Source organism: Meles meles, chromosome X (genome assembly GCF_922984935.1).
Source record: "Meles meles chromosome X, mMelMel3.1 paternal haplotype, whole genome shotgun sequence".
NCBI lineage: Eukaryota > Metazoa > Chordata > Mammalia > Carnivora > Mustelidae > Meles > Meles meles.
In genome coordinates this window covers 131,070,340-131,178,077 of record NC_060087.1, presented here as the reverse complement: position 1 = coordinate 131,178,077, position 107,738 = coordinate 131,070,340, and the positions used below count along the sequence as shown (strand labels likewise).

At 57.7% G+C, this 107,738-nt stretch overlaps 5 protein-coding genes and 1 long non-coding RNA gene across 22 annotated transcripts; 3 read left to right on the top strand and 3 right to left on the bottom strand.

Moving 5' to 3' along the window:
* Window positions 1-4,069: 4,069 nt before the first annotated feature.
* Window positions 4,070-21,764, bottom strand: ABCD1 (ATP binding cassette subfamily D member 1). Its single transcript, XM_045995484.1, has 10 exons — window positions 20,168-21,764; window positions 17,294-17,474; window positions 11,832-11,974; window positions 11,565-11,733; window positions 11,097-11,191; window positions 8,298-8,443; window positions 7,756-7,901; window positions 5,726-5,810; window positions 5,389-5,514; window positions 4,070-5,258 (listed from the first exon to the last, which is right to left on the bottom strand). Exons 1-10 carry the CDS (start codon window positions 21,065-21,067, stop codon window positions 5,048-5,050), a joined length of 2,202 nt encoding a protein of 733 aa, XP_045851440.1. The 5' UTR covers window positions 21,068-21,764; the 3' UTR covers window positions 4,070-5,047.
* Window positions 21,765-21,843: 79 nt separating this feature from the next.
* On the top strand, window positions 21,844-50,233 carry BCAP31 (B cell receptor associated protein 31). Of its 4 annotated transcripts, none has more exons than XM_045995488.1 (8): window positions 21,844-21,966; window positions 23,023-23,158; window positions 24,693-24,793; window positions 29,979-30,126; window positions 46,820-46,955; window positions 47,776-47,899; window positions 48,646-48,746; window positions 49,848-50,233. In XM_045995488.1, the coding sequence occupies exons 2-8, from the start codon at window positions 23,067-23,069 to the stop codon at window positions 49,884-49,886; spliced, it is 741 nt and encodes a 246-aa protein (XP_045851444.1). In that variant the 5' UTR covers window positions 21,844-21,966; window positions 23,023-23,066; the 3' UTR covers window positions 49,887-50,233. The 4 variants fall into 4 exon arrangements, with proteins under 4 accessions (XP_045851444.1, XP_045851445.1, XP_045851447.1 ...); XM_045995489.1 differs by having other exon boundaries at window positions 21,953-22,088; XM_045995491.1 differs by lacking the exon at window positions 21,844-21,966 and adding an exon at window positions 22,271-22,377.
* A 1,351-nt stretch (window positions 50,234-51,584) lies between these two features.
* On the bottom strand, window positions 51,585-62,729 carry SLC6A8 (solute carrier family 6 member 8). Of its 2 annotated transcripts, none has more exons than XM_045995485.1 (13): window positions 62,393-62,729; window positions 60,603-60,734; window positions 59,449-59,698; window positions 58,794-58,926; window positions 57,593-57,727; window positions 57,401-57,504; window positions 57,188-57,312; window positions 56,569-56,681; window positions 56,326-56,463; window positions 56,125-56,227; window positions 55,923-56,023; window positions 55,669-55,839; window positions 51,585-51,816 (listed from the first exon to the last, which is right to left on the bottom strand). In XM_045995485.1, exons 1-13 carry the CDS (start codon window positions 62,652-62,654, stop codon window positions 51,595-51,597), a joined length of 1,989 nt encoding a protein of 662 aa, XP_045851441.1. In that variant the 5' UTR covers window positions 62,655-62,729; the 3' UTR covers window positions 51,585-51,594. The 2 variants fall into 2 exon arrangements, with proteins under 2 accessions (XP_045851441.1, XP_045851442.1); XM_045995486.1 differs by lacking the exon at window positions 51,585-51,816 and adding an exon at window positions 53,718-55,274.
* Window positions 62,730-64,701: 1,972 nt separating this feature from the next.
* On the top strand, window positions 64,702-66,657 carry LOC123934410. Its single transcript, XR_006816793.1, has 3 exons — window positions 64,702-65,314; window positions 65,407-65,676; window positions 66,369-66,657. It is a non-coding gene; the product is annotated as an uncharacterized LOC123934410 (long non-coding RNA).
* Window positions 66,658-70,161: 3,504 nt separating this feature from the next.
* PNCK (pregnancy up-regulated nonubiquitous CaM kinase) lies at window positions 70,162-74,159 on the top strand. Of its 10 annotated transcripts, none has more exons than XM_045994487.1 (12): window positions 70,162-70,251; window positions 70,895-71,023; window positions 71,177-71,308; window positions 71,619-71,693; window positions 71,788-71,926; window positions 72,059-72,182; window positions 72,376-72,451; window positions 72,549-72,661; window positions 72,751-72,829; window positions 72,916-73,003; window positions 73,156-73,300; window positions 73,655-74,154. In XM_045994487.1, the coding sequence occupies exons 2-11, from the start codon at window positions 70,956-70,958 to the stop codon at window positions 73,291-73,293; spliced, it is 1,032 nt and encodes a 343-aa protein (XP_045850443.1). In that variant the 5' UTR covers window positions 70,162-70,251; window positions 70,895-70,955; the 3' UTR covers window positions 73,294-73,300; window positions 73,655-74,154. The 10 variants fall into 10 exon arrangements, with proteins under 10 accessions (XP_045850443.1, XP_045850447.1, XP_045850444.1 ...); XM_045994491.1 differs by having other exon boundaries at window positions 70,167-70,251; window positions 70,954-71,023; XM_045994488.1 differs by having other exon boundaries at window positions 70,177-70,251; window positions 70,892-71,023.
* Window positions 74,160-97,314: 23,155 nt separating this feature from the next.
* DUSP9 (dual specificity phosphatase 9) lies at window positions 97,315-104,975 on the bottom strand. Of its 4 annotated transcripts, XM_045994560.1 has the most exons (6): window positions 104,820-104,975; window positions 103,842-103,910; window positions 100,160-100,401; window positions 99,483-99,884; window positions 97,871-98,320; window positions 97,315-97,681 (listed from the first exon to the last, which is right to left on the bottom strand). In XM_045994560.1, exons 4-6 carry the CDS (start codon window positions 99,847-99,849, stop codon window positions 97,356-97,358), a joined length of 1,143 nt encoding a protein of 380 aa, XP_045850516.1. In that variant the 5' UTR covers window positions 99,850-99,884; window positions 100,160-100,401; window positions 103,842-103,910; window positions 104,820-104,975; the 3' UTR covers window positions 97,315-97,355. The 4 variants fall into 4 exon arrangements, with proteins under 4 accessions (XP_045850516.1, XP_045850517.1, XP_045850518.1 ...); XM_045994561.1 differs by lacking the exon at window positions 104,820-104,975 and having other exon boundaries at window positions 103,842-104,149; XM_045994562.1 differs by lacking the exons at window positions 103,842-103,910; window positions 104,820-104,975 and adding an exon at window positions 101,868-102,345.
* Between the last annotated feature and the right edge of the window lie 2,763 nt (window positions 104,976-107,738).

The following is a 107,738-nucleotide window of genomic DNA, read 5'->3' as shown; positions in this document are numbered from 1 at the left end:
TTCTTTTTGATAAACAGTATTTTCCCAGGAGCATGCGCATTCCATCGCAGTTTACATTTATTAGCCTACAGTCTTTTGGTATTATTTGATTATTATGAAATTTGGTAGGTCAAAGGCAGGTGAAACTGCTTAATAGCCAGCTATTTTGAGCTAGAAAAATGGCACATTCATTTTATTCAACCACACACATCCACAAGCGCATACAACCGTCCCACGAATTGTCTAGCTGGGTGCACTGCACCTGTGTCCCCACCATAGGCGGGCGGCCACGCTCCAGAGCCTCCAGGGCCTCTGTGTTCCCTCCTCCCCCGTCAACAGAGGCCACTCTACCCTTTCCTTGTTTTTCTTTATACTTTTACCAAATAGGCATTGTCCCTAAACAACATTAGTTTTGTATCTTTTGAACTTCGCGTAAATAGAGTCGTACCAGATGTGTGTTTCTCTAACTTGCTGCCTTAATTGCACATTACCTCCTTGACTCACTCCTATCGCGGAGAGCTCGCTTTGGCAGCCCGGGAACGAACGTCGCAATGATACAGCGGAGATGGCCTGATTCTAGGTTTGGTGTATTGTAGATAATGCTGCCGCGAACTATTTGTGCTCGTGATCTGGTTTATTTGTAAAAGACCTTCTCTAAGATGTGCCCAGGAGTGACACTGTTAGGTCGTAAACATGTACATCTTCGACTCTACTGGATAATGCCAAATTGGTTTCCAAAGTGGTGATACCAGTTTCCGGAGCACTGCCCCCCTCCCGCACAAAGTACTGGTTCCTGAGACTGCCAATCAGCAGGAAAAAAAGGACGTTTCACCGTGACTTGATTTGCATTTCCTCAGACCTTTTTTTTTTTTTTTTGAAGATTTTTTTGTTACATATAGAGAGAGACAGAGAGAAAGGGGCAGAGGGAGAGGGAGCAGCTTAAGCTGACTCTGCACCGGGCATGGAAGCCGACACGGGGCTCAATCCCACGACCCTGAGATCACAACCTGAGCCAGAATCAAGAGTCGGACGGTTGACCGACTGCGCCGCCCAGGCGTCCCTGCATTTCCACAGGCCTTTCTGTTCTCACTTGATGGAGACAGTCTGGTCTTCTGCAAGACGTGGGACAAGATGTGAACCTCTAGCAGCTTGTGTGTGTGTGTGTGTGTGTGTGTGTGTCTGTGTGTGTGTGTGATCTAGCAGCTTCTGGATCAGATTTTCAATTAATTCTCCTGTCGCCCGCACTGCCAGACACACATTTTCTTCGGAGGTACCTGGTGCTTCCAGCTCCGGCACAAGCCAGCCCCAGCTCCCGGCCGCTTCCTCCCTGCTCTGGTCTCCTGCATCACTTGATTCTCTTCCACCCGTTTTCCAGCTTCTAAAACATTCTCCTAGAAGCAAGGACTACATGGTGTTTGAGCTCCCATGCCTCACACAGAGCCTGCCATTGTACATGACTCAGCGGCTGTCCCTGTGGCTAGCCCCCTCTTCTTCCTAGCGTCGCTTAGTTGCACATTCTCTCCTTTCATTCCTGCCAGAAACTGCTTTATTTTGTTAATTTCAGAGAACAAACATTTGGCTTCATTGATCTTTCTTTTTTCCATTTCATTAATTTCCTGCTCTGTGATTTCCTTTTTTTCTACTTTCTCTGTTGATTCTGCTGTGGGTTTTCAAACTTCCTGAGTTGGTGCTTGTCTTATTCTTTTTAAGGCTATACATTTCCTCCTAAGCACTGCTTGAGCTACATCCTATATAGTTTTTAAAAAAAAAAAAGATTTTATTTATTTGAGAGAGAGAGAACGAGGGGGACAGCATGAGTGGAGGGGGAGGCGTAGAGAGAGAGGGAGAAGCGAGCTCCCCGCTGAGCAAGGAGTCTGATGCGGGGCTCGATCCCAAGACCCTGGGATCATGACCTGAGCCCCAAGACCCTGGGATCATGACCTGAGCCGAAGGCAGCCGCTTCACTGACGGAGCCCCCTAGGCGCCCCTATGCATTTTCGTATGGGGTGTTTTCATTACTGTTCAGCTCTGTTGTTAGATTTCTTGCACCAGTCACTTATTTGTATGTTAAAACTTCCAGACATACGAGAGGACTTAATTTTAGTTAAAATTAGGATTTTTTTCTATCACAGTTTGAGAGCATGTTTTGTACAATACCCATTCTTTTAGTATTTGTTGAGATTTATTCCATGGCCTGGGACACGGTGAGTTTCACTAAATGCTCAAGGTGAACTTGAGAAGAACGTGTGGGCTCTAGTGTGGAGATGTCCGGTGATCAAGCTTGTTCAGTTTTCCCTGTAGCGAGAAGAGGCGTCGCTCATTGCGGCAAATGTGCTAATTAATTAATTTTTCTTTTTACTGCTACTTTTTTGTTTGACACACATTTAAGGTTCTACCATTAGGCAGGTGCACACATGTTAACGGTTAATGAATTATTTCTTTAATCATGCCGTGACCTCTTTTATTCCTAATAATGATTTGTGCCCTGAGGTTTACTTCGTCCGAGGTTAATTTCTCTCCACTAACTTCCTTGTGGACAGTATCTGCCGGCTGTGTCTTTTCATCTGTATCACTTACAGTTTGGTGGCAGACCACAGAACCCTTCTAACTATGTAAGTTCAAAAAAAAGGGATTTACTATCAGGTAAGGACAACGTGAACAACCTTGGGAAGAAAAGAAGGAACAGCTCCTAGCCCTCTGAATTCGCCACCTCTCCTGGAATCAAAAACAAATCCTAACCCCCGAATTCAAGTAAAATGTAGGCTACTGTCCTTTCCCCCGGATGGAACACTGGGCACGTCCTCCCCAGCTTGTCTCCCTGCGACTTCAACCACCACCTGCCCCGCGTCCAGCTAATGCTGCCATTGCCCACCTGGCCACCTAAGCCAGAGCCCGAGGGTCACCTTGACTATCCTCTCTCTGTGTGTATCATCTATTATCTAGCAATCATGTGTCGTCTAGCTATCATCAATCAATCACTCAATCGATGTACCGGTCATCGATTATCTATAGCTCTATTTTTTTGAGGTGAAATTCACATAACATGAAATTAACCCTTTTAAAGGGCACGATTCGGTGACATTTATTACAGTCCCCATGTTGTATGACCATCACCTCTACAGCTCAGCCTGTGGCAACAAGTGCTCTGCTTTGCGTCTGTACAGATTTGCCTATTCTGGATGCTTCCTCCCAGGGAAGTCAGTGTGCGTGGCCTTTCCTGTTTGGCTTCTTTCACTCAGTGTCACATCCAGCTTCGTAGCAGGGGTCAGAACCCCAGTCTTTTTTTAGCCGCATGGCGCTCTGTTGTATAGAGACCACATCTGGTTTCTCCATGCACGTTGATGGACTTCTGGGTTGTTTTTGCTTTTTGATTACCACCAATAGCCCCGCTACGAACATTCACATCTAAGTTTTTGATTGAACACCTGTTTCCAGTTTTCTTGGTGTAAGCCTAGGAGTGAAGTGCTGGGTCCTGCGGCTGCTCCGTCTCCCTTCCCACGAGCAGCCGACTGAGGACTGAGCTGTGCGCTCTCGCCTCCCTCCAAACCCTCCTCCCCACCTGCGGCCACAGGCATGACTGCGTGTTGTTTCCATCCTGCCTGACACCCTTCAGCGGCTCCTCCTTGCCTCTGCAGTCAGTCCCGGCTCCCTGGCACGGTCCCAGCCCTTCCTCTGCCTTCCGCACCGCACGGATGACTTGTGTCTCCCTCCTGATGGGCCCCTGGGCTTTTGTGCCAGTGGTCCCTCTTCCGAGAAGGTCTAGAACTCCTTCTCCCCTGCTTCCCTTTGCCCCATGGGGTTGGGACTCCTGCTCCTCTGGGCCTGTCCCCCAGCCCACTCTGCTCCTCGCCCCACGGCGGCTCTCTGCAGGCAGGGACTGGGCCCAGGATTGGTCCCGAGTCCTAACTGCGCTCAGCCAAGGTTTTCGTGAGATGTTGTTCAATCTGCCTCCCCACTGTGGGCTGGAGAATGTGCTGAGTCGTCTTTGCGTGGGGGCAGGGGCCGAGGTTACTCCTTACCCCCCAGGCCACCTGCTGCCCCTCCCCATCTCCCCCAAGCCCTGCCAGACAAAGAGGCTGGGAGGCAGGACTGCACTTTGCACAGGAGGCTTTTACTGAGGGATCGGGGGGTGCTCCCCGGCCAGAGGGCTGAGGACCTGGAAAGGCACACGCGGTGGCTGTGGTGGGGTCTCCCTCGTGGGTGGGGGCTGGCTTTGCACACACAGCTCCCCTGGCTGACCCCTCTTTGGCACTGAGCTGGGCACACGGGTGCCCTCATGCCCGGCAGCCCCAGCGCCCATTTCCCCCTTTGGTGGACCTGTACCTCCCCCCACCCCACGGAGGTGGCTGGCAGTGTAGGCTGGCGGGGCCACAGGCTGCCAGGGATTGGCTCAAGGGCGAGGCCGCCTGTGGGAGGACCGGGGCCCAGGCCGCCTCGCCCCTGCTGGCAGGGTGCTCCTATTGGCAATCGAGATGGCTCCAAACAGGAACCCAATAAATTAGCTTGTGAAAGGAGAGAAGGCTAGGGGCCAAGGCGGGCAGGGGCGACATTCTTACCAGGGCTCGGTCACAAATGCTGTGCCGCCCTTTCTCCCGCAGGCTCCTGGAGACGACCGGTGGGAAGAGGGGGTGCACACAAGCGGCCTGCCTGTGGGTCTGGCCGTTTCTAGAGTGGGAAGGGGGTCCCACAGGGTGGGAGCCTTGGTGGGTCGTTTGGGTGGTAGCCACGTGGGGTCTCCAAGGACTGAAGGGAATAAGGGGGACTGCGGCGTCAGGACGGCAGGGCCCCCCATGCAAGGCTCTGCACAGACTGGGCTGGTGGTGCAAGCTGGGGGCTCCCCTCCACCCCTCGCCCCTCTTGGAAGAGAAGAAAGGACCACCTGCCCCACCCAGGGAAGCCCGCCCCCCCGAGAGGCACGTGGGTTTGCTGGCCGTCCTCTAGGCAGGGCAGGCCCACCGCCAGGAGGCCCGTGAGGGAAAGGCATGCAGGGTAGGCCTGCGGCAGCGCCATGCCGGGCACAGGGGGTGGGTGGGCGAGTGAGGCCGTTTCCTTCATGTGATCCCAGGGCTCAGGGGGGAGGAGCACCCTGGAGGACCCCGGGGCCTTGGCCCAGGATCTGGCAGAGCTCCTGGAGGCGCCGCTGCATCGTGGGCATGCCCGCCAGCTGCTGCTCCAGCCGCTGCTTCTCCTCGGTCAGGCTCAGGCGGGCAGCAGAGTCCAGCTTCTCAAACTTCCAGCCGCCCTCCCCGTCAAACTGCAGCAAGTGCGTGTGGTACTTCCTGGGCCGGGGGTGGAGGAGCGGAGAGGCTGCTCAGATGGTGACCCGGAGACTCTGCCCGGCCTCCCCCTACTCCCAGCAGGTGGGGTGCTCCCTCCCCTCAACTCCGGGCGGGAAGGGAGGGCACCTACCATAGGGAGGGCCGGTGGGTGATGGAGAGCAGGGCAATGCCGGCGTCCTTGGCCGCCTGGAAGATCTTGCCTTCTACGTCAATGCTCACAGCGCTGGTGCACTCATCCAGGAGGGCGTACTTGGGCCTGGGCGCACGTGGGGGGCAAAGGCGCTAGGGGTGAACCCTCCTTCACAGAAGCCTTGGCCTGCCCCCCCGCCCACTGTGGGAACCCTAATCCGCGCACTGATTCTGCTTTTTGTGCCCAGTGCCGGCTGGGCCCAAGCCGGGGTGAGGCCCCCTAAGGGCCATAGGGCACCTGGCTGTCCCACTCGGCCTCCTGGGGGCCCCCAGCTCACCTGTGGTAGAACATGCGGGCCATGCCGATTCTCTGTTTCTCCCCCCCCGACAGCACATCCTTCCAGTCGCATGTGGCCTCCCAACCTAGGCAGGGGCAAGGGGCTTCGGTGGGTTTCAGCAAGGGCCGGGGCCGCACCTGCACGGGGCCCAGCCTCAGGGCCAGCAGGAGGGCCGGAAGAGACCAGTGAGAGTGGGATACGGGGGCCTATGGGACCCTATGGGACCCTGCAGAAGGCTGGGTCCACGCGCCCCGGACGCTTATCTAGCTGGAGCTGATCTTGATCTTGACTTGTCGAGCAGAATTGTGGCCCCATGGGCATCCTGAGCCCCGGGACTGCAGAACATGGCCTTACTTGCAGACATGGGCTTTACAGAAGGGACAGTTGTCACGAGGTCATGAGGGGGCCCCCGTCCCCCAGGACCACGTCCCCACGTAAAGGGGAAGACACAGGGAGAAGACGGCCAGGCCTGGGACGGCTTCATCCCCCACGGCCCTCGGAGGGGACCGACCCTGCTGACTCCTCGCACGGCGACGCGGCACGCTTCCGGTGGCTGAGCCGCTCCCTACCCCGCTGCGGCAGCCCCGCAGATGCTTGCCAGACCTGAGAGCCAGCCAGCGCGTCCATCCATGGGCAGTGACGGCTGTGGCAGAGCCCCAGGGATGGCTGATGGGGTCTCCCCAGAAGGCTTCTTGCCGGCAGGGACCAGGTGTCTGTGTCCCTGCCTGGTCTGAGCAGAGATGACTCCTTGTGTCCCACCTCCACTCTGTCTTCCCACGGGGCTGGAAGTTCCCCACAAAAAAGGCTCTACTCTGTAGCTGGTCTTGAGGTGAGGTGTCACCAGGGAACCGAATTCTGGCCTATACGGTTTGAGTATGTCACACATGGGCCAGCTTCTGGAACTTTCTTCAAAAGACAGATGGCAGGTACCCTTGGCCTTTCCCCCTTTCTCCATCCCATGGCCTGGGATGCGATGTGACAGCCCGAGCAGCCGTCTTAGATCATGAGGTGACTTCGGGAAAGGAGGCTACAGAGAGCTGAGCAACCTGAGGGTCCTTCACAGAGCTGGCTGCCTCCGCTGATCATCGCCTGCTTTCCTCACGACTTCGATGTCACAGGAAGATAAACCGGTGAATGATTTGAGCCAGTGTTGTGGGGAAGGGGCTCTGTTACTCCCAGCTGAACTCAACGCTAATAGGCACTCAGGGTGCCCGTGAAGACAAGCGTCAGGTGGGCGGCGCGCTCCTGGGCGCAGGGCGCCTGGCCAAGCTTCCCCTAGTGACGGACGCAGGAAGCTGAACCCCGCTTTTCAGATCTCACTAAAAAAACTGAGTGCAGCCCCACCTTGGTTTCCCCCGTGCACCTGGGCTGCCCTCCCCTCCTCCCCCATTCCGGGCGCAGCGAGCATCTGCGGACACAGCTGATGAGCCCCGACCAACGCCTTCTCTTGCTACCAGCCTGTCCCTGCAGCCCTCCAGTCCTGCAGTCTCCTTCCCAGCGGATGGCACCTCCCAGGCTCAAGCCAGAAACCCAAGCGTCCCCTCCGGCTCTCTCCTGCCTCCTGTGTCAGAGGCCCTCTGCACACACACCCTGGGCTCACCTTCTCCGCAGCTGACCGGCTCACGCCGGGGTCTGTCCTCTTGCTAAAATGTGACACCAACCCGTGACTTCCCTGCCTGAGCCTTCCAAAGGCTTCCTTCATGGTCAGGGAAAGCCACGGCTCCCCGCCTGGCCCACAGGGCCCTCCCGGCCACTGAGCCCCAGAGCCCCGTCCCCCGCTGGATGCTTCCTGCTGTGCCGGGCCTGCCTTGCCCAGTGAGCTCTGGGGCACCCTAACGGGTGGCGTTTTCCAGGGCGCCTAGCTCTCTGGGCTTCTGGATGTCGGAGTTCTCTTCATCCCTCGGGGACCAAGAGGGAGGCAGGAGTGGGGGGGGCAGCAGGCTCCCCAGCTGAGTCTCGGAACGGAAGGCAACCGATGGACGGCTTCCTCCCTGGCGCTGCCCAGTGACATGGGCCACGTCCTCCCCTACCTCCTTCCCGCTGCAGGATGTGGTTCAGGTGCACGATGTCCAGGATGGCTTCCAGGTGCCGCTCCGAATAGCCTTTCCTTCGCATGTCCTCCACGGAGTCTGGGTAGATGACCTGGTCCCGCAGGGAGCCCACGGGCATGTAGGGCCTGCGGGCGCGCCGCCTGTCAGGACGGGGCAGGCCTGGCCCTGCCTCCCGACCCCCTGCGCCTGGGCGGGCTCAGTCACGGGCCGGGAGCCGGGCGTGGGGGGGCGCTCAAGTCCCACCGACCCCCGCCACCAGCCCCCCTGCACACATACCACGCACTCTGCACACGCTACGCCCCCCACCCCTCGTGCGTATGGGCGCGTGCACACCTCAGACACGCTCACGCACGTGCACCAACACACACCCACACTGCTCCACCGCGGGCGCATGCGCACCACACGGGCGAGCAGGGCCATGGCTGGGGGGCAGGGGGAGGCGGCGTGGCCCCTTGGGCTCTGGCCGGGGCAGGTGCCGCAGGTGGAAAGGGGTAGAGGCCGGGCTCCCCTCCTCCCCTCACCTCTGCGGGATGTAGAACATGCGCTGCGGCGGGGGCTTGTAGAGCACCCCGCCGTACGTGGGCCAGAGGCCGCCGAGGATCCGGAAGAGAGAGCTCTTGCCGCAGCCGTTGGGGCCGGTGATGAGCAGGTGCATGCCCTCTTCCACCTGCGGGGCAGCAGCAGCCGCGCTGGTACCTGCGGGGCCACGCCCACCTCCCTCCTCTCCTATGTGGCTCGTGCGGGGGGCCACGGCCCGGCCGCCAGGTGGGCTGCTCTCAGCCCCTCAGTGAGGGACAGCGGAGCCTGAAGGACGAGGTCCAGGAGCCAGGGCCCTAACCACACACCTGTTCCGGGTCCTGGCTCGGCCCCCCAGCCCCTGACATGCACCACAGAGCACGGGGCCAGCACGAGGAAGGCCCCAGAGGGCCGCCGTCACCCTCTTTCCCTGCCGTCCTGCCTCTCTCGGACTAACCGGGACCGTTCCCGGGTCTTCACTTCCCCGGCAGAACTGCTCTCCCTGGAGGAGCTGCCCCGGGAAAGGTGCTTTCTTTTGAGTTCTAGGGGAACAGAAGAAACCTCCAACTCTGTCCCTAATGCCCGGCCAATCCTGCTGCCCCGTAGACCTCACTGTCCCTGCGGGTGCTAGGGCACTGGGCAGAGATGCCTCTGGGACCCCAGGGTTCGGCGACAAGCGGCTCAGGCTCCCCAGTTAGCCCATTACGTGGTGCCTGCTGGTCTTATGGAAGTGCCTGCTGGGGGAAAGAGGCCAGCTGAGCTGGGAGGGGGGGTGTGCAGAAAGGAGGGGGTCAGATGGCAGGACCCCTGGGGCCCAACCCCTGCCCCCCATCGCCATGTTGAGCTCTGCTCTCTCACAGTGTGACCTAGCAGGGACACTGCCGGGCAGTCCCCAAGAGGTCTGAGTGAGACCGTGTTATGGATGGAGTGGTGCCCCCCGAGACGCACGTTGGAGTCCTAACCCCCAAGACCTGAGAATGTGATCTTATTTAGAAAAAGAGACTTTGCAAATATAATTAGTTAAATTTAGATGAGGTCAGCCTGGAGTGGGGGGGCCCGCAATCCAGTGTGACTGGCATCCTTAGTAAAAGGGATCATTTGGACCCAGAGACATGCACATGGGGGAAGGCCATGTGAGGAGGAGGGCAGAGCTCGACACGAGGCTTCTGGAAGCCCAGAACCCCACTGATGGCCAGTAAAGCACCCAAACCGGGGGAGGCCTGGAGCAGACCCTTCCGCAGCGCCCCGATCTGGCCTCTGGCCTCCAGAACCCGGAGAGAAGCCACTCCTGCTGCCCCAGCCCCATCCTTTGTGGTCCTGGTCGCAGGTGGGGGGGGGGCAAGGCTGGGCCTCCCTCCGCCATGATCCATGTGCAAGGGACAGTGTGTCAGGCCTGGCTCTCCCCCAGTCAGCACCCTGGCAGCCTCCCTGGGCCCCTTCCCTGCGCCTCTCCCTCTTCCGTCATCCTTCTCGCCCCAGGAACTGCCTGGGAAGTTTCTGGCTCCTACCTCGCCTCCCACCCCTGTTCTTGCCTCACCTGGCCTCGCTCCCTCGCCAGCTGCGCCCTGCCGAGCCAGGGCCCCTGCCCTTTGCCTACTGGGCTGCCACTGGGCCTGCAGGGGCAGTCGTTTGCCTCGGAAAAACCAGCCATTGGTGGCTCCCTGCCACATCCCAAGAGTGACCACGGCCAGGGACAACAGGGAAGACAGCATGTCCTGTGCTGCTCGGGGTAACGAAAGGTGCCCGGCCTCCAACTGGCTCTCAGGGTCCCTCTCAGCAGATCAAGGAAAGGAGCCTCCGCCAGCACTACCAGGCCCAGACCCCCGCCTGCCTCTTCCCAGTAACTCCCTGCCCGGCCGTGACTCCAAGTGACCCGGCTCTGCAGCCAGGAACGTGACGCCCCAAGGTCCCCCAGCTCTGCGCTCCTGCCCCTTCAGTGCCTGTCGTCTGCCTGTCCCTGCGGGGGGAGCCCTCTTCCTCCTGCTGCCCATCTACCCTGAGGCTCCTGGGGTAAGCTTCGGCTGACCTCTACTCTCCTCAGACACAGGACCACCGTTCCCGCAGCCCCCGCAGCATCCTAGGCAGCTAACTGGGGACATCTGCAATACTTGAGGCAACCCAGTGTGGGGCTGAGGGCAGAGCCCCTGCAGCTGATCTCTGGTTCCCAGGGCCTGGCCTGGGGATGAATGAATGGCTCTGTCTCCTTTCTGGCACTGACCCCGCCCCCACAGGTCTCGCCTTCATTCCATCACTCCCTGACCCCATCTGAAGCTCTGGCTCCCTAGTCACTCCCAGGTGACTGGTGGGGTTGGTCACTAGGACTTACTTTTCACAGACGGCCTCTGTAGAGGCTGAGGGCCCTCCCGGGGGCCAGGCGTGCCCAGCACATACCTACACTGGGGGCTTGTTGAAGCAGATTGTGGGGGGGACCTTAAGCTCAGGTCACTGGAGTTGAAACCGCGTCCCCAAGTCCTGGGCTTCTCAGGGATCGGGGTGAGGGGTGGCAATGACAGGGCCAGGGCCAGGAGCCCTTGGGTGACCTTTGGCCACTCTTGGTAATTGCCACTTTCATGACTGCACCGAAGCAGAACCCACAGTCAGAGCCTTGGAGGTGTTTCACCTGGACCTTAGCCTACCTGCCAAGGGGATCTTGAAATGACAACATACGCAGGCCCGGTAGGCCGGACACCAAAGGCGGGGGCCCGCAGATGCAGAAGGCCAAGCCCCGGGCCCTGGAGTTCAGCCGGGGCTGCCAGCACTCCTGGGTCCCGCGAACCACGCCCCGCCCCGCCCCCTCGACCTACCCTGATGTTGAGGCTGGCCACCACCACCTCTCCCGTGGGTGTGATGATGGGGATGTTCTCACAAATAATTCCCTGTTCCACGTCTACCACTTGGCCTGGAGAGAGAATGCAATGGACAAGTGTAGGGAGCAGCAGCGCCCCCGACCTCTGGTGGGTTCCACGCGCCCCCACCCCGCCAGCGCGCAGGTCCCGGGCTCCCCGGGAATATGGTGGGGCTTCCATGAGTCTCTCCCCGAACGAATGGTGTCGGGTGCCGTGCTCAGGTTCGGGGGTGGGGACAATGTCAATGTCCGCCCTTGCTCTGTAAAACCCTCTGCTCCGGGCACTCCTGTAATGGAGGCTTGGACGCCTGGGCCCTTTTCCACAGCACCCTGGCCCCTGCTGTGGTCTGGAAGTTTCCGTTGCTGCCCACACTGGAGAGTGAGCCCCTCTACTCAGGGACTGCATCTCTTTTTTTTGTGCCCCTACCTCGGATCTGCAGGGGCCCCTCTATGCGGACTCCAGGCCTCGCCACAGCCCCGGGCCCTGCCTGAGTGTCCTCCAGCTCCCCGGGCCTCTTGAAACGGCAGTGCCGGACATCTTCAAACACCTGGAACATCTCGTGCACTCGGGCTGTGTAGCCGGCCAGCTCTGTCACCTGCGGGCAGGGCGACCCGGGCTCAGATGCCGTCAGCGGGGGGAGGGGGGAAGGGGGCGGCGCTGAGCCGGCGGGGCGGAGGGGGTGGGGGTGGTTACCTCCTTGTAGGATGACATGATCCGCTCGATGGCATCTGCGGCGGCTGTGAGGAGGTTGCGGGCGACGGTGAAGGCTTCCGAGCGCTCACTCACGAGCTCCTCCTCCTTCATCTGCAAGGCCGCCTTCTTCACCGCCTCAGGGTCTGCGGAGCACAGTGGGAAGGAGGGGGCCGTGGAAGATCCAGACGGACTCACGAGGGGAAGGGAGAGTTTCTCCGGCAGACAGTGCTGGGACAACTGGGCATCCGCTTGCAGAAATTACCCTACCTCACACCACCTACAAAAACTAACTCTGGTGAGAGCTTAGACTAGGAAGCTCTGGGATTATGTATACCTCCTTAGATACAACACCGAAGGCACAGGCAACAAAAGAAAAACAGTAAATGAGCTTCACCAAAATTACAACTTTTCAGGCACCCAAGGGAACCATGCAAAAAGCAAAAAGACAACCTACAGGGGCGCCTGGGTGGCTCAGTGGGTTAAGCCGCTGCCTTCGGCTCGGGTCATGATCTCGGGGTCCTGGGATCGAGTCCCACATCGGGCTCTCTGCTCAGCAGGGAGCCTGCTTCCCTCTCTCTCTCTCTGCCTGCCTCTCTATCTACTTGTGATCTCTCTCTGTCAAATAAATAAAAAATAAAAATCTTTAAAAAAAAAAAAAAGACAACCTACAGATTGGGAGAAAACACCTGCAAATCACATGTCCAATAAGGGTCTCATACCCAGAATATGTAAAAAAAACCTTTTCCCATTTAACAACAAAGAAAACCCAAGGAAACCATGGGCGAATGATCTGAAGAGAAAATTCTACGGATTTTCCTAGATCTCCAAGTGGCCAGCAAGCACATGAAAGGGCACTCAACATTTTCGGTCATCAGGGAAACATGAGTCCAAGCCACAGTGAGCTACCACTTCTTCCCGCCCACGAGGAGGGCTGGTGGGGTGTGGCAGGATGGCGCAGGCCACGTGGACACCAGCTGCTGGTTCCTCAGAAAGTTCCACAAAGAGTTACCATGGGCCCTGGCCATTCCGTTCCTGGGTACGCATCCGTGAGAAACAAAAAATGCACGTTCACACGAAAACCTGTACACAAATGATCACGGCAGCACGATTCGTCACCTTCCAAATGCGTCAACGGCCCAAGCGTCCATCAGTGGACGGCCAGCTCAGGAAACTGGCGCGTGTGGATAATTTGGCTGTGAAAGGCAGCGAAGGGCCGATTCAACCTACAACGTGATGACCCTTGAAAACGTGACGCTGAGTGAGAGAAGGCCGCACCAAAGGCCGCGGATTGCACGATTCCGTTCACGGGAAGGGCCCATAAGGGGCTGGTCTGCAGCAACAGAAAGCAGAGTGGGGGCTGGGGGCCGGGCAGTGCTGGGGTGACCGCTATTGAGTCCGCTATTGGGTTTCTTTCTGGGGTGATGACGATGTTTTGGACTTCGTAGTGATGGTTGTACAATTTCACTGATACATTAAAAACCACTTAATTATACACTTTAAAAGTCTCAGCTGTACGGGATGTTAATCACATCTCAATAATCTGGATGACCAAATGACCCACGAGGCAGCGGGCTTTCTTTTTCGGCACGACCAGCTCCTTTCCCCTAAATTGCCCGCGCTCCGTGATGCCTGTTTCTTCCTGGGAGCCTTTTCCTCTCTCCCAACCTCCCTTTCTGTTTCAGTCTCGACCGCGTGGCTGCTCACTTCAGTCATTTCTGTCAGTGGTTTTAACTCCCATGACCCTTAGAGTTCCCAGGAAGGTAGGGCTTTTACACAAGGAACGTTGTGGAAAAGGTGATGGGGAGCAAGGGGGCGGCGGACTCTGAGGGTCCTGAGGTGTGGGAGAGTGAGCAGTGCCCACGGGGGTACTCGGGGGAAGCTGAGCCTCCTGGGGCCAAAGCGGTAGGAAGGAAGGTCCCGTGAAAGCCCCAAGGACTCTCTCCAGGGGCCTATGGCAGTTCGAGGTGGAAGCCTTAGGGATATGACGGCAGGGGTGGAGTGGGAAGGGGCAGGAAGCCAGCTCGGGGCAGATGGCTTCCAGGGCAGTACCCGGTGGAAAAGGCATGGATGGTCTGACTGCCTTGCATTGCCTTTTCTTGGGCCTGGCCCAGGAATCCTGGAACAGGACAGGGCGGCGACTAATCCTGCCAGTCTATGGTCTTGGGCCTGCCCTTCCACCGTGCCCCCTGGGACGTAGCCCCCAACAGGCAGGGGGGCATAAGCTATCCTCCCTGGATGTCCTAAAAGCCTGACAGCGAATACACACAAAGGGAAAGGGTTTGCAGTTGCTGGGGGCATGCGTGCACCAGATGGCACCCCCTGGAGACAGAACTGATTACCCTCCGTAGGTTCCCTCTGAGGCTCAGGCAGCCAAGAGCAGCACCCGGAGGCAGGACACCAGGCAGCTGGTCACAGCAAGGCCAGCCTTCCTCTAGGCCTTCCAGCCTTGCGGCTCCAGCAGGCCAGAAGGGCAAAGGGACCTAGATTTTCCCCAGTTGGTAAGTGTCTGCCTCCTCCCATAGGTCCCCAGGGCTCTCAGCTTCCTCGAAGCACCCAGAACCCTCGCTAGCCTCCAGATACTGGGGATATAGCAAGGACAAAACAGACAAAAATCCCTGCTTCCAATGAGCACAGCAGCCTAAAGTGGCAGAGCGACAAGAGACGAAACGGGGAAGTGGAACAGACGGGGTGTTGGGCATTGGGAGAGCAGCGAGGCGGGGACGGGGAAGAGGATGGTGGGGGCGGTGTTGTCATCAGAGGAAAGAGCATTCCAGGCAAAGCTAGCAGTACGTGCTAAGGTCCCGGGGCAGAAGTCTTGCTTCAGGGGAAGAACAAGGAGGCCGGTAAGACGGTAGAGTGAGCAAGGCAGGCAGCAGTGTTTTACACTTTCACGGTAACTAACTATCAAGGGCACCGAGGCCAGGGACAAGAACTCATGCTTCTTTGAACTGCCCACAAAGTCCGGTGGAGCAGAGGGTCCAGAAAGTCCTGGGCTTTCACAGGAGGGAGAGGCCTTGGGGACTGGACAGGCTCCAAGGCCAGCTATGGAGGAAAGTAGTGGCAGGTCAGTTTTGTCGTGGCTGGATTTGCAAGCTCCAGGCCACGGGTGCCGACTGGGTCTGGTACCTGGGCCTAAGTCAAGGCCACCCTTTACGGTCAAGGCCTTTGCGGTAGAAAGTAATAAGCCCCCTCCAGTTAGATCCTTCCCCTTGGGGTCACTCAGAGAAGGACAACTGACGGTACAGAAGCCCCAAGGTAGAGACACAAATAGGGAGAGAATCAAAGACTTCGGCTCTGAAACAAGTCGGGCTCTCTCTCATGTGCAGTCGAAAACCCTCTTGCTGAGTGCCTGGGTAACTCGGTTAAGTGTCTGCCTTTGGCTCCGGTCATGATCCTGGGGGCCTGGGATCGAGTCCCACACTAGGCTCCTTACTCAGCGGGGAGCCTGCTTCCCCCTCTCCCTCTGCTGCTCCCCACTTGTGTGCACGTGTGTGCTATCTCTCTCTCTCAAATAAGTCTTAAAAAATAGAAAACCCTCTTACTACCAAATTGCATAGAATATAACACCTTTAGGTTTTTTAAAAAATTTTTTAAGATTTTATTTTTATTTATTTGACAGACAGAGATCACAAGCAGGCAGAGAGGCAGGCAGAAAGAGGAGGGAGCAGGCTCCCTGCTGAGCAGAGAGCCCGATGCGGGGCTCGATCCCAGGACCCTAGGATCATGACCTGAGCCGAAGGCAGAGGCTTTAACCCACTGAGCCACCCAGGCGCCCCAGTTTTTTTATTTTTAAAATATTTTTTTAAAGTAAGCTTTATACCCAACATGGGGCTCCCAACTCACAACCTGGAGATCAAGAGTCGCACGCTCCACGAACTGAGCCAACCAGGTACCCCGAAGTGTAACACCTTTTCAAGCAGAGCTGTGCTCCAAGGAAAGCAAGGGAAATTTCAGGAACACAGAGCGAAGGCAGCCATTAGGTACTCCCGTGAAATCTCCAGAGATGGGAGAAGACAGGGAAGTTTCTCTTGTGCTGCCGGGCTTCTAGGTGCTCGAAACAAAAGGTCTTCTCTGAGAATCTGTAATTATGTGTCTAGAGTTCAAATTAGTACCGCCTCCAAGTTCAGAAACCTCTCTTCCCCAAGCTGAGAAGCTAGGGTAAAATGGCCTCCAAGTGGTTAATTACCTGCGCGGGCATGTGTGGCCCCCAACAAAAGCAAATACAGACCGCCCTGGGGAATGACCCCTCGGGTTAGGCCACTCAGGGTTCCCATGGGAGTCTGGTTGCAAAACCCACAGAGAACCAGTTCACCGTGAGCGAAGAGCAGTGGACAGAGGATAAAGCCAAGAATTCTGATAATCGAATAGTTGGATAGAGTCAGAGACCACAGAGCGTAAAAAGGCGCAGTCCAAACGATGAGAAAATCAGACATGAAAACAGCTTAAAATTTCTATCTCAAAAGAAAAATGTCTGTTTTCACATTTCCGTGTGAAAGGGAAGCAAATGGAACTTATAGAAATAGTCACTGAAATTTAAAAATTAAAGTAAAAAACAACAAATCAGATGCAGCTGAAAAGAAAACTCATGGACGAGCGAACATAAAAGATCAGTGGAGAATTTTCCAGAACGATGGAAAATCTGAATACGTGAAGGCCATACAACAAATCTCAAGCAGGACAACCAGAAACTGACAGGCAAACACTTCGTAGGTTAACCGCAGGATGCCAGAGAAGAAAAGTCGAAAAGTGACCAGAGGGACACAGATGCTGATGAGAGATTGTCCAACAGAGACAATTATTGTCGAGGGGCTGAGAGAAGGTAACTGCCTGCCTCGACTTCCACACCCAACTACACTTTGTTCTGAGAAAAGAGTACAACAAAAATGGTTCAGACAACAAAATAGTCTCCAAGTTCCCATGACGAAAAGTCTTGCGGAAAGAACTTCCAGAAGATCTCTATCTGTGAGAAGGTAACTGGGCTGTGCAAAAGGACTGGTGAGCCACGAAATTGGCAACCAGAGGGGTGAATTTAGACACACATGGGCCCGATGAAGCAACAGCTGGGCAATATACAACCAGAAAGCAAATTGGACGCTGAGCTCCACTAGACACCAGCAGGGCTGGTCCCTAGAACGTTCTCAGGGCCAGGTGGGGGAGGAGCTACATATGACCAGCGACTCTGACCGAGGACACGTGTTAACCTTTCAGAGGGCGGCCATGGGAAGACTGCCCGCAGGAGGACAAAACGGGAAGCCCGATGACCCACCAGCCAAAGTGACAAGCAAGGGAGAGGGGCCCTTGCTGAGCTCGGGATACTGACTGGGCCTCAGGGCCCCAGCGGAAGGGGCAGGTGGCTTGGCCCGGCTCTGGGGCCCCCCCACCAAGCCCAGCAGTTAGCTGGGGGCGGGGGCGGGGGGGGGGGACAGGAGAGGGCTCCGCCCCACGGCAGCCGCAGCTCTCACCTGATTCCGCGTAGCCGGTGGCCGTGATGATAGGCACGGCCACCATGAGCAGGCCCGAGGCGCTCCACACGTACTTCATGAGGAACTGCTCCAGCGTGATGTACCACAGGCGCTCCAGCAGGATGAGGTGAATCTGAGAAGCCAGGCCCTGGTAGGACTGCTGGAGGAGGGCTAGCTCCACCTGCGGGGCCGGGGGACAGTGAGAGACCATGGCGCTTCCTGGTCGCTCCCATGGGGGCCACAAGAAGCTCGAAGCACCACTCATACATGCCATGCTATTGGATGGCCAGGACAAGGTCACGGGCTGAGGGTTACGACCGGGCCATATTTACAGAGGCCGGCTGTCAAAGTTCGGGACTGCCTGACACCATAGTACCAGGGGACCGTGGTGACGCAGAAGGGACTCATCACCCCCACCTCCCGAGATCCACTCCCAACCCTTCCTTCCACTGCACCTCTCCAGTTGGGACATTTACCGTGCCCCTCTCTTTGTCCTGCAGAGCTCCGGGACATCCTTGGTCTGTCCCGGAGGGGACAATGCTGAGGGGGTAGGGGGGAGTGGGTACTAGCTTGAGCTAAGCTAAGGGCAGCGCAGGAGAGCAAAAAGCAGTACTTGGTTTTGAGGAAGTCGGTTCCAGAGTGTCTAGTTTGGCCTCGCCTCCCCCAACTTGCTCAAGGTTCCCCTGGATGAGGACCATATGCCGCGATCTCCCACAGAAACCTGGCAGGCAGGCTCCCCAGCCGGCCCTGCCCTTGCCTCCCCATCCCTGCACTGGCCACACCACCGGCGACCTCAGGCTGCCCACAGCTGGGCAAAGGGGCACCTGTGGGGTCTGGATGAGGGGGTGTCAAAGGGAACGGAAGGCACACCGGAGGTGCCAGGAACTGGGTGGCCATTAGGTTGGGGGTTTCTTGGCTCGTTACTTGCGGGGGGGGGCATGCCCCAGCCCTGCCTCCCACCCCCAGCTGAGCACAGCTGCCCAGCATGGCACCATCTCCTCTGCCTCTGTCAAGTACTTTCACACCTAACTTTCCACTTGACTTTCATCACCTGCAACAGTGACGTGTACTCTCACGTCCCCTGTACTGGGGACACCAAAGCCCAAGAGGCAAAGGGACCTGCCCAAGCTCACATCGCTTGGGGGTAGCCAGATGTGTGCAATTTGGGCCATGCTCGCAGAGTCATGAGGAGAGAACCAGATTCTCATAAATGACGCTTTGACCTACTTGCTCTCAAACCAGCAAGAGTTTGTACCTATGTGGGCACGTGCGCATGCGAGTAGAATCTGAGCGAGCCTCCTCCGTGAGATTTCAATGAGAACAGAACACTGACGTCTGTCCTCCAGCCAGTCACCTCCGCCCTAACCTGTCGAATGGAGCCTGGGTTAGTGTCCCTAGAGACATCAGCTGGTGGAACTGGGGGAAGCCACTCGCCTGCACAGTAAAGGCAATCACGAGGGCCCATCACCCCACGCCACTTTCTAGCCCTTAAGCTGAGGTCAAAAGAGACAGGCTGTGGACATACACCGGGGCCCTCCTGCCCCCACTGTCCAGGTCTGGCCCATTGACCGGCTTTGCACTGAAGCCAGTCCTGGTTCCTGAATGGAGCACGCCTCCTCTGAGCACCCTGGCAACCCAGGCTCGTGCTGGGAGCTGGCAGGAGTGCTAGCCGGGGCTGATGATGTAGCTGCGGGCGCCTCACCCAAGGCCGTGGCAGTCCGCCAAAGCCCTGCAGTCCGACGTGTGGGAGAGGGGATGGGCTGTAGCTACACACCAGGCATTTTCTCCTAATCTGGAGCCTGGCCTACACGCGGGATGCCCCCTCTGCAGAGTTCAGGGACAAGCCTTTAAAAAAAAAAAAATCATGGCCTGTGTCCAGTGAGCGGCCAGTGAGACCAGGTCGGGGCACAAAGGCCACCTGAGAAAGACAGGACGTGCAGGCCTTCAGGAGGTAGATACCATTATGGCCCTCCCTTGGGAAGCCCTCGGAACGAAACCGGTGTCGCAGAGAGCAGGGCCGGAGGCAGCTGCAACCCCAGGCACGAGGAAGGGGAGGGGCTGAGGCGAGATAAAGGGAGCAGTGGCCCGCAGTAACCTTTCCAGCGCCAGGCTCCCGGCAGGCCTGGCCTGCTGAGGAGCTGCGCGCCTGGAACCCAGGCGGAAGGGCAGCCGCGCGGGGGGGGGGGGGGGGGGGGGGGGGCAGGGTGGCTGCTGGGCGGGCAGGAAGTGCGTCCTGCCGCGGTGGCGGCTGGGGGGCCTGTGGAGGAGGCTGAGCAGGTAGCCGGGCTGGCCCGCAGGCTCAGGCAGGGGAGGCTTTGACCCCGAGTACCTCAGGCTGCCACTATTGTGGCCGCCGCGCTGGGTGCTGCTCGTTAAGCCCCGCTTGGGCTGAGTCACGCCCATAATGCCGGCCTGCCTGGCCCACCAGCTTGGCCAGATACCAGCCTTCAAAGGCCCTGGGGGGCCCACACGGGGCCAGCAGCAGGCCGGGTCTCACTGTCCCTGCTCCCAGGTGGCAGCAGCCTTCTCCTGGCTGGTGGCAGGAGTGGAGCAGGCAGGGAGCTCTGGCGTGGGAAACCGCTAGGATCCGCAGCTCCGAGGCCCAGACAACCACCCCGAGACGGAGAGGAAGCAGAAGTGGCCTGGCGCAAGCCGGCAGCCGGCCCAGGCCAGGCCCCACCCAGCCTTCCTGCTTCTCCATTTCTGAGCCCAAATCTGGGCAGCCCCAGGACCTGCCATCCCCAGTCTTCGTCTTCTGTGACCTCCCTGCACATCTGGCAGGAGCCCTAGCCAGGCCTGGGCTTTGCCCGCTGTCCGTGGCTATTTGCCTCCCCCCCACCGCCGCCCCGGGCCCAGTACCCCGACCTGCCCCACCTCGTGGCCCCCATAGAAGGCGATCTCCTCGGAGTTGGCCACCACGCGAGAGTGCATGTAGCGCAGCTCTCCCTTCCTCCGCGCCTCCTCGGCCACCAGCTCGCCGAACTTGGGTGAGAAGGCTCGCAGCACGTTGGCTGTGAGGAACACGACGAGGCCCGCGATGGCCGAGGGCCAGGCTATGCCGGCCCCGCGGGAACGGGCCGCTCGAACCAGGGTGTAGGCGGTCACGGCGACGTCCAGGAGTGGCTTGGTGAGGTTGGAGTAGAGGTGGGCCACGGAGGCGGCGAAGGCCACCACGTCCTCTGTCAGGGACTGGTCAGGGTTGCGAAGCCGCCCGTCCATGTTGCTGACTCTGTAGTAGGTCTGCCGGGAGAAGTACAGGCTGTAGGCATGGGCCACGAGCCGGCTGCGGAAGGCCAGGGCCAGCTGGCCCTCCAGGAACCGGATGGCACTGTTGATGAAGGTGGCGGGGAGGGCGATGAGGAGCCACTGCAGGAGGTGCCAGCCGAAGGCCCGGGGGTCCTTGCGCACGATGCCGCGCACCAGCCGGCCGTCCAGGCGGGCCACGTACACGGACAGGAAGGTCCGGCTCACCAGGGAGGCCGAGTGCAGCGCCAGCAGCCCCGTCTCCCGGCACAGGGTTCTGGGAAAGAGCAGCCGCAGGAGCCCCAAGAACCGCTGCAGGAACACCCGGTTCACGCTGGCCTTGGCTGCTGCGGCCCCGGACACCTCCTGCGTGGACTCCCCTGCTGGTACCTGAGGGCCCCTGGTGGCTGCCAGGTACTGCCGCACCAAAGGGTAGACTTTGTGGGCTCCATAGGCCATGAGGGCCAGGACCAGAGCTGTGCGCTTCATCGTGCTCACCCGCGAGGACCGGGGGGTGGAGAGGACCGGCATGTCACCTGGGATGGACGCACAGGGCTGGGGCTGGTGCCTGAGGCAGAAGTCGAGGCAGGTGGCTGGAAGGGCTGTTGCTCTGACCCCCGGCTCCTGGTCTAGGCAACTGGAAACCTTGCAGTGGTCCCTGAGATGGTCGCGTTAGGCCACTGGGGCGGTGCTGGGGCCCCCAGTGCGATGGGCTCAGGACCCTCCAGGGTAGCGGCCTCTCCAGGCAGCCAAGGTGGAGAAACTTGTCAGGCCCCTGGCCCCTGGGGTCAGAGCCTGGGGGGGAGGGGCGAGGGGAGGGGGGTTGTCAGCAAAGAGGGAGTCTCCTCCTCTTCACAGCCTCCTCCTCCTCTCCGGGTGGCGCCCCTCCCCGGGGCACCGGGCGCGTCCGTCCGCTCCGCAGCCTGGCTGAGGCCGACTGTGACTCCACCACCCACCCCTTCCCAGGGGCGAGTCGAGGGGAAGGGGAGGAGGCGGAGGAGGGATGGGAGGCGGAGCCCGGGCGCGGCGAGCCCCACCCCGTTCTCGCCCCACGGCTGGGCCCCGCCCCTTCCCCAAACCACTGAGACGTGGGAGGACCGCGCGGGCCAGAGAAGCGAGCCCGGGCTTTCCCGCCAAGGCCCCGCCCCTCCTGTCTGCGCGCCCGAGGCGTCGCCGCCCAGCCTCCAGGAGCCTCTTCTCCAGTCCTGGGCTTTGGAGCCTCGGCTGGGGGGCGGGGCGAAAACGGCTGTGGGCGGAGTCGCCGGGGCCTGGGTGCGGTTGGGAGCTGGGAGCGGGGGGGGGGGCGGGGGCGCGGCAAGTGCTTCCGGTTTCCGGCCGTGGGGGGAAGGGGCGGGGCCAGGGCTGCGGTGGGAGCGTTTGGTGGCGGTGGCGGCGGTAGCGGGGCGTGTGCGTTGGCTGTGGGAAGCTCGGTGAGCGTGCTCCTGCGCCGGCCTGGGCTCTGCGGCCACCCAGGTCGTCCGGGCCTTTGACGGGGGCAGCGGCGCGTAGTGCGGAGAGGGCCCGGGGCGCGGGACCGAGGGCCGAGCCGGGAGTACGGGGGCAGGGCTGGGCTGAGGGGAGTCGGGGTGGTGACTGCAGTTGGGCTCCGGGGGCGTGAGGGCCGGCGAAGGGCGGTGGCGAAGCCCCTCGGGAGGGGCCGCCGGGGTGGGGCTTCGGGGAGGGCGTGGCGGCCTGGGACCGTGTAGTAGGGCCGCGCGGGTGGAGCGCTGGGGGACTCGAGCCGGTTGGGCGGCTGTGGCGGACCCGGGCTGTCGGGAGGGGCTCTTCTGGCTTCTGGAAAGACCGCTTTTTCTAGAACTTTCTCTGGATGGGGCCATGAGGTGCTTACTCGAGACCCGCATTTGCTCTTGGCCCTGACTCCCTCCCGGTAGGAGTCGCTCTTGTGGGCCTTCTGAGGTACCCCGAGTTCTCCCACCGCATCGAAGGCCGATGCGGCGGCGTCGGAAGGCTTTTTTTAGTCCCCGCTCTCGCCCCGGAGGGAGGCTGCAGGTTTTCTCTCGGCTCCGTGGGAAAGGCTCGGGCTGGAAGGGCCTCCTGGTTTCCCCGGGACGGGGGGTGTGGGGGCGCCGCGGCTCTCGGAGAAAGTGCGTTACCGAAACACTGCCGCCGCGGGGCTGACTGGGAAGGGAGTGGGCCCGATGGGTGTTGAGAATTTTCTCCCGTCTTTACAATCTTTCTTAACGCTTTCCCAGTTGAGCAGGCCTGAGGAGTTTGCTGAACTCCATCCGGAAAGGAATTCGCCGGAAAGGTGGCCCTTAATGCCCGTTCCGGAGGGCAGCGAGTAACTCCGTGCTGGTAGATGGGGCTTTGTCAGGCCTTTGAGCGCGGTTGGCCCCGTCTCCCTGCTGGGTCAAGCCCAGTTTCAGCCAGTGGCTCGAAAAGACTGGAGTGGAGTGCTGGGGTGGAGGGTAAAAAGCGGCTGCCCAGCTCTCACAACAGCTTCTGCCCCTTTGGTGTCGTGTCAGGAAACAAGCTCGCATCTCACTGTTGGAGACCTTCTAGCAACATCATGAGTCTGCAGTGGACTGCAGTTGCCACCTTCCTCTATGCAGAGGTCTTTGCTGTGCTGCTTCTCTGCATTCCCTTCATTTCTCCCAAAAGGTATGGCCTGGGGAGCAAGCAGGCAAGCAGAGCGGTGACTGTTGCCGAGCCCCGTAGCTTCTGCAGGCAGGGTTGGTAAGACTCTGGAATTGGGGCCAGGTGGAAACTGGCAGAACCTGCCTGGGGTAGAGGTGGCAGGGGTTGTGTTTATTATTGCCAACCTTCCACGCAGTTTTGCTTTGTCATATCTTTTTGCATTCCTTTCCTGTGCGTGCTGCCTTCTGGCCTGCAGAATGCTCCAAGAGGGAGAAGACTTATTATCTCTAGTTATGTTTCTGGGAATGCTGCCCTCCGCCCTAGGGTTCGGGGGTGGCAGTATGGCGTCTGGAAGGCTTGTACCATGGGGTCGTGTTGTAGCTGAACTGCTGACCTCCGGCCTCCCAGCCAGTCCCACTGGCATTGCATAGCAGCCGCGTGGGCATTACTCAGCCTGTGAGTGGTGAAGCCATACTCCTTTCAACGAACAGAGGATCTGTTCAAAGTTAATTGGAAATTAACTTTTAATTACACATAAAACGTGGACACATTCTGATCTTAATTAGGAAATTATAAACAAGGCTGAACGTTTGTCAATGGTTTTAAAAACTTTTAAAATAAAAATACAGATGTCTGATATGATAAAATTGGACGTCCATGTAATTGTCTAAGAAGTACTCTTGCCAAAAGCCAGATCTGAACCTCTTCATGCCTTACACAGTTTAGAGGAAATGTAGAGGAAGGGGCTCTTTTGGAGCTGCAATCTGGGCAGCTTTGTAGGACAAAACCTGGTTTCTGCAAAAAGTAGATTCGGCAAGAAGACAGGAGAGGGCGAGGAGAGATTGAGGCTACTTATCAACTAAATGCACAGTCAGAACTCCTGACGGTTCCGATTAAGACAAAACAGGTGTTTAAAAAAATTGCAACAGTTGGACTTTGGGACTCTGGCTCTGATAATGAGGGATTCTTTTTCATTTTCTTGAGGTCTGGTGATAGCATTTTGATGGCATTAGCCAATTTCCAAAGGCTCTTCACTGACAGAGTTACGTCCTGAAGTATTTATGGAAGGACATGAGGGAGAGCCTTGGTTCTGCTTCATCATAATCCAGGACGGTGGGGATCTAGATGAACCCACATGCGTCATGTGGAGAAACCGTTTGAAGAAATAATGTGTATTGGCAAGCATTTTGAACGTTATGTAGAGGAATGCAATGGAAAGTTTTCCGTCTCCCTGCCCCTGAAGCTGTAGTGCGCTGTGTGGTAATTGTCCTTGAATGGTAATATGAAGGAACATTTTTGTTTCCCTCCCCAGAAACTATTAGCGTTTTGAAGAGTGTGGGTGTGTGTGGGTGTGTTTTAGGCATTTCTGCGCACGGACAAGCCTTTTGTTTCCGCACTTCTGAACCGATGTCGTAAGTCGGAGAACCGCGGGCACTTGCACCTGAGTCTGTTCTAGATCCTCAGCCGTTGCAGAGGAGTGCAAGACCGGCTTCCTGTTCTCGGGGCCCCGGGTCCGGAGTGGATATTTGTTTCTTCAGCCTTTTTGTTTTCTTCACAGGTGGCAGAAGATTTTCAAGTCCCGCCTGGTGGAGTTGATAGTGACTTACGGCAACACCTTCTTTGTAGTCCTCATCGTCATCCTGGTGCTGCTGGTCATCGGTGAGTGAACCGTGGCTGAGGTCAGCTACATGCCCCAGACCCTTGGCCACAGCATGGCCTCTGCTGCAAAGCCCTGTGCCGTGTTCCGCGTGTAACTTATGAGTTGGACTTCTCAGAGACAGACCCCTTCAGTGTCTCTGTCTTCTTGGGAAGAGTCTCCCTCATCCCCGAACAGAGTACTGCTGGCTGCTGGCCCAGGCTTTTATTTTGACCAGCAGCCTTTATGCACCCTGGGATGACCACTTCCCTTTCCTGGGCTGGCTCCTCACGTCATTCCAGAACTGAAACCAAGAGAAGATGGGTCCATGTTGATCTCGGTTGAAGCAGCGCTGCTCTTCAGTCACGTGGGCAGTCTGTGCATAAGGGACCGAGCAACCAGATGATCAGGGAGCGGGGCTGGGTAGGAAGCTGCTGTGTCCCGTAGCATAGGGGGACCGAGAGGCCTGGCAGCGTATCCCCGATCTCTCTGGATTGGGTCAGGCTCCAGGTCTTTCTGGGTCCTTCTGGCTGTGAAGTTCTATAAACACTAGGTTGAGGTGCACACCAGCCAGGCTTGAAAGATAAGTTGGTCGCAGGGCATGCTCAGAGATTTGTGCCTGGGCTCTCGTGGCACTAAGATGGAAGGCAAGCATTTTGTGATGTGGTGGTGCTGTGATTGGAGACCGGGGGAAGCAACGTGGCTTTCGTGTGGCTGTTGAGCACATGCCGTGCTAAGTGGTCAGTGCGTCCCTCAGCGTGGACTCCAGAGTAGTGGCTGGTTCCGCTGCAGGCTGTGGTCCTGTCTCTGAGGTGTCGATGCCTGCTTAGGTGCGGAGTGCGGAGCGCTCCTTTCTGCCCGAGTCTCTGGCCAAGATGTGCCAGTGCGCGGGGGGCCAGGGGGCTGTAGTTGGGAATGTGCGAGGCACCATCCGCTAGCTGCAGCATGAGGCTTTTTTCCTTCCGCATGTCTTGGCACCTGATGGGATATGTTCAAGCAGGACTTCTCTGACCAGGCCAGGAGCAGCCTGCCCTTTCCCAGCTGTGTAGGGTGGGTACCAGCTGCTCACATACGCGTGCTGTGCTGTTCTTGAACTACTTGGCAGGGCCCTAGGAAGCAGCTGCTTCCAATCAGGGTTCCTTCTCTGAGCGGTCCCTGAGCGAGGAGCGGGTAGGGAATGTATGTGTCATCCTTCGAGCGTTAAAAAACTAAGCTTTAGAGTTTTGGAATAGAGTATTTGTGCTTTTGTTTTTGGGTGTAGGGTAGAGGCACAAATTGGGGTGGGGAGGGGCTGTGCCGGGGTGCTGCCTCAGGACCTTGCCCCTCTGTACAGCCCCCACGAGCTCCCCATTGCCTAGCATAGCCGATGGGCCAGGGAGGTCTTCTGCAGAACCCAGGAGTTGGCAAAGGTGCCATTCTTCTTTTTTGAGGTCAGGAAGCTCTGGAAGTTCTAGAGAGACAGCAGCTTTGATGATTGGCTGCTTCCTACCGTGACAGTAAGAAGCATAATGTGGAGAGGTCTGTCGAGACTTCTATAGACATAAATGGGAGCCAGCAGGAGATCCAGGTAAAACGTGGTGGGCGTAGCTAGAGCTGCAGCCCTGGCTTGCGCCCAGCCTTCGCTGGGAGGAGTCGGGGGCAGGTCTGAAGGGGTGCTGGGAGGGTGGGCTTGAGCATCCAAGGTCTGGGTCCTGGTCCAGAGGTGGGAGATACAGAGGGCAGCACTGCGTTGTGTGACTTGGGCTAGTGCGGCCTAACGCCCCCAGTCCCCGGTGTGCCCCCCGCCATTGGCCAAGATGGTCCTTAGGGTGGTGGGGTTCCTGGATGCAGGTGTGAGTGTGTAAAAAAACGTGTTTTTATTTTATTTTTTATAGAATTGTTTACTTTAGTGAGAGCAAGCATTGAGCTTGGTGGAGGGGGGAGGGGAGAGGGAGAGGAAGAGAGAGTCTAAAGCCGACTGCACTGAGCTTGGAGCCCTGTGTGGGGCTCGATCTTACAACCCTGAGATCATGACCTGAGCTGAAACTTAAGAGCTAGGCGCTTAACTGACTGCACTTCCCAGGCGCTCCAGACATGGTGTGTTTGTTTGTTTGTTTGTTTGTTTTTTTAATCACAAAAATAAAACGTTCTTAAAAATTCAGAAATTTAGCCCAGAAAGTTAACGTCCCCCCCAAATCCCATGTCCTTGATAAAAGCGCCCTTGATACTTTGTTGTACATGTCCACGGGCACTTTTCTATGCTGACATTTTTACTAAAATACTACGTACTGTTTGGGATTGGATTCAGAGTATAGTACACACCGTTTTGGATTATATGTTTTCCATTTACAGAAGTCCATCCTTTTTAAACATTGGGTGGTATCCTGGGGCACCTGGGTGGCTCCTTCAGCTCCGGTCATGATCTCCGGGTCTTGGGTTTGAGCCCCCATTGGGCTCCGAGTTCAGCGGGGCGTCTGCTTCTCCCTTTTTTCCGCCCCTCTCCCCACTCGTGCGCATGCATACATGTGTGCCCCCCCCGATAAATAAAATCTTTAAAAAAAGGTGTAATATCGTAACACATGGTTTTGCTGTAATTCCGTTTTCTTTATAGGCGTAGTGGTATCATTGTACATTTATGCAAATATTTTATGTAGGATAAGTTCATAGAGGTGAAATTGATGCGTCCAGGGGCATGAACGTTTTACATTTTAGGTCTTATACTGCGCTGCTTTAACAACAGACATTCATTTTTCACATTTCTGGAGGCTGGAAGTCCAAGATGAAGGTGCTGGCAGATTTGGTGTTTGGCGAGGGCCCTGTTCATTGTTCATAAAGTCTTCTTGCTTGGTCTTCACATAGCGAAAGGGATGAGAGAGCTCTGCGGGGTCACTTTTATAAGGATACAGACCCCGTTCATGAGGGCCTTGCTTTCATGACCTAACCCTCCCAAAGGCCCCACCTCATAATAACCACTCCACTGGGGGTTAGGTTATCAGTATAGGGATCTTGGGCTTGGGGGGCCGGAATACTTCGTTCCTAACAAGTAGGCCTGTTGGCCTGGTTTAGACTTCTAAGAGTGGTGGAGATGCTTGCTTCATGACACAGATTAACACGAGGATGCCGGGAACGGGAGGCAGGTTTCTTTATGATGTGAGGTCAGCTTAAAAACCAAGCAGTCTCAAACTTGAGAATTAACCAGACAACGTCCATGTAGTGGCACCTTGCTCCTCGCTCATCAGGATCTCTTAAGAGACTTTTCTAGGTAGATCTTTATGTACTGACGTAAAAAGATGTCTCGGGTAAGGGGGGTGCGGAAAGCAGTAGATGGTTGCATTCGCACACTGTAGACGGACAGATGGAAACGTGTAAACTGGAGAGCTGTGCCTTACTGGCGCCTCTCGGGGGCAGAGGCTGCTCGCGAGGCACTTATGTGCACAGCCCATGCGCCCGGAGCTCTGCTGCGCCCGGGACGTGGCAGAAGAGATTTCTGCTCTCGTAGTTTGTGGTCTGATTCAGGGAGGATGGACAGTAAACCTGTAATTAGGGCGGTTTCAGCTTAGGGTGCGTATTACGGAGAAAATGGGGTAATAGAGCTCCAAGTGGCCGCCTTAGGTAAGACGACCGAGTGTCCTGCGCTTGCTGGAGGTGCTCATGTCGTAGGAGTCTTCCTCTTTAGATGTTTCTAGTATATTTGAATTTTTTTTTAAAGATTTTTATTTATTGATTTGACAGAGCGATCACAAGTAGGCAGAGAGGCAGAGAGCCCGATGCGGGGCTGGATCCCAGGACTCTGGGATCATGACCTGAGCCAAAGGCAGCAGCTTAACCAGCTGAGCCACCCAGGCCGTCCCTATATTTGAATTTTTGATGAGCATGCATTTGTTTTATAATCCGAATAAGGCCGTTCTTTGGCCTTGTCTTTGATTTTTGTTAATCTTTTCCCTGTTCTGAAGGTTGCCTTTTAGCTTTGTTGATTGCTTCTCTCCTTGCAGAACGTTTGTATTTTGATGCACTCCTAGTAGTTTGGTGCCCTCGCCTCAGGACCCAAATCTAGCAAAATGTTGCTACAGCCGAAATCAGAGAGATTACTGCCTGTGCTCTCTCTTCAAGGATTTTGATGGATTCAGGTCTCACGTTGAGGTCGTTCATCCATTTTGAGTTATTTTTGTGTGTGGTGTAAGGAGGTGGCCCGGTTTCATTCTGGTGCGTGTGGCTGTCCAGTTTTCCCCACACCGTTTGTTGAAGAGACCGTCCTTTTCCCATCGGATATTCTTTTCTGCTTTGTCGAAGATGATCTGGCCGTGTAATTGTGGGTTTGTTTCTGGGTTTTCTGTTCTATTCTGTTGATCTCGGTGCTTGATTTTATGCTAGTACCGTACCGTTTTAATTATTATGATTTGGTAATATAATTTGAAATCTATAATTATGATCCCTCCTGTTTTGTTTTTCAAGATTGCTCTGACTGTTTGCGGTTTTCTGTGGTTCGGTCCAGACCGGAGGATTGTTTCAGCTCTGTGAAAAGTGCTCTTGGCATTTTGATAGGGCGGCATTGGATCTGTAGACTGCTCTGGGTTGTAGGGACATTTTGATGATCTTTATTCTTAGTAAGGCAGTTTATTTATTTTTTATTTTTATTTTTTAAAGATTTTATTTATTTGACAGAGAGTGAGAGATCACAAGTAAGAGAGGCAGGCAGAGAGAGAGGGGGATGCAGGCTCCCCGCTGAGCAGAGAGCCCGATGCGGGGCTCAATCCCAGGACCCTGAGGTTATGACCTGAGCCGATGGCAGACGCTTAACCCACTGAGCCACCCAGGCGTCCCGATCAGGCAGTTTAAATAATAAAAGCCATTATGAAGCTTAGAAATGGAAAAGCTTGTCTTCAGAAGGCTGCCTAGGCATCTCAACTGCTGGGCCGCTCACGCCGCCTCCGCGCCAGCCTGGCCCGGGGTGCCCAGTGGACGCCGGGCGCCCTGCGGCCCCCGCCAGCAGCACCGCAGACTCGGTTAGTGAGTTTGTGGTCGGGATAGACGTGGCCGGGGAGGGAGGGATGTGAGAAAAGCCAGAGGAGAGCAGGTCTTAGGGCAGAGCTCCTGACGGGGGGCCCCCCAAGGCGTGTGGAGACGGGGAGACACCAGGGGTGACCTGAGGGAAGTGCGGTCAGCTCGACCCACGCCGCAGGCCTGGCCCGGACGGCGCCGGGGCTGACGCCCGCGTGTCTCCCGCTGCAGACGCCGTGCGCGAGATCCGGAAGTACGACGACGTGACCGAGAAGGTGAACCTGCAGAACAACCCCGGCGCCGTGGAGCACTTCCACATGAAGCTTTTCCGCGCCCAGCGGAACCTCTACATCGCCGGCTTCTCCTTGCTGCTGTCCTTGTGAGTGAGGGCGCCCCCCCACCCCGTGCTTTTGACTGACTCGGTTGAACCCGAGGCCCCGATGTGCCCAGAGGCCTCTAACCCAGCTCCCGGCCTCCAGGGGCGGCGCAGGGAGCGGCAGCCTGGTGACTGGGGCGCCTGCTTTTCGGGGGCAGGCGTGTGCGCCGCCTGCTCTCTGGGGGGGCTGCAGTGAGTGGTGAGGCGGCGTGCTCTGGGAGAGCGTCTCTGGGGGCCGGCTTGAAGGGATCAGCCGAATAGGGGCCTTTCGGGCACGGGGGACCTGACCGGAGAAGGGTGGGCAGAAGCGGGGGCACAGAGGGGCCGAGGACTTGTCTGTCCACAGTGTAGACCTGTTGCGGGAGCAGCCTGTCTGTCGTGGGTTTTTTGGTAAGACCGAGTGCCTCCATCCAGGGCAAGGGGCTGGCTAGTTGGCGGAGACTGAGGAGATAATAAAGCCTGTTTGAGTCTGGAGGCCGCTTTGCTGCTTCTGCTCATGGGGGTTCTCGTCCGGGGAGCCTGGCTGCCATTGAGTGTGCCTTTTGGCTAGGGGTGAGCGTCGTGCTCAGGCCAAGGGCTTCCAGAGGTTGGCAGGGTAGCATGTGAATTTTCTAGCTGGGCTCTTCTGCTTCCAGTCACTGGGATGTTCTTCACTAGGCATTAGAATGCCGGCCTGCCAGGGTTTCAGGTTTTCAAAGGAAAGATGAGCTGTTCAGGGGACCTTGATCACTCTCAGTCCACGCTGGAGTGCGGCAGAGCTGGAGCTGCAAAGGGCAGAGCTTTTCTGGGGGGTGTGTGGGATCACCGAAGGGGTCCGCAAGCGAGCTGTTTAATCTGGAGAGGCAGGCAGTGAGAAGGCTGGGAGGCCAGGGACCCTGGAGTTGGAGGGTTTCGGGATGCTCCAGAATGAGGTGTGATCTTGCGGTCTGAGACTGAAAGGGAGGCAGGCCCTGAGGATTGAGTCCCAACTGCCGCTGAGTCCCAGGGAGCAGGAAGAACTCGCTGTGTCTGCAGAGCCCACAGAGGGGTACCTGCGTGGGGCCGCTAGTTGGATGTCCGACTCTTGGTTTCAGCTCAGGTTGTGATCTCAGGATTGTGGGATCATCGGGCTTCGAGCTCATTGCAGGATCTGCTTCAGGCTGTCTCTCTCCTTCTGTCTCTCCTCGGTGTGCACATGTGTGCGCGCATGCACGCGCTCTCTCTCTCTCACCTTTAAAAACGAGAGAGCCCGTAGAGGCTTGGGGGTGGGTTGGGAGTGGACTGCCCGGCAAGCTTGTTTCACCTGAAAGGTCGGAAGGAAACTGGGGGCTGCGGGGGAGCGCACAGAGCCCATAAGGGAAGGCGCGTCAGAAAGGTGGCGGCCTGCTGCAGGCTCTGCATCGTGGAACACGGTAAGACCTGGAGAAGAGGGAGTTTCCTTGATGTGTTTCTGTGAGGTAGGGAAAGGGCCAGGAAGTCAGGGTGGAGAAAGCCCTGGGATGAGAGAACAGGAACCCCAGGGAGGCGTTGTAGTTTCCACTCACGCTGGTGGCATCCTGGCCAGGGGCTCTGGCCAGCTTCTGGAGGGGGATGCTGGAGGGCTGCAGGCAGCCAAGGCCCTGAGTTCCAGAGGAGGGAGGCGGCTGGCAAAGGTAGAACTAGCGTGGGAGGGGGCTCTGACTCTGATCTCAGGCTGCATTCTGGGAAGGATATCCTGGACCGCTTCTCGGCCTCTCGGCTGAGTGCAGTGCCTGTCCTCGCCCGTTTCCTATCGCACTGGACAGGTCTCTGGGGACAGGACAGGAAGGGGGTTCTCAAGCAGGAGCACCGCCTCTGGGGTGCTGTACCCCCCCCCCCCCCCCGAACGAGCGAGCGTGATTAGCTTGTGTGGCTTCAGAGGGGAGAGAGGGCTCGGGGGTGGTGGAGTCCGGGAGATGGAGCTCCGTCCGTCCCAGCCTGGCCTCCGTTCGCGCGGCCCATCTCTGCGGCCCTCTGTGAACCTACAGGCTCGTCTGCACAGGTAGTCCCGCTCCGAACCCGAGTCCCACGAGACCGGCCTTTCGAGCTCTGTGTCGGTGGCGCCCCACCTGGACCCTGCCTCCGGGGAGACGCCGGCGGCAGATTGTGAGTCCGAGGCGGTCGTGGTGGGCAGAGGTGTGCGCCTTCTGCACGTGTGTCTGTGAAGTCATTCTCCTGCCTCTTCTGCTTTCCTGGTCTCTCCCAGAAGGACGCCTCGGGGGCAGATATGCCGGGTAGCGGGCGTGCCAGGGAGCGCGTGCTCGTTGGGTCCTAGGAGTGTCCCGGCAAATGCAAAGTCGGGTAATCCTGTCACCGTCAGGGTGCGGAGCGGTTGGCAGTTTCCTTGTTCAGACACTGTGCTGTTCCCGAAGGACGTGCGAAAATTACAAGGGAGTGAAATTTGGGCGTGTCTTTCGAGTCTGTTCTTGCCGCAGCACTGTCCTTTGCCCTGCCAGCTGCCTCCCCGCTTTGCTGTGACCTGTGCCTTTCACAAGCACATAGCACATAGCACTGGGTTGAATTTCGTTTTAGACGAGTCAGACACGACAAGTGGCTGGAGTAGCTTCTGGGCCCTGCCTGCGTCCGTAGCCACAGCTTCTGCCTCTGTTGTAGCCGGATGCTTTGCCGCACCCTCCCGTGTCTCTGTCCGGTAGCTGATCCAAACACATGTGAGGCTGGTCTCGTGCAACGTCTTAGAAAAGGAAATGGTGACCCCCCCAGGGGTCAGTGTGGATTCACCAGTTGCCCTGCAAATGATCTGTTGAATCGTTTCTGGAATTTTCCAGAAATACATACCCCTCCCTACTCCAGGGCTCAGATCTCCCATGGTAGCTGTGGTCCTTGAGCAACTTCTCTTTTTGCACAACGTAGCGATGGAAAGTTCTTGTCCAGACTGGATGACTTCGCAACCTGTACGGGACTTGCAGGAAATAGTTCAAATAAAAGCAGAACTGTAATTTTTGTTGCTCTGATTACAGACTTATTCCTGCTCATCGTAAAATAAAGGCCCCTAAACTTCAAATAATGCAGGAATGTTGGGCACAGGAGGGAGTGCTTTGTCTCATCCCCAGAGACGCGTAATACTGGGATGTTTCCGAAGTCTTCCAGTCTTGTCTTAAGTAACATGTAACTTTTCTTTCACAAGTGCCGTGGGGTGTTTTTTGCTCTGCTTTGACTTGCCCTCTTCACGGAATGATGTGCCTTGGTGATTTTTCCATGACTCATGCAGACCGCTCTTGTTTCTTTCTTTCTTTCTTTTAAAGATTATTTATTTATTTTAGAGAGAGACAGATTCAGAGAGAGAGAGCATGAGAGGGGCCGGCAGAGGGAGAAGCAGACTCCCCATGGAGCTGGGAGCCCGATGTGGGACTTGATCCCAGGACTCCGGGATCATGACCTGAGCTGAACGCAGTTGCTCAACCAAACGAGCCACCCCAGTGCCCAAACTGCTCTTGTTTTTAATGGTCATGTAGTCTGTCATGTGAGGGGACCATTGTGTGTTTAACTGGTGCCCTGTTCTCAGATACGTGACCTGGCTTTAAATTTTTACTATTAAAAACCACTTTCTGGGGCACCTGGGTGGCTCAGTGGGTTAAGCCTCTGCCTTCAGCTCAGGTCATGATTCCAGGGTCCTGGGATGGAGCCCCGCATCGGGCTCTCTGCTCAGCGGGGAACCTGCTTCCTCCTCTCTCTCTGCCTGCCTCTCTGCCTACTTGTAATCTCTGTCTGTCAAATAAATAAATTTTTAAAAAAACCAAAACTGAATGCTTTAAAAAAAAAAAACAATCGCTTTCCCACCTCGGTACTCTGAGGCATTCTGTTCCTTTTTGTCTCTTAACTCTTTCTAGTCGTTAGGAATGGATCAGTGGTGTCCTGGTCCCTGGGAGCCCGCTGCTCTGATGAGCTGGAGGCTTATTGGAAACACGGCCCTGCAGACCATCCCCTGGCCCCCTGGCGAGCAGGCTGCAGGTGAGCCCTGTGCCTGGTCGTGCTTGGAGGGCGCTGCTCTGGCGCCCGCCCGCTGCGAGCTGCCCTGGAGGCCAGCCGAGGATGGCAGTTCCTGGCAGTTGGGGCTCATTGCGGGCTCTCACTGGCCGGGACAGGATTCCTCTAGCTAGGTCTGGATGGAGTAGATCAGATACATCTCAGACACTGGGAGTGCTGTCTCGCTCTCCTCATTGACCTGCTTGGTTCAGGAATCGTGTCTGCCCTGGAATGTTGGAGCACATTCTCTCTTTGAAGACTGTCTTCTCTCACCTGTCAGCATAAACTCCATGCCCTGCGCGGAGGCCTCATCCCTTGTTTTGTTCTACGTGTCTTTGCTTATGGGACTGTCTGAGCTTTTTAAAAAAATTTTTATTTGTTTTTTAAGTAGTCTCTACACCCAGCGTGGGACTCGAACTCACAATCCCAAAATCAGGAGTCACGTGCTCTACTGACTGAACCAGCCAGGTGTCCCTCTCTGAACTTTGAAACAAATGAGCCACACGCTTTTTTTTTTCCTTTTAAAGATTTTATTTATTTATTTGACACACAGAGAGAGAGAGGAGAGCATGTGCGTGCACAATTAGGCAGAGCGGCAGGCAGAGGGAGAGAAGCAGGCTCACTGCTGAGAAAGTACCGTGCTGGAGTCCATCCCAGGACCTTGGGATCATGACCCGAGCCGAAGGCAGCTGCTTTATCGATGGAGCCACCCAGGCGTCCCTCACTTTCTTTTTTTTTTTTTTTTAAATATTTTTTTTCTTTATTTATTTGACAGAGAGAGAGAGAGAGAGATGACAGGTAGGCAGAGAGAGAGGGGGAAGCAGGCTCCCTGCTAAGCAGAGAGCCCGATTCAGGGCTTGATCCCAGGACCCCGGGATCATGATCTGAGCTGAAGGCAGAGGCTTAACCCACTGAGCCACCCAGGCACCCCTCGCTTTTGTTTTTTAAAGTTTATTAAAATGATCCCTTTCCCCATCGTGGGGCTTGAACTCACAATGCCAAGATCAAAAGTCACGTGCTCTACCGACAGAGCCAGCCAGGCGCCTCTGAACCAATGACTCTTGTTAGCCACGTGCAGACCTGTAAAGGAATGAGCGAGAGATGTCTGTCTGTCTGTGCTGGGTCAGACTTGCTGATGTTCTGATAGCTGTCCTGTGGGGTCCCACTTGTAGTCTTAGCTCGAGGGACGTGTGAGCAGCACTCAGCATGGGTTGTTGACGCAGAAAGACGACAGTCGTCGGAGGAGGTAGAGGAGGCATGCACACGAGTAGCCCTCACTGCCGGTGTTGGGGGGGTAGGGGAGGCTGGCTCCACCAGGTCAGGGCAGGGCTTTGAGTAGGCTCCTCCCCTCTGGCACTAAGTGTTCTCACCTGGTAAGGGCTTAGCTCTGGGGCTGCAGCCCTGTGGCCTCACCTCTGCGTGTGAGCGGTTTGTGTGGTTTGTTTGGGTTCTGGTTCTGTTCAAAGCCAGTAAGAACTTGAATAACGTGCGTAGCTCTGGGGGGGCTTGTGAATGGAGAAGGGCAGCCCAAGAGAGATGGAGTGGCCGTGCCCAGGCTCACGCAGCAGCTGGTCCGTGTCGGTGGGAGCTACCAGTGCGGGGTGGTTGGTTTTCAGGCTGCCTTCAACTCTAGACCAGAGAGCGGGCTCTTGTGTTCTCTGAGTAGTTACTGCCTGGCTTTTGGGAGAAAGGCTCCTGTGCTGTGTGTAAGCTCGAATCTACTCTCTTGCGTGCCCTCATCATCGATCTTGGTTTCGTGAGTCCCACGACTAATCTCTTAGATGACTCTGTGTCCGTTTCCATACATCTGAAGGTGGTCATCTGGTAACAGTCTTTGGAGGAAGATGAGGCTTGAAATGAATAAGGAAGTTAAGTTCTTTGAAATGTTATTGCTACCCTAACTGCTGCTGACGTGTATCTTTGCTGCATGTCTTTCTAGAGCTTTCTACATTTAATAGCAGCTGCCGCTTGTTAGGCGTTCCATATGTTAGGCACAAAGTAATTTTTATGCTAGTTTTGTGAAGAAGAAATGGGGGTTCAGAGAAGCTCAGAAACCCGTCCCGAGTCCCCAGAGCTGCGACTTGGCAGAGCCAAGAAGTCAAACTTAGAGCGATGAAAGCTCCATGCCTGGATTCTTTCCCTACGGTCTGCTTGCTTCTTAGAAACAGGGTCGGGGTGCGCCTGGGTGGCTCAGTTGGTTAAGCGTCTGACTCTTGATCTCAGCTCAGATCTTGATCTCAGGGTCATGAGTTCGAAGCCCCCACCGGGCTGCACGCCGGGCATGAAGCTACTTAAACTAAACAGAATGGGGTTAAGCAGTAGCTCCCACACGGGAACTTGCATTTTCTTGGAGTTTGCTGTGAGTGTCATTCTGGGACAACCAGTCTGCCCCTCCGGCACTCATGTGTGTCCAGCCAGCTGCCCACTCTTGAACACCGAGCCCATCCTCCCATTTTTCTGGCCATAAACGGTGGAGAACTTCCCTCATTTGCCATTTTGTGCGCACCGCGGCTGGGCCTTGGTGCTTTGGGCCTCCTGATCCTGTCTGACGCATCTGCCTTTGTCGCTCCGGTACACATGGCACCGGCTGGCACTGGCACGGTCCCTGAGGACCGGGAGCTTCCGGCTGAGTGCGGGCAGGGGCAGGCGGGCCAGGGGGGCTGGGTCAGGAGAGGGGAGAGCTGGGCTGGAGCACTTGGAATGCTGGTTCCTGAGTTCGGCCCGACCTCCGCGCGGCGGAGCGCTGACTTGTTTCGGGGGCGCCGCGCCTGGCTCGGAGTTGCATGTGATGCTCGGCAGTGGCCAGGGGCTGGGGTGGAGCAGGAGAGCCCCGATGGAGGGAGGCCAGTCGGAGCTTGCTGGAGGAAGAGCTGCTGGTGGCCCGAACCAGGGCCTGGTAGCAGGGGTCAAGGCACCGGGTGGAGGGGTGCTGCCAGCAGGAACGCGGGGGTTCGAAGGCTGCGGTGCTGTGGTTCTGCTGGGAAGGACTGTGCTGGAAGGACTGCACACGGAGGGACGGGAGCCGGCAGAGCTCGCCGGAGGGGGGCTGGTCAGCGGGATGGCAGCCGCGGGCAGCTTTGTGGAAGGGTTGACGGCTGGGGCAGAGGGAGGTGCCGGCAGCTCCGCTTCCCTTGAGGTGGGGTGGGGGAGGAAGCGTGTCAGGAGAGGCGAGACTGGGGTAGAGACCTAGAGACAGCAGGTTAGTGGATGAGGGGGACCACAGAGGAAGAGAGCACCGCCTGGAAGAGCGGCTGGTGTAGCACCGGCTCCGGGGGGGGGGGCCTGCGGCAGGAGCGTGCTGGGTGGGGTGCGGTTGAGCAGGCCCCCCCCAGCTGGAGACGGTGGCCTTGGGCTTGAAGAGAGCCTGGCGTCCTGAAACAAGCCTGCGCTTCCCTCTGCCCGTTGGCTTCAGGGGGTGGGAACAGGGTCTGGGCTTTTGTCCTGTCTGTAGGCATGGCAGCCCTGATGTGGACAGTTTGGTCCCTTCCCGGCTCCTTGTGTTTCTTTCTCTTTAGGCAGGGCCACCGAGTGTGAGAACTGCTCTCCCGACCCAGAAGCCTGGGGGTGCTTTATCCTTCTTCCTTGTCCTGTATGGTCTTCCCCTGTGGGTTTTTAAAAATCATGATAAATGACGCATAACACCAAATTAACCATCTGAAGCGTTTTTCAGTGTCCAGGTGGTTCTTTGGTACACCCAAGCTCCAGAACCCTTTGCACCTTACGAAACTGAAACTGTCCCCGTTGCCAGCCTCGGGCTCTGACCTCCTGAGCCTGCCTTCCTCCTCGTCCTTGGAACCACTGCCATGGTGGGGCTGCCGTCATCCCAGCTGGGCTTCCTGATCCCGTCTTGGTTCCCCCAGCCTGTCCCCCTTGCCTCCGACAAGTGACCTTCCTGACGTGGAAAACTGATGCCGTTACCCCTGCTTCCAGTGCTTTCCTAGCACCGTTGACATGAAGGCTTGATACCCAGGTCCTTCGGGATGTGATCCTTCCCTGCGGGCCTCTGTCGTCTCTGCTCCAGTCTCCCCATGTCACGAACTGGCCACATGGGTTCCCTTCCCCAAGTATTTCTGTGGCCTCTGCCTAGAAACCCGCTCCCCTCCCCTAGTGGCCCAGCTAACTTCATCTCTTCCTGCTTCCCTGCGGTTTCTCTCCCGATCTGCTCCACGAGGCCCGCGCTGTGCTGTTAGCCAGCCCAAAGGGCTGTCCTCCAAGGCCCCGGGCAGCCTGTGAGGTACGGCATGGGAACCTGGCCTTCTCCCCTGTAGGCCGATGAGCTCTGTGCCAGGGTTCTGGGCACACACTGAGGGCTGCCTAAACCTTGGGGACCAAATAGAGGGATGTAGGCAGAAGGAGACAGCGTCAGGCCTGCGGCCGGCTTGTGCTTGCCAGACCACCATGCTGGATATCATAGAAGCCCGTCATGGAAGCCCAGCTCTTCAGGTCTCCTGAGCTCCCACCATAGGGATCCCAGGGCCGTTGGGAAGAAAGTGTCTGAACCCCCCGCGGGTGCACACTTGGGGGCTCCGGTCTGGGATGGGGCCTGGGACAGGCTGCTGCTGAGTGCAGATCCAGGCAGCTGTGGGCTCCGGCGAGTAGATTACTGTTACGCACCCGTTTCCTTGGTTTCTGCGTCCCTGCTTGGAGACTGGCAGCTGGCCGTTATCCTCGCTGGGAGTGTGGCCATATGGCGGCTCCTCCCATGCTGGCTGGAAAGTCCAGAGGGCCACACTGTTTTCTCTGCTTTGCTAAAATGTCAGTCAAGCTCAAGATAGTGCTCACCATCCAGACCCAGGAAGGTCCACCCCTCTGTGTGTATTAATAACCCAAATTTGATCCACAGGGGTGGCTGCTTTCCTGCCTGTCCCTCCGGGCTGGGTGCTGTCACTGCGGTCTGCCCCGGCAGTCACATGGCGCTGCCCCCATGCTGCTCTGCCGAGTTCCTTTCCTTCACGGCCAGTGACCTGGGGGCTGGGTTGTCTGTTTAAAGGTGATTGAACCCCTCCTAACCCACAGGGTAGAATTCATCCAGACCCTCTGAGGCAAGCAGGGGGCTCTGCTTTGCCTTTGGGTCAGTGCCCCTTATCCCTGCTGTCCACCTCTGCAGATGGCTGGTGCCTGTGTCCTTACCAGGGTGGGGGGGTGTGTGTGTGCGCGCGTGTGTGCGTGTGCATGCTAGGCAGGGGCCAGCCGCCAGCCTGGGCTCTGTTGTCATGCCCCGACCCTGGCTGCTCCCCAACCCCCCCGTAATGACCCACGGAGGCAAGCTGATGTGACCATAGTGGGATTTGGAACTGGGTCTGGGTTTGGGTCCTGGGTCTGTTATTGGCAGTTTGGTAACCTCAGAAAAGTCACTTAACTTCCCTGAACCTTTCCCTGGATCTGTAGAGTGTGGGTGAGGATGCTTTCTGGTGTTTTCGGTGTGAGGATTGAGGCGGTTCAGGTGATGTTCTCCACGTCATTCCCGGCATGCAGGGAGTGTTTAGTAAGTGGTAGCCGTTCTCAGTATCACCCTGAGTAGCGATAAGAGTTTTCTGGAGTTTTCCACACTGCGTGGTAGGCTGTGACAAGCTCAGGCAGGAAGTCAAAGAGAAGGCCCAGTTTTGGCCCTCAGGCGTTTTGTGCTCCGGGCCAGGCATGGGGGTGGTGGAGTAGAGTGGGATAGGCCTCGCGGCAGGGACACAGGGTTGGGAGACGCGCAGCCTCAGGACACCCAGTTAGGTGGTGCTTGGGGGCTCTCAGCACTGGCCAAGGCCTGGAATCACCTGGGACCGCTGCTGTCTTTGTGGACGTAGATAGCATGACCAAAGGACAGCTCCTCCCACGTGACATAGCCTCGGCAGTGGGAGTCTACTGGCCACTTCCATTTTATCTCCCCGCCTCCACTGGCCCCTGGCTGTGGGATTTTTTTTCTTTTTAAGATTTTACGGATGTACGTATGTACAAGAGAGAGTGAGCACCTGTGAGCACCCGAGCCCAGTGCGGTGGGGGCAGAGGGAGGGAGAGAGACTCTCAAGCAGACTCCACACTGAGCAGAGCCCAGCATGAGCCGCTCCCAGGGCCCCGCGATCATGATCTGAGCTGAAACCGAGGCCGACGCTTAACTGACTGAGCCACCCAGGCGCCCCTGGCTATGGATTATTTTGAAGCAAATCCCAGTTGTCATGTTTACAGGCAATAAGAAATTTCGGTTTATCTCTTTGAAAAGAAAGGGACTTTTAAGAAAAACTCATAAGCAGCACTAACATCTGATCTTTTTTTTTTTTTAAGATTTTATTTATTAATTTGACAGAGAGAGAGATCACAAGTAGGCAGAGAGGCAGGCAGAGAGAGAGGAGGACGCAGGCTCCCCGCGGAGCAGAGAGCCCGATGCGGGGCTCGATCCCAGGACCCCGAGATCATGACCTGAGCCGAAGGCAGCGGCTTAATCCACTGAGCCACCCAGGCGCCCCTAACATCTGATCTTTAAGAACTTTACAGTAACAGATTATATTTATTTCACAGAAACATAGCGAGAGAGGGAACACAAGCAGGGGGAGTAGGAAAGGGAGAAGCAGGCTCCCTGCTGAGCAAGGAGCCCAATGCGGGGCTCGATCCCAGTCCTGGGATCATGACCCTAGCCGAAGGCAGACGCTCAATGATTGGGCCACCCAGGCGCCCTCCGGTAACAACTTAGGAACATAAACTTGTGACGGCTGCATTCCCTGATTACTATGCAGGTTTTAGGTTTTATAGTTTGTCTAAATGGGTACCGAGATAAGGTATCTAAGGGCTTCTAATTTTTTTATTTTTATTTATTTATTTTTAAGATTTTATTTATTTATTTGACAGAGATCACAAGTAGGCAGAGAGGAAGGGAAGCAGGCTCCCCGCTGAGCCCTGATGCAGGGCTTCATCCCAGGACTCTGGGATCACGACCGGAGCCAGAGGCAGAGGCTTTAACCCACTGAGCCACCCAGGCGCCCCTCCTAGGGGCTTTTTGAACTCCTGAGGCTCAGGCCTGCTGGAAGGTAGAGCGATGTGGATGGAGGTCAGGTGTGGGTTTGGCTTTCCGTTCCACTGGGGTTTTTGCCCCATCTGTGGCTCTGTTGGCTGTTGTCGTTAGTTTCTAAGAGTCGGGCTAGAGCAGCACTGCAGATCTAGGCACTGGGTAAGTTCCTTACAGAAGTTGTTCCTGCGCCGGGTCCACTCGCCACAGTGGTCACGGCCCATGGGGTCCTGTGGGTACTGGGCCAGGAGGGGCTCTGATGACGGGACAGCCCCAGAGCAGGGTGGGGGCAGTTGTTTACGCGCTGTTCCGAAAGGACCATCGGATGTGCGTCAGAACAAGTGTCCATGTCTAGAGTATGGATTGTTCAGCTGTTTGATTTGGACAGAAGAACTGTCTTTGTCATGCTCTAGAAGCAGATGGTGAGGACCTCCTCCTTTGGGGCAGAGGTGCCAAGCAGAGATTCCTTCTTCCTGACTCCAAGGTCACTGAAAGCCTGACGTTCCAGGAGGGCCCCTTCCTGAGGCCGAGTGTGGGGGAGTGGGGAGCAGGGTTCTAGATGGAAAGGGACCTCTGGGGCTCCCAGCCTGCCGTTTCATGTCATTTTAATTCATTTAACTGGAAAGGACACACGTGGCTGGTGGCCTCCACATCAGACAGACTAGCTGGAGCCCCCCCATCCTTTACTTGGATGCCCTGGTCCAGGCATGTTTCCCAGGCTCTGAGCATGGCACGTGGCCTGCCAGAGGCACTGCCTCGTTTCCTTTGCACTCAAGTTACTGCCATGCCAGGCACACCCAGGGCTGATGGCTCCTTTCTCCCACTCCCTCAACAGTTCCAGTCACCAGGTAGGCCCCCCCGCGTATTAGAGTCGGGCTTGTTTGCCCTCATCCGTTGCTCTCTGTCCCCCAAATTACACAAGATCTCTCTGCTGGTTTCAAGAAGGCAACAAGACAAAGCCCGGGAAACACGGCCCGCTCTTGCGCCCTGGTTCTCTTTAGTGCTAGGGGATGACGGGTGGCCGTGTGCTTCCACTCGGGTCCCCTCTGGCTAGCCTCACTGGCCTCAGGGTGGGTGCACACGTCTGGCCATTAGCTGTAGCTGCTCGGGCCTTGGCATTTACCCTGATCCTAGTCCCCCACCTCCCCATTTTATGCTAAGAGGAGGGCCAAGCCGTGGGGGGGGGGGCGGTTCTCAGGGCAGCCCTTCGGAGATGCCCTGGATCTTCCCACGTAGAACTCTTTCTGTGATTGCAGACTCTCGAAGGGTGTGTGCTTCCTGGGGTCGCTTCTTCCGTATTATCATTCCACTTTGCCCAAAGCCTTTCCTGGCCCATTGGCTGACTTTTGGGTCCTTGTCAGGGCGGCCTTCTCCGCGTCCACAACGTTTTCTCCTGGACAGGTGGGCGGGGCTCACCTGGAAGTGACCGGCAGCCCCGCAGGCCTCTGTGTGGTGCAGGGCGGCGGCCCGAGCGGAGAGTCAGCAGGTGGCACTGTGGCGCTGGCTTGCGGGCCTGCTTGTCCCTGTGTGGGGTCCTGCTGACTCAGTGACCCAACTCACCTGAGGGCATGGTACTCTGGAGGTGCCTGGTAAAAGCTAAGTGAGCAGGATCGGCAACAGCGTAGGGGTGAGGGCTTGCCGGAGCCAGAGGAGATGGCGGTCGGTGCTTGGGAGGACCCTCCCCTTGCTTTTGCCCCACATCCTGTTAAGCCAGTGTCTGCCCGCCCCCCCCCCCCCCCCCCCCCCCCCGCAGGAGGGAGATGGAATTGCTGCGAAGCACACAGGAACTGTCTGCCCCACTTGCTGTGGTTGGCGCTGTTTCTTTAGTGTCCACAGAGACAGTCTGTTTCTCTTTCCTTCTGATGTTTATCTAGCCTTCTACAAAAGCACGAGAGCTCCACTCAGTGTCCAAGAACATCTTACAAGAAAGCTGAGTTGAATTCAGGTATTTGGGGATGACCTTTGTCTGCCAAGGACACATCTAGATCTTCTTAAGGTTTGCGTGTTGACTTTTCCCGTTGTCACCGGGACCCAGATCCTGGGCCTCTCTGTCAGCCTGCTGCCTTTGGGAAAGCGTTTTGGCTCCTGGGTTCCCCTCTGTTGTCCAGAAATGGACGGCTCGGAACCGTTACCTGCATAGTCCCCGGGTGGTAGAGCAGAGCGTGATGGAGGATAGAGGGCAGGAGACAGAAGAAAGGCAGTACCTCAGCCTTTTCTCCACGCTGACACCTGGGGGCAGGTGTAAGAACTCGGGGCCCCGTATGTGAGGGGCAGCTCCAGAAGCCCGGCTCCTGGGCTCACTGCTCTTGGCTTGGCCCCGGGCCCCTGGCTTTGGTGGTGAGTGTTTCCCCCCTGCTTCTTGGCTGCCGCTGCGGTCACAAGCCTGACTTGCTCATCGGCACCGTCTTACGTGGCCCCTCTCCGCTGCTGTTTCCTGTCACCCTGTTGCTGCCTGTGTCCTCGGGGAGAGCCAGGGCTCCAGGGTACAAGTGGCAGCTTGGAGAGAGGCGGTGAGGGGGAGCACGGAGGGAGCGCGGTGCAGCTGATCACGGGGTGTGTTGAGGTGCTATGGGAGAACCGAGAAAGGGGGGCCCGGGAGGGTCAGGAAAGCGTTTTTGGGGAAGGTGTTGATTGAACTGGATCTGAGTCACTAGAAGAAGAGAAGCTATCGCAGACCAGAGTGCAGTGACACGGAGACCAGGTGAGCGAGAGCCCAGTGTGTTCCAAGAACGGCCAGCCGGCCGGTGTTGCCGGAGCAGAGCGTTGCACGGCTGGTGAGGCTGAGGCCGAGGTGGGACCGGCACCGGAGGGTTGAAGCTGAGGGGTGACGTGGTCAGACCGTCTCGGACAAAGGTCACTCTGGTTTGCTGCGAAGCTGTGGTCAGGGGTCAGGAGGAGGCTCCTGGGAGCTGTTAACCGGCTAGGAGACAAGTATTGAGGCCATCGCCGTTGGCAGTGGGGATGACCCGCGTGGGAGATGGTCTGTGTGGAGGTGACGTGGATGGAACTGGGTGGGGGCTGGGGGCAGGAGGAAAGGGGGCAAGGTGGCGTGCACGCGGAGTGCGGGTAGACCAGCGACAGCCTTCAGCACAGTGCGGTGCAGGGAAGGTCCGTCCACTGGCAGGCTGAGCTGGACTTGGCTCAGGGACCCCCAGGGGCCAGGCTTTAGTGGGCAGTTAGATGTGAGGGTCTGGCCCGAGGTGGGCCCTGTCGGTGATGAGATGGGCGGGCGGTGAGGGTAGCTTGAGTCGGGCGGGGAGTCACGCGAGGAGGGCGGCCTGTCGGCTGTGCCAGGTGCTGCCGAGTGCGCTCCCCGAGGATTCCCCGAGGATTCCAGGGCCCTCCTTGGAGTGGGCTGTTAGGCCATCAGTGGTCCTGCTAGTGACTTGGCCGGGGCAGGCCCTAGCTTGGTTGCCAGATGGAGGGAGGGAGGACGGGCCAGCAGGAGGGAGAGCTCCTTGAGAACAAGTTTCCTGGGGGGAAGAATTACCAGAGGCACCCAGGAAAGGGTTGGAGGAGTAGGTCAGACTGGAAGGCAGAAGGCGTGGACTCGGGGGGGCTGGGGTGGGTGGGGGGTGCCGGCTGCCGTGCTGGCTCCTGCCCTGTGCTGAGGGAGAGATCGTGAGTTTGGGCTGCGAGCCTGGGCCAGGGCGCCAGAGCGGGCTGCGGTTTTGGGCGGCTCCCCGCACAGCTCTGGTGCTAGTCTCCGCGCGTCTGCCCGGGCTCGTGGTGGCAGCCCTGGCGCGCCGTAGCTGGGGACGGGCTGGCGTGGAGGGCAATGCCGTCACCGCCGCCTCCCTGGGGATGGCCTCCCTGCGTAACCAGGGGGACAGCGGTGGTGGCTTCCAGCTCTGCTGGCGTCCCGCTCACGCCAGTCCGCCGGCTGGCCCTGTGGTGCTGGGGTCATCCTTGGGCTTACTTGCCCCATCTTTGCCTGCTGGGTCCAGCAGGTGGCACACGTGCCCTCCCCCCAGCCTGTCACCATGTGGGAGGAGGGGCCTCGTCCGCATCACCGGGATCTAAGCACTTGAGCACTCAGAGCATGGAGGTATGGGAAGTTGGGGCTTAGTCAGACTTGCCTTTCTTCCTGGGTCCCTCCGGTGACTTCTGCCCTGCTGACATGGGCAGGTGTGTTGCTTCTCTCTGGCTCCTGGGGCGCGTGGGAGCTCCTTCCCCTTCTAGGGCTCCAGCCCAGTGGGGGGCAGGTTGGTGTATAGTCAGGGGCTGAGACAGGGAAACCTGAGCCCTGGGCCACGAGGTCTGGCTGCTAATTTTAGAGAGCACATGTCATTGGAAACTCTCCCTTCCTGCCAGGAACCAGCAGCCTGGCTTTCCCCATACTGCCGGGGCCCCTGGAGCCTCTCTGCAAACCAGGAAGTGTGATGGGCATCTGATGTCCCCTGTGTGCCCGCCTCCCCTCCCCCTCCCCCCAGGGACTTGTTCCTCACAGGGACTCTGCCAGGGCCCACGCGGTGGGCGGGTTGGGGGGGTGCACCTTGTTTCTTGCCCCATGCCCTCGGGCCGTCTGAGAGGCAGGGGTCCACAAGAACTCTGGGAAAGCTGGCAGGCTTTGGGAAGGCTGGCCTGGGAGCAGGCATCCAAGGCTGCTTTGTCTCCTCTGAGCAAGCACTTTGTTGTGGAAACACTCAGCACAAAGCTGCCTCTTTCCCCGTTCCCCAGGGGGTGCCTTCCTCATCGCTGTGGCCAGCCTGAGCCTCTGTCTCAGGTGTGTGGGGAACGTGCCCTCCCTCCTCCCCCTCCCCAGTTTTTACTGTTTGAGCTGGGCCTTTGTCCGGTCCCCTCTCCTCCGGTCCGGTAACAGCTCAAGGACAGGGCTGGCTGTCGGAGTGGAGCAGCAGGTGCCCCCAGCCCCGGCTGCCACCTGCTTGCCCCTCGTGGCTGGTCTGCACCTGAGATGTATGCCTGGGCCCTGGTTCTGCCTTTTCTGCTCCCCAGTGCCGGAAGAGCTCACTGCGGCCATGTTGTCTAACAGCTGCCTGTAGACCGAGTTTAGGGAGGGGGCGGGGAGACAAGAGTCCTTTCTGTCTGTCTCTCTCATTGGGCTTGGGAGTGCTTCCCTCCCCATGGAGAATGGGCGGTGGTTGCGGGCTTGGATCCTGGGGTCATACGGACTGCAGCGCAGGTTTGCCTCGGCCGTTTTTGGCTCTTGACCTGTACCACTTGCCTTAGCCAGCTTCCCCTCTCTGACACGGGCAGCAGTCGGGCCTCCCCTGGCAGCTAGGCATGAGGGTTGGGCCCAGAGGTCGGAAGTGCCCCCAGGTGCTAGCTGCTCCTCTTTACCAGGGCGAGCCTGATGTCGCAGCTAGGAAGATGGTGCCGTGGCTTCTTTGGAGCATCTGGGTGCAGGCCCTCAGCTGGAAAGGACTAGGTTTGGGGTCCTCTGGCTATAGCTAGGCCTGGTCTGGGGTGTCTCGTCAGTGTGTTGCTTCCTGTGCCTTCGGGACTGAAGGACAGCTCCAGGGCTTGGGGCGGCCGTTTTGGGGCAGTGTTAATCATTCTGGTGGCAGGAGGACGGCTCTCAGGCTCCGCCTTCTCCCTTCTGTTGCCAGAGCCAGGCTGGTGGCGTCTTGCTTGGCTGCCCTGGCAATCTAAGAGGACAGGTCTAGGCTAGAGGCAGGGTTGAGACAGGAGCAATCAGGAGAAGTTCATGCCGGCCATTTTCGCTGCTTGCTTCCGCTCACTTTTCCCTTCTTTCGCCACTTGTAGCCTGCTTAGACGCCTGGTGACTCTCATCTCCCAGCAGGCCACGCTGCTGGCGTCCAACGAAGCCTTTAAAAAGCAGGCGGAGAGTGCTAGTGAGGCGGCCAAGAAGTACATGGAAGAGAATGACCAGCTGAAGAAGGTGCGTTCTGCCTGCGGGCCTCGGCTGTGTGACGTTCCCCGTGGGCCCCAGGGCCACTGTTGGCCTGTTGGGCTGGGAGTGTGTGACGCTATGGCTGCCGGCCAAGCTGAGGGGTTGGGTAGAAGGTGAAGGGGTGGTTCTCGGGGGTGTGCTGGGGAGGGTCCGGGGACTCGACAGGGAAGGGGGTACCATTGGTGCTCCCTTGTCTCTGTGTGCTGCATCTGGGCCAGACTCTTGCTTGACAGAGCTGACTCTCCAGTGGGCCGAGCCCTGTGCTGTGAGCCATCGGCCAGTTAGCACAGAAGAGCGCAAGATAAGGCGTGTGGTCTCCTGAGGATTGTGTCAGCTGGAGACAGAGTAAGGACGGGACTGACAGTGGTCAGTCTCGGAAGGCTTGCGTGAGGAGGCGAGGTGTGAGCTGAGCTGGGAAGGAGATGGGTAGACGGACCTGATTCATTCATAGATGGGGTAGAGTTGCACGGGCAGGGATGAGTTCGGGGCTCCTGGCCAGAGTGAGCTGTGGAGTCTGGGGAGAGGAACGGAGGTCATTGGTCAGTTGGGGGTGACTGGCAGAAATCTCCAGAAGAGAGCAGATTGAGTCATTGGCTGGACCGGTAAAGCCCGCAGTGCTGCTGAGAAAGACAGGCAGGGCATGCGGCCTGGGAGCCCATCTGTGCCGACGTTCCCCAAGGGTCAAGTGCCCGAGGCCTCTTGAGGAATTGCGCTCCGTGGGGAAGACAGAGTTGGATCGCCTGCCTGCCTGCCTGCCTGCCTCCCTCCCTCCCTCCCAAGTAACCCGTGCCCTTGGCGTTCTGCCTAGGAAGCTGCTGTTGGCGGGGTGAAGTCGGACGGTAGGGCTGCCGAGAAGAAGGTGGAAGAAGAGAACAGGAGCCTGAAGGCTGATCTGAAGAAGCTGAAGGATGAGCTGGATGTCAGCAAGCAAAGTGAGCATTGTCCTCAGCTGTCCCCCAGCCCCCGAAAGTCTGGACGCTCCCGCAGTGGTGGCTGCCCCACTTGTGCTGGAGTATTAACAACAGACGCGCCCTTGGGCTTGGGAGCTGGGTGGCCGCAAACAGCCCTCTGCTCGTGCAGCTGCTGGGCTCAGTGGTACAGTGTCCGTCTCGGGGCCCCGAGACTAACCCCAGAGCATCTCGGCCAGCACCAGGCCTGGGGAGCGGTGCTCTCTGCAGGTGGCAGCGTCACCAGGGTCTTGGGGGCGGGGACAGAAAGAATTCGGGACACTACCCCAGAACTGCTTGCGGTGTTCCCGAAGATCCTGCTGTGACCCCATCTCCCTTCCTGCAGACCCCCCCAACCTGCTGTTGGCTCTCAACTTTGGGGGCGAGAGTCTGCTCCCTGCTGCCTTCTTTCACCTTAGGCTTCTCACACCGTCCCATGGTCTCAGCCTCGCTGAAGGCTCCTGCGCCTAGGGTCACTTGAGAGCCCCTCCGTCAGACGGGCCAGGGCGTCCTTGGCATTTCCCCACTCCCCCAGCTGTGTTGGCCAGCCCTCCCCCACTTCGGGGGCCCTCACGGTAGCTGGCAGGGGAGCTTTCTGGAGGGCCGTGCTCTCTAGACAGCCTTCGAGGGGACGTGTTCAGACCTGTATCTGGTGTCTCTGGCAGCTGGGTTTTTCTCTCCCTAACTCCGACTTTCTGTTTCCTTTTCCTCCTCATCCGCATCATCCCCAGAATTAGAGAAGGCTGAAAATGAGGCTCTGGCCATGCGGAAGCAGTCTGAGGGCCTGACCAAGGAGTACGACCGCCTGTTGGAGGAGCACGCGAAATTACAGGTCAGCCGCCCGTGTAGTCTGCTCTGTTGGGGAGGATCAGAGCCCCCTGTACCCCCACACCCTCACACCCAGGCAGGCCCAGAGCGGGCCCAACCCCAGACTAGCCTGCCTCAGCAGAGCCTTCGAGAGGCCCCAGGGGCAGGTCGGCTGCTTTCTCTCCCGCTCCTCCTTTCTTCCTCCATTGCCGTGGGCTCTGGGTCTAGAGAAGAGCCTGCTGAGCAGTGCCAGTCTGGGCCCAGCAGCTGGAGCCGTTTCTCAGGCGGGGGGGGCGGGGGGGGTGTGTGGCTTGGCAGAGGGCAGTCACTTGCTAAAGTGGCCTCAGCAGTGCGGTGCGCCCTCTGCGCCGTGGCCTGCCTGGCTTCACCACTGGCGTCATTGTCTCTGGGAAGAACGCTTTCCCTTACGTGCGCACCTGGTTTGTGGTGCGGGGCCCCTGCGCTAGTCCAAGTCCGGTGCAGGGAGACTCTGTATGGGCAGCCGGCCCTCTGTACGTGGGCTGTGCGGGTGATGCGGGGCCGGGGCCACCCACCTATCCCGTCCCCGCCCACGACCTGAGTCCTCAGATTGGCTGAATGTGGAAGCTCAGGCGGCCTGGAAATTAGGCGTGGTGGCCTGGCAAACACCCCTAAGTTCTGACAGTTTGCCTTGTTGCTTGGTGGCCCAGATTTGGCCACCACAGGGGCTGAAGAGGCATGACCCGGCCCCAGAGGAGGACTGGTGGTGGCCTCAGTGTTGGGGGGGCTCACCGGCAGGACCCACAGAGGATAAACATACAGAACCGGGCAGGGCCTGAGCTGGGGCTTGGGAGGGACTGGAATGCTCGGCCTGCCGCGGGCCCAAGATGGTGGTTGGTGTGGGGCCACGCGGCTTGGAGAGAGGAGGGACGGAGGAGGCTCCCAGCTGCACCTCCCTGGTTGGTGTTAGCGTCACAGCCTTTGCTAGAATGGGGCCACTCCCGCCCTGGCGGGGGCTCCTTGCTCCCCTGGTACTGTCACTTGGGGAGAAGGCAGCAAGCTGGGCCTTTCGGGTGGAGGGGCCAGGGGCTGAAGGGGAGGGGTGCATCCTGTCGATCCCTTGCCTTGTGGTTTCTGTCCCTTCCAGGCAGCAGTAGACGGCCCCACGGACAAGAAGGAGGAGTGAGGCTGCTCCTCCCCGCCTGCTGCCTGGCCTGTGCCCGCTGCTGCCTGCAGCCCGGCCTCCTGGGTACTTCGGTTCGCCCCCTCCCGCTTCCCGCCCCCTTGCGCACCTCGCAGTTCACGCTGTCCCGGCATATCGCAGGGGACGCAGTTGCCGCCCACTCAGGATGAGTTCGCCACCGTCCTGGCCGGCCAGGCATGAGGCAGGCATGGCTTTCCACTGAGTTGAGCTGGTTTTTTGTGTTGCGTGTTGTTTGGGGCTCCAGGGCCCCTTGTCCCTGGTCCTGCTGGAGGGTGGATGGAGCAGGCCTCGTAGAGTTTCTCTTGGCAATAAAGGTTGTTATCCTGTGACTGTGGTTCATGTGTGTAATTGGGGCCACCAGGAGGCCACCTCTTTCTGCCATCGTGGGAGTGACCAGGACTCTGACAGAGAACCCGTCTTTGGTCCTGGAGGCCTTCAGATTATTTTCTTCTAGCTTATTCCAGCCCCTAAAGGTTCCCTCCTCCCAGGCTAACCGGGCTCTCTCACACTTGCTCTCTCTGTACTTTTGCCTCCTGCTCCCCAGGCAGGCCGTGTTTTATGACTCCTTGGGTTAGGGTGTGTCTGACCTGTTGGGTTGGCCACTGGGTCCAGGGACTCTTAGGAGACTGTGAAGTTCTGGGGCTTCCGGGTGACAGAGTCGCCTGCCTCTTCTGAGTCCTGTTTGTCACCTTTTAGGGCAGGTAGAAGGTGGCAGAGTGCCACGAGTCACTCCCTGCCTCACTTCCTCCTGACGGTTTGCAGGATGACCTCTGACTCATGCCTACTACGAGGAGACCTGCCCTTGACAGTGACCTCTGGCTGGCTCAGGGTAGAGCTTGGTGTGGGGGAGGGTGCCTTGTCTGCTGCCTGCAGCCCTGGGAACCATCGGCCGTGCCTCCTGGCTTACAGCCTCTTCGCAGCGGTGTCCTGCTGGGTGGTCGCCCCTGCCGGCCAGCTACGCCAGGTGGCCTCTCCCGGGGGGCTAGCCGTGTTCAAGACCGGCCCGTGCTTGAGCTTTGCCGGCCCGGAGAGCGGGGCAGAAGGAGCGGGTTGGAGGGGTTTTCTGTGGGAACCGTGAAGCTCCCGAAGGTGTTAGTGCTGGTGGCTAGCTTGTACCCACACACCTTCTAACCCTGCCGGGCCTGGGCCCCTGCTGCCTTCTCCGGCCTCCCCTCCCCCTTCCCATGCTTTCACGAGCCGCAGGTTGACGTCTGATGGGGCGTAGGGGCGGGGGACTAGGGGTGAGGTTCTGTGGGTGCTCTGTGAAGGCTGAGGGATAGTCCCACACTTTTCCAGGAAGTGTTCCCTGACTCCCTTGCCCTCCCTTGAGCTCGCCCTTCCACGAACCTCTAGAGGCCAGAGTCCGAACAGTGTGTCCGCGGGTTCTTCCCTGGCCAGCTTCAGGCGGGCCCCGCACCCCCGTAGTGTCGGGCCCTGGGCCAGGCAGAGAGAAGGCCGCAGCTCGCAGTTCCTGGCGTACCCTGTCTAGCTGTGGCAGAGGCGGCGACAGGTCAGCCCTGACCGAGGGCCGCTCACGGAAACCGGCACGCGGGTTGTTCCAAGTGCTGTTTCCTAGCAGCCCTCTGCCCTGAGTAAGCCTGTCCACCCCCCGCCTTGCACCCTGCCCCTGGCTGTCATGGCCCCGTGCACACCAAGTCCTGGGCTGGCTGCTTTCCTTACCTGTCTCCCACTAGGCGGCCAGACCCCACGTTCTAAGCCCCTTCCTCAGAGGCAGATTCCAGAGTAAATGGTGACTGCCCACTGCTCTCAGGGCTCCAGCCAAGCAGTCCAGCCTCTGTCCACATCTCTTTTTATGATGTTGATGTTTTCTGAGTCTGGTAGCATTGCGGCAGGGGGCTCGGAGGCTATTTGGCAAGAGGTCCCGAGGTCCTGAGCCAGGGTGTGGCGGTAGCTGGGGGAGTAGAGATGGTAAGGACTTGGGTGCGCCCAGGGTGCGGGAGGAGAGCGGGCCTCGGGGGCGACCCTCGGCTGCAGACTCCATTCTCTGGGCACGGAGGCAGGGATTCTCGCTGGGGGACTCAACAGGGCGGGGCACGGTGTGAGGGGCCCGGGGCCCAGCCTGCGTGTCCCGCTGGGAGGTGCCTCCACGTGCCTGCACAGGCCCGGCTTGCACTGCAGTCGGGCCTGCTCAGACAGTGCTCCTTTCCAAGTTCTGTGGGGACCTGCCCCCCCCCCCTTCCTGGTTAGTGGTGACCCTCAGAGCATGGCCCACCCTTGGCTGTCTGGTTGAGGGCTAACGCCCCTCCTCAGGAAAAGGGCTGTGCCTTGCTAGAGCGCAGGGACTGTCCTGGGAGGGACTGCAGGGGGCAGCGAGCCGGGACTCCCCCCACCCCCCAGGCTGGCATCCAGAGTGAGCGCCGGGCTCGCACGCCTTGACCCACTGTCCTGCCCTCTGGATGCGGCCACTCTGTGTGCTCCCCAGAAGCAGCCTTCTGTGGTGTTTGTGTCTGCTTTGAGGCTCTGCCACGTTGTAGCAGGGCTCAAGAGTTTCCTTTTCTTTAAAGCTTTTACTTATTTAAGCAATTTCTGCACCCAGCATGAGGCTTGAACTCATGAGACCCAGATCAAGTCACAGGTTCTTGCAGCTGAGCCAGCCGGGTTCCCCATTTCTTTCCTTTTTAACAAAGACGACATGGGATAGGCCACATTTTGTTACCCATTTCCTCCTCCAGTGAATGCTTGGGTTGCGCCTACCTCTTTTTTCTTAATGCCACCCAGTCAAGCTCTGGCACGCACCCCTGCACCGGAACCTCTCCTGTGCGGGTCTCCAGGAAGCTCATTGCCGAGTGCAGTGAGCCTTCTGGGGCCTCCTGTCTCTTGACCGGCGGCAGCCCCCACGGAGTCCCTCGCTCCCTCTTCCCTGACCACCTCCTGCCCCGGTGCGTGCGTACGTGCGGCCCTTCCCGAACCGGGAGGTCACCCTGCACCTGCCCTCTTGGGGTCCCTCTCAGCCCTCTGGCTGCTCCTTCTCTCTTCCTGAAGGTCCCAGGGCCCCAGGGCTTGTTGTCTGGGCGGGGCTCTTGGCTGCCCTCCGTGAGCTCATGCAGGCTCCGGGCTTTCAGACCCATGTTCATGGCTGAGAACCTGTTTTCTCCAGTCCAGACTCTTTCTGGAACTGCAGACTCCTTGTCCACCCTATGTCTAGACATTTCCCGCGAGGTGATCCCTCTGGCACAGGGGGCCGTCAGTCAGCTGCCACACACACACCCCCTTCACACCCCCTCTCCCGTCTTCCTGGGCTCAGGGCCTGCCAGTGCCGCCCCTCCTGGTGCCCAGGAGCTCAGGGTCCCCCGACTCCTCTCTGAAACCCACATCCCAGCCATGCACAGGTCATAGGCTCCACCTGGGTTCAGATTAGGTCCCTCATCTGAAGATTCACTTGGGCCCTGCGTGGCCGGCGCCCCAATCCCACTGCTGTCTGCCTCCCTGGGTCCTGCTGCAGCCTTCTCGCTGGCCGTCCTGAACTCCTGCTCACCTGCCCTGCGTGGCTTGCACCTTGGAGCTTACCTGTTCCCTGCAGCATTTGGGCACCCTTCAGGAGTCTCAGCACCCGTGACTTCCCACCCACCTGCCCTGCTCTCTTCGCTCCTCTCCCCATGTACCGGGTGTGTGGGGAAGAGGTGCTCTGCCAGCTCCGGGACCTGCTCTGCTCCCAGGTCCTGGTAACAGCGCTGGGCGCGGGGATCCTCAGAACACCTGCCCGAGGAAGCAGCTCAAGGTGGGGATGCCTCCCACCCCCTCCCTCCACTGCCCCCCCCCCCCCCCCACAAGCAGAGGTGGCTCAGGAGCCAGCTTTGGAAAATGACATGTTTTTATTGCTATGTTTGCAGTGGCTTTTTAGCACAGTAAGAATGTCCCCGCTGGACCCCCGCCCTCACCCAGGCCCACCTCTCCGACCCACAATGGGGCGGCATGGGGGAAGCCTTTCTAGGGTCCACTCGGCCATCTCGGGATCGGACGTGACACACACGTGGGTTAATTAAAGCTGCTAATGGAAGACTTGAGATGCGGGAAGTGCATCCGCTTTAAGCTTGTAGGTGGGAGCCGTGCCTGGGCGCAGGCCCTCCCTGGCCGGTGCCCACCTCGGATCCCTGCAGTCGTGCCCAACCCAGGCCGAGGGGGGAGGCGGGGCACAGGCGAGCCCGAGCATGCCGGGCGAGGGGCCCCAGGTCCCCCGGGGGTCATGTCGCTGCATCTCTCACCCTGCCAGCTCGCGGGCAGAGGGGGTGGGGGGGGATGCTCCTGGAAGGGCCCCCGCCGCCACGCACTCTGTCCACCCTGCTCTGGGGCCTGGGGCCGCACATGCACACCCACCGGGCCCCACACGCACACCCACACGGCAGACTCGCACGCTCAACAGCTTGAAGCTTTTGCCTATGAAAATTAGATTTATAAATTCACACTCCTTGGCTGGGGCAGGGGACTAAGGGGGCGCTCAGAGGGACCAGGAGTGGCAGGGAGAGTTGGGACGTCGGGCTGTTTTCTCTTTAGAAATATACAAGCAGGAATCTCTTTCCTCAAGTTTTTATAAAATGTGCAAAATACAAGCCTCGTTCGCCCACAGGCACAGTTTACACCTGGTAGTGACCTTGGCTAAGAGATCCAGGTTCACCCTACATACTCGCGCACACATGCATTCGTACACAAGCTCACACAACTGATATTGGTGGCAACTGGCGCGGGGACCGGAAGTCCCGTTGCTGGCTGGCTCTCTAAGCTTCTAGAAGAGGGACGGGGAGAGGGGTGGAGCCCAGCCGAAGTGGCCGCCTCGGCTCTCCTGTCCTGGTCCCCCAGCTGCCACTGCCGCCTCTGGGGTGGATGGGCCGCCCGAGGGAGCGTCGGGCAGAGCCCGGAGGGGCAGGCGTGCTGGGGCTGGAGGAGACACAGCTGCGGCAGGCACGGGAGCCGGGGGGTGGGGGGTGGGGGGGGGTGCGGTCAGCAGGGCCTGGGAAGCAGCGTGCGTACCAGCTCCGTTGGGGGGTGGGGGGGAGGCATCTATTTTTGGTGGGTTGTGGTATTTTTGGCGTTTTATTAAAAATGGAAAAAAAGTTATTTTAGTTAGCACTCATGGTGCTTCCTTCCCCCCCCCCCCCCGGCAGACCCCAGAAGTGTCAGGGAAAGGCAAGCCCCCCGGAGGGGTGGGGGGGCTGAAGCAGGGGCTGCTATGGCTACAAGAGGGTGAGCTGGTGATGGGAGCCAGGGCGCCTGTCACATGACGCTCTCCACTACCACCACCTTGCTGCTCTCAGACACTGGGGTCAGGGTGGTCAGGCCCCTGACATCCGAGTCCTGAGCTCTATACTCCAAGTGGTGGAGGCCCCACACAGGCTGCGTCAGCTGGTGCCAGCGCTGCAGGGGAGAGGGACACGTTGAGTCCCCGGGCCATCGCCAGGGGAGGGGAGGGGGAGGCGCCCATGCTAGCCCTCAGTTCTCTGTCCACTTCCCGCCACCGGTTGGGGACCAAGGGCCCTCCTCCGTGGGTACTGACCACACACCCCCCTCTCTGTACCAGGGAAAGGGGTGAGAGGCAAGGGACAGACTGGTCCTCTGCCCACAGTGACCTTAGGCCCTGGAGGGTCTGCCTTCCTTCCACACAACTACCCCCCGGGCACCGGGAGCTGGCCCCGGAAACTCCCAACACCTGTCCGTCCTAGCGGCGGGAGAACGGGCACGTGGGACAGAATGCCTTGAGCCCGTGCGAGGTGGGGAGTGCTATAAGGGAGAGGTGGGACGGGCGACTGACCTCAGCCATGGTCCCCTTGGCTCGGAGGAGGCAGCCCAGGAGGTGGAGGGGCACACACAGCATGGAGGAGAGCGCGAAGCCCCAGCCCACGGCCTCGCCCCACCATGGGTACACGTAGGTGTTGTTGTAGACCAGCGGCTTGTAGTACACCACGTTGAAGGTGAAGATGCCCTGCGGGTGAGAACCCCGGCTCTTAGCCGGCGGAGGGCCCGTGGCGTCCCTCCCCCTGCCCAGCCTCCTCCCCCGACCCTTACCATGCAGACCAGTGGGGTGAAGAAGGACCAGCACCATTTCATCCAGGGGCAAGGTCGGTACCCGATCATGCAGGCCACGTCATCCATGAACCTGTCTGCTCCTGGGGCAGGTGGGGCACGAGGGCTGGAGCTAGAGACCCCACCTCCCCTGCAGGCCACGCCCCCCCCCCCCCCCCCCCCCCCCCCCGCCCCGCAGACCTACCATACACCCAGGCCACCACCACGCACTCCCAAAAGGCCTGCCAGAGCAGGGTCGTGCCGCTGGCCGAGTAGTAGTCAAACAGCTGGAAGACATACATCCCGCCCTGCGGACAGAGCCAGGTCAGGGGAAGCGGCAGGTGGAAGCCGCGGGGGCGGGGGGGGGGGGGGGGGGAGGGAGAGACCCCACCCCGCCCCCACTCACATCGGTCACCATGGAGAGATCGATGACAAAGCAGAGGGCACAGCAGAGGGCCACAGAGATCTCCCTTTGGAAACGGAAGTAGTAGGAGGCCGGGAGGAGGTCGAGCAGGCCAGTGATGAAGCCTTCCACACCTACAAACTGTGGCCAGGCGCTGAGGCCACGCCCCTCCCCCCTCCCCGCCGGCCAGCTCCCCTCCCCCAGTGCCCCCCATCTCCCCCCCGCATTCTGTCACCCCCGGCAAACCTGGCTGTCCAGGCCGAGCAGCAGCAGCATGAAGAAAAACAGGGCAGCCCAGAGCGGGGCCACAGGCATCAGCGTGACGGCCCGGGGGTAGGCGATGAAGGCCAGGCCTGGCCCTGAAGAGGAAGGGGCAGGGTTCAGACATGGGTGTGCCCCACCCGCGTTCCACGGTCATCGGGCCTTCCTCGTCCCCCCCCTCCCAAAGGGATGGAGGACGCCAGAGCATCTCGTGACCGAAGACCCTGCCTCGGGTCAAGGTGTTGGTGGGTGTCACTGGACCCCCTAAGGGTGGGTCGTCTGACGTGGACTCCCAGCCTCTGATTCCAGCTGCTACTGCGGTCACAGGTCCCTGTGAGTGTTGGCCTTACAGATGGGAGCCGCCTACGCCAAGGCCCTGGGGCCGGGTGGACAGGAGCTCCAGGCTCCGTGGGGCCTGGTCCACGAGGCTCCAGCTGTGAGCCCGCCCGCCAGAACAGCTGGGCCTCCCTCTGGCCCAGAGGGACGCGCAAGTTCGGGGACCGTTTCTTCCAGCTCCCAGGATGTTCCCCGGCGCTTGTGTCTGCGAGCACGGTGGGCTGGAGGGCCGGCAGCCGCCGGGCTGGGGGGGGGGGCGGGTCTTTACCTGACTCCGCCACCTTGGAGATGTGTACACCCTGCTCTGCAGCCATGAAGCCCAAGATGGAGAAGACCACGAAGCCAGCGAAGAAGCTGGTCCCGCTGTTGATGAGAGCCAGGATGATGGCGTCCCTGGGGGCAGAGGGGCAGTGCGCGCTGGTCAGGCTGCCTGCCGCCCTCGGGCGGGGCGGAGGGGGGCAGGGGTGTGGGGGGCACCTACTTGTAACAGTTGTTGTTGAAACGGTTGTAGCTGCCCAGCGCCGTCAGGGCCCCCAGGCCGATGGCATAGGAGAAGAAAATCTGGGTCCCGGCATCTATCCACACCTGCGCGCAGGCCGGCCAAGGAAGGATGTGAGAGGGCCCTGCGGCCTGCCCCACCCCCTTACCTCACTCCCCCACACCTCGCCCTCACCTGAGGGGACCCCAGCTTCGACCAGTCAGGCTTGAGATAGTAGATGATGCCGTCCAAGGCGCCGGGCAGCAGCACCCCACGCACCAGGAGCACAACGAGGACCACGTAGGGGAATGTAGCGGTGAAGTACACGATCTGGGGGGGGCAGGTGGCTCAGAGGGGCCCTCGGGGCCCCCAGCCCGGCAGGATGGCCAAGTGGGCCACACTGCCCCCTCGATGGCGGTCTGCCCCGAAGCCGAGAGGGTCAGCCAGCAGCCCCCTTCTGCTCCTCAAAGCCTCGGCTCCTCCCCGAGGAAGCTCCGCGCCCCGGCTGGAGTGGGAGCAACTCCACGGCCGGCACAGGTCAGTGGCAGACAGAGGGGAGAGGCAGGGAGCGGGACAGCAGCGGGGGGGACAGGTCTCACACCCCCGACAGCACGTCACTCCGCAGAGAGGCCGAGTCTGGTAGTCGGGGCTAGACCCCGCCGGCCAGAGAGCAACACGGGCCCCCGTGACTTCTGCCCCCTGTCCACACTGAGCAGAGCAGGACACGCAGGGAAGGGAGAGCCACAGCCTGGGTGCCCCCCCTCCCCCAACCAGGGCCGTCACAAGGGAGTGAGGGAGAGAGAGAAAGCGGGGCAGGGGCAGTCGGCGATGACCCGACACACAGGCAAGGGGCAGCGGCTGCCTGGGCTTCTCCCCACCTCAGGAGGGAGGAGGTGTGGGGGGAAGGACGCTCCGGGCGTGGGCGGGGGAGTCTGGAGGGACAGGGAGGACCATCCAAGCACAGGTGGAGGAATTTGGAGGTGGGGAGGGGGACAATCCAGGCCTGGGCGGAGGAGTCTGGAGGGGCAGGGAGGTCGATCCAGGCCTGGGCGGGGGAGTTTGGAGGTATGGGGGAAGGACGCTCCGGGCATGGGCGGGGGAGTCTGGAGGGGCGGGGGAGTCTGGAGGGACAGGGAGGGGCACGGGTGGAAGAATTCGAAAGTGGGGAGGGGGACGATCCTGGCATGGGCGGGAGAGTCTGGAGGGCAAGGAGGACGGTCCAGGCATGGGCGGGAATGGAGCAGTCTGGATTCAAGAACCTGCCACGTGCTCTGACCCCCTCCCGCTGCAGCGGTGGTCCTTGGCAGAGCCCGCCCTTCTCTCCCCCGTGCCCCACCACGGCCGTGCGGCCCCCAGCCCGGCCGTCACCCCCAGCCCTGCGGGCCTCCGGCCGTACCTTTCCTGTGGACTTGACCCCCTTCCAGACGCAGAAGTAGACGAGCACCCAGCAGGCCAGCAGACACAGGGTCACCTCCCAGTTGAGGGCCCCTGGCACCTCCAGCCCCCCGGAGAGCCGCAAGACTTTGTTCCTGGGGGAGGGAGAGCCCGTGAGTGCTGGGCCAGCAGAGGGTTAAGTGACCGGGAGCTGCCCCAGGGGTGTCGCTCCCCGCCCTGCCGCCCTCGGGTCCGGGTGGGGCCCAGGTGGTGGAACCCTCCTGGGCACCCGGGCCCCACCCTAGCCTGTGTCCTAGAGGCCTGGAGGTACTGCCCCTTGTGAGCCTGCAGCCCAGGAGCCCCTGGCCAGAGGCGGGAGGGCTGGTAGCCGGGCCCCAGGGCACCCTCAGCCTGCACGGACAGCCCCCCCCCCCCCCCCCCCGCCCTCACTGGCAGGCACAATGCAGTCCTGAGAAATGGTGGAGCAAGGCCCATCCGTTCCAGCTCCTCTAGAGACCTACTGGGGACTCCCTGAAGACAGGCAGGGCCTGGGGTGACCCCTGCTCGAGTCCCTGGGGCTGCTCCCCTCCCCGACCCCCCAGACGTGCAAACTCGAGCCCTGTGTGCCGCCCAGAGACAGGGATGGGCAGAGCTTGGCCCGGAGGCGCCTGACTCACTCCCAGAACTCGATGACAGGGGACCGGCGGTCAGCAAGCTGGTCACATGTGAGGTTGGCCAGGCTGGCATTGGCACAGTCTTCATGGCGGAAGATCTCCACACAGTCGGGGGTGTTCCAGGAATGGCCGCAGGTGGCCCAGGGCAGCGTGGTGGTGAAGGACTTGACCAGGTAGTAGAAGCCCCAGGCCAGCACCATGATGTAGTAGGTGTTACAGTAGAAGACGATGACCATGGAGGCATAGCCCAGGCCTGGGAAGGAGAGGGGTCTTCCGCGCCGTCTCTTCTCCAGCCACTCCCCACCGTCTAGCCACCCTCCCAGGCTCAGAGAAGGCTCCAGAGATCTGACGGCAGGATGGTGGGGAGCCGGAGGATAGCAGGTGCAGAGAGCACCCCGGACCCTCCCCTGTGTGAGTGTCCCAATGCCGGGACACTGCCCAGTCTTCACCTGCACCTCCCTGCAGCCCTCCCCCCTTGCCCCAGCTGGAGCCTGAACGTCCGTGTATTCCCTAGCCTCACACACCCGTCCCCTTCTCTTGGGTCCCACTGCCACCATGGACGGTTGAAAGAGGGCCAAACCTCCACCTGGGTCCCCGGTGGCCTCCAGTACTCAGCACCTGGGGACTTTCTGGTGACCTGGGGCCATATGGGAGACAGTCCCCCTCTCAGCGGGCACCCTTGGCCCGTCACTCTGCTTCTGAGCCCCGGCTTCTTCAGGGTCCCTCCTAAGGCCTGAAGAGACTGGGGGCACACTACCCACACGCAGGAGCAGCTCTGAAGTGATCTTTGCCGATAGTTCTTCCCTTCGAACCCTGACCTCCATGGCTCCCATCCAAGCTCCTGAGGCTGGCCCTCTGGCCTTCGGGAGCAGGCGCGGGGCGGTGTCTCGTGCTCTCAGCTCTCACGCCCTCCGCTCAGCCCCTGGGGGCCTGCTGGGCCTGCGTGCGCTGGCCTCAGTGGAGAGGCCAACCCCTGACTCCAGTCCACATCTGCCCAAGGTGACGGGGTGGTCTGCAGGCCCTCCAGATTTCCCCTCGACTTGGGGGGACACCAGTGGGACCCCGGCCTGGTGCCAGGACAGGACAGTATTTCTTAAGTGGGTGGCAGCTTTGCCCTCGTAGGAGGAGGGGGTGGGGGACCAGCCTGGGGTGCTCACCTTTGAACAGGGGGCAGATGTTCCAGACGTTGATGCTGCCGGCCTTCATGAACTGGCCCAGCGAGATCTCCAAGAAGAAAATGGGGATTCCTCCAACCAGAGCGATCAGGACGTAAGGAATAAGGAATACACCTGCGGGAGGAATCCTGGGGTGGGCACTCACACAGGGCAGCCCTGCAGCCCCCCCCCCCCGGCTGGCCCCTGGGGAGGCGAGGGTGGGGCCAGCTCGGGGCCCATCAGAACTTCCCACTGGGTGAATCAGTGCAGAGGCGGCCACTGACTCAGAGGCGCGAGGTGAACAGCCTTGAGAGGAGGGGGCTAGAGTGTCGGGAGGGCTGTGGTGGTCCCTGGGTCCTTACAGCTCCGTTTCCTGGGTTGGGGGGGGGGCCTATACCCACAAGGGTTCTGGGCCCACAGTCACCTGGGGTGACCTAACAGGCGTGGAGGACACATACCCCCTTGTGTCGCAGTTCCCTGTTTGCTCGGCAGCACAGGGAAGAACAGTGCATTCGTGTGCGTGCGCGCGCGCCGTGGCTGGCACTCAGGCCTGGGGGGCTGTCTGGCTTGGGCAAGGACAGGGACCCCCAGCTTTCCCTGCACCCCAGCACCCACCAGGTGCCTGCAAGTGTGAAGGTCTGCAGAAGAGGGTGGGGGACAGCCTTTACCAGGGAGCGCAGGGGGTGTCTGGAGATGTCAGTGATCAAGGACAGGGGAGACTACGTGCAGTACAAGCAGCTCTGGTGTGCCTGGCCCTGGAGGCGGCCCGCGTGGCAGGGCAAGAGACCGCAGAGCAGAGGTGAGGAGTAAGGGGAGCAGGGCAACAGCAGCCCCCGTCTCCTCCCATTTCCCCTCCAGACCCACTACCGTTGCCCTTGCCCAGCTTTGCAGTGCTCCGAAGTCGGGTCTGGCTGCAGCTTGCCCGGCTCCTGGTCCCAGCATCCTTCCTGTGTGTGACCTTGGGCCAAGGCCTTCGCTCTGGGACTCAGTTTCTCACCCATCATCCAGTTGCTAGGGCTTCCTCCCAACCCCGGTGGTGCTTTGCAGTCACAGGACACACGGGTGCCTATCACTGTTGCTAGGCTGGGCTGGGGCAGGCGGGCATGGGGTGTGCGCGCAGTGTGTCCAGCGGCGGCGCCGGGCGGCCCAGGCCGCAGGCTACCCAAGCCTGGCTCAGGTTCCAGTGTTCCAGGCCCAGTCTGGAGGGGAGGGGAGGGGAGGGGAGGGAAGGGGGGAAGGGGAGGGGAGGGCAGGGGAAGGGGAGGGAGGGGAAGAGAAGAGAGGAAGGGAGGGGAGAGGAGGGGAGGAGAGGAGAGGAGAGGAGAGGAGAGGGCAGGAGGAGGGACAGAGTAGCCCATTGTGTGTGTGTGTGTTCGTGTGTGCACACGTGGGGGCCCCACACAATGTGCCACTTGTGTGCCTGACCAGCGGGGGCAGCCTGGGCTCCTCACCTCTGGGAGCCACCCTGGGGGGCAGGCCTCGCCTTCCTACCTCAGGGACCAATCGCTCCGGGACTCCTGCCGCCGGAGTCTGGGGGGGAGGCCGTGCTGGGGCTTCAGCGGCAGGCTCGCTGGCCCCCTCCCCCCACACCCTGCCAGGCACATGACCGGCTAGGGGGGTGGAGACCGCCAGCCTAGGCCACCGGGCGGCAGCGTCCAGCGAGGGGCGGCTTCCCGCACCCAGTACCCCGGACTTCGGCCCTTCGCCCCAGGGGGACTGGCCGACGGCGGGGTTGGGGGGTGGGGTGGGGGGTCCCGGTCCGGACAGAGCGCGGACGGGGCGGGGGCGCTCACCTCCGCCGTTCTTGTAGCACAGGTAGGGGAAGCGCCACACGTTGCCCAGGCCCACGGCGAAGCCCACGCACGACATGATGAAGTCCATCTGGCGCGTCCAGGTCTCACGCGGTGGCACGGCCAGGCGGCCGCCAGGCGCCCCCAGGCCCGCGGGGCCGTCGCTCTTGGCCGGGGCCCCGTCGGGCCCGGACGCGATCAGGGCGCCCTTCTTCTCGTCGCCGGACACGCTGTAGATGCCGTTCTCGGCGCTCTTCTTCGCCATGGCCCCAGCGGGCCGCACGGCCGGGCCGGGGGGCGCGGCGGCTCGCGGCGGCGGGCGGAGGGGCGGGGGGGGGGGGGCGCCGGTGGCGCGGGGGGGGGGGGCCCGAAGGCGCGGGCCCGCCGGGGGCCGGGGGGCGGCCGGGCCGGGGGTCGGGGAGGCGGGGCGGCGCGGTCAGAAGCAGTCCACGAAGCACTTGAAAGTGAGCCTGAAGAATCTCATGTGTGTCGGGGGCCCGGGGGCGCGCGGGCGGCGGCGGGGCCCGGCCGGGCGGCGGCGGCGGCGGCTCCCGAGACTCCTGCCCGCGGCGGCGGCGGCGGCGGCGGCTCGCCGGGCCCGAGATTCAATCTAGCGGGGCGCGGGCGGCATCGGTCGCCCACGGTCTGCAAGCGGCGGCCGGAGCAGGGGCCTGCGGCCCGCGCCCCCCGGCCCGGCCCGGCTCGCCCGCTGCTCCGGCGGCGGTGGCGGTTGCAGCGGCGGTGGCGGCGACGACGACGACGACGATGGCCCGGGCGCGCTTGCCACTCCTTCCCGGCGGCGGCGGCGGCTCTAGCCGCTCTCCGGCCCCAGCGGGCTCAGCGACTCGCCACCGCGCTCCGTCCGTCCCTCTCTTCCCCAGTTCGCTCCGCTGCTGCTTAAGAACCGACTCCAGGGTGATGTCACTGTCGCCCCACCCCCACGACCGGGCTGGTCCCCCTCCCCCTCGTCCCGCCCTCCCCGTCACTCCGCCCACCTCCTCCTTCCCTCCTCCCGAGGAGGAGACACCACTCCAGCGGGAAGCAGAATGGCTGCTACCTGGGCCGCCCAGCGGGTACCACCTCCCCAGGGACTGCGCTGGGCCTGACGGCAGCTTCACCTGGGCCTGGCCACCGCCCAGACCGCCCCTCCTAACCTATATGGTTCTAGCAAAGCCACTGCCCTGGCTGCCTTCCACCCGCCTTGGGCCCCCCTATCGACTTCTCTGTCCTTCCAGTCCCTGCCGTCTCCCTGACCCTTCTCCCGACTCCCAGCGAGGTCCCTGTGCCAGTGTTGGGTACCAAGGCCTACAGCTTCCCGGCTTCCTGCACCAAAGGGGCAGGGATTGCACTCAGCTGGCAGGCAAAGGAGAGGCTGAACCTCCAGGTGTGCTGGGGGTGGGAGGGAGATTTTGCCAGAGGCAACCCCCTGCCTCCTCCTGGCATTCCGCGAAGGAACCCTGGAAGCTGGATGTCGGGGGCCCAGCTCTGGGGTGACAGGTCTCAATGGATGTCCTTGGTGGCCAGAGACAAAACTGCCTGGCAAAGCTACACTTGGTCCCCAAGGAGGGGTGGTAGGGACCCTTGCCGCTCCAGCCTCCTGCCAGACTTGCAGGACATACTGGCACCAGCAGGGGAAGTCTGCCCCCTGGTGCCGGTCAGGAGCACAGACCCTCCCCCTAAGGCCTCAGCGGGGAGGCCCCAGCTCCCCACCTGCAGAGTTTCTCTTCCCAGGGCCGGTCTGGCCTCCCTAGCACGGGTGTTCAGCAGCTTCCCCACCAGCAGCACGGGAGAGCCAAGAGTAGCCATGGGATGGGGAAGGAAGGGGTCACTGTCCTGGTGTGGATGTGAAGTGAACCCCCAACCCCCAACCAGTCCCAGACTTTGATCACCGGGCTGTGGTCCCCAGATGGCTCATCCCGTTAAGCTAAACCCTCAGCCATCCGGCGGCTTTAGGAAGAAAAGCAATTCTGGCTCGAGCCAGATTGAGCCTGCTGGGTGAGGGAGGGGCAGCATCTCCACCCAGGACTGTTGGAGGAGGCCCTGGGGGCCTTTGTGGGAGACCCGCAGGGTGGCCGGGGCTTAAGGTGGGTAGAGACGCAGGGGGCGTGGGGACCCTCAGGGTGGCAGGGCTGCACTGTTCCTCGGAAGACTCTAACTAGAGTTTTCTCTGGCCTGGTCTCAGGGAGAGGCTGGTCTGACAGAGGCCACGGAGAAGTACGTGACCCCTAGATGGCCTGGAAAAGGGGGGGCCACCTGGGGAACAAGGACAAAGGGGAACCGCAGGGAACCGCAGAGGGGAACCTCTGCACGTTGCGAGGGAAGAGGAGCCCAGGAAGTAGGCTGAGGGTCTGGTCCCCGGTCGGGGCGGGGCGGGGCGGTTCGGGCGGGTGGAGGTCACACCCGGCCCCGAGGAGCAGGGGGAAGTGAGGACGTGGCCGGTGTCACCAACGCTTTCAAGACTTTAAGATCTTGCTCATCCAAGGAGCGTGGTGGGGAGAGAAGGCCGCAGCTGGAGAAGGACGTGGGCAGGCGGGGGCACTTTGGAAAAGTGGATTAATTGCAGGGAGTGCCGAGGGAGAAAAGCGCCTTCGGGAGCCAAGGGTGGGGACTCTTCTTTCCCCTGGGAGGGGAGGCAGGTTCAAAGGCCGGTGGCAGAACTGTGAAGCAGCTGCCCCTGGAGGGAGGCTACTGCTGCCTCTGTGGGGTCAGAGGCTGCTGGGAATGGGGGTGGCTGGACTGGAGGCTGAGAATGGCCCGTGTGAGCTCCAGGACTCCTAGGACCGAGGCCCCCACCGCTCCAGGGGGGCCTTCACGGGGTGTCTCTAGACACATACAGGCCTCCATATCTGGCGGGTACAATAGGCCCCCAGACCAGACTTGGCAGGGCTGCACCTCCCCCCCCCCACTCCAGTCTTCCTCCAGCAGGTAATGATGCCACCTGTCCCAGGAGGCGAGGCAGCAGGCGGGGGCGGGGTGGGGGGCTCGCATCGTCACCGGAGCCGCGCTGCCTCCCACAGGCGGCCAAGGCGAGCTGGGCTTCTGCGCGGCTCGAAGTTCACGGACCCAGCCTCGCCTCTGGCTGGGATGAATTGCAGAAGGTGTCCAAAGTGGGAGCTGGGAGCCGGAACTCTGGCCTCTGGTGTGCTGACCCAAGCAGCCTCTGGCGGTGTCTGAGCTGGTGAAGAGGGCTCCAGTCCTGGGGCAGCGCCCACGGAACGCTGACCGCCAGAGGCCGTCAAGCGCAGAGGCATCTTCGGCCCCCCGTGGGTTCTCCGGGCTTTGCAGAGGTCCGTCTTGCCACCCTCCCCTCCCCGGGTAAGTGGGGTGGTGAGGGCCAGGAGGCTGCCTGCCAGGGTCTGGTGTTCCCTGCCCTCTGAGGTGGGGGGGGGGGAGTGGGCGGAGCCTCTCCCTAAGGCGGCTCCTCCCCCAGCAGAAGGCAAGGAGGGCCCCCCTCAGAGCCAGGTTACGCTGGGGTTGGACGAGGGGGAGGGGAGAAGGAGAGAGCTGGGAGGAGGGCAGGAAGGGAGTGTGAGCAGAAGGCTGTCATGGTTCAGGGAGGCTGCGGGGCTCACGGGGTCTCCATGGCCCGGGTTGGGGGGGGGGGCGGCTGAGTGGGTGCATGGAGGGGAGGACACGCTGCCCTGGGGTGGCCTGTTAGCCCTGTTAGCCCTGGAGGACCTTGGCAGCTGGAGCTAGGCTGGGGGCCCAAGGAGCTTTGGCATTAGAAGTAGCTGGGGACAAAGGGAAGGGCCGTGTGCTCGCAACCGCTGGGGACCAGAGAGTGGCTTGAGACCATCCCCAGGGCTGGGGACTGGAGGCTTGGGAGAGTCCCCAGCACCCGGGAGGGGCAACCTGGCCCTCCAGGCCTGCACACAGGTGAGCGCAGCTTCTCCCTCCAACCCACGCGCGACTACATGAAAGAGGGCTTCGGCTGCTTCGGTTCTGACCTCAGGGTGGCTGGCTGGGTCCTTCTTTCCAGCCCTTCTCTTGACTCAGGCGGAAGACCCTGCGGGCAAATCTTCCTCACTTGGCAACGGAAACTATCCCCTCCGGCGGAGGGACTGCCCGGAGCCAGGGAGGCTCCGCCCAGAACTGACTCCGGCAGCTTGACGTCCACTGCCCATCGGCTGGTACCCACTCACCTTTGCCCCGCATTTTCCTTACATAAACCTGGAAGTATTTTTGGCATTTTGGAAAGCGTCTCTGAGATGCTAGTCTGCTCTCTTCCTGGTGTTGGCCTCCCCCAAATAAACTGCTTTCCTGTTTCACAGACACCCATTTCTCTGTCTTGGGGACTCTTGAGCCAGGTGCCCCTGCAGCCCGGTGCCCCTACGCATACTCTGTTACAATAATCAACCCGTACTGCACCTTGTGATTAACCAAAGTCCATAGTCTTAAGTCGGTTTTCTTCAGCTTACCCCTAATGTCCTTGCCCGTCACATCCTAGCCAGGCTCCCTGCTCTCCACGTGACTCACCACTGTGCACGTCGACCTCGGTCACCTGGCTGGAGTCACGTTTGGTCTTGGGTTATCTCCACTTTCAACTGAATCTCTGCCTTGCCGATCTATCCTTTCTGGAAGGAAGTCATTCTGTGCAGCCCACACTTGAAGAGTAAATTATTTGGAATTTTCTGCACAGAGTTTGTTTCTCCCCCTCCCATTTATTTATTGGATCATTTATTTATAATAGCTGAAGTTTATTTTATTTATTTATTTTAAAGATTTTATTTATTCATTAGACAGAGATCACAAGTAGGCAGAGAGGCAGGCAGAGAGGGGGAAGCAGGCTCCCCGCTGAGCAGAGAGCCCAAAGGGATGCGGGACTCAATCCCAGGACCCTGGGATCACGACCTGAGCTGAAGGCAGAGGCTTAACCCACTGAGCCATCCCGGTGCCCCGAAATTTATTTTGTACTTTGTATTGCTACCCAGTACTACTTTATTATGTTGCTCAAATTGTCCCATCTTTGATGGCGGGGGCGCTCTTCCCGTGGGCTCTGTGTGTGACAGCAAGAGAGGAGAGAGAGCGAGCGCGAGGAGCACACTTCCCTTCCTTACTTTCTGGCATTATAAACTGCTCCCCGCTCATCCTGTATATTTCGTGTCCCAGCCCTAGACTGAGCCATTTCTCCGAGGAGCCCTTTATAAGAGAAAGCTGTTAGAAACCATGGTCTTGGCTCTCCTGTGCTCATTGTTGCCGGCGTGTTACTGCTTCTAGGCTCTCTTTGCTGATGGAGCAAGGAAATTTATGTGTATCCTAACACATACCTATAAACATACCTATAGATTATGTCTACATATGTAACAAATTGGTAAATATAATATATAGTTAGATACAGTCTGTGCGTCTCCAGTACACATTCCATATACACATTTTGTGTATACACAAGCATCTGTATGTTAAGGTAAACATCCTCAGTTCCAACGGATGTCTCCGGCTCTGACCCATCACCACGCGGATCATTCCAGCACCACCCCACTCAAACAGTGAGAAAGCGGGCTCCCAGCATCTGCCTTCCATTTACTTAATTGTTTAATTCCAGTGGGCACGCAGAGTGGTTTCGGAATTGTTAACTGTTCCCTTGCGGGGAACAACGTTGTCAACTAGAGTTAACAATTCCGAGACCACCCCTCGCGATCACTGGCCCCTTTGCCCTGGCCCCCCTCAGTGGAGCGCCGTCATATGTTTGCCATACACCTAGACTGTTTGCGCCTGGTCGGCCTTCCTTCCTGAGATCCCCCAGTTTCCTAAAGGATTATTTTTACCTTTGCAGATGTTAGGCTCTGCTCTTCCTGCTGTTTGCTTCTCTGGGTTGTGATTTATCCAGGGTCTCCCCCGTCACAGCTCTGCACAGAGAAGCCTCACGGCCCTGAATGTCTCCTGGGCTTCCCGGAGTCAGACATTACCCCCTCTCTCAAGCCCCCGGCAACTGTCCATCTGTTTACCCCATCTACAGTTTTGCCTTTTCTGGAATGGCGTATAAAGGGCCTCGTGCACCGTGTAGTTGTTTTCAGAGTGCCTGCTTTCCCATAGCAGTTTGCAGTATATATTCAAGATTCGTCCTTTTCTTCTGGCTCAGAGCACTACCCCTGTCTGGATGGGCCACACGGTTTTGTTGTTGTTGTTGGTTTTTTTTAGGTTTGTTTGTTGGTTGGTTTGTTTATTTATTTATCTATTTGAGAGAGAGAGAGAAAGGAGGGGCAGAAGGAGAGGGGGAGAGAGAATCTCAAGCAGACTCCCAACTGAGTGGGAAGCCCGATGCAGGACTCGAACCCAGGACCCTGAGATCATGACCCAAGCAGAAGGGAGATGCTTAATGACTGAGCCACCCAGACACCCCCTAAATTCCATTTCTTATGATTAGACAAGCAGGTAAGGCAGGGCCTCTGGAACCTTCTTGAGTGAACTGGGGGGATGACCGGGAAAGGTGGTTGGGAACAGGAACCAGAGGGACCCTCTCAGACTTGCCAAGTTTTGAACAGAGACACGTGGGGGCTGAGTTCTGGAAAGATGATTTTGAAAAACCTCTTCCTGTCCTGCGGATCCTCTTACAAGACCTTGTGTCCCACCAGGGCCCACAGACCCCTGCGGAGAGAGCTGTCCTTGGGCCCTGGGACTCCATGAAGGCCCTGCGGCACTGGCCCATCTGGATGTGCAACTGTCAACAGCCAGGACACCTGTTCCCCCATCCCTGGCGGGCCTAGACCCCCTAGGAGGAGGGCCAGAGCCATGACGGGATGGGATGGGAAGAATCCACTCACGGTCGGGATGAAGGATTGAGTTCAGTCTCGCGTTTCCCTCAGCTGGGTGGGCAGAGACCATTTCTGGGAGTGGAGGTACTGATGGGGAAGACAAGGCAGGGAAGGTGGGGTTGCAATGACAGAGCTTCTGAAGACAGGGCAGGCCTGGTGATGTACTAGAGACGGGGCTGGGTGGGCAGGGCAGGCCTGTTTGAGGAGGTGAACCTGGAGCTGAGACTTGATAGAGTGAGGGAGCAAGCCAAGCAGGTAACTGAGTGAAGGGCATGCCAGGCAGAGAGGCAGTGAGTGCAAAAGCCGTGGGGGCAGGTGCAAAGGCCCTGAGGCAGGTGCATGCGTGGTGTGTTTGAGGGCCAGTTGGGAAGCCAGTGTGGTTGGAGTTGGTTAGAGCTAGTTGAGCAAGGGGGAAAGTGGGTGAAAAGGGGCCAGGGCAATGAGAGGGAAGGAGCACTGATCATGCAGAGCCCTCAGGCCGCTCTAAGGACTTGTGCTTCAACTCCTGGTGACATGGAGAGCTGTGGGAGGGTCTGGAGGCCGGGGGAAGTGGTTTCAATATAGGAAATGCTCTAGCTGCTCAGGGGAAAGAGACGTGGGTAGGAGGGGGGGAAGGATGGGATTAGAGGCAGGAGCCAGAAGGAGCCCAGGGGGAAGGATGGGGTTAGAGGCCGAAGGAGCCAGAAGGAGCCCAGTGGGGAGTGCTGATGGGGGAGCTCAGGCCAGGGTGACAGAAATGCCAGGAGCAGGGCTGGACCCAGGGAAAAGACCTCAAGGCAGGCAGAGAGCCGTGTCAACAGGTGGGTGAAGAGACACCCGGATGGAGCACAGCGGTGGTGCAAAGGCCCTGGGGCCAGCCCAGTCAGGCCCCCTAGGGAAAGGAGCCGGCAGGAGCTGGCATGAATGTGCATGAGGGGAGGCGGTGTCCGCCCGCACCCGCCGATTGCCTTACAAGGCGCCCTGCAGCGCCGACGCCGCGCTCGGCCATCTCCGGCTCGGTCGCCGGCGGCCGGCGGGGGCGCGCGCGGAGGGGGCGGGTCCGGCTGGGCGCGGGCGGGGGGCTCGGCGCAGCGGCCACTGCGCGAGGCAACGCTGCGGTTTCGGCTCCAGGTCCGCACCCGGCGCTCCCCAGCGCGGACGCGCGCGGGCGGGGGTGCGTGGGATTCCCGGCCACCGTCGCCGCAGCCCCCGCCCGTCCCCGCGCACACCTGTCAAGCCTGGCGCGGCCCACGCAGCTCGGAACGTGGGAGGCCGAGGCTGCCGAATCCCTCCCGCCCTGAGGCGCCCAGGGCAGGCTGCGCTTGGGCGGCCGCGTGGGTGGCCGTGGCAGTGGCAGGCGGCTGGGCACGGGGGTCGCAGGTGCATCTCAGAAGGGCTGGTGGCCCGAGTGGCGCGTGCCTGTGAGCGCCGGGCCGTGGGTGGCAGGTCTAGGCCTGGGGGTATGGGGGGAGGCGTCTGTGGGCGCTGTGGACGGTGGTGGGCCTGGAGGGAATGGGGTGGGGGGTGTTCGGAGCCTTCTGGAAGGAGGCCGATCGCGGCTGACTCGCTTGTGCGGAGACAGAGGGGGTGTCTGGGTGCTGATCGCCGTCGGGGTGCCAGGGTGGGGGCCACCGGATGGCGGCCTCGTATCTGGGAGGGGAGGAGTGGATGCGGTGGCCTCGCTGGGAGTCGCCCACCTGGGAGTGCGGACCCGGGCGGTGGGGGAGGGGAAAGATGTATCCGGGCTGGGGGTGGTTTCCGTGTTTCTCAGCAGGTAGCTGAGAGTGGCTTCGCCCAGGGGGCCTCCCTCCATCTCTCCCCGACCCCCCGCAGACATGCTGCTGCTCAAGAAACAGACGGAAGACATCAGCAGCGTCTATGAGATCCGGGAGAAGCTCGGCTCGTGAGTGTGTGTGTGTCAATGGATGTGCTGTGTGTGTGTCCGTGCCTGTGCGAGAGTGGGGGCCGGATGGGTGGCGTGCGACTGGGGGGACCTTCCCCACCCCTCCCCCTCCTTTCCTCCTCTTTGCCTTCCCCCTCCCCCTCTCCGCCTCAGGGGCGCCTTCTCTGAGGTGATGCTGGCCCAGGAGCGGGGCTCCTCACACCTTGTTGCCCTCAAGTGCATCCCCAAGAAGGCCCTCCGAGGCAAGGAGGCCCTGGTGGAGAACGAGATCGCAGTGCTCCGCAGGTGCGAGCCAGAACCTGGCCACGCTGCGGGGGGCTCAAGGCCAGTGCCGTCGTGTGCGGGTGGGGCAGGGGGGCTGGGGAGAGCGCCCTGCCTTTCCTGCGGGCCCCAGGAACACCCGGCCTGGGGCTCTGCCTTGCTGGACAGGCCAGGAGTCGCCTGTGGTAGGGAAGGCAGGCAGAGGAGGGAGGAAGAGAAGGCAGAGGAAGGCTTTCCCAGTGCGCCGCTAGGGGCAGGACAAAGCCCTCCTGGACGCTGAGGGGCCCAGTGGGGGTCGTCGTGGCCCATTAGGGCCCGTCTCTTGCCATTGCAGGGTCAGCCACCCCAACATCGTGGCTCTGGAGGACGTCCACGAGAGCCCTTCCCACCTCTACCTGGCCATGGAGCTGTGAGGAGGGCAGGGGCAGGCTGGGGCGGCTGCGGCTGGGGCGGGGGGGGGGGGCCCGATGGCTCTGGATTCCTTGAGCCCGCACTCCCCCCAGGGTGACAGGGGGCGAGCTGTTTGACCGCATCATGGAGCGTGGCTCCTACACAGAGAAGGACGCCAGCCACCTGGTGGGCCAGGTCCTCGGGGCCGTCTCCTACCTGCACAGCCTGGGCATCGTGCATCGAGACCTCAAGGTGCCTCCCCTCTGGCTGTCCGCCGGGGCCTTGCCCAGCCTCCCTGTGCACCAAGGGTCTGGGGGACTGGACGGTGCCCTGCACCAGGAGCCGCGCCAGGGCTGACCTGGCCCTTTCTTTGGTGTGTCACAGCCTGAAAACCTCCTCTATGCCACGCCCTTTGAGGACTCCAAAATCATGGTCTCCGACTTTGGCCTCTCTAAAATCCAGGCTGGCAACATGCTGGGCACTGCCTGTGGGACCCCGGGATATGTGGGTCAGTGAGGGGGGCACTCTGAGGCTTGTAGGGGGGTGGAGACTGGGGGTGGTGGGGGGCACCGCGGGGAGCCATGTACCGGGCGCAGGGGAGGTGTCGGGTCATTCCTGGGGTTCGGCAGGTCGGGCCCGGCAGCACTGAGGGCATGGCGTGTGGGCGTGCGGGCGCGCGTCCCTCTGTCTCTGACCCCCAGCCCCGGAGCTCTTGGAGCAGAAACCCTACGGGAAGGCTGTGGATGTGTGGGCCCTGGGTGTCATCTCCTACATCCTGTGAGTGACCCCTGGGAAGGCTCCTCTTCGGCCTGCCTGCTCTCTGCTGGGTTGGGGGGGGGGCTGGGCAGCCGGGTGATCCATGTGTGGGCGCCAGGCTGTGTGGGTACCCCCCCTTCTACGACGAGAGCGACCCTGAACTCTTCAGCCAGATCCTGAGGGCCAGCTACGAGTTTGACTCTCCCTTTTGGGATGACATCTCAGAATCAGGTGAACTTGAAGCTGGCCCCGAGCTCCGGGAGTGGGGGGTGATGGAGGGAGTGTGGACGGGCTGGGCTGACCCGACCTCCCCACTCCAGCCAAAGACTTCATTCGGCACCTTCTGGAGCGAGACCCCCAGAAGAGGTTCACCTGCCAGCAGGCTTTACGGCATCTCTGGTAAGTGGGACCCGGGCTGGCCTGTCCCGGGGCCAGAGGGACCATGCCCTCAGAGCCTTCCCCACTGAGCCTTGGCCTCGCCCTAGGATCTCGGGGGATGCGGCCTTTGACAAGGACATACTGGGCTCAGTCAGTGAGCAGATCCAGAAGAATTTTGCCCGGACCCACTGGAAGGTCAGTGTGGGGACGGGTCTGTGGACCCGGCTCGAGGCTGCCCCCCATCCCCGCCCCTCAGGGGGCTCTCCTGGGCTGCCAGTGGCCTCTGTGGTCCTCAAAGTCTTGGGGCCATGGCCGGGGCGTGGCCTGACACCCCTCTCTCCCCACAGCGAGCGTTCAATGCCACCTCCTTCCTGCGCCACATCCGCAAGCTGGGCCAGAGCCCTGAGGGCGAGGACGCGTCGGAGCGGAGGGTGGCCCGCCACAGCCACCCTGGCCTCCAGTCTGGCCAGCCCCCCAAGTGGTGATGCCCAGGTGTGCGAGTGTGGGCCCTGTACCTGCTGGGAGCTGACTCTCGAGTGAACTTGGAAGGGGGGTGGGCTCCGTGTGCCCAAGAACTAAGCAGGGCGGACCCCACAGAGCAGAGGGGCAGACAGTGGAGGCAGAGGGGAAGGAGCCGATAGGAAGGAGATGAAGGAGGAGAAGCAGATGATAGAGGCCAGTGGGGGCTGGGGGCCGAGGGGACCAGGAGGATCTACGAGGCGCCTGCTGCCGAGACCCAGTGGGCCCTGTTGCTGAGAGCCTTGGCTGGGAGCGGGAGGTGTGGGGCAGGCTGGGGCCCCCACCGACCGTCTCTTTCCCTGTGCTTCTCTGTCCCTCTCCCCCTAGGCAGACGCTGTGGCCGAGTGCGTTGACTTCTGGATCCCCTTCCCATGGGTGGCCCCTCCCAGACCTCTTTCCCCACCCCCAGGACCCCGGGATGGCCTCTGTCGGAAAGTTCGAGATGTGTGGGTGTGGCGCACGGCATTGGGGCAGGAGTGGGACTCCCTTCTGCCCTCTGCGCCTAGGGGCCGATGGGTTGCGTGCACGGGGACGCACGGGGACGCCCTCCGCTGTCACCACCACACCGTCTCTGGGAGCCAAGGCGGCTTCCGGGAGCGGTTCCTCCTGCACGCTGCTCTGCGCTTGGCTGACGGTGCTGGTCCCGCTTTGTGTCGTGGCCCTCCAGCCCCCTCCAGTTTTCCCCCGAATCAATAAAGACAGACGAGCAATGGGCCAGTAGTGAGCTGGAGGGAGGGGTAAGGGGCAGGGATGGGGGATGCATGTGGAGGGGTGATGTCGCCGGCAGGAAGGAAGCCCAGGAGGCCGGCCCACTGCCCACCAGACCCCAGCACGTGACCTCACCCACAGCCACCTGAGCATCTGTTCCCTCCCACCATGGCATGCAACCTCCCAGGGGTTCAAGACTTTCCTGTCCCTGTCCCCCCAAAGTGCCAGCAGGAGGCGGCCTGGCCGGCCAGCCACCCTAGCAGTCAGCACATGGTGCGGCTCTGGCTCCTTGGGAGAGAATGGAGGCAGCTCAAGCCTTTTGGGCGGCTGAACCGGGATGTGCCATCTCCAGTCCCCTGTGAATGCGCTGCCGGGATGGGCTGCGAAGGGCTCGCAGGGAAGTGGAGGCCCAGTGTAGCCTGGAGGGTGACCAGAGCCCTGGGCTCTCTCCTCCAAACTCTCCCTTCCTTCCCACACCTTTCCATGGCCCTGGCCCAACAGAGAGCATTTCCAGCCGGCACCTCCTGCGCAGAAGGCACCCCCGCGCCGGAAGGGGGAGTGGGAGCTCCGTGGCCGGGAGAGGGCCCCAGCGGGGGGTCGACACCTGTCCTGCCCTGTGGCTTGGAGCCCCTGTGCTCCAGGGTTCGGGAGGGGAGGGCACGATGCTCCTGAGATGAGGCTCCTGGGACGGGACACCGCCGCGGATACCCAGGCTGGGTTGGTGATGGCTTCGAGTGGGAATAGCAGCGGCCAGTCCTCTGGTCTGCGTGGCCCCTGCCCCTGGCAACCCCATTCTGGCTGGGCCGGGGTCCAGAGTCCTGCCTTCCGGGACCCTGAGCCTCTCCTGGCCCTGCCAGGCCTTCCTCCCTCCTCTCTCATTAGGGGAAGAGCCGTAGGGCCACTGTGTAGCCCTGACCAGAGTGGAGTTCTGGGCTCGCTGGCCTCCCCCTTCTTCCCCACTGCCTGCTATCCCCGCTGCTCCCTGCCAGCCCCTGCTACAGGGTGGGACGGATCCTTGTCGTTGTTTGGGACCTCAGGGGAGCCAGTGAGGCCCAAGCAGGGTTGGCTAGGGCGGGCGGCGGCAGTGTTTGGGGTTGGCCACGCCTGCGGAAAGCACATGGAGAGCACACCGGTCTGTAGCTTTCTTCTCCTAGCTTCCTCCCGCCCCCTTCCCGCGCCCTACTGCCCCGTGCACGGCTCCCATGGGCCCCTTGTCATCTGTCCCGACACATAATGTCTTCGCACTGGACATCTGGGCCTCTGCTTTGTGCCCGCTGCTGGGCCCAGCGTACAAGGAGCCCGCCCTCGGGCAGCAGGCCCTGGAATGGAGGCGGTGAGCTTTCTAGGATGATAGGAGTGACCTGCGCGGGGAAGGTAGTGTGCGGACTGCTCCGGGAGCCCCGAGCCAGAGCGCCAGAGCGGGAGAGCCAGAGCCTGCCCTCCAGGAGTCGCGCTGGGTCCGAGACCGCAGCTTCGCCTGTCCCAACTGGGGTGCAATTTGGCCTCCGACCAGCAGGCGGCGCCACGATCACATCTAAAAACATCCTTCCGGCCTCCCGGTTCTTCACCATCAGAGGGGCCTGTTTGTGAGAGAAAAATCTTTGGGTCACGTAGGTGCTCAGGACTTAAGGTCTCGCTGTCTGGGAGAGCGTGGGGGGGTGTGTCGAGGGAGCTTGTTGCGGGGTGGGGGGGGAGTGCGGTCTCTGTGAGAGCATTTCGGGCTTGGGGGACCGCGGATGAGAGGCCCGAGAAGGGTGAGAGCCGGAATTTAGTCTGTGAGCCGCGGTGAGCCCCTGGCCGGTAGCTGGCGCGGAGCCTGGACGGCTGGAAGAGTTGGGCACTGCGAGTGGGGAGCGGGGTCCAGTGGCCTCTTCCCGGCTGCCAGGGACCACTCCGGAAGCGAAAAGAAGCGGGAAGTGGGTGCCCTGGTTGTGGACCACGCAGGGTGGGTCCTAAACTCTGTCTTGGAGCGAAGCTGTGGGTGACAGGGCTTCTGGGGATGGGGACGGGGACCCTGAGCGGGGAGCGGTGGGGAGGGTCCTGGGCGCGCTTCGGGAGCCCGTGGCCAGGAAGGCGGGCGACCAAGGAGGTGCGTTTGGGCCCATTGCCAAGAAGGGTTCAGTAGGGTGGGTTTGGGAAAGAGATGAGGGCGGTTTTGGGGGCTGTGAGTTGGAGGTGCCTGAAGGGGCACCAAAACAGAGCAAAAGAGACAGTTTCTGATGGTTCTCTGCAGACGTGGAGCGAGCTTCGTGTTGGGCCTGGCCAGGTGCCCCCAGGCCCTCTTCCGGAGAGCATCGTGTGTCTAAACTCAAGCCTCTTCTTGTCATTTCCGTTTTACATATGAGGAAACTAAGGCACGGAGAGGCCAAGTGGCCCCACGGCCTTCTGCTTCTTAACTGCTTCTGTGCAAATGAGGAGCACTCACTGAGGGTGTGTGGGGACTTGAGGAAAAGACGGGGGTTCTTCACCCTTCTCTGGGCGAGTGCATGCTGTCAGCGGGAGGAAGAAGGGGGAGCCCCAGGCCTCGGTTCCATTTCCTGACCTTCCCTGGGAAGTGGAAACCTGGAGGTCTTCTGCAGGGCCAGAGCTGCAGCATGCGATCTGAGCCCCAGAAAGACCCCTCTGGAGTTTGGTGGGACAGATGGGGAGGGGCTGGTGGCAGGGACACCTGTCTGGGGAGGGCCGCATGGGAGGGAAGGCAAGAGACGGAGAGCTTTCCAGTCCCCCTTCAGCTGCCTGGGCACAGGCCCTCTCCGTCTCTTGCCTTTACTCATGGGCTAGATGGAGGGCGAAGGTGGGAAGGAGTCAAACCCAGGAGTGAAATGGGCTTATTCACGAGATGACAGACCAGACAGGACTCAGCCCTTCCTGCCCCCCACTTGATGGCACATGGCCCGCGGCTACCATGTTCTCTACCCTCCAGCTTAGTCCAGGCAGCCCTGCCTCTGTCCCTGTCTCCTCAGGTATGCAAGCCATGAAGGGTGAAGTGTCTGGGAAATAATGAACGACCCACTTCGGTTGATGGGGGGCCGTGGTGACCAGTGGCTAGAGATCGGCCTGGAAAGTGAACTTTCTCAAGAGAGCGCTGGGGAGCCACTGGAGGGTGGTGACAGGATTAGATTATTGCTTTGAGAGGTTTCCAGGATGTTTGAAGCCTAGCTGGCCTTTTGTGATAAATATAAAAACCTCATCTCCAGGTCCCATGGAGATTTAAAAAAACTTTTTTTAGAGGGAGACAGAGAGTGCACGCCTGCTTGCGTGCACAGTGGGGGGAAGGCGCAAAGGGAGAGGGAGGGAATCCCAGCAGGCTACACCCTCAGCTCAGGGACTGATGCGGGGCTCAATCCCACGACCTCCAGATCATGACCCAAGCCAAAAATCAAGAATTGGACGCTCAACTGGCGGAGCCACCCAGGCACCCCTAGGCCCCATGGATTTGTTGATAGTTTCTGTCATTGCCAGGGACCCAAGCCTGCCACACATGATGCCCCGAGAAGAGGCCTGATGGCTCTTTTTCAATTTGTTCTTAGACTTCTTTAACGATGGCTTTATGTATTTTCAAGTTGGATTATTAAGTACAGATGACTTTAGAATTGCTACATATTTCAGGAAGTTGAATGTTCGATCAAAATGCGGCGGCGTGCATTATTAACACTGTAATGCTTTTGCCTTATAGTCTACTTTGCCTGACAACTTTCTTTTGGTTAATATTTTTTTCTGGGATATCTGGTTTAATCCTTTTCCTTTCAGATTTAGAATTTGCTTTATTTTATGGAGATAAATTCACATGTTGTAAAAGTCATCCTTTAAAATATACAGTGTAATGGTTTTTAGTATATTTACAAAAGTGTGCATCCATCACCGCTATCTAATTCAAAACATTTTCATCATCCCCCCCAAAACCCTGTAATCATTAGTGGCCACTCCCCATTTTCCCCAACACCCCTACTCCCCCAAGGCCCTGGCCACCACTCATCTACGTTCTGTCTCCGTGGATTTGCCTAGTCTGGTAGTTCACGTAAATGCAATCATACAACATGTGACCCTTTGTGTTTGGCTTCTTAGGTCTAGCATAGTGTTTTGGAGGTCATCTGTGTTAGAGCGTGTAAGAGTACTTCGTTTCCTTTCTATAACTGAAGGGTGTTCCATCGTGTGGGGAGACCACATTGTGTTAATCCAGGCGTCCAATGACGGACATTTGGGTTGTCTCCACCTTTCAGCTACTGTGACTGGTGCTGCTATGATCACTTTGACGCACGTTTTTCTATGGACATATATTTTCAGTTATGTTATTTAGTAGAATTCATCTGTGAAGACTTCTGGGCCTGGAAATTCTTTGTGGGAACATTAATTAATTAATTAGTTTTTTTTATCTTTAAAAAGATTTTATTTATTTATTTGAGACAGGGAGAGAGAGTGAGCATGAGCAACAGCAGGGAAGGGGTAGAAGGAGAGGGAGAAGCAGGCTCCCACCTAGCAAGGAACCCGAGGTGGGGCTCAATCCGGGGACTCCGGGATCATGACCTGAGCTGAAGGCAGGCGCTTAGCTGACTGAGCTACCCAGGTGTTCCTATTATTTATTTATTTATTTTAAAGATTTTATTTATTTGACACAGAGAGATCACAAGTAGGCCGAGAGGCAGGCAGAGAGAGAGGGGGAAGCAGGCTCCCCGCTGAGCAGAGAGCCCGATGCGGGGCTCGATCCCAGGACCCTGGAATCACGACCCGAGCTGAAGGCAGAGGCCTAACCCACTGAGCCACCCAGGTGCCCCATATTATTTTAATCCCAGTTTAGTTAACAGTGTTATATTAGTTTCAGGTGTACAATATAGCGATTCAACAATTCCATAGGCCACCCAGCGCTCATCACAAGTGCACTTCTTAATCCCTGTTGCCTGTTTTACCCATCCCCCCCACCTCCTCTCAGGTAACTGTGAGTTTGTTGATAGAGCTAAAAGTCTGTTTCCTGGTTTGTCTCTCTATTTTGTTTTTTTTTGGTTTGGTTTTTATTTCTTAAATTCCACATATGAGTGAAATCATAGGGTATTTGTCTTTCTCTGACTTATTTCACTCAGCACTGTACCCCCTAGCTCCATCCACCTGGTTGCAAATGGCAAGATCTCATTCCTTTTCATGGCTGAGTAATATTCCATGGTGCATATACCACATTTTCTTTGTCCACTCATATATTGACCATTTCCATTATTTGGCTATTGTAAATAATGCTGCTATAAACATAGGGGTGTATGTACTCCTTTGAATTAGTGTTTTTGTATTTTGGGGGTAAATATCCAGTAGTATGATTGCTGGGTCGTAGGGTAGTTCTATGTTTAACTTCTTGAGGACCTTCCATCCTGTTTTCCACAGTGGCTGCACCAGCTTGCATTCCCACCAGCAGTGCAAGACGGTTCCTTTATCTCCTCATCCTCACCAACACTTGTTTCTTGTATTGTTGATCTTAGCCATTCTGACAGGTGTGAGATGATATCTCATTGTAGTTTTGATTTGCATTTCCCTGATGATTAGCGATGTTGAGCATCTTTTTTTGTGTCTAATGGCCATCTGGATGCCTTCTTTGGAGAAATGTCTATTCATTTCTCCTGCTGTGGAACAATTTAAATTACTAATTCAATTTATTTGCTTATTATAAGCCTATTCAGATTTTCTATTAATTTTAAAGTCAATTTTGGTTATTTGTTTCTTTCCAAGAATTGTCCATTTCATCTGAATTGTCTAATTTGTTGCCATAAATTTGTTCAAAACATTGCCTTAGAATCCTTCAAATTTCTGTAAGTCAGTAGTGATGGCCCCCTTTTCATTCTTGATATTGGTAATCTTTTTTCTTGATCAGTCTAGGTAAGATCAGTTTAGTTGATCTTTTCAAAGAACAGACTTTTGTTTTCATCAGTTTTCTCTATTTTTCTTCTGTTCTCTATGTCAATCATTTCTACACCAATCTTATGTTGGCTTGCTTTGGATTTAGTTTGCTTTTCTTTTTTTTATGTTATTAAGGTAGAGCACTAGGCTGTTGACTTGAGACCCTTCCTTTTTTTGCTGGTTAAGGAATTTAAAGCTTTAAATTTCTTCTTCCTCCTAAGTACTGCTTTAGCTGCATCCCATAATTTTGATGTGTTGAATTTTCATTTTCATTCTGTTCAAAATATTTTATAATTTCCCTTTTAATTTTTTTCTTTGACTTGTGGGTTATTTAGAAGTGTTTTGTTCAATTTCCAAATATTTTTGAATTTCTCAGTTGTCTTTCTGTTTTTAATTTCTAATTTAATTCTGTTGTGGTCAGAGAGCATATTTTGTATTATTTCAGTCCTTTTATATGTATTGAAACTTGTTTTATGGTCTAAGTTATAGTCTGTCCTAGAGGATGTTCCATACATATTTGAAAAGAGTACTCTGCATTTGTTGAACAGAATGTTTCATAGATTTTAGTTAGGTCAGGTTTTTGATAGTGTTGTTTAAAAATTCTGTATCAGGGCGCCTGGGTGGCTCTGTAGGTTAAAGCCTCTGCCTTCGGCTCAGGTCATGATCCCAGGGTCCTGGGATCGAGCCCCACATTGGGCTCTCTGCTCGGTGGGGAGCCTGCTTCCCCCTCTCTCTCTGGCTGCCTCTCTGCCTACTTGTGATCTCTGTCTGTCAAATAAATAATAAAAAAATAAAATCTTTAAAAAAATAAAAATTCTGTATCATGGGATGCCTGGGTGACTTGGTTGGTTAAATATCTGCTTTTGGCTGAGGTCATGGTCCCAGGGTCCTGGGATCAAGCCCCACATTGGGAATCCCCACTCAGTGGGGGATCTGCTTGTCCTTCTTCCTCTGTCCCTCCTCCCTGCTTGCGTTTTTTTTCTCTCTCTCTCTCAAATACATAAATCTTTTAAAAAGTTTTCTATATTTTGCTCATGTTCTTTCTAGTTTTATCAGCTATAGAAAAGTGGGGTTTTGAAATCTCCAACTGTCATAATTGAATTGTCTCTTTCTCCTTTCTGTCCATTTTTACTTTATGTGTTGTTAGATATGTATATGCTTGTAAGTATTATATCTTCTATGTCTTACTGATGAACTGAGCTTTCTGTTATTATGAAATGTCCCTTTTTTTCTTTAATAATAGCTTTGGTCTGAAAGTCCACTTTATCTGATATTAATATAGCCACTCCAGCTCTCTTATGCTTACTATTTGCATGATATATGATATATTTTTTCTATCCTTTTACTTTTAATCTGTTTTTCTCTGTGAATCTGAGATTTGTCATCGTCTTCTTTTTTTAAAAAATATTTTATTTATTTATTTGACAGACAGAGAGAGAGAGAGCTCACAAGCAGGCAGAGAGGCAGGCAGAGAGATAGGGAGAAGCAGCCTCCCTGCCGAGCAGAAAGCCCGATGCGGGGCTCCATCCCAGGACCCTGCGATCATGACCTGAGCTGAAGGCAGAGGCTTTAACCCACTGAGCCACCCCAGATTTGTCTTCTTGAAACAATATATAGTTACTTGAATCTTGCTTTTTCGAATCTCTGATTTTTGATTGGGGTGTTTAGATCATGTACATTTAGTGTAATGATTGATGGAGTTGGGCTTACATTTGCCATTTTGCTATTTGTTTTCTGTATATCTCCATTCTTTTTTGTTCCTCTCTTCTTCGACTGCCTTCTCTTGTATTAAATATTTTTATTTACCATTTTATGTACCATTTTATTTTCTGTGTTGATTTTTTGAACTATATATTTTTTGAATTACATTACAATGTACATCTTAACTAGTCACAATCTACTCAATCTTGGTAAAATGTAGAGGCTTTGCTCCAATATTGCTGCATTCTTTCCCTCCTCTTTGGCACAGCTCATGTTATGTATGTGTATATTGCATACATATAGGTTATAAACCCAATAATACATTGTTGTAATTATTGCTCTCTTTACACAATCTTATGTCCTTTAAAGAAGATAAGAGAAGAAATGAGGAAAAATATATTGAGACTTTTATATTAGCACACGTATTAAACATTTTTTCTGCTCTTCATTTCTTCCTTTGAATTCAAGTTACAAACTGGTGTCAACCAAGACTTCTTTCAGCATTTCCCATAAAGAACTGTACTAGCAGTGAGTGTTCTCAGTCTTTGTATGTCTGGGAATGTCTCTCTCTCTCTTTCTTAAATCTTCAACTTTTAATTTTTTAAAAGGTTATTTATTTATTTATTTGACAGAGACAATGAGAGAGGGAACACAAGCCGGGGAAGTGGGAGAGGGAGAAACAGGCTTCCCGCTGAGGGCCTTGATCCCAGGACCTTGGGATCATGACCTGAGCCGAAGGCAGATGCTTAACGACTGAGCCACCCAGGCACCCCAACTTTTAATATTTTAAAAGACTTTATCTTTAAGCAATCTCTACACCTAGTGGGGCTTGAACTCACAACTCTGAGGTTAAGAGCCGTATGCTCTACTGACTGAGCCAGCCAGGCACTCCATTTAACCATCAACTTTTTTTTTTTTAATTTGACAGAGAGAGAGATCACAGGTAGGCAGAGAAGCAGGCAGAGAGAGAGGGAGAAACAGGCTCCCCACTGAGCAGAGAGCCCGATGTAACCATCAACTTTTAAAGGACAGTTTTGCTGGATATAGAATTTTTATTTATTTATTTATTTTTTTATTTGCTTATTTACAGCATAACAGTGTTCATTGTTTTGGCATCACACCCAGTGCTCCATGCAGTACGTGCCCTCCCTATTACCCACCACCTGGTTCCTCAACCTCCCCCCCCCCCCCCTGCCGCCCCTTCATAACCCTCTGGTTGTTTTTCAGAGTCCATAGTCTCTTATGGTTCATCTCCCCTTCCAGTTTCCCTCAACTCCCTCTTCTCTCCATCTCCCCATGTCCTCCATGTTATTTGTTATGCTCCACAAATAAGTGAGACCATATGATACTTGACTCTCTCTGCTTGACTTATTTCGCTCAGCATAATTTCTTCTAGTCCCGTCCATGTTGCTACAAAAGTTGGGTATTCGTCCTTTCTGATGGAGGCATAATACTCCATTGTGTATATGGACCACATCTTCCTTATCCATTCATCCGTTGAAGGGCATCTTGGTTCTTTCCACAGTTTGGCGACCGTAGCCATTGCTGCAATAAACATTGGGGTACAAATGGCCCTTCTTTTCACTACATCTGTATCTTTGGGGTAAATACCCAGCAGTGCAATTGCAGGGTCATAGGGAAGCTCTATTTTTAATTTCTTCAGGAATCTCCACACTGTTCTCCAAAGTGGCTGCACTAACTTGCATTCCCACCAACAGTGTAAGAGGGTTCCCCTTTCTCCACATCCTCTCCAGCACACGTTGTTTCCTGTCTTGCTAATTTTGGCCATTCTAACTGGTGTTAGGTGGTATCTCAATGTTGTTTTAATTTGAATCTCCCTGATGGCTAGTGATGATGAACATTTTTTCATGTGTCTGATAGCCATTTGTATGTCTTCATTGGAGAAGTGTCTGTTCATATCTTCTGCCCATTTTTTGATATGATTATCTGTTTTGTGTGTGTTGAGTTTGAGAAGTTCTTTGTAGATCCTGGATATCAACCTTTTGTCTGTACTGTCATTTACAAATATCTTCTCCCATTCCGTGGGTTGCCTCTTTGTTTTGTTGACTGTTTCCTTTGCTGTGCAGAAGCTTTTGATCTTGATGAAGTCCCAAAAGTTCATTTTTGCTTTTGTTTCCTTGGCCTTTGGAGACATATCTTGAAAGAAGTTGCTGTGGCTGATATCGAAGAGATTACTGCCTATGTTCTCCTCTAGGATTCTGATAGATTCCTGTCTCACATTGAGGTCTTTTATCCATTTCGAGTTTATCTTTGTGAACGGTGTAAGAGAATGGTCGAGTTTCATTCTTCTACATATCGCTGTCCAGTTTTCCCAGCACCATTTATTGAAGAGACTGTCTTTTTTCCATTGAATATGTTTTCCTGTTTTGTCGAAGATTATTTCACCATAGAGTTGAGGGTCCATATCTGGGCTCTCCACTCTATTCCACTGGTCTATGTGTCTGTTTTTATGCCAGTACCACGCTGTCTTGGTGATCACAGCTTTGTAGTAAAGCTTGAAATCGGGTAATGTGATGCCGCCAGTTTTGTTTTTGTTTTTCAACATTTCCTTAGCAATTCGGGGTCTCTTCTGGCTCCATACAAATTTTAGGATTACTTGCTCCAGCTCTTTGAAAAATACCGGTGGAATTTTGATCGGAATGGCATTAAAAGTATAGATTGCTCTAGGCAGTATAGACATTTTAACAATGTTTATTCTTCCAATCCAAGAGCATGGAACAGTCTTCCATCTTTTTGTGTCTTCTTCAATTTCTTTCATGAGTGTTCTGTAGTTCCTCGAGTACAGGTCCTTTACTTCTTTGGTTAGGTTTATGCCCAGGTATCTTATGGTTCTTGGTGCTATAGTAAATGGAATCAATTCTCTAATTTCCCTTTCTGTATTTTCATTGTTAGTGTATAAGAAAGCCACTGATTTCTGTACATTGACTTTGTATCCTGCCACGTTACTGAATTGCTGTATGAGTTCTAGTAGTTTGGGGGTGGAGTCTTTGGTGTTTTCCATATAAACAATCATGTCATCTGCGAAGAGAGAGAGTTTGACTTCTTCCTTGCCAATTTGGATACCTTTTATTTCTCTTTGTTGTCTGATTGCCGTTGCTAGAACTTCTAATACTATGTTGAACAAGAGTGGTGAGAGTGGGCATCCTTGTCGTGTTCCTGATCTCAACGGGAAGGCTGCAAGCTTTTTCCCATTGAGGATGATATTTGCTGTGGGTCTTTCATAGATAGATTTTATGAAGTTCAGGAATGTTCCCTCTATCCCTATACTTTGAAGCGTTTTCATCAGGAACGGATGCTGGATTTTGTCAAATGCTTTTTCTGCATCAATTGAGAGGACCATGTGGTTCTTCTCTCTTCTCTTATTGATGTGTTCTATCACACTGATTGATTTGCGAATGTTGAACCAACCTTGCAACCCAGGGATGAATCCCACCTGGTCATGGTGGATAATCTTTTTAATGTGCTGCTGGATCCTGTTTGCTAGGATCTTGTTGAGAATCTTTGCATCCATATTCATCAGTGATATTGGTCTGAAATTCTCCTTTTTGGTAGGGTCTTTGCCTGGTTTGGGGATCAGGGTAATGCTGGCTTCATAAAAAGAGTCTGGAAGTTTTCCTTCTGCTTCAATTTTTTGGAACAGCTTCAGGAGAATTGGTGTTATTTCTTCTTTGAAAGTTTGGTAGAATTCCCCAGGGAATCCGTCAGGTCCTGGGCTCTTGTTTTTTGGGAGGTTTTTGATCACTGCTTCAATCTCATTACTAGATATTGGTCTATTCAGGTTGTCAATTTCTTCCTGGTTCAATTTTGGGAGTTTGTAGCTTTCCAGGAATGCATCCATTTCATCTAGGTTGCTTAGCTTATTGGCATATAACTGTTGGTAATAATTTCTGATGATTGTTTCTATTTCCTTGGTGTTCGTTGTGATCTCTCCCTTTTCATTCATAATTTTATTAATTTGGGCTTTCTCTCTTTTCTTTTGGATTAGTGTGGCCAATGGTTTATCGATCTTATTGATTCTTTCAAAAAACCAGCTTCTAGTTTCATTGATACGTTCTACTGTATCTCTCGTTTCTACCTCATTGATCTCTGCTCTAATCTTGATTATTTCCCTTCTTGCATGTGGAGTTGGTTTGATTTGTTGTTGATTCTCCAGTTCTTTAAGGTGTAGAGACAGCTGGTGTATTCTGGATTTTTCAGTGTTTTTGAGGGAGGCTTGGATGGCTATGTATTTCCCCCTTAGAACCACCTTTGCTGTATCCCATAGGTTTTGGACCGAGGTGTCTTCATTCTCATTGGTTTCCATGAATTGTTTAAGTTCATCTTTGATCTCCTGGTTGATCCAAGCATTCTTAAGCAAGGTGGTCTTTAGCTTCCAGGTGTTTGAGTTCCTTCTGAACTTTTCCTTGTGATTGAGCTCCAGTTTCAAAGCATTGTGATCGGAGAATATGCAGGGAATAATGTCAGTCTTTTGGTATCGGTTGAGTCCTGCTTTGTGACCCAGTATGTGGTCTATTCTGGAGAAGGTTCCATGTGCACTTGAGAAGAATGAGTATTCTGTTGTTTTAGGGTGGAATGTTCTGTATATGTCTATAAGGTCCATCTGGTCCAATGTTTCATTCAATGCTCTTATTTCTTTATTAATTTTCTGCTTCGATGATCTGTCTATTTCTGAGAGAGGCGTATTAAGATCTCCTACTATTATTGTATTCATATCAATATGGCTCTTTATCTTGATTAATAGTTTTCTTACGTAATTGGGTGCTCCCATATTGGGGGCATAGATATTCACAATTGTTAGATCGTCTTGGTGGATAGTACCTTTAAGAATTATGTAGTGTCCTTCTGTATCTCTGACTACAGTCTTTAGTTTAAAATCTAATTTATCTGATATGAGAATTGCTACTCCGGCCTTCTTTTGAGGCCCATTAGCATGAAAGATGCTTCTCCATCCCTTCACTTTCAGTCTGGGTGTATCCTTAGGTTCAAAATGGGTCTCTTGTAGACAACATATGGATGGGTCCTGTCGTTTTATCCAATCTGCAACCCTGTGTCGTTTTATGGGCGCACTTAGGCCATTCACATTGAGAGTGATTATTGAGAGATAGGTTTTTATTGACATCGTGTTGCCTTTGAAGTCTTTCTGTCTATGGATTGTTTCTATATTTCTGTTCAATGATATTCTTAGGATTTTTTCTCTTTTATAGGACCCCCCTTAATATTTCCTGCAGTGTCAGCTTGGTGGTTGCATAGTCTTTTAAGCCTTGCTGGTCTTGGAAACTCTTTATCTCTCCATCCATTTTAAATGTCAGTCTTGCTGGATAGAGTATTCTTGGTTGCATGTTCTTCTCATTTAGTACTCTGAATATATTTTGCCAGCCCTTCCTGGCTTTCCAGGTCTCTGTGGAAAGGTCTGACGTTATTCTAATGGGCTTTCCTCTGTATGTAAGAAGCTTCTTTGTCCTAGCTGCTTTTAAGAGGGTCTCTCTTGAAACATAATTCCCCATTTTAACTATAAGGTGCCGTGAGGACTTTTGAGAATCTAAAATCTTGGGAGGAAATCTTTCTGCCTCTAGTACATGAACATTGTTTCCATTCGTGAGATTGGGAAAATTTTCATAGATAACTTCTTCCACTATATCTTCTAGACTTCTTTCTTTTTCTTCCCCTTCAGGGATTCCAATAATTCTGACGTTGGAACGTTTCATGGCATCATTTATTTCCCTGATTCTGTTTTCGTGGCTTCTGAGCTGTTTGTTCCAGGCTTCCTCCTGATCCTTTCTCTCTATCTGTTTGTCCTCCAGGTCACTAATTCTATCTTCTGTCTCAGTTACCCTAGCTTTTAGAGAGTTTAGATTGGATTGGAACTCATTGAGAGCATTTTGAACATCATCCCTGGTGGCTTTCAGTTCTGCCCTAACATTGTGAACATCATCCCTGGTGGCTTTCAGTTCTGCCCTAATCAATTCTGTTTGGTCATCCATGGCTTTCTCCAACCTAGCTATTGCCTGGATAATTGTTAGTCTGAATTCCTTTTCTGACATATTGTCTATGTCGATAGCCATTAGTTCTGTTGCAGAAGGTCCATCCTCTGTATTTTTCTTCTGTTGGGTATTCCTCCTCCTAGTCATTTTGGTAAGAGATGACTAAACAGATGCAGCTGGACTTATCGATTGTGGTGCAGTCAATGTGCACCCTGGAACACTTCTGTGAAATCAGGATTCCCCACCCAAATGAGAGAAAAAAGAAAAGAAAAAGAAATAGAGAAGAAGAAAGAAAAAAAGGGGGAAAGAAAAAAGGAAAAAAAAAAAAGAGAGAGAGAGAGATAGGAAAAAAAGGGAAGATACAAGGAAGGCTCAGCCCAAATGGGCCACAAGGTAAGATTTGTGGAGTATACAAACAAATACAGACAGACAAAAAGAGTGATAAAAGTATATGACAAGAGAAAAAAATATGTATATATAAGCAAAAAAAAGGGAAAAACCTCCTCAGAAAGAACCCCAAGTATAAGATTTATATATTTTCAGGACAGACACAAATTCACAGAAACACTGACAGAAGGAAAAATTGGGAGAATGGTTATAGATTCTCAGTGTGGGTGAGGAAGGTTATTTTGATTCTTCCTGAAGGTATCTTGATGTTTTTGTTAAGGGACTCAACTTTCCTAAGTTACAGGGGGATTAGAAACTGGTTTGCCTATAGGGGTGGCATTGATTGGGGAAAGGGGGTTACCTTGAAGTTTAACTCTATATGTATAGTAGAAAATAAAAATTAAAAAAAGAATAAACTAGACTAAACTAAGTTAAAATTAAAAAAGAATTAAAAAAATAGAAAAGTAAAAGAAAAACACGGGTGTATGTATCAAAAAGTTCAGGTTAGAAGGTTATTAAAGAATTTGATGTACTGGACATCTCAGTGTGATGGTAAATAGGTTAAAAAATTATGTGTATGTATATAAAAAAAAAAGAACCAGAATACTGGCAAAGAGTTAAAAATAAAAGTTGTATTTATGAAGTAGTGGTGGTTGTTCTCTTGTAGTCTTTTTTTTTTTTTTCTTCCTTCCTGGTTGGTTTTCTGGGGGAGGGGCCTGCCACGTGGGTTTTCAGACAATGATGTTCCCTGAGTTAGGTCCTCCCGCTCCCCTCAAGGGGGTGAGCTCTTTTTTTTTCAGGAAACTGTTTTTTTCTTTTTTTTCAGCCTGTTGTTTTCTGGGGGTTTTTATGTTCTTTCATCTGCTTTCTCTCGCCTTGACAGCTTTTGATGGTTTTTGGAGGTTTAGAGGAGAGCAAACAGCACCCCAACCTCCCTCTCAAAGAGAAGCCTCAGACTGTTTTGCAAAAGCTGCTGGCAGAGTTGGTTCTGAGTCACTGTCCCTGGGGATGCAGGAGCTCCTCGTTGTGCCCAAAACCAGGGCAGCGGTGGCTGTCTAGGCAGCTCCAGACCGCCAGAGAGGTTCCGAGCAGAGATCGCGCACTGAGATTTTCCCGCTGTCCCGGGCTGGGAATGTCTGTTTTTTCCAGCTGCCAGAGCTCCAGGCTAGCGCCTATGAGCACCTATCCCAAGGGAGGGTGTGGGATGTGCGCGTTTCAGGATTGCCATCTGGCCAGGCTCCCAGCCCCTCACGGGAGCCAGACCCCACTTGTTCTCGGGCGCGCTGGCGTTCAGGTGCACTGGCGGCTCAGGGACGGAGACCTGATTTCTCCGCCACACTCTCTCTGGCTCCCCGCCAGGGGAGGCTGTCCTGGGTCCGGGGACTTAGGTCCCTGACCCTAACCGCCCAGGTTCCCACTATTACCCCCACCCCCCACCGCGATCCTTTGCTGTTTGTTTTTTGAGTGCTTTCAACCAGACTCCAAGTTAATGCTGGTCCCCAGACGCAGAGCACTCTCGTGTTGGGGTATTACTTTCCAATCGGTCACCTCTGGTGGCTCCCTCCCCCTTTTGTTTATCTTCCGATATCAGTCCGATGCTCCCAGTCGGCTTTACCTGCCACTGGCGTCTTCTGCTCCAGTAGAGATCCAGACGTGTATAATTCTGATCTCAGGCTGATTTCATGGGTGGTCGGAGTTCTTTGGTAGGTAATCAGCTCACTTTGGGGTACAGGTTGAAATGGTGCCTCCTCCTACTTCCCCGCCATCTTGACTCCCTGGATATAGAATTTTTGATTGACAATGTTTTTTCCCCAGTTCTTTGATAATGTCATTCCACTATATTTTGGCCTCCATTGTTTCTGATCAGAAATTAACTGCTAATTTTGTTGTGGTTCCCTTCTGCATGGGTCATTTCTTTCTCATTGCTTTCAAAACAGATTATCTTTGGCTTGTACCTTTGACTATGAAGTGTCTACAACTAGCTCTGTTTGTGTTTATATTACTTGGGATTCTTTGCACTTCTTGGGTCTGATTAATGTTTCTCATAAAAATTTGGGCATTTCTGTCATTATTTCTTCCAATGTTTATTCTGCCCCTTTCTCTTCTTCTCTTCAAAGCATCTCATCACACTCATTTTAGTATGCTTGTTGTTGTTCTGCAGGTCTCTGAGGCTCAATCATTTTTCTCTCTGGTTTTCAGATTGGATTATCTATTTATTTATTAAGATTATATGTATTTATTTGAGAGAGAGAATGAGAGAGAGAGAGAGAGCTTGAGAAGAGGGAGGGTCAGAGGGAGAAGCAGACACCCTGCCAAACAGGGAGCCTGATGCAGGACTCAATCCTGGGACTCCAGGATCATGACCTGAGCTGAAGGTGGTCATCTAACCGACTGAGCCACCCAGGTGCCCGGGATAATTTATGTTGATCTATTTTCAAGTTCACTAATTCTTTTTTCCAACATTTTGAACCTGCTCTTGAAAACCTTTAGAGAAGTTTTCATTTCAGTTATTATACTCTTCAACTCCATGATTTCCATTTAGTTATTTTTATTATTATTTTTTATCACTTTAAAGTTTTTTTATTTATTTGAGAGAGAGAGAACGAGAAAGAGCGAGCACAAGCAGGGGGAGTGGCAGAGAGAGAAGCAGACTCCTCACCGAGCAGGGAGCCCAGTGTGGGGCTCGATCCCAGGACCCTGAGATCATGACCTGAGCCAAGAGCAGATGCTTAACCGAATAAGCCACTCAGGTGCCCCTTTATTTAAATTAAAAAAAAGATTTATTTATTTTAGAGAAAGAGAGAGAGAGCGCGCACACACACAAACGGGGAGGGGCAGAGGCAGAGGGAGAGAGAGAACCCTGAAGCAGACTCTCCACTGAGCGCGGAGCCCAATGCCGAGCTCCTGAGATCACGACCTGAGCTGAAACCAAGAGTCAGACACTTAACCGACTGAGCCCCCCAGACACCCCTCCATTTAGTTATTTGAAAAACTAATTTCTATAATCTAATCAAGAGTGTCTTCTTGTTTATTCATTGTTGTCCTACTCTCCTCTAACTATTTAAACCATGGTTTTCTTTAGTACTTTGAATATATTTGTATTAACTGCTTTGAAGTTTTTTGTTTTTTTTTTTTTTTAAGATTTTCAGGCAGCGAGAGAGGGGGAAGGAGGCTCCCCGCTGAGCAGAGAGCTGGATGCGGGGCTCGATCCCAGGACCCTGAGATCATGACCGGAGCCAAAGGCAGAGGCTTTAGCCCACTGAGCCACCCAGGATCCCCTGCTCTGAAGTTTTTATCTACTAATTCTAACATGTGGGAACACTCATAGGTAGTTTCTACTGCCTGATTGTTTTCCTGCATGTGGATCATACTTTGCCATTTCTTCGCATGTCTGTAAATTTTTCTGTTGGAAATTGAGCATTTTGGATGATGTTTTCCAGCAGTGCTGAATTCTGATATTCCCTTTTCCTCCTGAGGTTGTTTTTGCTCTGTGTGTGTGTGTGTGTGTGTGTGTGTGTGTGTGTGTGTGTGTGTGTCTGTCTGTCTGTCTGTCTGTTGTCACTTGTCTGCTTCTTTGTTGTGTGGAATATGTCCCCTCCAGTGTGCAGTCACTATGTCTGTTTGTATTTATTTATTTGAGAGAGAGAGAGAGAGAGAGCATGAGCAGGGGGAGTGGCAGAGGGAAAGGGCAAAGGAGAGGGAGAGAAGCAGACTCCTGGTTGAGCACAGAGCCAAGGTGGGGCTTGATCTCATGACCCTGAGATTGTTAACTTGAGCTGAAATCAAGAGTCGGAGACTTATCCGACTGAGCTACCCAGGCACCACCCCCACTGCCTTTTTATGTAGGCTCCATGCCCAGTGTGGAGCCCAACATGGAGCTTGAACTTAGCTCCCCTGAGATCAGGATCTGAGCTGAGATCAAGTCAGATGCTTAACCAACTGGGCCACCCAGCTGGGAAGACTCGCGCGAGGTGCCGATGGGCGTGTGCCTGGGTAGGGGCTCTTTGAGTGCTCGGGCTATTTGCAGGTCTGCCTTGCATTTTCTTTCCACTGGGTCCTTTTGAGTCTCCTATGATAGTCCAGGAGGGCATGACTATTTGAAACCTCTCCATTTTCTGGTTAGCCAGGAATATGTTTGCCCCGACTGCATTCTGAGTGTCAGATAATGGAGTTGCACCGTTGGCACTCCCTGGCTGGTTTGCCTCTGTGACGTCACTTCCACTGAGAATGTCGCTGGATGTAGGTATTATCCGCCACTCCAAACTGAGTTAGCTTTTCTCAAACCTAGGCAGAGAAGGTGCTGGTCTCCGTGGCCTGCCTTGCCCTGGCCCATGCCAAAACAAGCCGGAAGGATGGGAACAAACTTAAGCCAGGATGCCACAGATCCCTGAAGTTTCGCTCCGTGGTTTATTATATATCTTTGGTTGATTTCCAGATCCTCAAGATTGTTTTTGTCAATTCAGTACAACTTTATAGTATTTTGTCTTAAGTGAACTTTATTCCCAATGTGGGCCTCAAACTCATGACCCCGAGATTACAAAGTTGCATGCTTTACCAAGTGAGCCAGCCAGGCGCCCCCTTGTAGCTGTTGTTGTTGTTGTTGGGGGGGGGAGATTATTTTTTATATCCTCACTTGGCCATAGCTGGAAGTCCTGCCCTTTCAATCTACTTTTTGCGGGTGGGGTGAGGTCCTATTATTTAGGTGTGTCTCTTATAAATGCCTTATAGCTGGATTTTTAAAAAATCCCATCGTTAACTAGAGAATTTAGTTTATTTATTTTGCTTAAGTGGTGCTTGGATTAATTTCTAAACTCTTATTTTATACTTTCTACTCATTCCAATGTTTGCTTCTTTATTTTCCTCCTTGACCTGTTTTAGATTGAGATATTTCCTCAATGTTTGATACTTTTCCTATACTTCTTTGGAAGTAGTACACTCTATGATATTCACTCTAGAAAATTCAGCATGCATATTTATCTTAACAAAGCTTAACTATTCAATACTGATACGGCCATGAGGGAGTAGCAGGGTCCAGAATTTACCTTCGCACCCTCCATAACTCGAAAACTTGGCAAAATATATGAATCAGTTGTTTTCAGGTGGGGGACAAGAGTCCCTGGAGACCCGGAAACAAATTAAGTGAGCTTCACCATCCAGGCTTTCTGACTCAAGCAGAAGAAACGTAAAACGTAACTCGTAATGATAACCAATCAGCCTATGAAAACAGACCCAGGCGAGTTCTGGCTTCCAGTCAGCGCGCCATCAGTAGGCAACAATCTTAGATCCATCGGAGAAGTGAGGAGATGGGGCAAACCACTCCTCCAAACACTGGACAGGCAGCACTGGAGAATCACAGCTTAGCAGAGCAGAGCTGGGCTGGGGAAACCTGAACTTTCATTGAGGGATTGCTTGAAGTTCAGGGTGGACACGTCTGAAAGTTCAAAAAAAAAAAAAAAAATCCGGGGGTGGGGTGGAGCTGATCTCAGGGAGGCCCCAACACTTTTAAGAATTTTATCTCCAGGAGCCCTCCCAGGTTTGCACAGGGAAGACTGGAGAAAAGTCTCACACTTCCGGTGGCGGGAGGGGAAAGTCGACATTTTGAAATACAACAGAGCGGTCTGGTCTTACAAGGCCCGCCCTCAGGGGAAGGTAGTGCAGCAGATCCTGACCTGCTGGGGTTTTATCAGAGTCCAGCAGAGGGCAAATACCCAGGTACAGCCCCTTCTAGTCTTCCTAGCCCACCTTACAGGCCTGTATGGAAAGGATGCGTCTGCACAGAGAATTCACGCTTCTGCCGCACTCTTGGGCCATCCTCCCTCTGGACCACTTCATTTAAAACTTTTAAAAAATGTATTTTTAAAACTTTGCTGTTTTTATTGGGCTGTTTCAATCTAGTAAAATCCGTGTGCAAGCTAAGCAAATGAAGCTTCTAGACAATTCCCGGAGCTGTGCTCCCAGTCGGACCATTGTCCTTTAGTTCCTCCAAGAAGAAAATTCTGGAGCATCCAGTGCTCAATGTCTATATCTTTTCAATTAAAAATTTTACCTTGTGGCTATAAGTTCTTGAGGGCCAAATTTCCCATTCCCCCCCACTTCTATCCAGATCCAAGATCAAAATAAGCAAGTACCCCCCCTTTTGGTGGGCCATTTTTTTCCTAGGTCACCAGTTGTATTGGTTTTCTGCTGCTGTTGCCGCAATCTCAGTGGTTTAAAACAGCAACAGTGTAGGCCCCCGGGTGGCTCAGTTGGTTGGGCGACTGCCTTCGGCCCAGGTCATGGTCCTGGAGTCCTGGGATTGAGTCCTGCATCGGGCTCCGGCTCCATGGGGAGTCTGCTTCTCCCTCTGACCTTCTTTTTTTTTTTAGATTTTATTTATTTATTTGTCAGAGAGAGAGAGAGAGAGAGAGAGAGAGAGAGAGCGCGAGCAAGCACAGGCAGACAGAGTGGCAGGCAGAGGCAGAGGGAGAAGCAGGCTCCCTGCCGAGCAAGGAGCCTGATGTGGGACTCGATCCCAGGACACTGGGATCATGACCTGAGCCGAAGGCAGCCGCTTAACCAACTGAGCCACCCAGGCGTCCCTCCCTCTGACCTTCTTATGCTCTCTTCCCTCTCTCAGATAAATAAATACAATCTTTTTTTTTTTTTAAGATTTATTTATTTATTTATTTGACAGAGAGAAATCACAAGAGAGGCAGGCAGAGAGAGAGGAAGGGAAGCAGGCTCTCCGCTGAGCAGAGAGCCTGATGCGGGACTCGATCCCAGGACCCTGAGATCATGACCTGAGCCAAAGGCAGCGGCTTAACCCACTGAGCCACCCAGGTGCCCCAATAAATACAATCTTTAAAAAAACCAGCAGCAGTTGATTCTCTTACAGTTCTGGAGGTCAGAAATCCAACATAGGCGTCACTGAACTCCAGGCGTCAGCAGGGCTGTGTTCCTCCAGGAGACTCGAGGGCCGAGTCTGTTGTTCTGCCCTTCCCAGCTTCTAGCGGCCGCCTGCGTTCCCTACGGCCTCTTCCCATCTCTCTCTGGCACTGCACCTTTGTTTCCATTGCCACTTCTCCTCCTCTCACTCTCCTGCATCCCCCTTTCCCTTGTAAAGATGCCTGGGACAATGTTCGGGCGCACCCAGGTAACCAGGACAGTCTCCCCATCTCAAGACCCTTGACTTAATCACGTCTGCAGTGTGCTTTTTACCACTTAAGGTAACATTATTCACAAGGGCCCAGATTTAGGATGTGGCCATCTTTGGGGGGCTGATATTCTGCCAAACATGCCCATGGACAGCGTTGCCTGTCAAGAATGCTCGCCTCATGTGGGGGGCCAGGCAACATCCCCCAGCTCCCGTGGGAGGCATCTGGACAGCTGTAGGAAGAGGGTGTTCGAGGAGGAGGGGTGGCCTGGGCTGCTGGTTCCTGGGTATAGCTGCCCCCTGGACAGACGCTAGCCCCGGGGCCATCTCCTGTGGACTCAAGGACCGTCACTGTTTCTGAGTGCGGAGCACTTGTCCCCAACCCCCCTCCAGCTTCCCTTCCACCTCTTGCCGTGTCTCTGTGGTTGGAAATCATGGTTTTAAAGAATGATTTGAGAGAGAGTGTGCGTGCACGAGTGGGCGGAGGGGGAGAGGGGAAGCAGACCCCCGCTGAGCATGGAGTCCGACACAGGGCTCGATCTCATGACCCTGAGATCTCGAGCGGCGCCAAAACCAAGAACTGGACACATAAGCGACTGCCAGGAGGAGCCTCATTTGTCACTCTAGGTGGCCTTCGCAGTCCAAGGACCAAATTCCACGCTGCGTCAGCTGGAGAGCCATGAGCTTGGGCGTGCAAGTCTGCCCCTATCCCTCCCTGGCTCCCGTGAGCCCACCCTGAGGCTTGGCTCTGATGCCAGGCCGAGTCTTGGGGCTCGGCTGCCAAACCCTGTGGTCCGTGCTGGGTCCCCGCTCCCTCAATCTCTCCACAGCACCAGACACTCAGCATCATTGGGGTCTGTTGTTCGGTGTGTGGCCCAGGATAGGGGCCCGTGGCTCAAGAGCCGATGGGCGGCTCCGTGGGAGGCTGTGCCGGCAGGCTGCGTGGGGCCCAGATGGGCAATAATGGCGTGAGGGCCGGTGGTGCGGGAGTCCCCCAGCAGCCCCACGGCAGGAGGCCCTGCGCACCCCGCCCCCGCCCCTCTCGGGAGGCCTCCCTCTCCACCTTCCCCCATGCCCTCCAGGGTGCTTGGAAACAGGTCCCTCGTTCGTTCGCTGTCTTACAGAAAGTTTATTCAGGAACAATTCAAGAAAGCAACCATGGCGTGCATTCCCAAGCGTGAGACGGTCCCCCAGCAAGGACTTGGGGGCCCGGAGCCGGGTGTGTGAGTGCGGACTCATGCACACACGTGTGCATGCACACCGCCCGCCAGGGGTGTGCCCTGCCGTGAATGACTCTGTGTATGCAGCTTGGCCCCTTCCCCGCCCCCCAGATCAACCAACCGTGGCTCTGTGGGACCCGCAGCGGCAAAACCCAGGCCTCCTCCTTCCCCTTCCCCGCCCCCAGCTTTGCTCTGAGACCCCCATCTCCTCCGGCGGCAGTGTGGCCGCCCTCGGTCACAAAGAGCCCCAGTGATCCCTGTTAAGACATCTGGGGGAAGAGGGAAAAAAAGCATCTTTTCAAACGTCAAGTGGATAAACAGGGCGCCAGATGTGTGGCCTGGAACCGCTCGGCTGCTCCCGGGCCACACCCACCCCTGCAGCGCTGCCCAGCAAGGAGCTGCCCGGAGAGGGGCCTCGGTGTGGATGCCCTGAAGCCAGGGCACCTCCAAGCCCATGTCCCTGGGGAGGCCCCTCAGCCCCAAGGAGCCTAAGCCCTTGGCGGAAAAGCAGGGAGGCGACCAGCTGGTGGTGAGCCCCTCCCCAGAAGCGGTCCCCAGAGCAGGCACACACCCTTCTGCAGGGGACAGATCCAGGGAGGCCCGAGGCCCAGGAACGGGCAGCCACCTGGATCTGTCCCTTGGAATGGGAATCCCCCCCATCCCCCCCCACCCCCCAGACAAAAAAGTAACAGTCGCAGAAGAGGCAGGTTCTGGAGCGTGGTTCCGCCTGAAAGCGGCGCGGGTCAGGCCGGTGGCCCTGGTCCAGCCTATAGGCACATTTAATAGGATTCCCGTGGATGTTTCAAGTGGGTAGGACAGGTCTCCCCTGCAGCCACTCTGGAGGGGCTCCTGGCTCCGGCCTCTTCCCAACAGCCCTCCCCTGAGGTATGGCGCTCCCCCCCCCACCCCCCACCCCCGCCTTGCTTGCGGCTGAGCCCCCTCCCACCTCCCCCCCAGCACGTGGGTGGTCAGGGGTGCCCACTGGGGGGTGGAGCGGGCCCTTATGTGGGGTCCAGCTCGAAGACACCGTCGCTGGTAGGGGTGGTGAAGAAGGAGGGTGGGTCGGAGGCGGAGGTCGTCTGGCCCCCGCTGCTGCGGTCCCGGGCGCGCCGCTCCTCCAGCCGAAGGCTGCGCTCGAAGTCCAGCAGCTGCCCCATGAAGTTGAAGTTGGGCGAGATGTTAGACTTCTTCCGCTTGACCAGGTCGTAGGCATCGTTGAGGGAGAGGTGGCGCTTCTGCATGAGGTAGGCCACGGTGACGGTGACAGAGCGGCTGACGCCTGCCAGGCAGTGAACGAGCACCCCGCAGTTCTGGGACAAGGCCTCGTCTAGGTGGGGGCAGAGGGGCAGGCGGGGTGACAGGTGGAGCCAGGTGGCTCTGGCCACATTTGGCCTGGGAGCCCCGTCCGGCACCCCGTCCGGCCTGAGGCTCTCGATAGTGGCCTCTGGGAGCCGGTTCGCAGCAGGCCTGGTGGGGGGGGCAGGGAGGGAGGAAGAGGAAGGCAGAGCGGACTCACCGATGAACGCAATGGCCTCAGGAAAGAACTGGGACAAGTTCTGGCTCCAGTGGTCTGAGATGGGGATCTGCTTGTAGTGAAAGTCGCCGTTCTTCTCGAAGAGGTTTGGGAGGTTGGGGGTGACGTTGAGAATGTAGCGGATGCCCAGCTGGGCCAGGCTCTCCACGTTGGCCGAATCCCGGGCGCTGCCCAGGTAGAGGTTGGGCAGGATCTGGACGGGGAAGGAGGGCAGCAGCCCCGCTGGCGGGGGTGTGGCACCCTCCGAATCCAGGCCACAGCTCACGGCGTCGCGGTCGGGCTCAAATTCGGCATCAGAGCAGTCAGAGCCCAGGCAGAGGCCACCCAGCCCCACCACGGGGTTGGGCCCCGGGGCTGTGCTGGGGCCACCTCTGCTGCTGAGGCTGGTCTCACACAGGTGGGGACACTCTGCCTGGAATCTGCTGAAGCCGCCTGGGAGGGGAGAAGGGGACAATTCCCTGGGGAGCAGGCCACTGGGGCGGCCAAGCACGCCTGGCGGCGGGGGGCGGGATAGGGAAACAAGCCCGGACAACTCCAACCCCCAGGGAAGCTTGCAGATGTTCCCAAAGGGAACTCGAGTCCGCGGCTTGATCCTTGCTGGTGTCCCCGTGGGCTGCAAGGGCTGACCACCCTAGCTCAGCACTGGTGGCTGGTCCTCAGACAGCGAGTACCCACTGGGCTGCTGGAGGTAGGAGCTTCTGGGCTTAGGCAGAGCCCCATGCCCCCTCAAGAGGATTTTACAGCCTTGGGTCGAAGCTGAGGCGAGCACGAGGGCTCATAGTCTAGATGGGTGGCCACCTCCCATCCAACACAACCAGGGGCACCCCAAGAGCTGGAGCCTGGGAGAGAGCCCAAGATTCTACCTGATCAAGAAGGGAGCATCTCCTCTGTCTACAGGTAACAACTATTTTCCTGGGCTGGGGGGAGGGGGGGGCAGTGGCGGCCTGGATATCCAACCAACACTTGCTGCCTTCCATGCTTTCAGAATGCAGCAAGGGACGACAGTCCAGGGACAACCCCCCCCCGCCCCCCCCTCCCGTATGGGGAGGTGCGGAGCTGGTTCTGTTGGTTCATGGGAACCCTGTTCCTACGCTAGACCTTTGGGTGTGTGTTTGGCTCATCAAGGGGCAAAGAGGCCTGTCTCAGCCCTGCCATGACTATGATGAGATGCATCTCTGCCTTCATCTGCCTTCACTGCTTCTCTCTCTCTCTCCCCTTCTGGGTTCCAGAGCCTTTGCAGAGCCGCTGGCCTCCTGTGGCCCCTGCCTCCTTTGTGGGTGAGCAGCTGCAGGAGATGGTGACCTCAACCCAGGCCAGGGAATCGGGAGCTGCCCTTGGTGCTCCATTCTTGGGCATCCTCTAAGCCAGGGCTGGCCGGATTCTCCCCATTTTCCAGACTCAGAAACTGGGGCTCCCGAGGGTGAAGGGCTTGCCCAAGGTCGTACTCAGGGGAGGGGATGGCACCTCCACTTCCGACGAAATAAGTTAGGTCAACTAACCTAGGAATCCCCCGGGAAGGGTGGCCCTGCCCCCCCCCCCCAGCGCTCCAGGGTCCCTCCCAGGCCGGGTGCCCCGTGCCCCCGCCCGCACCTACCCTGCAGGTAGTACGCCAGGTAGCCTTCCTCCCGCAGCTTCTGGAGCAGGGTGCCCAGCACCGAGTCAGCCTCCCACTCCTCGGCCTCCGCCTCCCCGCGCCGGTGACGGCCCCCGCCCTGGTCGTACAGGAGCACCGGGGCGGGCGGGGGCGGCTGCAGCGGCGGCCCGGGCAGGAGCGCGCGCACCGACAGGCTCCCCCGCCGCAGGCGGCGCAGCAGCAGCGCGGGCAGGGCCACGCTCAGCGCCCCGCCGATGCGCGCTGACTCGTACAGCTCGCGGCTTCGGCAGTCCAGCAGCAGCAGCCGGGGCCGCTGGGGCGACAGCTCCCGACGCAGCCACAGGCACGAGCGGCCCAGGCCCTCCATGGGCTCGCGGCTCCGGGCACGTCGGACCGCGGGCGCTGCGGAGAGAGGGCAGGCAAGCCGCTTGAGCCCGCGTTCTCCGCGCCCGGCCGCCCGGGGCCAGAGCCGCGAAGTCCCGCCCGCATCCTTCAGACGGACTCCCGGGGTCCCGCAGAGACACCCCTCCACCGCCCGCAGCGAGGAGGCGCCTCTCCGCGCCTCGGGCCCCCCAAGGAAAACGCCCCCAGGCAGCCACTCGGGCGCGCGGCGCTGCTGCCCGCTGCGGGAAGGTAAGTGTGAGGGGTCCCCCAGAAGAAGGAGGCCCGGTGCCCACCGGGCCCCTTGAGAGTCGCGGGTCCTTTCCCAGGCCCTTCTGGGGCGGCCCAAGGGTTCGGCCACCTCCTTCACACTCCCTTCCAGCGGCTATCGCTCGGCCTGCCTGCGATCACTCCCCAAGTTCAAGCCTCCGACTTTGGGGACCTGCGCGTGTTGAGAGGCGGACCCGGGTAGTAGAGGTGGCGCCGAGGGGAAGGGCCTCGGACGGCCGTCTCGGAGCTGCCCCAGCCCTGGTGGCCCCTGGGAGGAGAAAAGAGGAGAGAGACCTGGAGAGTGGTCGGGCGGCGGGCGGCCGCGCAGGGACGTCCGAGCCAAGGCCAGCGCGCAACGCGGGGCACCGTTCCCCGGTAAGGGCGTCCCGGGGCCCGGTCTCCGGGAAAGACGGTGGGCCGGCAGGGCAGGCGCGCACGTGGAAGCCCCGAGTCCCGCGCCGCTCTCAAGCAGGCTGCTTCCTGGCAGCGGGACCCAGCTTCCACCTTGGAAGCCGCTGCCTTTGGACGTGGAGTGGCCGTTTGGAGGGGCGGGGCAGTGGGGGCGGGCTCATGGGGGCCAGCGAGCCAACGGGTGCCAGCAAAGCGGTCGGGTGGGCCCCCAAGTGGCGCGCTGAGCTGGGGCTTCCACCCAAGCGGGACAGGGGCCGGGGCAGAGGCCAAGGGCAGGTCAGGGGCCCAGCAGGGGACCGGCCTCGGTTCTTCAGCCCCGCGCCAGGCTGCCGCTGGAGGCAGGGGGAGGGGTAGGGCTAAGTAAGAGCCCAGAGCCCCTGTCCCAGAAGCTGCCTCTAGCCCTACTCCGTCTCTGACTCTGACTCCAGTGACCCCATCTGTACAACGGGCTCATCAGAGCCACCTCCTTGGGCTTCTGCAGGAGCCACTGAAATCACGGAGGGGAGGAGGAAGCAAGACCAGATACCCACTGGTGTCTTCTGGCCCCAAACTCTGCCCAAGGGCAAGGCGGGCAGATGACAGCTTCTGGGGAACCCCCAGGGCTTCCCCCCTGCACAGGCTCACCCAAGGCACCCAGGAGCTCTGAGCCTCCAGTCCTAAACTGGGGTGCTCTGCTCTTACCATGCTTCTGTCCTGGGAGTTATCCCCGGTGTCTCCCCCCTGCCTCCTCCCTGATCAAGAGCCAGGTACTTTGTACTTAAATTGATCTCTTGCACCTCTGCCCCCAGCACTAGCTGAGGGTTAGTCACTAACCTGCACTGGACAGCTCTTGATCAGGGTGTCCCAGCTTCCAAAGCCCCCCCCCCCCACCTCCAGAGAGGCCTGCTAGCCTCAACCACCCCCCAGCCCAATCTGCCCTGCACCAGACCTTTGTTCATCACAGGCCAGTGGCCTCTACGCCTTCCACGGACACAGGTTGACAAACGCAGGGATACCGGGGTCCCAGCTTTCTCCGTGCTCCCAGTTTAGCGGGATAGGTCAGTAACAAACAGAGAGACTGAGCTAGATAATGCTGGGTGTGATAAGTGTCCCTTCCCCGCTTAAAACCCATCTAAAGCAAACAGCAGAGTTGAAGGAAAATGTAGAGCAGATAAGATAAGGCTCGTACAAATGAATCAAGAGGTTAAGACTCTGATAAACAGGCAAGGAACCAGAAAAGACCGCTTGAGGGAAGAAACACAACTGGTACCGGACTGTTGGGGAAAGGTTCAAGCTCAGGTATGGAATGCGGGTAAATTTAAGAAGCAAGGTGACCCTCCCCACCTGTTGCATTGGTAAAACGTTCTCAGCCCGCTGCTCTGTTGCTGGGTGCCGGAGGATTCTCCACCGGTCCGGCCCTTCGGAAATTAATCGGTCCTATGCGTCCAGAGCTGCGAAGAAATCTACACGCTCTGGCCACTTCTGGGAATCTAGCCCAGGAAACTAAGTAAAAGGCAAGATGTCTGACTAAGGCGTGAAGGGTGCAAAACCACCCGAAGGCCAGTGTTCAGGATAATCAAGGTCAGTGCCACTGATGAAGACTCCTCTCCCGAGCCACGGAGTAAAAAGACAAAACTCAGGAAGGGATACTAGGGAGAGGACAGATTACAGAGAACCAGGCCCTCTAAGGGGCCTCCAGCATCCCCCTCCTTCCTTCCCTCCCTGGCCCAGGGGGCTGCCAGCCTGGGACTCATCTCTGGCGACAGCCCACCGTGGCCTGGCCTCTGGTATGAGTCCCATTGGCTGCATCCAGGTGCCTCTGGGAGGGAGCTGCGCTGTGTCCTCCTGCCCCCAGCCCAGGCCTCCCTCCTCTGCCGCCTGTTCAGATTCTGCTCCTTTTGCAGGGACCCCCCCCCCCCCCCGCCAGCCTTCCTGTAGTCTCCTTCCTCTGTGCTCCAGGCCTCAGTTCCCTGAAGCCCCAGTGCCTAAGAACTGCAGTTTGGGGCTCCCGAGGTGCCCAGGCAGGCTTTCTGGAGAGGGGTCCCTGGAAGAGGCCAGGGGTGTCTGTCTGGGAAGATGACAGGGGCAGGTAAGGCAACTTTGGCACCGGTGAAGGGAGAGGAAGCTCCCGTCCAAGAACTCCCCCCCAGTGGGGTTGTGCCGGAGCCAGAGCCTGAAGAGGCTGCCCTGCACCTTGCTCCCTCCGCTCAAGCCCACCTACCAGGGGATACCGGTGTGTGTGGGGGCAGTGTGCAGTCTCGCAAGTGAGTACTCGGTGCCCAGCGCCGGCAGCGCCCGCTGCGCCAGCAGCGCCAGCAGCAGGACACACTGGAACCTGTTGCCACCTCCGCACTGCAGGGCTGAGCGCAGCCAAGGCTCCCCCCCCCCCCAGCCAGGCCGGCCAGCACGCGGGCCCCCTGCAGCGCCAGCTCTGGGCACCAGCTCCGCCCCGCGCCCGCTCCCGGGGTGGGCTGGGTCGGGGGAGGCAGCGCTGCGCGCCCAGGCCTCGCCGAGGCCCACACGGCGGGTGGAGGCAGGCCGCGCACTCTCCGCAGGGTGGGCGCTGAGCCTGCAGCTCCAGCGCCCTGCCGGGGGCCTCCGGCCTCCGCCCTGCCTGGCCAGTGCCCCTCGGAGGCCGCGGGAACGCCGCAGCCCATAGACCCCACGCGCGCCGCGTGCGCCTTCTGGTCACCGGAGTCTCCGTAGAGCGGTGCCCCGCCTCACCCTTCACCCCTCACCCCGAAATGCACGGTTCCCGCCGGGCTGTCTCGGCCCAGTCACATGGCCGGGAGCACAACTCCTAGCGACAGCGTCCCTGCCAAATCCAGGGTCTTTTCCACCAAATCCACTTTCCGCTGGGGATGGCTTTCTGCTTTTCCTGGTCGGTCTCCTCGCTGGACTGGGAGTTCCTCCAAGGCAGGAGCGAGTGTGCACCCGGCCCCAAGCTGGCCCCAGCCCCCAGTGCAGGGCCTGGCAGACGCCCCGGCGCTCCCTGAAGAAATGCTTGTTAACAAAGAAGTCATGAATGAATGAAACCAATTGTTGCATGAGGGAGCCCAGGAGGGTGCTGATCCCGCTTCTCCTCTCCGAGGGTCACACACATTCCCCGGTGCCACAGACACGCACAGCAACACCCCGCACACCCCTCCCCTCACGGCACAAGCAGACGGGCACATGGACCGCAGCGGACTCCTGTCCTCGTGGAACTGACCTACTATGTGCAGGCCTGGCAACTGGCCTTTCTCAGGTCCCAGCCGGGCCCCCTCGCCCTTCCTCCCCTCCCCCACCCCACCGGAGCCCCGCATCTAAGTACAGTACCTTGCACCCCAAGTGCCTTCTTTATCTCTTAGGGAAGAGGCCAAGCCAGTCGCAGGGGAGACTCAAGGCCTGTTTAGCGAGGCAACCAGGGGGCCTCAGGTCGGTGAGCTGCCGCCGCCCAAGGTGAGCCAGAGGCACCTGGCAGGGATGCCACGGAATGCTGCAGCCTCTAGAGCCCAGGCTGCAGGTGTCAGGGGGCGGTGGTGGGAGGGACTGGCAGATGTGCTGGGGTGTTGGGGGCTGTTTGCAGCGGAGTTGGGGCAGGGCGCTAGAGGGTGTGAACCCGGCAGGTGGGCATAGGTGTTGGGGTGTATGAGTGTGCAGGCTGGGGATGCACGAGCTGTGTGCCCGGGGACTGGGCCAGGCTGTGGGGCATGGGGAGTCTCAGCTGCTGGGGCAGGAGTTAGTTTGGGGGCTTCACTCCGGGGTAGGCGGATCGCAGTGTCTCCGGCTGGGAGCGTGGGTGGGGTGTCTGTAATGAGCACACGGGGAGTTGGAGACGTGGTGGCACGGCGAGGGGAGCGCTGTTCGCTGTTAGTGCAGATACGGCAGGGATGTATCGTGTGTCTGTGCGCGCGTCTGTGCGTGTGTGTGTATGCGTGCGCGCGCGCGCGCCTGGGTGTGTACGGAGGCATGGCACGGTCTGGGATGGGTGCTCGCTTGAGTTGGGGCAGTGGTGGGTGGTGGAGTAGGGGCTGCAGGGTCTGGGTCTGCGGTGCGTGGCTTGTGCGCGCGCGTGCAAGTGGCAGGGGATGTGCGTGGCAGAGGACAGGGAGGTGCACGGGCGGGATGCGGGGGGCGTGAGGTGGCAGGATCCAGTGGGTCTCTCAGGGGCGCGTGCGTCGGCCCCGCGGGGCGCGCGCTGCAAGACTTTGGGGTGCAGGGTGGAGGAGCTCACGTCGGAGGGGGCGGCCAGGCTGGGTGGGGGTGGGGTGGGTGGGTGCCGGGGAGCCGCGTGCTCCGCTCACCTCCGCTCACCTCCTCTCACCCCCGATCCGCTCGGCTTCCTGCGCCGGCTCCGCGCGTCGCAGCCGGGAAGTTTCCGAAGCCCAGGCGGCGGGAAGCGCCACCGCCGCTGCCGCCGAGCGCCGCCGGAGCCTCAGGCGGCGGCCTCGCCTGAAGCCGAGGGGCCGCCGCCGCCACCACCACCGCCGCCGCTGCGGAGGGAAACTCCAAATCCCGCCTCCGCCGCCGCCTCCTCCCCTCCAGTAGCCGTCTTCTCCGCCCCCTGCCCAGGAGGGGCAATGTCGCCGGCGGCGCGCAGGGAGGGAGCGGGGAGGGACCGCGGCCTGCCCAGCGTCTCCCTCCACCTTCCCCGCCCCCGGCCGCCTTCCTCCCACCTGCAAGACTGTGCGCTCCGCCCGCCACCGACCCTCTGTCGGGCGCTGGCTGCAGCCCCGGACCCCAACAGCCCCGCCGCGTGGGGGGCCTCAAGCCGAGTGGGGTGGGACACCCAACCTAGGCTGGACCTGGGCTGGGGGAGGGCCGCTCCGAAGAGTCTACGCGGGCTTCTGCTTCCAGCCAGGGAAGCCCAGGGGCCCATGGAGGAGCGGCCACAGCCTGGCCCCTAGGGCCACCTCCTACCGTCACACAGGAGGGGGCACAAGGTCTATCGGGCAGGACCACAAAGCCCCCCCCCCCCACGCCCCCCCCCCCCACTCCCCACTCCCGGGTCCCTCTGCCCTGCCTTCTCCCATTCTCACGTATCACACTGTGGCTAGTAATAATAGCGTTTGAGCATCAGTGCCTGGAAGGGGTGGGGCCAGGACGCTGGGGGCGGGCCCGGGAGGGGGCCTTGTCACCAGGCCCACTTTGCTCTCCGCCGCCCCAAAGGCCATGAGCATCTCTGTTCAGGACCTCGTTTTGTGCTTATGCCAGTCTGGGAGGCGGAGGGGACCCTTCCGTGGGCTAGCTGGGGAGACTGAGGCAGGGGACCCTTCCGTGGGCTAGCTGGGGAGACTGAGGCAGGGGACGCTTCCGTGGGCTAGCTGGGGAGACTGAGGCAGGGGCTTCCTGGCGTCCCACAGTGCTACAGCGGCAGAGCCCGGCTGGGGGCAGAAGCCCTCGCTGGCTGCCGCAGGGGTGAGGAGGCAGGGGCAGTACACAGGGGCTCCATGGTGAGTAAAGGGTGACTTGGGCCCCGGGAATGTGGCACAAGGGATGCTGAGAACCCGCAAGATGCTGTGGGCTGTTGGGGGCCACCATCGGGCTGGGCCTCCAGTGCGCGTCTGCTCAGGGCCATCAGAGCCAGGCAAGGCCAGGCTGGGACGACATCAGGAGGGAGGCGGGCTGAGCGGGGATGCCAGCAGCTCCGTGGAGGCGGCCTGGCGGCCCGGGCTCCCGCCTGCAGCAGCGCTGAATTCTCCTGAGTCACTTCCTGGCAAAGAGGGGAGAGAGGCAGCTTTGTCTCTGGTGCCTCAGTTTCCTCATCTGTATGGCTGGGGAGAGGGGAGGCCCCCCCCAAGCTTTGCTGCACTTTCAGGGCACGGTATGTGAGCCCAAGCAAGGTCCTGCCACCACCAGCCGGGCTCACCTGCCTTGTCCTCTGTCCCCTTGCCCTGCGGAGGCTCACCCTGAGAACCCGCTCGCTGCTCTGGCCCTTGGCCTTCCAGGCGCGCCTTCCCTGGGAGCCCCAGAGCCTGCTGCTGCTTTCACCTCCCCGTCGGTGGCAGGGCACCGGGGCCAGGCCCACGGCTGCACAGGGGAGCCCCCGGGGCTGCGCGTGAACCCTGCTGCTGGAGGGACCCTGCGCTTCTCTGTCAGGCCGCCACTGCTGGCTGCTCTCACGTGGGAGGCCTTGGCAGACAAATCACCAGAGGCGGAAAGCTGCGTCCTGTGGCACTGGGACCATTGTATCAGGCAAATCATGAAAACATATGGAGATGGGAAAATTGGGGGCTGGCTTTCATCCCCCCGCCCCCCTTCCTCCCATCTGGGGAAGATCCACCTGGCTGTGCCTGTGGCCCAAGGCACTCAGTCAGCCCCCTGCGCTGGAGTGATTCCGGGCTGAACACTGGAGGGGGACCACTTGGATTGTATGACGCCGCCCCCCAGCCCTGCAAAGCAGCCGCTGCCACCGGCCCACTGCGCCTCTGCGGCGCCCGCCCCGTGCTGGAGGATGACGGTGCCCACAAATGGCCAGGCCAGTCCTGGGAGCTCCAAAGGCACAGGTCTGCTCTGCTGGGGAAATGGGGCCTCTCTCTCCACCTCCAGAGACTTCTCTTGGCTGGCAAAGCCTGGCCTGGACCCCGTTGGGGAATAAAATGCGCGGCCGTCTTGAGGAGGACTCGAGGGCCGACTGTGTTAGAATCAAGGTGGCTCTGAGGGCGCAGCTGGGCCTCCATCTCCCAAGCGGCCGAGCCCACGTGCGCGCTCTTGCGGGCTCCTCGCCTGCGTCTCTGGCGGCCCGACCCGGCAGCCCTAAGCCTTACTCTCTCCTCTGCACTCCGTCCCCTGATCCGCCGGAACCCCCAGGCACGCTGACGGGACGCCCCAAGAATGGTCAACCGGAGGGCCGGAGAGCTGGGCCCTGGGGTGGGGGGGGGTGGAGAGATCCCGCGCCTGGGGGGTGCCCGCCTGCCGGCCCACTCTGGTGCTCTGCGCATGGCCGGCCGTCCTTCGGCTGAAGACACCTGTCTCAGGCCCTGCTCCTGGGCGCCCTCCCAGGCAAGCAAAGCTTGGAGGAGAGGCCTGCGTCATCCGGCCCCAGCATGGGGATCCTGTCCCCATTTGGGGGCTCCGGCACTTGGTGCCTGGCACCCGAGGCAGACTCTTGCCAGCAGTAGCTGCGGCTGAAGCCACTTTTCTGCATGACCCCCTCCCCCACAGGCCGCCATCACTCTGCCACCCCCTCCACTGGGTCCCAGGGCCCCCATCAAGGCCCTTCTAGCTCCGTCT

What these genes read in the sequence shown, in the direction of transcription:
- ABCD1 (XM_045995484.1), bottom strand. Translation starts at nt 21,067, where the DNA reads ATGCCGGTCCTCTCCACCCCCCGGTCCTCGCGGGTGAGCACGATGAAG. An exon ending in TGGCCAGCCTCAACATCAGG is followed by an intron (nt 8,444 to 11,096) that starts GTAGGTCGAGGG and finishes GCTGCCCCGCAG; the next exon opens with GTGGAAGAGGGCATGCACCT. An exon ending in CATCCTGCAGCGGGAAGGAG is followed by an intron (nt 5,811 to 7,755) that starts GTAGGGGAGGAC and finishes GCCCCTGCCTAG; the next exon opens with GTTGGGAGGCCACATGCGAC.
- BCAP31 (XM_045995488.1), top strand. Translation starts at nt 23,067, where the DNA reads ATGAGTCTGCAGTGGACTGCAGTTGCCACCTTCCTCTATGCAGAGGTC. An exon ending in TTCTCCTTGCTGCTGTCCTT is followed by an intron (nt 30,127 to 46,819) that starts GTGAGTGAGGGC and finishes CGCCACTTGTAG; the next exon opens with CCTGCTTAGACGCCTGGTGA. An exon ending in AGGAGCACGCGAAATTACAG is followed by an intron (nt 48,747 to 49,847) that starts GTCAGCCGCCCG and finishes TGTCCCTTCCAG; the next exon opens with GCAGCAGTAGACGGCCCCAC.
- SLC6A8 (XM_045995485.1), bottom strand. Translation starts at nt 62,654, where the DNA reads ATGGCGAAGAAGAGCGCCGAGAACGGCATCTACAGCGTGTCCGGCGAC. An exon ending in GTGCTACAAGAACGGCGGAG is followed by an intron (nt 60,735 to 62,392) that starts GTGAGCGCCCCC and finishes TTCCTCCCGCAG; the next exon opens with GTGTATTCCTTATTCCTTAC. An exon ending in TTCAACAACAACTGTTACAA is followed by an intron (nt 57,313 to 57,400) that starts GTAGGTGCCCCC and finishes CTCTGCCCCCAG; the next exon opens with GGACGCCATCATCCTGGCTC.
- PNCK (XM_045994494.1), top strand. Translation starts at nt 70,956, where the DNA reads ATGCTGCTGCTCAAGAAACAGACGGAAGACATCAGCAGCGTCTATGAG. An exon ending in CAGGCTTTACGGCATCTCTG is followed by an intron (nt 72,830 to 72,915) that starts GTAAGTGGGACC and finishes GCCTCGCCCTAG; the next exon opens with GATCTCGGGGGATGCGGCCT. An exon ending in TTGCCCGGACCCACTGGAAG is followed by an intron (nt 73,004 to 73,155) that starts GTCAGTGTGGGG and finishes CTCTCCCCACAG; the next exon opens with CGAGCGTTCAATGCCACCTC.
- DUSP9 (XM_045994560.1), bottom strand. Translation starts at nt 99,849, where the DNA reads ATGGAGGGCCTGGGCCGCTCGTGCCTGTGGCTGCGTCGGGAGCTGTCG. An exon ending in CCTGGCGTACTACCTGCAGG is followed by an intron (nt 98,321 to 99,482) that starts GTAGGTGCGGGC and finishes CTCCCCTCCCAG; the next exon opens with GCGGCTTCAGCAGATTCCAG. An exon ending in TGAGGCCATTGCGTTCATCG is followed by an intron (nt 97,682 to 97,870) that starts GTGAGTCCGCTC and finishes GCCCCCACCTAG; the next exon opens with ACGAGGCCTTGTCCCAGAAC.